This window comes from Schistocerca americana, chromosome 3 (assembly GCF_021461395.2).
Source record: "Schistocerca americana isolate TAMUIC-IGC-003095 chromosome 3, iqSchAmer2.1, whole genome shotgun sequence".
Taxonomy (NCBI): Eukaryota; Metazoa; Arthropoda; class Insecta; order Orthoptera; family Acrididae; genus Schistocerca; species Schistocerca americana.
This window is the reverse complement of record NC_060121.1, coordinates 427113826-427258004: the sequence shown is the minus strand read 5'-3', so window position 1 is coordinate 427258004 and position 144179 is coordinate 427113826. Positions and strand designations below refer to the sequence as shown.

The following is a 144179-nucleotide window of genomic DNA, read 5'->3' as shown; positions in this document are numbered from 1 at the left end:
CTTACTTGTTGTAAACTCTTTCAGCTGCTTCTCTATGCCAGGGGCACCTATTACTACGAGTATGTCTTCTGTTCGGGAGTCTGTGTGATGATCAAACGACAGTTTGTTTGTACGATCCCCCAGCGTGATTGATTTCTTAAACACGAAATTTAGTACTTCAGCTTTCCTTTTGCTATCTTCTGTTGTCACACGTCACTGACAAAAGAGTCGGAATTGCTAAAGTCATTGAGGGAAGTGGAAACAAAACAATTGTTCAGGTTGGTTTGTAGAATGTATGAGACTGGCGATGTCCCACCAGACTTTCGGAGAAACATCATCCACACAGTTCCCAAGACAGCAAGAGCTGAGAAGCGCGAGAATTATCCCACAGTCGGATTAACACCTCATGCATCCAAGATTAGGATCAGTTTGACGTTAGGAACGGCAAAGGCACCAAACAGGCAGTTCCTTGATGGAAACAAGTCTGAAGAAAAATCAAGACACGTGCACAGGATTTGTCGACCTGGAAAAAGCGTTCGACAATGGAAGATGGTACAAGATGTTCAAAATCCTGACAGAAATAGGGGTAAGTTATACGGAAAGACGCATGATATAGAATACGAAGAATAACCAACATGAAAAAATAAGAGTGCAAGGACAAAAAGAAATTCTCGGATTAAAAAGGTTGTAAGACAGGGACGTAGTCTTTTGCTCCTCCTGTTCAGTCTATATATCAAAGAAGCAATGACGAAAATAAAAGACAGGTTCAAGAGTGGGATTAAAGTTCAAGGTGAACAAATACCAAAGATTCGCTGATGAATTTGATATCCTGAGTGAAAGTGAAAAAGAATCACAGGATGAGTTGAATGGAATAGTCTAATGAGTACAGAATATGGGTTGAGAATAAATCGGAAAAGGACAAGTCATGAGATGAAGCAAAAATGAGAATAGCGAGAAACTCCACATTAAAACTCGTGATCACGAAATGAACAAAGTTAGAAAATTCTGCTACCTTGCATTCAAAATAGCCCACGATGGACGAAGCAAGGAGAACATAAAAGAACAGACTAGCACAGCCAAAGAGAGCTTTCGTGACGAAGGGGAGTCTACTGATGGGAAACATAGCTCTATTTTTGTAGAAGAAATTTCTGTGATGCAACGTGTAACTGCAGTCGCCACTATCTTTATCTTAAAGAAAACTCATATCTAACTCGTCGATGCCCGTTTTTGCGTGATTATGGTGCCCTCCTTTCACTGCAAGTGGCGCGATTGCTAAGCACGCTGAGCAGTTAACAGCGATTAGCAAGGAGTACAAACCGTATGGTTGTGCAGAAGTCATACAGTCGTCCTGTGTGCAAGACGCTGGGGGCAAAACACCACAAAAACAACGCGCCATGGCAGACTGCAAGGTAAGCAGGCATTGTGGTTCCATGTTGTGATCATCTAACTGTCGTCAGTGCCAGCATCCGATTCAGACGATAACGTTCTTCATATTATAAACAGAGGTGTAAGATAGAGAAGGGGAATTCAGTTTACTGTCATTACCTGTACTGCTAATACGTTTCCTTTGGTTTTTTCCTCTGCGAAAACAACTGTGAGTTACATCTTGAAGCTAGTTTTTCAGATAATGCTCCGCTCTTGTTGTATAAATATCAAAATCTGTTATACTAGGACGAACTGATTCAAACAAATGTTTGTCTTTATCCAGAGTTGTAGTTCTAAGCGACTCTTTCCTGCAAAGATCTGGAACAGGGAACACCTCATTTTTACTTTTTGTAAGACTTGGTTTGTTTACAAGTACCTCATGCAAAATTTACAAGTACCAACGTCAATCTAATTCTCCTAACAATTTTTTAAATCAATATTACAACGGAGAGAGAAACAGCTGTACTAAAATTCTATGCTTCTGAATATGTCGAGTTTCAGGATGGAGTTAAACACAACTTGATTAACCAAAATATTAAATTTGAAGATATAATAGAAGAACTTGGAAGTTTTGGAAAGTTCCAAATACGAATGAACATCATCTTCAATGGCATCGCAGTAATATTTTCAACAATGTCTTCATACGCCAGGATAATTGCTCTGACGGTACCTGAACACTGGTGCCATGTCCCAGGAAGGGAAGGTACAAATTTAACGGCGGAAATGTGGAAGAATGTTACAATACCAAGGCAAGTAAATAACCTGTTATATTTAGCTAAACGGTTGTATCTAGTATATAGCAAAACGACGGCTGAATAGTATAATATTTTACAATGTTTTATAATTTTTGGGGGTAAATGAAGTATTCAGAGACACAATAACACATTAAAATAGCAGAGCGGTAGGCAAAGGTTTGTTGAGTGGGATGAGAAAAGGAGGGTCTCGAATTTACAAGCACATAAGCGTCACTGAACACAGAAAATGAATAATGAGATTCTTTGTCTGCGAAAGTTGTGCCAAGACCGACAAATCCAAGCATGCAAAGGCAAAGAAACGCTGTATTTATTTTTGTTTGAAATACCACATAAAGTGAATATGTTGGCGAACGATATTTCGTTCATGCGATGGATTCAGTAATCATATAGCGAATTGGACTGGAGAGGGGAAGGCACAACGCAAACTAAATTCAATGTTTAGATGGCTTCCTGAAATATTCGTACTATAAGGCACTGCCAAAAGTACCATGTACGCACATGAACACTTTGTAGGTTTCAGTCTTAACCAATGTCTAAAAATCGTAGTCAATGAAACCATAAAGCATTCTGATCTTCTATTATGTTTTCATCTACAAACGTTAGTTTACGGCTTACGCTAGGAACTCTTCAGGAGAATCTGAATAGAGCAATTGGCTCCCGGCTCCCAACAATACGCAGATCATATCACTTAATGAATTCTCTCTCCCCAAGATTTATAATGATTCAAAGTGCAAATGTGAATGAACTGAGATGTTTTAGGAGCTAAAAACTGTGTTTCCTGCAGTTTAAATCTTCATCAAACTACAAACCTAAAAGTTTTGAAGTATCCATTCCAGTTACACTGTCCTCACTGTGTGTTACCTTCATCATTGGTGAAGTACTTGCAGATGTAGAGAGTTCAGTTAATTGTGGCTTCTAAATTTAGAGTGAGAGAATTTGTAGAAAAGCACTCTTTACTATAAGAACATTATTCATCTTTTCTTATGTTGTTGTATGTATGTCAGTATTGATTACAATACCCGTATTATCAACAAAAGAATTAACTATGTTTATCGTGTATTACAAGAAAGGTCGTGTACATATATGAGTGCAGGTGGAGTGGCCGTGCGGTTCTAGGCGCTACAGTCTGGAGCCGAGCGACCGCTACGGTCGCAGGTTCGAATCCTGCCACGGGCATGGATGTGTGTAATGTCCTTAGGTTAGTTAGGTTTAATTAGTTCTAAGTTCTAGGCGACTGATGACCCCAGAAGTTAAGTCGCATAGTGCTCAGAGCCATTTGAACCATTTGAACATATATGAGTAACAACAGAGGACCTGCAATAGAGCCTTATGAAACCCAATAAGTTATTTCCCCTATCAGAAGAGTCTCCCATCCTTACAAAGGAAGAATTAGTAAGTATAACATTATGCATTAGGTTTGTTAGATATATCATCCATTGGTTGGCAGTACCACCAATTCTATAAAACCTCCTAATTCATACAGTCAGATTTCTTAGATAATCAACAGAAAATGTTAGTCGCTGTTCCATTATCGTTTTATGGTAGTAAATTTTGGTGAGCGGTCGTGCGAATAGCATTCTCAGTTGTGCAACTCCTCTGATGTGCACATTTGTGATTTACTAAGGAAATTGTTGTTGATCAGTTAAGATCTGGAGTTCAGCACAATAGCAAATATTTTGGAAAATGATGTCAGTAGTGAAATGGGTCGGTTCTTATTGAAATTTCTCCTATCACCTTTCATATGGCGGGGTGAGGGTGTGGTTGTTATCAATGGTATATTGCTGTCTGCCCTGAGTTAGTGATGCATGACATATTTCGCAGTAGACGGGACTTATTTTATGAGGTTCGTCTTTAGTACTCTGTTGAAAACACTGTGGATTCTAGATAAACGTTTATTTTTCAAAGAACATGTAATTTTCTTACTTTTAGGAGGGGAATGTGTGAGACATCCCTATGATTGAAATTGACTTGAGCTGCATTTTCAGCATTCTGCGATTCTTCTCACTAACTGCTTGTCGATATATTTCTTAGTACATTTAAGAAATGATTATTAAACTTATCTATTACCTGAGACTGACAATTTACAGATCTTCTACTTAAATCAATAGTGATGTAAAGATGTTATGTGAGCATTTGTCCTCTCTATCACTATACTGCATATATCTGTTGTCAGATTTACTAATTTCTCACAAAATGTGGATGTTATTAATACCTTTTCTTAGTAATTTGGATAGTGATTCACTTTCAATTATGTGCCAGTTTAATGGCTTTTCTGATTAGTTTGTGATAAAAGCTGGGTAGAAATAATGATATGAGCATATCACACAACCTATTGAACTTCATATGAGCATTTGTTTCACTATAAATTTTATCCCATGTCATCTCTTCTGATTTTCAAAAATGCCAGTCCTTTTGTCATTAATTATTAAGGCTGATTTACATTCAGGAGACTCGATTTCATAATGTACTCTCTTATTTATCCTAACTTGTAAACATAAGCAGTGAGAGCATTTGTTACTGGGTCTACAATTATTTTCTTGCTTTGAACGTAATAAAAGGAAACATTATTAGTCACATTTCGACTGTCTTTACCCGCCTGCGTTTGAAAAATTACTGAGATCTACTTATAGGGTACAAAAAAGGTTACCAGATCATTTTTTTTTTGTCAGAATCCTTTCAAAAAATCTAATCTGATAGCGCCACCGAGTATTAACTGCTCATTTTCTGACGTATCTCATTGTAAAGAATCCTTATATCACATAAAAAGTCCAGTGTTTCCCAGTACGAATTTACATAAAAGTCAACGATTTTTCACAGTTAATTCACAAGCAAAAACTTCTATGGGCTGGTCTCTACAATATTCACTTGTTTCAACGTATTCGCATTTTTGTAACATCTTTATGTATCTAACAAGCCCTTCTTTTCCCATATTCATTTCATATGAGTAATATTTTTGAATCTTTCATATATTCCACTCTGAAACTCTCTTTGAATTCATGCACAGTTTGGGATATCTTCACTTAGTGGCTCATACTTTAAGTTTCTTGTAGCTCTTTCTTGAAATAATTCTCTGTCATTACAAACGTTGGAGCTTGTTCCTCTCTTTACTGGATATCGGCAATGTTTTACACTAATAGTAAACTTGTTACCAAGCAGCAGCTGCCGTTGCACTGATAACAACAACAACAACAACAACAATTGTGTCAAAACTAAGTCATTCTACCGTCTAAGGGCGTAACTGTCTGCACACTAGATTGTTTTCGATCTTGTATGAACACATAGTTAGCACCCAGTCATTATCCATCATGAATATGTACAGATAACAGTTGGTGAGTGTTTTTGCGGTTTATCTGGAATGTGTAAGTTCAGCGGCTACGTAGCAGCCCTTGCGAATGAACGCAAATTTACTTGATTCCGGTGACGTTCTTTCTTGTTTAATAACATTGTATACAACAAAGCACTAACTTCACTTCTAAGACGAGCTGCGCAAATACGTCCCAGTCGCGATAACCTCCAGCGGCGCTTTCACGGCGGTCTCGTTAATCCCAGTCGCAGAACTCGTTTGAACTTTCCATGACGTCTACCGATAGAGGCTAAAAACTAAGGCACTTTAGATAACAAAAAGCGTGAAAACAAAGCATTTAGTTATTTTTAAACGTCTGAGCATGTTCGCAGACTCACAGGTAGTTTCGTGAAGTTCTCTGAAAAGGAACTGGGTTTGGGCAGCTTGGGCCCAAAAGCCTCCGACTGTAGCGGCAAGCCAATAGAAGAAACTGCTATATTCAACAAAGACAATCCACAGAAGATAAGTAAATATTCCAGAATTCTAATCAAGAACAAATGCCAACATGAGTAACTTTGATACAGATATCCTCCATGTAGCGAAGCTGTTTAAATCACTTAATAAAGATAAGACTCCGGTCTATATTCGATACCGTTTATATTCTCTTCACAGTATACTGACATTATAGCTCCATATTTATCAATGATATAAAATTCAACAGCTCGTCCGTCGATAGATGCGTGCCTAAAGGCTGGAAAGGTTCACAGCTCACACCAGTACTCAAGAATGGAGATAGAAGTAATTGGCTGTGTTACTGATCGATGTCACTAACATCGATTTGCAGTACGATTTTAGAAACTTGTACTGTGTTCGAACGTTATGATTTACCTCGAAGAAAACGATTTATTGACAAATAGTCTACATGGATTTAGAAAACATCGTTTTTGTGAAGCACAACCAGCTTATTATTCTCGCGAGTTAATGAGTACTATCGACATGGTATGTCAGTTCAGTCCACACTTTAATACACATATCAAAAAAAGTTTGCCATCACCTCGGTTCCTAGAGGTCGGGAACCTGTACAGAAAATTGGAATAGAGATCAACATAAACATCATTTCCACCCTGTTTACTCCTCACGAAAACCGCACATTGCATGTTCTACCATCATATAGCGAGACTTTCAGAGGTACCTCTAATATCTAGCAGCACGTCCTCTTGCATTGATGCTTGTCTGTATTCGTCTATCCACAAGTTCATCAAGGCACTGGTGGTCCAGATTGTCCCACTCCTCAACGGCCATTCGGCGTAGGTCCGTCAGAGAGATTAGTGGTCACGTCGTCCACAAACAGCCCTTTTCAATCAATCCCAGGCATGTTCGATTGGGTTCATGTCTGGAGAATATGCTGACCACTCTAGACGAGCGAAGTCGTTATCCTGAAGGAAATCATTCACAAGATGTGCACGATGGGAGCGCGAATAGTCGTCCATGAAGGCGAATGCGTCGCGAATATTCTGTTAATATGGTTGCACTGTCGGTTGGAGGACGGCATTCACGTACCGTACAGCCATTACGGCCCCTTCCATGATCACCAGCGGCGTGAGTCGGCCCCACATAATGTCACCCCAAAACAGCAGGGAACTTCCAACTTGCTGCACTCGCTGGACAGTGTGTCTAAGGCGTTCAGCCTGACCGGGTGCCTCCAAGTACGACTCCGACGATTGTCTGGTCGAAGGCATATGCGACACTCATCGCTGAAAAGAACATGATGCCTTTCCCGAGCAATCTATTCAGCACGTTGTACCAACCGGCATGGTGTCATGGTTGCAAAGATGAACCTCGCCATGGACGTAGGGATTGAAGTTGCGCATCATGCAGCCTATTCCACACAGTTTGAGTTGTAAGACGACGTCCCGTGGCTGCACAAAAAGCGTTATTCAACATGGTGGCGTTGCTGTCAGGGTTCCTCAAAGCCATAATCCATAGGTAGCGTTCATGCACCACAGCAGTTCACTTGGGCCACCTGAGCGAGGCATGTCATCGATAGCTCCTGTCTCTCTGCATCTCCTCCATGTCTGAACAACATTGCTTTGGTTCACTCTGAGCTGCTCTTACTGTGAGCCCTTCATGGCACAAAGCAACAATGCAGACACGATCGAACAGCGGTACTGAGCATCTAGGCATGGTTGAACTACAGACAACACGAGCTGTGAGTAATGGACCAAAGACGTTTGTGGTGCATTATCTACATCTACATTTATTCTCCGCAACCCACCCAACGGTGTGTGGCGCAGGGCACTTTACATGCCACTGTCATTACCTCCCTTTTCTGTTCCAGTCACGTATGGTTCACGGGAAGAACGACTGCCGGAAAGTCTCCATGCGCGCACGAATCTCTCTAATTTTACATTCGTGATCTCCTCGGGAGGTATAAGTAGGGGGAAACAATATATTCGATACCTCATCCAGAAACGCACCCTCTCGAAACCTGGACAGTAAGCTACACCACGATGCAGACCGCCTCTCTTGCAGAGTCTGCCACTTGAGTTTGCCAAATATCTCCGTAACGCTATCACGCTTACCAAATAACCCTGTGACGAAACGCGCCACTCTTCTTTGGATCTTCTCTATCTCCTCCGTCAACCTGATCTGGTACAGATCCCACACTGATGAGCAATACTCAAGTATATGTCGAAGGACTCTCCCAATGAATCTCAACCTGGCACCCGCTTTACCAACAATTAATTTTATATGATCATTCCACTTCAAATCGTTCTGGACACATGCTCCCAGATATTTTACAGAAGTAACTACTACCAATGTTTGTTCCGCTATCATTTAATCATACAATAAAGGATCCTTCTTTCTATGTATTCGTAATACATTACACTTGTCTATGTTAAGGATCAGTTACCACTCCCTGCACCAAGTGCCTATCTGCTATCAGGGGCAGGTATGCACTCAGGGGAAGCCTATTATTCTCCTTTGATTGACAGGTAATTCACCTATTTTTCTCCATTGATTGACAGATAATTAACCTATTGCTCTCCTTTGACTGGTAGGTACTTAAGCTATTGATCTGCTAAAAGGACGCTTCCTTTTCATTGACAAGTACTTAACCTATTGTTCAGCTAAAAGAATCCGTCCTTTTGACTGACAGGTACTTAACCATTGTGCCTCTGCCCCCTCCTCCTCCCTTCAGCCCCCTCAGCCTCTCAGGAAACCTCCCCCCTAGCTGCTACAGGTACACTTTCAGGTCTGAATTATTGGAATAGCCCCTCTCACGCTTATCAATTTGATTTACCACTTCTTGAAGTTGATCAATTAATTAATCTCTCCTCCTCTGGTAAACACCCTCCCACCGTCCCTCCCGAAAATTGGCTGAGCTGTCGTGCAGGGGAAGGATCTCATGACAAGAAATTCGACGGAATATTGTTTGTTTATAAAAATTGAGTTTGTGTGGGTTGGATTTCTATTGCTCATCATTCTCTGTTGTTTGGAGAGATGTAGGTCTTGTAAGAAGTAATTAAATTGATCGCTTGTCTTTTTTTATTCTGGTCATACAAGGAATTCCATCATGAGACTCCTATGACACGTAATTACACTGGCATATCTTTTGATCACAAAGCACACACCGCCTGCCTCCCCCATGTCTACTGGACCACACAGAATGCCACTGGGCACGCTCCCAGGAATCGGGATGCACGGGCGGCACCCACAAAGTGACGAGGCGGCTGTCAGCTGCAGAACGATGCACAGGTGTCAGCTGGGGTCCCGTAAGAATGAGGCGGCGGCATCCCATTCATACTTGACACCTGAGGAATACCTGTTGAAATACGTGTTCACCTAGGCACCATTGCTGGTGTGATGACACAAAGCTTTTTTATCCAGTGAGATGTCTGCATAAGAGCTCACCTGCGCATGCACAGCTACTCAATGTTATACTGCTGTCACATGTCTATGTAAATAAGAGCCAAGTCCACCTCTCGGAAATAGTAAACTGCTGCAGAATTAATTAACGGTCGATTTTCCAGGAGCTTTAGTGATGTCTCAGCTTGTCAGCATGTAAATTCTGATCCTAACGGGACCTGTTCACGAAAATAACGCCAGATAACACCAACTGAGTTCTTCCTCGCGATCCTACCAGAACAGCCCATCTGTCACTGAATTTCCCCTTCTAACTGCTGCTGGTGCCGGCATGCAACCACCATCCACCATTGTTTTCTGCGGACGAGTCTTTCAGTGACAAAACTTTTTTGTACAGCTCGCCATATTGCACTGACAGTTAAACGCCACAAAAGTCACCAAATGCTTCCAACGTACTCACCGCGCTGCAATGCAGCGCCATTGTAGGAAATTGGCGCCATCAACGTGTCCAATGTCCGCGGCCACAGAAGCACATGTAAACCAGCCGAGACGCCAGCCAGCCGTGGATGAGCGTGCACCTCAGGAGGACCTAAGTGGAATTACACCTCTCGTGCAGCACGAATTGGGTTATGGGAGCAGGAGCCACAAGACTGTGTCAACTTACAAGGATATATAAAAGACATGTCTAAAATTATATCTCCTGTGCTTGAAGAAAACCGTAGACATAGGATGTGGTTAAAACTCTACACTGTGAAAGTGGTAACAGGGTCGAAAACAAGAACACAGAGGTTGTGAGGTAAAAATTCATTTATTTCTCATCCAACTTTAAGTAATTTTACTTTTTCATAAGTGGACACAGCAACACTATTTTCACACATCTTCTTATTCTTCTTGAGTCGGTGGAGACAAGGATACCTGTAGAATTCCAGATCTTGGAAACGAGCAAACTTAAAGATTCGACGCATCCATGAGATCTTCTCCATCCCTTTCACGTAGATGATGGTATCATGTGGTCGAATAATTGAAGCGACGTCACCATATATTTATAGGGTATGTCAGTATGCCAGGATCATCGCTGTGGATTCCATGGTAGAAATGCGTTAACCACTTTGCACCCTTCCGTGTCTTAGCACACTTCACATACTTGAAAGACCTAGGTGATGCAACGTTTCTTGAGAATGTCGCCATTATTCTTGTATTTTCTGTGTTCGCTACAAACACAACCTCTTTAAATATGAAGTTTCTACACTCACCATCATAGAAACCCAGAGCATCTGCAATGACTTTCTCACCTTGAGATGCCATTGTGAAATGCTCTAGGTATAGTGCAGAACATGTTCATGTATACAGCTCATTGTACAACACTGGTGAGTGGGCAGTAGTTGATAACAGGGTCATGTAGAACTGGAGCATATATGGCAGTGTGTTCTGGGAAATCTGTCAAAGAATCAAATTCAATTCGCACATCTGTAGGTCCAGACTTAATTATCTCATTCTGTTTTGAGCAGTCTATTTCGATGATTTGTGATAGCTCCTTGTACTTCCCTGGACTGAGTAGACACCCTCCTCCTTCCTCTTCACCACTTTCAAAGTAAGAAGCACAGATTCTTGCATACATGTTATATGCTAGACTGTACACATTTTCATTCCCCTGCAGGTTTAAACTGTCATAAGGGTAGAATTCTGATTTCAGGTAGGCTTTGACATTAGTGAACTCGAAGTTGTCCAACACATCGGAATCATTTGCTATATTCCCTCTTCTATCAGTCTGAAACGCAAGTATGATGAATCTAGCTGTCTCCAGCTGCAAAGAGGTTTTAATAACCCATGTCTGTCTGCTCACAGTCGGTAACACCGGGTACTCGAAAACATCGAATGAGCGAAATGTCAGTGACAGAAATGTACCGGAATTCAGGACTTTTTAACCATTCGAATGCTCCTCATCTGATATGCTGATGTGAGGCATTTTCCATATTATCTTGCTGATTGTGATCATATTCTCCTCTTGAGCTCGTTGAATGTATGAGTTCCAGAATTAGTTCCTGTTTAGCATTCATAATAATATGCCTCATGTCCTCGAAGTACCCCTTAATCATTTCTAGAGGTATGCATGCAGTAAATCGCTTGTACTCTACAACTGTTCTACCCTCTGGTTCGTTTATGGGCCATCCCGCATTTTCGTAAGTGTGCAAATCTGTGGTTGATGCTGAGATGTTTCAAGGGTTGATGGTATGCCAACATTGCATGTATGGCCAATCTCAGACCCACTGAGTTCATAGCGTATCTCTTGGAACAGGAATGCTAGAGTATTACGTGTAAGCTTGGATCCCAGTGTATCGCTGCCATCGATTTTCTTGAATGAGCCCTCTAGATATATGAAACTCTTGCATGGAAGCGCCAGTCTGCCTTGGTGCTGGATGACAATCCTAATGTCATCGTTCTTGTTAAATGTGGTTGAATCGTAGGGTTAATGAGAGAAGTATTCCTGACATATAAGTCTCTCATCATATTCTACTGGGCTGGTTGTACTGAGTGAGGACATCATTGCTAGGTTTCGAGCCAACTGATTTAAGGAACTTGTAGTTCGCACGTATTACCACTTTGCAGTTTGTAGCGAAGTGACATGCTGTGGATTGCCTACAATGGTTTTATACTGTACATCCATCTTGTCTTAGATGTAATCGTACAATGACTTACTCACCACGAAAGTCTACACGTTGATTATTCTGGTCCATAATACACAGCTCCAAATAATCCAATATTTGAGCTGTCATCAGAAGGTATATTGCAATGGCAGGAGACTAACAATCTTATACCCTGTTGCAAATGAGGGGAAGAATCCGTAAATAGCACGAATTAGACTGTCGTTGAGATAGGAGTTCGTTTGGAATGTTACGCTCAACTCGGATTGCGCTGACGGACAGTTTGTCCGCAGATTGATCTCACTTGCAAAATTTACTATGATCCTTCCTCAAAACCTGCCCTTTCATGAAACCCAGTAGGCGCTTTATTGAAAATTTCTGGTTAAAGTCAATTTAGTTCTTATTTCTGTAGCAGTTTACTATTTCCGAGAGGTGGACTTGGCTCTTCTTTACATAGACATGTGACGGCAGTATAACATTGAGTAGCTGTGCATGCGCAGGTGAGCTCTTATGCAGACATCTCACTGGATACAAAAGCTTTGTGTCATCACACCAGGAATGGTGCCTAGGTGAACACGTATTTCAACAGGTATTCCTCAGGTGTCAAGTATGAAATGGATGCAATTGCCTCATGCTTGCGGGACCGCAACTGACACCTGTGCATGGTTTGGCAGCTGACAGCTGCATCGTCACTTTGTGGGGGCCACCTGTCCATCCCGATTCTTCTGAGTGTGTACAATGGCGTTCTGTGTGGTCCAGTGGACATGGGTGGCAAGCAGTGAGTGGTGATCAAAAGATGTGACAGTGTAATTACGTGTGATAGATGTTTCGTGATGGTATTCTTTGTGTGACCGGGATAAAAAGAAACAAACAATCCATGTAATTACTTCTTACAAGACCTACATCTCTCCAAACAGCAGAGAATGATGAGCAACAGAAATCCAACCCACACAAACTCAATTTTTATAAATGAACAATATTCCCTCGAATTTCCTGTCATGAGATCCTTCCTCTGCACCACAGAGCAGCCAATTTTCGGGAGGGAGGGTGGGAGGGTGTTTACCAGAGGGGGGAGAGGTTAATTAATTGATCAATTTAAAGAAGTAGTCAATCAACGTGATAAGTGTGAGAGGGGCTATTCCAATAACTCAGACCTGAAAGTGTACCTGTAGCAGCTAGGGGTGAGGTTTCCTGAGAAGTGGGAGGGAGGTGAAGGGAAGGAGGAGGGGTAGAGGAACAATAGTTAAGGACCTGTCAGTCAAAAGGAAGGATTCTTTTAGCTGAACAATAGGTTAAGTACTTGTCAGTCTAAAGGAAGGATCCCTTTAGCAGAACAATAGGTTAAGTATGTGTCAATCAAAGGAGAACAATAGGTTATGTACCAGTCAATCAAAGAAGAACAATACGTTTGTCCCTGAATGCATACCTGCCCCTGATTTGGGCAACATGCACGAACAAAATGTGTCACATAATTCTGTAGGAGTTGTTTGCTGACCAGTTCCACGATTCACTTATCGTATCTTCACATCCCACACGTGCTCAATTGGAGACAAATTCAGAGATCATGCTGACCAGGGAAGTTATTGCACATCTTGCAGATGACGTTGGTTTCATGAGCAGTGTGTGGACGGGCATTATCTTACTGTAACAATACATCATCTTTCTGTTGCAAGAATGACAAAGAACGGCTCTAAGACCGTTCCACAGGCACCAAACGCTGGTTAGTGTCCCTTAGAGAAATACCAAGGATGACTACAGTTGTAACTTGTCCGTCAGGTGCTGGAAGGTTTCTTGGGGAATGGCAGCCCATTCTTGACGGAGTACAGCACTGAGGAAAGGTATCGATGTCGGTCGGTGAGGCCTGACACGAAGTCGGCGTTGCAAAACATCCCAAAAGTATTCTATGGGATTCATGTCAGGACCCTGTGCAGGCCAGTCCATTACAAGGATGTTATTGTCGTGTAACCACTCCGTCACAGGCCGTACATTATGAACACGTGCTCGATTATGTTGAAAGATGCAATCACAATCTCCGAATTGCTCTTCAACGGTGGGAAGCAAGAAGGCGCTTAAGACATCGATGTACACCTGTGCTGTGATAGTGCCACGCAAACAATAAGGGGTGCAAGCCCCCTCCATGAAAACACGTCCACACCATAACACGACCGCCTCCGAATTTTACTGTTGGCACTACACACACTGGCAGGTGACATTCACCGGGCATTCGCCATACCCACACCCTGCCATCGGATCACCACATTGTGTACCGTGATTCTTCACTCCACACAAATTCTTTCCACTGTTCAATCGTTCCATGCCGGCCGCGGTGGCCGTGCGGTTCTGGCGCTGCAGTCCGGAACCGCGGGACTGCTACGGTCGCAGGTTCGAATCCTGCCTCGGGCATGGATGTGTGTGATGCCCTTAGGTTAGTTAGGTTTAAGTAGTTCTAAGTTCTAGGGGACTGATAACCTAAGATGTTAAGTCCCATAGTGCTGAGAGCCATTTGAACCATTTTTCAATCGTTCCATGTTTACGCTCCTTACACCAAGCGAGGCGTCGTTTGGCATTTACCGACATGATGTGTGACTTATGAGCAGCCGCTCGACCGTGAAATCCAAGTTTTCTCACTTCCCGCCTGTCATTGTACTTGCAGTGGATCTTGATGCAGTTTGGAATTGCTGAGTGATGGCCTGGATAGATGTGCGGAGCGGCCATTCTGCTCTCTCACGATGGCTAATGACTACTGAGGTCGCCGATATAGATTACATGGCAGTAGGTGGCAACACAATGCACCTAATATGAAAAACGTATGTTTTTGGGGGTGTCCGGATACTTTTGATCAGATGGTGTACTTCGTACGCGCAGTCGACCATCACTTGCGTGCAGGCAGAATCTGGTTTTATCGCTGAAGACCACGGCGCGCCATTCCATCTTCCAAGTGATCCTCTGACGGCACCAGTCGTACCGTGCACGTCGATGCGGTGGCGTGAGTGGAAGACGGGCCAGAGGTGTTCGTGCCCGTAGTCCCACTGATTATAATCGGCTTGCAACACTTCGGGTTCAGACGTTTGGACTCACAAGCCTTCTTATCTGCGCTGTGGTAGCTGTACGATATGCCACTGGTGCCCTTACAATACGACGATCGAGCCGTGAGTCTGTGCTCTTCTTAGGCTGCGAGAATATCCATGTGATAACTGATACCTGTAACTGACGCAGCCCCCTTCCACTTGGTGATAATTTTCCGAATGAATCATCCCATCACTCGAAAGGCTTACATACTCGTTCAGTTGGCTGTGGAAAGCACGAGTGCGTGTCTGTGGCAAAGTTTCGACACGTTTGCACCACACGGAGCCTTCTGGCTGTGAGCATTCCCTATTAACGGATAGACACAGCTGGCATTCTGTCAGGTGTGCCCCTACGCTATCTGTCGGCGGACGACGTTGAAACCATAATCAGTACATCTTCTACCCCCAGGTAGCATAGGCCGCCATCGAACCAAAATCGACGTCTTCTTTCCAGATGTACTATGTTTTTACAGCAGTGTAGGGTAGCACAGGTAGTAATATCAGTTTCCGCTCTTACAGCATACGGCATATGAAACATTGAGGTGTATAATTGTCCATTACGATTACAGTTTTCCCAAAATACAAACAAATAAATCACTGTGACAGTTTGCAGGGAAAGGATATTTCAATAGAATGAAAAGTAATTGGAATACAATCTTGCCCCACCCTACTACGAGAATGCATAAGTACGTTCTTGGAGAGAGAAGCAAGAATAAACGCAATCAAATAGTTATTCATTTGAGGAGTCAGAAGACAAGAACTTGAAAATTACGTTCATTATCACAGACACTAAACTGCATATTTTGGCAATGTGCTAATCTACCTCTTCATATGTTATTCACCATGAGATCCATACTTTTCAGGCCTTTCGATTGCTTTGGTAATGTTTCCTTCTCGTTTGCTAAATAATGAAAAAAATCCAATTCCATGGTACTGATGTTTCTTTCGAATCTTTGCAGCGACGTTCTTTGTACGTTGTTGCTTGGTATTCGTAAAGCAGGCTACCATTCCTGCTCCCACTGGATCGAGGTTTCCAGAAGGACTTACGAATTGTGTTCGAAATCGAAGTTAACAAGTGAAAAACTTGGCCAGACGTGTCGTACGGTCAAAGACAGATGCGACGAACATAAACGTCACACGAGGTTGGGTCAGCCAGAGAAATCTGCGGTTGCTGAACATTGCCTTGACACGGGACACGGCATGAATTATGAAGAAACCAAGATCCTCTCGCATGCTTCCACATACTGGGACTCCATCATCAAAGAGGCGGTCGAAATACGTATAAGCAGTGATCGAATAAACAGAGACACGGGGTTTCACCTGAGCAAAGCCTGGGAACCAGCCTTGGCGGCACTAAGGAATCGTCAGCCACAGATTAGCAACCGCACCGAGTCAACGCAGATGGGAAGCCTTAGCGTAGATGCTTAAATCGCGCGCCAACACCTCGCGCGCGCGAACGGGGTCCGTCGCTCCCGGGCGCATTTTTCCGCGCCGCGGCGCGCTTCCGCAGACCGCGACCCGTTTCTCCAGCAGAGCACTCTGGTATTCGACGCTTTCTACGATTGGTCTTCGATGACGTTATGCCCCGCTGGCGCCTGCGCTATTCTAGAAGGCCAGCATATAAATTGGCGCGTTTCTCAGCGACGCGACAGTAGCATCTGAAGATGGCGGGCAGTTGTCTCGCTGAAATATTGTGCGGTTTCTACAATATTATCCGGTGTAAGTCCCGGGAACCTATCAAGCAGATGCAGCGCCGGGAAAGCCTCAAACAGCAAGTGAACAACACTCTAGATCACCCCGAATTTCCATGTTAGTTTACGTAGGTACATAAATAATAGTAAGAGGAAACCTAATTTATCCATTGGCATAGCTCATTCGAACAGCAGCAGAACAAAATTATCAAGATCATCAGATTTAAATCCTCTCATGCGAAAATTATAATGAATTTCTTTCAGTGATGTATTCGTTATTTCTCTGTCGTTACAAATTTTTCCACAAAGTTCCGTTCTCCTATGGTCACTCTTTTTTTCTTTGGGCTCATTCAAGTAGCGAAATTTTAAGTATGACCACCCCATACTACAGAAAGGAACTAATAAGATACAGCATTTTCAGCAAAATTGGAACTGATTACGAAATCAGGTACCGTTTTAGAAAGAGAGCACTTTACAACTATGTAGACATGGCGTTGGTTCAGGAAACTTTCCGTCATTGACATAGTCGTGGCTGAGATAGACAACTCAGAACGCAAAAGATGAAAGAAGAGGTAGCTTAAGCATGAGACGACCTTCTTGGAACGTTACAGAGCCTTAGTTAAGGCAATGGCAAGAAAAAAGCGTTTTTGTTTCTGTAATCCTTCATGGCAAATGGTTCACATGGCTCTGCGCACTATGGGACTTAACATCTGAGGTCATCAGTCCCCTAGAACTTAGAACTACTTAAACCTAACTCTCCTAAGGACATCACACACATCCATGGCCGAGACAGGATTCGAACCTGCAACCGTAGCGGTCGCACGGTTCCAGACTGAAGCGCCTAGAACCGCTCTGCCACACCGGCCGGTCAATCCTTCATGATGGGACCAGTTCGTCGAGTGTAGCGCGAGACACTGTTCTCTCCAAATTTCAGGTAGGCAGTGGGGCCAGCTGTCTAAAAAGAGTAGAAAACTGAACGATAGTCCAGCAAATGTTATTCTCATTTCTGTGACTCTAATCCTGAGTAATGTTAAACTAGAAATAATGTGTATGTTTACTTTCAACAACGTACACCATTAAATAGTAGCAGGAATGCTGACAATTACTTTTCGAAAAGACTTCCTAACTTTAAAATTCATCATTGATGTTGGCATTTTTATCTTTCGAGAAAAGTTGTTCTTGCTACTGTCAATCTAGGTTTTACATCCTTTTTCCTTTTGCCATCATAATTTTTTTTTGCTGTCTAGAGAGCAAAATTCCTTCTGCATCACCAGACTTAATTTGAATACACTTTACCGCCCGTCTATTTGTAGCTGTACATCAAAGGAACGAGTGCTTATTTAGGAAGCTTTGTCAGTAAATGAGAACAGAGTCTGCTGAATGAGTTTTTCAATTTTCAGTACACTTAAGACAAAAATAAACGCAATAGTAATAAGAGTAAAAGTATACCAGACTAAGCGTGGGCAGGTTTGCTGCAGTGCCCTAAAATTAGGTACAGTTTTTAACCAATTTACCACCTGATTGCTCCTAAGGAAGTGGTTAGAGGAAAAATATTGACATATTCATATGGCAGCTACCGTTGTTGTTTTTGCGGTCTTCAGTCCAGAGACAGGTTTGTGCCGCTCTCCATGCTACTCTATCCCGCGCAAGCTTCATCATCTCCGGATATATACTGCAACCTACATCCTTCTGAATCTGTTTAGTGTATTCATGCCTTGGTCTCCCTCTGCTATTTTTATCCTTTGCATTTGCCTCCAATACTAAATTCAGGATCCCTTGATGCCTCAGAACGTGTCCTATCAACCGATCCCTTCCTCTAGTCAAGTTGTGCCACTAACTCCTCTTCTCCACAATTCTGTTCAGTACCTCCTCATTAGTTACGTAATCTGCCCATTTAGTCTTCAACATTCTTCTGTAGCTCCACATTTCTTGTCTAAACTATTTATCGTCCATGTTTCACTTCCATACATGGCTACACTCCAAATACTTTCTGAAAAAACTTCCTGGCACTTAAGTCTGTACTCGATGTTAATATATTTCTCTTCTTCAGAAACGCTTTCATTGCCATTGCCAGTCTTCATTTCATAGCCTCTCTACTTTGACCATCATCAGTTATATTGCTCCCCAAATAGCAAAACTCATTTACTACTCTAAGTGCCTCATTTCCTAATCTAATTCTCTCAGCATCATCTGATTTAATTCGACTACGTTCCATTATCCTCGTTTCGCTTTTGTTGATGTTCATCTTATATGCTCCTTTGAAGGCACTGTCTATTCCGTTCAACTGGTCTTCCAGGTCCTTTGATGTCTCTGACAGAATTGTAATGTCGTTGGCAAACCTTAAAATTTTTATTTCTTCTCAATGGATTTTAATTCCTACTCCAAATTTTTCTTTTGTTTCCTTTACTGCTTGCTTAACATATAGATTGAATAACATCTGAGACAGGTTACAACCCTGTCTCACTCACTTCCCAGCCACTGCTTCCCTTTCATGCCGCTCGACTCGTATAACTGCCATCTGGTTTTTGTGCAAATCGTAAATAGCCTTTAGTTCCCTGTATTTGACCCCTGCCAGCTTCAGAATTTGAAAGAGAGTATTCCAGTCAACATTGTCAAAAGCTTTCTCAAAGTCTACAAATGCCAGAAACGTAGGTTTATCTTTTCTTAATTTATCTTCTAAGATCAGTCGTAGGGTCAATATTGCCTCACGTGTTCCAACCTTTCTACGGAATCCAAACTGATCTTCCCCGAGGTCAGCTTCTACCAATTCTTCCATTCGTCTGTAAAAAATCCGCGTTAATATTCTGCAGCGGTGACTTATTAAACTGATAGTTCGCTAATTTTCACAGCTGTCGACACTTGCTTTCTTTGGGATTGGAATTATTATATTCTTCTTGAAGTCTGAGAGTATTTCGCCTGTCTCATACATTTTGCTCACCAGATGGTAGAGTTTTGTCAGGGCTGCCTCTCCCAACACTATCAGCGGTTCTAATGAAATGTTGGCTACTCCCGGGGCCTTGTTTCGACTTAGGTCTTTCAGTGCTCTGTCAAACTCTTCACCTAGTATCATATTTCCTATTTCATCTTCATCTACATTCTCTTCCATTTTTATAATATTGTCCTCAAGAACATCGCCCTTGTATAGACCCTCTATATACTCCTTCCACCTTTCTGCTCTCCCTGCTTTGCTTAGAACTGGGTTTCCATCTGAACTCGTGATACAGGTCTCTGTGTGCTCTGTCAACTCTTCCAGCAATATCATATCTCCCATTTGATCTTCATCTACGTCCTCTTCCATTTCCAAATTATTGTTCTCAACTACATCGCCCTTGTAGAGTCAATCCAGCTTTCAGCCGTCCCTTCTTTGCTTAGAGTTGGTTTCCCATCTGAGCTGTTCAGATGTTCAAATGTGTGTGAATTCCTAAGGGACCAAACTGCTGAGGTCGTCGGTACCTAGACTTAAACGCTACTTAAACTGACTTATGCTAAGAACAACACACACAGCCATGCCTGAGGGAGGACTCGAACCTCCGACGGGAGGGGCCTCGCAGTCCGTGGCATAGCGCCTCAAACGCGCGTCCACTCCACGTGGGACATCTGAGCTCTTGTTATTCATACAATTATTTCTCTTCTCTCCAAAGCTCTCTTTAATTTTCCTGAGGCAGTATCTATCTTACCCTAGTGAGATAAGCCTCTACATCATTACATTTGTCCTCTAGCCTACCGAGCGAGGTGGCGCAGTGGTTAGCACACTGGACTCGCATTCGGGAGGACGACGGTTCAATCCCGTCTCCAGCCATCCTGATTTAGGTTTTCCGTGATTTCCCTAAATCGTTTCAGGCAAATGCCGGGATGGTTCCTTTGAAAGGGCACGGCCGATTTCCTTCCCAATCCTTCCCTAACCCGAGCTTGCGCTCCGTCTCTAATGACCTCGTTGTCGACGGGACGTTAAACACTAACCACCACCACCACCACCACCACCACCACCTCTAGCCATTCCTGCTTAGGCATTTTGCACTTCCTGTCGATCTCATTTTTCAGACGTTTGTATTCCTTTTTGCATGCTTCATTTACTGCATTTTTATATTTTCTTCTTTCAACAAGTAAATTCAATATCTCTACTGCTACCCAAGGATTTCTATTATCCCTCGTCTTTTTACGTGCTTGATCCTCTGCTGCCTTTAATATTTCATCTCTCGAAGCTACTCATTCTGCTTCTACCATATTTCTTTCCCCCGTTCTTTTCAATCGTTCGCTAATGCTCCCTCTGAAACTCTGTACAACCTCTGGTTTAGTCAATTTATCCAGGCCCCATCTCTTTAAATTACATCCTTTTTACAGTTTCTTCAGTTTTAAGCTACAGTTGATAACCATTAGATTGTGGTCGGAGTCCACATCTGCCCCTGGAAATGTCTTACAGTGTAAAACTTGGTTCCTAAATCTCTGTCTTACCATTATATAATCTATCTGAAACCCAGCGTCTCCAGGCCTCTTCCACATATACAACCTTCTTTCATGATTCTTAAACCAAGTGTTAGCTATGATTAAGTTATGCTCTGTGCAAAATTCTACAATGCGGCTTACTCTTTCATAGCTTACCCCCATTCCATATCACCTACTACTTTGCCTTCTCTTCCTTTTCCTACTGTCGCATTCCATTCCTCCATGACTATTACATTTTCGTCTCCTTTCACTACCTGAATAATTTCCTTTATCTCATCATACATTTCTTCAATCTCCTCGTCATCTGCGGAGCTAGTTTGCATATAGACTTGTACTGCTGTCGTAAGCGTGGGCTTCGTGTCTATCTTGACCACAATAATGCGTTCCCTATGTTGTTTGTAGTAGCTTACCCGAACTCCTATTTTTGTATTCATTATTAAACCTACTCCTGCATTACCCCTATTTGATTTTGTATCTATAACCCTGTATTCACCTGACCAATAGTCTTGTTCCTCCTGCCACCGAACTTCGCTAATTCCCACTATATCTAACTTTAACCTATCCATTTCCCTTATTAAATTTTCTAACCTACCTGCCCGATTAAGGGATCTGACATTCCTCGCTCCGAACCGTAGAACGCCATATTTGTTTCTCCTGATAACGGCGTTCTCCTGAGGAGTCCCCACACGGAGATAAGAATGGGGGACTATTTTACCTCCGTAATATTGTACCCAAGAGGACGCCATCATCATTTAATTATACAGTAAAGCTGCAAGCCCTCGGGAAAACTTACGGCTGTAGTTTCCTCTTGCTTTCAGCGTTCGCAGTACCAGCACACAAGGCCGTTTTGGTTAATGTTACAAAGTCAGATCAGCCAATCATGCAGACTGTTGCCCCTGCAACTACTGAAAAGGCTGCTGCCCCTCTTCAGGAACCACGCGTTTGTCTGGCCTCTCAACAGATACCCCTCCGTTGTGGGTGCACCTGCGGTACGGCCATCTGTATCGCTGAGGCACGCAAGCCTCCCCACCAACGGCAAGGTCCTTGGTTCATAGGTGTAATAGTGAAAATAATATGCTACTTCACGTGGCATTCAGTGTTAGCCCTTTTCTTGATGGCTTGCTGTATGTATTCCGAACTTCTTTCACTGTTTCCTGCCTCACTGATTTTGTAAAGCGTTCCTTCGTGTGGCAGTCAGACATTACTGCAGACACGTAGAAGCTCTTCATTGCTGTATAGAATCAAATAGTTTCAGCTACAAGATGCTCCGTACGGACATTCGAAAATAAAGACTATGAGAAGTTTGGAGGACACAGAGTGTCGTGCTAGAATGAACGTTCGGAACAGACAAGTCTTGATTCCAACTACGAAAACGCACTCTTCTTGCCGCGAGCGTAGTCAAGTCTTGGAAACTTCTAGGTATTGTTTGACGACTCAGTTGTGATAAGAATGGTTTGTGAGCGTGAGACTGGTTTACCCTGCTAAATTCGCTTGAATTTCCCTAGTCATCTTGATGGAATAGTCTAAAGCAGTAAGGTAAATTTTTTGATTACAAGAAAGTTGTTTCATGCATAGGCTACTCCTACTTCCACGTTCCACGTTGCAAGCTGTCTACCTCAGCTACGATTGTCCCAGGGAGAAGTGTTTACTGCACCAATGCGCTTTGTCTGCATAGTTGTAAAGCACTCACTTTCTATAACTGTAGCTGCTCTCGAAATCAGTTCCAGTTTTTCTACAAAAATAGTATTTTATCACTTCCTTTCCCTAGGAGTTTAATTGATGTTTTACATATGACAAGTAAATGACGAATCTTAACCCTCCTTGTCAAATGTCTATTGGCAACCTCGGAGGAGTAGCCATAGTCATCTGCTCCATGAATCTCGGGTTACATGACCGGCAGAGCAAGTGAAAGTCTCTAAACAGAGTCGGCAACTGTCAGTTCCACGACTTTATATTTTGTTCATTGTCTCAGTATCAACCAAGAACAAAAAAAAAAAAAAAAAAAAAAAAAAATGGAAGCAATGAACAAACTTGTTAATATGCATTACTTATGGTAGATCTGGAGATGAAAAATGTGTGGAAGTGCACAATTGCATATATGCTAATATGTTCTGTTTCGCTCCTGCTGAAATAGTCAAATGGTTCAAATGGCTCTAAGCACTATGGGACTTAACATCTGAGGTCATCAGTCCCCTAGACTTAGAACTACTTAAACCTAACTAACCTAAGGACATCACACACATCCATGCCCAAGGCAGGATTCGAACCTGCAACCGTAGCAGCAGCACGGTTCCGGATTGAAGGGCCTAGAACCGCTCGGCCACAGCGGCCGGCCTGCAATAGTCATACAATCAGTTTTTTCTTGTGAATCCACAAAGTGATTTATCACTCTGTGGAGTCAATGATTTAGTCTGTTATCCATTATATCTCCACATTTCTGTGGTATTCCTCATATTCTAGTTGTGTATCACACAAAATGTAGATAAAGTCCGTTTGTGGTCAACAGTGTGTGGTACGAATCACTTACACGACGGAACACTAAGGGCCAGATTTTGGTCTTTCTGGGGGTAGAGCTATGAATTACGCTAACTCTATAATTATATCGCTTTTCATGAGGTTAATTAAAGCAATTCATTAATTTAATTGTAGCTTGACATTATTACGTAAAGATATTTTATGGGACACAGTGCTGTCGTTCTTAGTAACTTAAAAATATTTTCGAGAAGTAAGTAATAAGAGAATTGACATTTCATGTCTGAAACTGCATTCATCATTTTGTATTTTCCCTGAGATCGGTATAAAAACTGATATACTTTTATTTGTCACACATTGAGAAGAACTATTTTTGGACAGTTTTATTTCTTTGATCTGTTATCAGTCTGTTTTTTTCATAGTCTGGCGTCTTTTCTGGCATTATAATTAGAACAATGGTTGATCGTTTGGAGTCGGTTGCCACACTGGACAATAGGCTACTCAACATGTGTTATCAACAAATAAGCATACCCTCATATCAGAGGTCCTTTTAAAATATATTGACTTCTACAGACAAGACGGAGAGTACAGTCGATGCCTGATGAAGACCCAAGGGGAAGAGAACGGAACTACACCCTGCTTGTATGGCTGGGAGTACGACACCACGTGGCTGTCCCTTACTGCCGCTTCGCAGGAGGACTGGGTGTGCGATAAGGAACTGTACCCAAATACCGTGTATTCCGTGAGCCTCTTCGTTTCCACCGCCATTGGAGTTATTCTCCTTTACATTGGTGACAGGTGAGTACCTCATAGTAAGATTAAAATTTGCTAAAAAATTTGAATAATAATGATAACTGTTCTCCGTTTATGGAAGATGAGACAGTCAAGTCATTGTAAGTCTGCAGACTTTGGTGGTCGTCGTCACTGAAGGTAAAAACTTCTGGGTTGTTAGGTTCCATCGTATATCTTCTATACAGCCGACGTTTCGACCTCTCTGATTCAGGACCTTGTGGTATTCGCGATTGATTGAAGACTGTCAGAGAGCAGTGTCGCGATCTCTTACACAGCAGGAGCTTTCCCTCGCTCATGCCGGAAAAGTGGGATTAAAATACCTGTTGCTCTCGTTGGTGGGCCATCTTCATTGGCTAGTAAGCGAAGTATTCAAGAGCTAATACTTAAGAAGTAGGGTTACTGCTTGAAATTATTGTGACTTGTTTTAGTGTACCATTGTCATTGGATATAAATGGATTTTTCCCACACTTATGCCAGAGGAGAATTACTGGTTAAAATTCTTCTTGCTGCTACTGGGGGGCCACCGTTATTGGATAGAAGTGGAACGGACAGAGCAAGAGAGGGGTACTGTTTACCAAACAATATTATTGTCCTCAGAGATGGCTTCCTTGACGTTGTTTTTATTTCCCACACACCGCAGCGGCGTATTCAGTTTCTTGATGATGGGTATTGTAACAACCCTACCACAACAATGGCCAAAATTTAACAATGATTGTGGTGTTGCTCACGCTCCTAAATACTGCATTTTCGGTCAACAACAAAGTTGTTATGTGGCAGGTGTCATTAGAGCACAGTTAATAAAGTCATTTCATGTAATAATAAATAAACTAGGCACTCATCTTTTCGTGTTTCCCACGCTGGTCTCGTTGTAAAATCATGGCTCAATCATCGAAAATCTAGGTGGTGCTGATTCCAAGCTCGGATGCAAAGAGGCCTAGGTTTTATTCTGCTATATTTCTGCTATATTCCAAAGTTTTATAAATGTGTTTCACAAACCATTCTTGAAGATTAAACCTTTGAAAATTAGCACAATGGTGATGTAAAAAAATAATCAGCACTCCGAATTTAAGTTACACTTCCTTTTTACTGCTTTTGTTGCAATATCACGTAACACACAAAAACATCACTCCACAATACAAAACATACTTGAAAACATCTTCCTCACTGTTAAAGTTCACATTTTATAAGCTGACAACAATATGTGTATTTTCAACATGACGTCCAAGACTTGACTTTCTCAAGGTCCGACGCTCTAACAACTAATAATCGCTTACGCGCCCAAAAATCAGAGTTACAAGAATGTCAACGATCATTGTGACAAAAGAAAGAATACACATAAGAATAATATCACTGCAACATAAACATATCGATGTATCAAAGTACCTCTACATTAATGAAATCAAATCTGTATATTGTCTCAGAAACATGTTAACTACTTTACAGAAACACAGTAGAATATTGCTGGTATCGAGAGGTTCAGGTGTGCTGCCGTAATGGTTACGTAATTCAAGTACCATTACAGTATCCACGGAGCCAGCAACCTGTTGCTGTCCTATCTCTTGAAGTTACATTAGTTCTTAGAAATTTAGCCGGCTGCTGTGACCGAGCAGTTCTAGGCGCTTGGTCAGGAACCGCGCTGCTGATACGGTCGCAGGTTCAAATCCTGCCTCTGTCACGGATTTGTGTGATGTCCTTAGGTTAGTTAGGTTTAAGTAGTTCTAAGTCTAGGGGACTGATGACCTCAGATGTTAAGTCCCATAGTGCTTAGAGCCTGTGGGGCGGCAGGTGGGATAACTGAAAGTCACAGACCAAAAAGAATCCACACAATCCAACTACCAGAGCAGTTCAGAGTGTAATGCGCTGATGCAACTATTACTGTTCAAATTAAATGTTTATGTGAATGTTCGCCATAATATGATGATAATGTTCATCAAACGCCACACTAATAATGGTAGAATGTCTGTCCTGCGGCGGCACGTGAAAATACGACATACGCAAACTAAAGATAGATCATTAACGTCGTCCCAAAATTAACACTTCACTCGAAAACGATTTCATGGTTACACGTATCCCGAGTAACTTATTACTGCATCTGATGCTGTTTATATCAACGATACCGACGCGACTCCCGGCACAGGTGGTGCGCTAATCAGCTTCTGGAGAGAACTGGGGCCTTCCTTTTTCTCACATTTTTATGATTATAGCGGATCTCCCTTCTACTTAAATTTAAACATCCTAGCTTTATTTATTCGCCTACTTAATCTATCTTGCTTCCTTAACTTCTAAGACAAAAACAAGAAAATGATGAATTTTAACTAAAATTTTAATTTGTGAGATCCAGAATACTGTTTCTACTAAATTATTATGCAAAAGGAATCTAAATATAAATTTTTAAGTTTCTAGCTCATTTCTGTTGCACCAATGATTTTTACAGAAAAACATCCAAATTTCGAAAATGGTTAAAGTTATTGAACTGATATTAAAGTTATTGAACTGATATCCAACACATATTGATTTTGTATTACTCCTGACATGCTAGAAACGTTTCAGGTTATTTACTTCATTTTAAAGTACTGCGCAATATTTATGACGTCAGAGCTAGTACAGCGGACTAGGCTGGCACACAATGGAAAGACTGATGTGAATTTTATAAGGCGTGAGTAGGCTGCTTCCCTACATCACCCTCTACATAATTTTTTTGAATGTAAATGGAAAAAAATTAGTTACAAAAAGGGAAGCCAGAGTACAGCTTAACTCCCTATGAAAATTAAAATTGAAATGTAAAGATATAGAAATATTAAAAGAAAACTTATTACCTACTTCAATTATTTAAATTGCTGGCATGTTCACTGCCTCTTAAGCAACATTATCACTCAAAATTTAACCAAAATCAATGAAATACTTTGGCATACATATTGCGTTAGACAGACAAACACATAAAATACGTAAAATTATGAAAATCTTAAATCCATTAAATTGTCTGTAAATATTTTTACGTACACAAATTCAAAGAAAATAACACAGTTATTCATGATACATAAACAGATAATTATATCTTAGCAGTCTTTTCTAAACCTGAAAGAAAATTTCGCAAATCATGACAATTTCATTTTTACACACGTGGTTGTAGCCGCGTTGGCTGGCTTTCTACACTTCCATTCACAAGGGTAGAGGAGGGGGGAGTTGCTATGGTGTGCGTCCTTCACGTTCACTCTAAATTACATGGGGAAAGGGGAGGGGTCACTGTGAGTTCTGTCCAAGTCACTCCACGCTTTCATGCAGCTACCAGGCTGCCATTATCTGGTTTGTCCTGTAGAACAAACAAAAAGAGTGCCTCAGACTCTGTTCACTTAATATCTAAGGGTGGGTCACAGTTAAGTGGGGATATATACTTTTTATCTTTCAATATGTTACTGGAACAAAGTTAACAGAACTTTTTCAATTTTACTCTCGCAGTTACTTAACTGTCATTACATCGGTAAACAAATGGCTCAAAACGCCGTTAGTCACGTACTAGAGAAAATTTATGCTCAAGGCATACAATCATAAATCCTATTTAACCTCAATTTATTATTTCTGGGCCGGAACACTGAACCAATGCTCGGTACATTCCTGACATATCTGTATTTTATTTTCTTAACTGACTCATTTTCGATTACCTTATTCTTAGAGATAGTATGAGTATATTTGATTAGCAGTTGTCTTCTCAGCCTCTTTGTACATGTGAGTTACTTGTGGTAATAGTACAGTTCTGAGTGTCCAAAACACACTACGTTTAGTTGACTACTAAATCCACTTATTGGTCCTCTGCTGCTGTGTCAGTTCCACATCTGCAATTATGTACTTACTTCATCGAAGTATATTTATGCTGAGCTATAAATAATGTTTCACGTCTGCCATTATGTTACTCAATTATGTTGCTTTAACACCCACTCTATTAACATTTAATGCAAAGGATAGCACATTTATTTCATATCTATAGTGTATTGCAGCTGATCAGTTTGCTCACGTTGCAATCCATTTCCACTTGATTGGATGCTGAAACCACAGGTAGTCTCTCTCGACCTACCATTAAAGTGCATTAAGTAATTATGGCCGAGCGTAATGCTAAATTCCTTAAGCCTATAGGACATCATGAGCTGCTCTGTCTCATATAACACAAGGGTACCTATGGTCGCATTCACGCCTCCTACTCATAACCTCAATACGTGTAGGTGTGTCCTGTCACACACTACACCAAATAACGGCCAGTTCCAAACTTATAAATATTTCAAGGACGTGTCCTTCACGTCTCAACCACAAACACTGTTCACTTCTATTACACTGCCATTCCTTGCTACACAAGGTGAGTTCATTCTTACAATTATCTGCATATTTTTCATAACACTAAGCAATCTCTTTTACTATTAATTAGTTAGCTCTACAGCATACAATAGGTTTCACTGCCACTTCAGATCCTGCTTGTACACGAATTTGTATAACTTTTTAAATTACTGTTGGTGGACCATTTCCAATAAAACAACAACTTTGTACTTATAACATTACCAGGGTTCTATACATACTTGTTACACAAATACCTTTGTATCTTAATTACATCATACTTCTCTATTGTTTATGTCACTGTTAGGTTTGTCACATTAGTTATTTTCTTCACTAATCGGTGGATAGAATGGTTACAGAAGTCATGGCTTGATAGCCATGACGAAAAATTTTTGTATTGCAAAGGAGTCAAAATTTTGGTTGATAGGAAAGATGAAGAATGAGTGAGACCTGTGTAGAGGTTACAGAACAATCTCCTCCCTACAGAATTCATTAGTTTATTATTGGCTTGATAACCATAACGGAAAATTTAATGTGTTGGAACGAAGAGGTCTAAATTTTAGGTGGATAGAAAAGATGAAGAGAGAGTGAAATGTGAAATGGGAAAGAAGATCTCACACAGCTGGGACTGCACAGCTGCCATACTGTGTAGAGGTTACAGAACAACCTCCTCCCTACAGAATTCATTCACTACCTATGAACTTCTTTAGGTCGATCACGTTGCTGGGACCGAACAGCTTTTTACTCTTAGGGTACTCTAGCCTATATGCATTGGCATGTGGTTTTCCTATGATCCTGAAAGGTCCTTGGTATACGAACATGAATTTCTTTGTTTCTGCATTTATTTTCTTTGATTTTTCCTTGGTTTTGACAAGGAGTAACTGACCTATTTCAAAACTGGTGGGTACAGATTTTAGCGTCATGACGCTTCTTTCTTTCTAATGTTCTTTTCCTTATATTTGCCCTAGCCCTTAACTTCTTTTCATCTGTGGATATTTGCGTTAGAATAGGGAATTCTACCATATCTGCAATCATATTGTGCGGTTTTTGGCCAAACATCAATTCCCAAGGCGCAGAACCAGTAGCATCATGCCTTAAGTTGTTAATTACATTCTCAAAATACTTCATGTGCTCTGCCCAACTTGAGTGTTTCCGAGCACAATAAGTCCTACAAAGCCTATTCAATTCTCTCATATTTCCTTGGGGAAAATACGCAGATATTTTCACATGTTTCACTCCGGCCTTATCCAGACATTCTTTAAATCTATCAGAAGTAAATTGAGGTCCATTGTCTGACAGCAAACTCTTCGGATCGCCAACGTTCATGAAGAAATCTTTTTGCAGCTTTTCTACCAACATTTTTGCATTTGCTCTTTTAATTGGGTATAGCTTAACATATTTACTAAATCCATCCACAACAACAAAAACATGGGTGCACCCACCTCTCGAAGCAGGAAGAGGGCCAAACAAATCACAAGCCAGTAATTCTAGGGTTTCAGTTGGCTCTACTGAATGCATATCCTCTTGTATTCTGGTGTTAGCAGCACGGACTTTCTGGCACACTACACAAGATGCTAGACGCTTGGCAACACGGCGGTACATGTTGTCAAACACAACTTTCTCTTTTAATTTTGAAATGCACTTCTTTGCACCATAGTGCCTATACCTCAGGTGTACATAGTCGATTAGTAAGTCTACATGTTGTGAGGGAAAGCACAGCTTCCACTCAGAAACACCTACCTTTTTCCTCCTAAACAGAATACCTTTATGCAGACAATAGTATTGCGAAACCTTAGGATAGTTCGCATCTCCCAAATAGCTCTTTACTAATTTCAGCTGGTCATCTGCATTCTGCTCACGTCTCAAGTTCTTAATCACCCTCTTTAATGCACTTTCTTCCTTTACTTCATGCAACGGAAATATTCGTACTTCACTTAGGTCTGTTACTGTAATTCCCACGTCATCACAGAGCTCCGCACTTCTAGATAACCCATCAGCTACCAAATTATCTTTTCCTTGAATATATCTAACCTCAAGGTCAAACTGCTGGAGATACAATGACCATCTTACCAAACGACCATTCCTCAACTTACAGGTCTTCAAAAAGCTCAACGCCTTATGGTCACTTATCTTGTGACCTAATAGATACTGCTCAAATTTCTGTACCCCAAATACAATTGTCAATGCTTCCAGTTCTGAGATGCCATAATTTCTCTCTGCTGCCTGTAAAGATCGACTTGCGAAAGCTATAGTCTTGTTCGCTTGTTGTTCGTTCTCTATTTCTACTTGGAATATCTCTACAGCTATACCATAGCCACTAGCATCAACAGTCATACAGAATGGTTTTTCAAAATCAGGATGATGTAAAATAGGACTATTAATTAAAGATTGTGTCAGCACCTCGAACGCCTGTTGGCATTCTGCTGCCCAAACACAAGGGGTATTCTTTTTCAGCAGGAGGTGAAGACAGGGTGCATTAAAAGCCTGACCACTAACAAAACGCCTATAGAAGCCGAAAAGACCGAACATCGATCTCAGCTGCTTCTTGTTTCTGGGAGCCTCAAATTTTTCAATGACTGCTAGCTTGCCTGGATCAGGCAGAATACCTTTTCCACTTATCATATATCCCAAGAAACCTATTTCCTCTTTAACGCACTCAGTCTTTTCAATCTTTAGTTTCATGCCACCTCTCTCAATAGCCTCTAACACTTCCTCTAATAAAACTATGTGTTCTTCGCAGGTAGGGGTTGCTATTAACAGATCATCTACGTAGACTGTGATTTTATTAATTAAGGCTTGTCCTAAAACATGGCACATCACACGTACGAAGGCACAAACAGAGATATTAAGTCCGAAAGGTACCACACGGTATTGGTAACAAACTCCTTCGTACAAGAAAGCTGTGTACTTCCTTGAACTTTCCGCCAGTGGCAAATTCCAATATCCACACGTGATGTCCATAGAAGTTAAGAATTTTACTCCCCAGAACTTTTGCAATAACTCGTCCATGTTCTGCGGTTTATCACTTTCCCTACCCACTATTTCATTCAACCAACGAGCGTCCAAGACCAATTTGACACTCCCGTCTCTTTTTGGTACAACAGCAAGAGGATTATTGTACTCACTGACCGCTTTTTCAATCACACCCCACTCTAGCATTCTCTGTATCTCCTTTCGAACCGCCTCCTTCCTAGCTACATGTATTTGGTATGGCTTCCTGAAAAACACTTGGCCAGGTTTCTCCTTTAATTGACATTCATAACCTTTGACCACGCCAGGTCCAATTGAAAATACCTTATGATGCCTTTTTAAAACCTGTCTCAGTTCTTCCTTCTGATTAGCTGAAATTTTATCGATTTCCTGCAATTTAGCTTCTATCTTGTCCAAAATAAATGCTTCTTCTTCTGTGTTTAGCTTACTTTTACTAAGATTAACACCTTCGTCCCAATATCCACTATTTTTCAGAACTCGTATAGGCAGCTCCCAAGTTTTATCATTAGTTACTACATGTTTATCAATAAAAGGTACCGTAATTACTCCGGTTATCGGCAAGACCATTTTTAACTGGCTTCTTTCAAAGTCAACAACACTCTGATATTTTGACAAGAAATCTATGCCAATTAAAACCTCAATACTGAGAGTATTTAAAATTAAGCATGGATGATCAATTAAATTACCATTAATATTAAAGGGCAGCAAAGCTTCTTGTTTTACCGTTTTTGATAGCTTGCCAGTAGCACCAATTATTCTTAGTCCTGATACCCTCAATACGGTAAGCTTTTCTTTACTAGGTAATGCATCAAAGAAGGACTGAGATATCGCACTCACCTCACTTCCACTGTCTAAGAGACAACGTACATTAATACCCAATATATTCACTATTATTATAGGGTGGCTTATTCTAGGTTTTACAGGTGGTTCCTCAAACTCATCCAATAATTCCTTTTGGATTTGTCTCCAACTAAAGTGATCGACACCTGTCTTCATTACATTTAGGTCAAAGTGTGTAGGGGTTTCCTGAATTACATTTTCAGCTGCCTTTTCCAGTCAGTCTATTAATTTTAAATCGAAACACCGCACGACTTCATTACATTTAGTTTGCTGAACATGACCCAAATTACTGTAGTCTGAGCGATTCTGCGCTTCCAGACCGGGCATAACACTAGTTACAGCTAAATCACTTTCACTATTATCGTCGGGTTCCTTCTCAAGTGACAACTGGTCACAGCTACTGGGTTCATCGACCCACAACAGACTATCCTCTTCATTCTCACTTACCTCCTGTCCTAAATCTATTAGTACAGTATCAACATCCCGCACAGGCACTTAAGATAATAGCACATCATCCTTATCGTAAATATAAGCATTAATTTCTTCTGCTTCTTCACCTGACAATTCAGTATTTTGTAGCTCTTCCCTACCGTTACACTGCTGCGCCTTCTCTTTCTCTTCCCACTTAGAAAGCGCCTCTAACATGGTATCTATTAAATACTGCGAGTGTTCTAATATTTCTTCTGTATCCTTAGATGCTACCGACCCCTCATCCACATGTTCAGTCTGAGTATTCTGATCTGTCTTATCAATTACTGTAATTACTGGCTTAGGAAAAGTAACCGCCTGGTGAGCGCCAGTGTCCTCATAGACGGGAACTAGTTTTCCTGCCTCTGCCTACTACTGTTTCCTTTATTTCCATTACAGTTAACTGGCACAGCATTGCTTTCCGCACTGTTGTTTACCTGCATAGTTTTGTTTGGAACAAAATTACTATCATTTGGATGCCATTGTTGGTTCTGATAATTATTTCTCCAATTCCTACCTCTCTTAGGATGGCGAACACCTACTGTTCTGATGTTTACATTGCCATTCTGCTCTTTCTTAAAATTACTACCAGTGTTATCACCATTTCTGTTATTACGTGCTTGCTCCTCATTGGCAGCAACATGCTCCACACGTTCCAAATACTCAATGAAACGATCAAGATTGTCTCTAGGGGCAGATATAATTCTAGTTTGCCAATACCATTGCAGTTTCGCTTCAAGACCTAGTATTATCATTTCAGGTTTCAGGTTTTTCCGCCAAATGTGACAAACGTGAAATCCATGACCTAGCAAACTCTTTAACAGATTAATTGCCTGCATTGATGCGTTTTCCACTCCAAAATTCTCTCAGCACTTCATTTTGCTTGTTGCTAGACCAATACTCATTAATGAAAGCTGTTTTAAATTCCGCTAATGTTTTACACTTCAACATAACATCAGCTGACCAACGCATGGCGTCACCTGCTAGATGGCTTCTAATAAATGAGATTCAGACCAAGTTGGTGGAATCACATCTTCAAAATCGTTCCAGAAATCTAGCGGGTCGACATTTGTATCTGGATCGAACTGCAAGAACTGCCGACATCGATAAATGCGGCGTTTGCAAAAAATGGTTAAAATGGCTCTGAGCACTATGGGACTTAACATCTATGGTCATCAGTCCCCTAGAACTAAGAGCTGCTTAAACCTAACTAACCTAAGGATATCAGACACATCCATCCCCGAGGCAGGATTCGAACCTGCGACCGTAGCAGTCGCGCGGCTCCGGACTGAGCGCCTAGAACCGCTAGACCACCGTGGCCGGCGCGGAGTTTGCAGCCACAACTTGTTGTATACTACCATTACCAGAAGTTACTGAAGCTACTTTACTCTCAATGTTAGCAATGTTAGTACTAATATTTTCTACTCTCATTTCAACATTATCTACTCTTTGCACGATATGAGTAGTAACAGTTTCGATTGCATCTACTTCTGCTTGACATATGTTTACTTTTATATTAACATCGTTAAACCTATCTGAGCACAGTTCAGATTCCGCCTCGATCTTTTCTGTTAACTTGTGCTCCAGCTTCGCATATTCCATTTGGAAGTCTTTGCGAACCTAAGCAGTTTCGGATTTTACTGTTTTATACACTTCAGCAAATTGTTCAGCAACCTTTTTCTTAGTATCCTCATGGTTGTAATCAATTCTATAATTCAAACTGTTCAGATCCTCTTTCACTTTATTGCAACCAGCCTTGAACGTATTGTCCATTACTTCCAATCAGTTATTAAAATTAGTTTGGCTGGCCGCAATCTCATACTTCAATTCAGCATTACTGCTTTTGTCCTCAGTTATTTCAGACTTTAATTCAGGTGTCATTTTAGCATTACTGGTAGCTATTGCTTGTAATATAACGTTTAAATCAATAGCCCCAGTATCTTTGGGTTGCTCACTAGCTGGTTTTTTTATCACACTCAGGTGACGAAAAACTAGCTATAATACCAGAATCATCAAAACTAAGTGAAACATCTGATTGATCAGTCATATCTAACTTATCCTTTTTAAACTCTACCACCTCTGAAGACAGTTTCGTTTTTAACTCATCAGATAAACTATCATCCAATAAATTAACAATTTCTGATTTCTGCTTTACTACAGGGGTCTCTATTATTGAATCATTGCCCCTTTTCACACTACTGTCAGGAGGCAATACTTCATATATCACTTTAACATTACTATTTTCATGCATATTTACACTTGAACCGTTGTCTGGATTTACAGTTCCCTCAACAGACATAGGTTCTGATTTAAGTTTAACCTCAGTTTCTTCTGGCAGTTCCATCGCCGACAGTCTTTTAGTGCAGGTTAGTAAAAATTTTAACACCTTTCACTTAACTTAGTTCCTTCTGCACGATGTATGACGTTGCCGGCGCGGCGTACCAGGATTACTGACGCGACCCGTCGCGTTGAACCGCAGACGGCACTTCGACGGCTGCTATGTGTTTGTGTGGCCCGCAACTGCAGGCACGGCTCTGGTTGCTCCGGCGGACAACTGCGGTGAGGCGAAACTGGCTTCTTGTGATGCTGGCAGCGCCGCTAGACTCAGTGCCAGCTCCGTCAATCCAGATGCATTGTTAATCAAATTGCGTAGTCCACATGCACACGTAACACTATCACTGTTCTATTACTCAGTGGCGTGTCGCATTTCACTCCCGAATCCGAATATTTAAAAATCACTTTCACTTTTCCTCAGTTTCTTTCCCGGCCGATACACCATATGTGGGGCGGCGGGTGGAATAATCGTTAAATGTTCCTATTATTTATTTAATGCTGTTGTTTGCCGTTCTCAACACTGGCTCTCTAACTACAATATTGGCAACCAGAAAGTGATTAGCAGAACGTGAAGTCTGTAATTAGAATTCCTAGTGCCCACTTCATCTGAGAAATACATTTATAGCTACAGCTTATAGCTCTGAGGAATTAAGAGATTGTCTCGGATTCATAATCAAAAACCATTCTCTCTAAAATGTACACTATATTCTGAAAGTCACAGACCAAAAAGAATCCACACAATCCAACTACCAGAGCAGATCAGAGTCTACATCTACATCTACATCTACATTTATACTCCGCAAGCCACCCAACGGTGTGTGCCGGAGGGCACTTTACGTGCCACTGTCATTACCTCCCTTTTCTGTTCCAGTCGCCTATGGTTCGTGGGAAGAATGCCTGTCTGAAAGCCTCCATGCGCTCTCGAATCTCTCTAATTTTACATTCGTGATCTCCTCTGGAGGTGTAAGTAGGGGGAAGCAATACATTTGATACCTCATCCAGAAACGCACCCTCTCGAAACCTGGACAGCAAGCTACACCGCGATGCAGAGCGCCTCTCTTGCAGAGTCTGCCACTTGAGTTTGCTAAACATCTCCGTAACGCTATCACGGTTATCAAATAACCTGTGACGAAAGGCGCCGCTCTTCTTTGGATCTTCTCTATCTCTTCCGTCAACCCGACCTGGTACGGGTCCCACACTGATGAGCAATACTCAAGTATAGGTCGAACGAGTGTTTTGTAAGCCACCGCCTTTGTTGATGGACTACATTTTCTAAGGACTCTCCCAATGAATCTCAACCTGGCACCCGCTTTCCAACAACTAATTTTATATGATCATTCCACTTCAAATCGTTCCACACGCATACTCCCAGATATTTGACAGAAGTAACTGCTACCAGTGTTTGTTCTGCTATCATGTAATCATACAATTAAGGATCCTTCTTTCTATGTATTCGCAATACGTTACATTTGTCTATGTTAAGGGTCAGTTGCCACTCCCTGCACCAAGTGCCTATCCACTGCAGATCTTCCTGCATTTCGCTACAATTTTCTAATGCTGCAACTTCTCTGTATACTACAGCATCACCCGCGAAAAGCCACATGGAACTTCCGACACTATCTACTAGGTCATTTACATATATTGTGAAAAGTAATGGTCCCATAACACTCCCCTCTGACACGCCAGAGGTTACTTTAACGTCTGTAGACGTCTCTCCATTGATAACAACATGCTGTGTTCTGTTTGTTAAAAACTCTCCAATCCAGCCACACAGCTAGTTTTATATTCCGTAGGCTCTTACTTTGTTTATCAGGCGACAGTGCGAAACTGTATCGAAGGCCTTCAGAAGTCAAGGAAAATAGCATCTACCTGGGAGCCTGTATCTAATATTTTCTGGGTCTCATGAACAAATAAAGCGAGTTGGGTCTCACACGATCGCTGTTTCCCGAATCCATGTTGATTCCTACAGAGTAGATTCTGGGTTTCCAAAAACGACATGATACACGAGCATAAAACATGTTCTAAAATTCTACAACAGATCGATGTCAGAGATATAGGTCTATAGTTTTGCGCATCTGCTCGACGACCCTTCTTGAAGCCTGGGACTACCTGTGCTCTTTTCCAATCATTTGGAACCTTCCGCTCCTCTAGAGACTTGCGGTACACGGCTGTTAGAAGGGGGGGCAAGTTCTTTCGCGTACTCTGTGTAGAATCGAATTGGTATCCCGTCAGGTCCAGTGGACTTTCCTCTGTTGAGTGATTCCAGTTGCTTTTCTATTCCTTGTGCACTTATATCGATGTCAGTCATTTTTTCGTTTGTGCGAGGATTTAGAGAAGGAACTGCAGTGCGGTCTTCCTCTGTGAAACAGCTTAGGAAAAAGGTGTTTAGTATTTCAGCTTTACGCGTGTCATCCTCTGTTTCAATGCCATCATCATCCCGGAGTGTCTGGATATGCTGTTTCGAGCCACTTACTGATTTAACGTAAGACCAGTACTTCCTAGGATTTTCTGTCAAGTCGATACATAGAATTTTACTTTCGAATTCACTGAACGCTTCACACATAGCCCTCCTTACGCTAACTTTGACATGGTTTAGCTTCTGTTTGTGTGAGAGGTTTTGGCCGCGTTTAAACTTGCAGTGAAACTCTCTTTGCTTTCGCAGTAGTTTCCTAACTTTGTTGTTGAACCACGGTGGGATTTTTCCGTCCCTCACAGTTTCACTCGGCACGTACCTGTCTAAAACGCATTTTACGATTGCCTTGAACTTTTTTCATAAACATTCAACATTGTCAGTGTCGAAACAGAAATTTTCGTTTTGATCTGTTAGGTAGTCTGAAATCTGCCTTCTATTACTCTTGCTAAACAGATAAACCTTCCTACCTTTTTTTATATTCCTATTAACTTCCATATTCAGAGATGCTGCAATGGCATTATGATCACTGATTCCCTGTTCTGCACTTACAGAGTCGAGAAGTTCGGGTCTGTTTGTTATCAGTAGGTCCAAGATGTTATCTCCACAAGTCGGTTCTCTGTTTAATTGCTCAAGGTAATTTTCGGATAGTGCACTCAGTACAATGTCACTCGATGCTCTGTCCCTACCACCCGTCCCAAACATCTGAGTGTCCCAGTCTATATCTGGTAAACTGAAATCTCTACCTAAGACTATAACATGCTGAGAAAATATATGTGAAATGTATTCCAAATTTTCTCTCAGTTGTTCTGCCACTAATGCTGCTGAGACGCTGCTGCGCTAATGCGCTGATGCAACTATAACTGTTCAAATTAAATGTTTATGTGAATGCTCGCCATAATTTGATGATAATGTTCATCAAACGCCACACTAATAATGGTAGAATGTCTGTCCTGCGGCGGCACATGTAAATACGACATACGCAAACTAAAGATAGATCATTACCGTCATCCCAAAACTAACACTTCACTCGAAAACGATTTCATGGTTACGCGTATCCTGAGTAACTTATCACTGCATCCGAGACCATTTATATCAATGATACCGACGCGCCCCGACTCCCGGCACAGGTGGTGCGCTAATCAGCGTCTGGAGAGAACTGGGGCCTTCCTTTTCCTCGCGCAGCGTTCTTACATATAAAGCCGTGGTGCGGATGGCTAAGGGAACACCTGATCAAATCTGCTCTACCGACTAGCCGCTGGGCTAGTAATGCACCATTTTATGTTATCGAATAAATCATTGCTTCCTTTGCTGATGGCCGATGAAGCTTTCAATTTAATTGTGCAATCAGTACACAAGTAAGTAATCATAATAAAAGTCTGACATGGCTAAGTCAAATATTTTGGACGAGAGAATTAATTTAATTACACTACAAGCAGTAGATGAGCTCTGAACTTGCTCTTTGGAGATACGCTATAGCTATAGTTTTATTGTTATTCTGTTGAAACTTCTCACACTTTTATGATTATAGCGGATCTCCCTTCTACTTAAATTTAAACATCCTAGCTTTATTTATTCGCCTACTTAATCTATCTTGCTTCCTTAATTTCTAAGACAAAAACCAGAAAATCATGAATTTCAACTAAAATTTTAATTTGTGAGGTCCAGAATACTGTTTCTACTAAATTATTATGCAAAAGGAATCTAAATATAAATTTTTAAGTTTCTAGCTCATTTCTGTTGCGCCAATGATTTTTACAGAAAAACATCCAAATTTCGAAAATGGTTAAAGTTATTGAACTGATATCCAACACATATTGATTTTGTATTACTCCTGACATGCTAGAAACGTTTCAGGTTATTTACTTCATTTTAAAGTATTGCGCAATATTTATGACGTCAGAGCTAGTTATAGCGGACTAGGCAGGCACACAATGGAAAGACTGATGTGAATTTTATAAGGCGTGAGTATGCTGCTTCCCTACAAGCCGTTTGAAGTATTTAGAAATTTAATACACTTTCTCGGTATTTTCTTCTATAACCTTTGGTTTCCACCGCCACCACTTGTACGTTATTAAAATTAGTGTGAACGTCACATTTCTCGTGATTTCCGCTGCTGCAGGTTTCACATTTATTTCAGCAGCGTATGACGTTTGTGTCCCTTAACATATTCTTTAACAATCCTTTCCCTTCCGCCTGTACGCAACTTGCAGCAACTAAACATCATTTTACATCATTTTATGGACGCCCACAATGTTGAGGTAGTCTGGTGCATCAGTTTAATGACCGGAAAAAGCCTTCTGTTTTGTTTTTACTGAAGAAAGAGGTCTCTATAAGAATTCTGCTTATGCGATCAGTGACCCAAGAAACAAACTGTAACTTAACAGATAAAGAACTCTTTCCGTTTAGCATTATGGACCGCAGAAAAAATTTTAGTGCACCCATTTAGAGGTTTCCAATTCACTCAAACTTCATTGTTTCAGTAGTGAATATGGAGTACATGATATGATTGCATTTACAGATCACTATCTCAAACGGGTGAGAGGAATCAGATATCAAGCCATGCTGAAACACCCATACTAGTATATGGTGTAGCCTTCACGAGCGGCAATGCAGGTACTGAGTCTGGCATCCGCTCGATCCTACAGAGGGCGAATACTGTCCTGGGATACGTTACGCCACGCCTGCTCAACCTTCTAACATTCTGCGTGGTGTCTGTTTCTTCTAAGTCGTGTCTCTCTACCACCTGCTCGCAACGACGCTCTGAGCGTGTTTTTTAAGGAAATGACTAGGTTGAACCTGGGACCTGTTGCTGGTAATGAGACGCCAAACCACACATGACATGTAGAGTTCAGAAGAGTTCAGTGAGACTAGCGATGATGTAATCAAATACTTAATGATTTCAGCATCAACTCCACTGCACTCCGTGTAAAAGAATGTTAATACTAATTAAATTTAGTGGGAGGGGTTCAAGGCTTTCCTATTTTTAGTTAGCTGGTAAAATAACGTCGAAAAGTCAGTTAAGTTTACAACTGGAATTTTTATTCTACTCACAAAACATTGTTTATAAATTGTACTATTGATAAAAGGAAATATTTTAATACAGGATGTTAAAAACCAACTGCGTTCAACAAAAATGTGAACGAATATTCCCTGAATGGGTTTCCAAGTTCTGTAATGGATATAAGGATGACCTATGCCATATCACATCTATAATCTAGGTTTAAATTAAGTTTCATAAAAGAGAAAACTATTAAAAATGGTCTACAGTGACCTTCAATTATCTTTAATTACTTATTTAACTTGTCATAAATAACAGTGGCTGATGTGGCTTCTCAGTAATTATATAACAGAAAAATCATCGCGTTTCAGATTTTAACTTCAAGTAGCAAATGTGAACGCCACAAAGTTTAATTGACGATCGACACTAGTATTACATAAAAGGGGGATGTAACAGATGTGACTTCTGCATTTCTGAGTGAAGCCTTATGCACTCTTTTGCGGCGTCGTGTGTGTTCATTACCTTGTCAGTGGTTAGGCAGCGTCAGGGGCGGTGGGCGGCGCAGCTCCACACACTTCTCTGTCTTGGTAGCAACTCTCATGAACTTATCCTTACTACTGTTTACCGAAGTTGGTTTAAGAAAAAGGTATCTGTCTGTGTATCAACTGGCCAATCGGCGTCTCAATGTTAACCGTAAGCTCCGCCTGCAAAAATTCTGTCTATCCAATGAGAAACGTTATCCTTTTCGTGGTGGGGCAATGTTTTTAACGTTTGCAACGTAACAGAGACACGGAAAAGTCTAACGCTAAAACTTGCAGATGGTGTGGCCCTTTTGGTGTTATCGTAATATCTATACTGTTCTTCTGGAGGGCTCTATCTTTTAAGATGTGCTGGGGTATGGACCTCCTGGCAGTCGGCCGGCGATGTGGGTGTCCCATTGCCCCGCTCTTACCGTAGGGACTTCTAGCCTACACGGCTCTCCTCTCGACCTCTGTTCTCGTTTCTCCCCTCGGAACTGCATCTGTTTCACGGTGGGAAGGTATGACATGAATTTAGGCGTTCTTGTGTTAGTCTGTGGTATTCCATTTGACACTCATTGATCGTATTGATTTGGTTAATATAATGTCAGGATTTATTCGGAGCTATGTGACATATTGCGGGATTTGCTATCATGTCATGGTTTTCATGGAAGGTGTTGGATTTGCCTGACACCTTACAACCTGTTCACGTAGTTCTGTAAAAGTTGTTAACTGACGAATCGTACGAGTCACCTCCAGTGCCATCACATCCTACACGTGCTCGATTGAAGACAACTCCAGAGATGGTACTGGCCAGGGAAGTTAGTGCGCGTCATGCAGAGTACATTGACTCTCACAGGAAGTGTGTGGGCAGGCATTATTCTGCTGGAACAACACATAACTACCCTGTTGCAAGAACGGCAAAAGAACGGGTCTAACAGCATTCTGCACGCACCAAGAGCTGGTTCGTGTCCCCTCCAGTAACAGCATTGGTGAACGAATGTTCTAGCTTATACCATCCCAAACCATAAGGCCTGCGGTAGGGACAGTGTGTCTTGCATGAATGCATTCCACTAGATAGCGCTCCTCTGGTCTACATCGTACAAGCAAACACCATCACTTGCGAGCAGGCAGAATCTGCTTTCTTCGCTGAAGATCAAAGTGTGCCATTCCATCTTACAAGTGATCCTCTAATGGCAACAGTCGAGCCATAAATATCGATGCTGTAGCGTAAGTGGTAGACGGGCTAGAGGTGTGCGTGACCGTTTCCCCACTGCTAATAACCGGGTCACACAGCTCGTGTTGACACGTCTAGACTCACAAGTCCTCTTATCTGTGCTGTGGTAGCTGTACAATCTGCCACTGCTGCCCTTGCAATACGATGATCCCGGCGGGCGTTTGTGCTATGCGGTCATCCAGAACCTCGTCTACAGGTGTGAGAATGTTCACGTGACCACTGATACCAGCATCGTTACGCACCTGACGCAGAACGTCCAAACTGTGTGGCAGTTCTCCGAAGGATCCATCCCGCCACTCGGAAAGCAACAGTTTGACGCGTTTCAAACTCGTTCAGCTGGCTGTAGGAAGCACAAGTTCGTCCCTGTGGCGTGGTTGCCTGCATGCCTCACTAGTCTGAACTACACGGAGCCTTCTGGCTGTGAGCATTCCCTATTAAAGTTTACACACAGATGGCGCTCTTGTAGGTATGCCCCTACACTATCTGTTATCGGGTTACGTGGAAATCAATATCAGTATATCTTCTATCTCCAAATGGCATAGGCCATCATCGGATCGAAATCTATGTCGTCTTGCCAAGGGTATTCCAAGGGTACTAAATTGTTTTCCGGCATCCTATTACACTACTGGCCACTAAAATTGCTACACCACGATGATGACGTGCTACAGACGCGAAATTTTACCGACAGGAAGAAGATTCCGTGATATGCAAATGATTAGCTTTTCAGAGCATTCACACAAGGTTGGCGCCGGTGGCGACACCGACAACGTGCTGACATGAGGAAAGTTTCCAACCGATTTCTCATACACAAACAGCAGTTGACCGGCGTTGCCTGGTGAAACGTTGTTCTCATGCCTCGTGTAAGGAGGCGAATTGCATGTCATCACGTTTCCGACTATGATAAAAGGTCGGATTGTAGCCTATCGCGATTGCGGTTTATAGTATCGCGACATTGCTGCTCGCGTTGGTCAAGATCCAATGACTGTTAGCAGAATATGGAATCGGTGGGTTTAGGAGGGTAATACGGAACGCCGTGCTGGGTCCCAACGGCCTCGTATCACTAGCAGTCGAGATGACAGGCATTTTATCCGCATGGCTGAAACGGATCCCTGATTCAACAGATGGGGACCTTTGCAAAACAACAACCATCTGCACGAACAATTCGACGATGTTTGCAGCAGCATGGACAATCAGCTCGGAGACCATGGCTGCGGTTACCCTTGATGCTGCATCACAGACAGGAGCGCCTGCGATGGTGCACTTAAAGACGAACGTGGGAGCACGAATGGCAAAACGTCATTTTTTTCGGATGAATCCAGGTTCTTCTTACAGCGACATGATGGTCGCATCTGTGTTTGGCGACATCGCAGTGAACGCACATTGGAAGCGTGTATTCGTCATCGCCATGCTGGTGTATCACCCGGCGTGATGGTGTGGGGTGCCATTGGTTACACGTCTCGGTCACCTCTTGTTCGCATTGATGGCACTTTGAACAGTGGACGTTACATTTCAGATGTGTTACGACCAGTGGCTCTACCCTTCATTCGATCCCTGTGAAACCCTACATTTCAGGAGGATAATACACGACCGCATGTTACAGGTCCTGTACGGGCCTTTCTGGATACAGAAAATGTTCTACTGCTGCCCAGGCCAGCACATCCTCCAGATATCTCACCAATTGAAAACGTCTGGTCAATGGTGGCCGAGCAACTGGCTCGTCACAATACGCCAGTCACTACTCTTGATGAACTGTGGTATCGTGTTGAAGCTGCATGGGCAGCTGTACCTGTACACGTCATCCAAGCTCTGTTTGACTCAATGCCCAGGCGTATCGAAGCCGTTATTATGGCCAGAGGTGGTTGTTCTGGGTAATGATTTCTCAAGATCTATGCACCAAAATTGCGTGAAAATGTAATCACACGTCAGTTCTAGTATAATATATTTGTCCAATGAATACTCGTTTATCATCTTCATTTATTCTTGGTGTAGCAATTTTAATGGCCAGTAGTGTGATATTTCAAAGCCCACTTTACGGACAGTCCATCATAGCCATTGGCCTGAGCTGCCTTCTTTAAGAAATCCAACTCGTATCCCAGGCTATTGTCGTTGTTGATATCGGAGGCACGAGAAGACAAATTTTTCAGCACTTCTTGCTTCTGGGTTGGGTGATGGTGCGAAGTGGCATCTAAATACCTATTATTTGTGTTAGTAGTTTTTCTGTTTGCTCTGTATCCTAGAGTATTGTTAGGTACACGAACAGATCTAGTAACAGGTGGCAGACCTCGCTCTCAACCTACAAGATAAAGTTGATAAAGGAGTGAAACTCAGTTACGAAACTGAAGAACTCTCCAAGGTCTTCTTTGGAGTGAGGTGTATCTTGAACGTGTCATCTGCGAAGTGGAGCAAACAGGAAGACTTTAAAGGAGCATTACTTAATGCCCGTTAATCGAAATATTTCATGAAATTGTCATCTGCTATCGGTGATATGTGTGAGCTCATAGGAACACCGTCAGATTACTCGTAAAATTTTACTCTATTTTTAAAATAGCTCAATCGAATGCTAAATTTAATCATTTCATAAACATGTGGTGCAACTTTCGAGCTTATTGTATCCATTATATCTAATTCTGGAGTGTTAGTAAGTAAAGATTTCACATCGAAGCTTACAAGAATGATACTTGCGGATATCTTCACTGCCGGCCGAAGTGGCCGTGCGGTTAAAGGCGCTGCAGTCTGGAACCGCAGGACCGCTACGGTCGCAGGTTCGAATCCTGCCTCGGGCATGGATGTTTGTGATGTCCTTAGGTTAGTTAGGTTTAACTAGTTCTAAGTTCTAGGGGACTAATGACCTCAGCAGTTGAGTCCCATAGTGCTCAGAGCCATTTGAACCATTTGATATCTTCACTATTCGTACAACTTCTAAAAAAAGTTTTGAAGTGTCTTTTTTTCCTGTTAGAGGTGTTAGTTTTCCAGATAAATGACTATCTAAAAAGTAAATTGGCTAGTTGGTCTTATTCACTATTAGTGTCAAAGGACACGATTCGTCATCTATCATGGATAGGCCATACATAGTTTGTCCACAGAGAGGGCTTTTGAACAAAATATTAATTATGCTAATAGCAATGACGAGGACCGTCTTCTCATTCAGTTTAGCTACCGTTTGTTTCTCGTGTCACTGACCGCATGAACAAAATTGTATGCAAGAATGATATACACACCCCTTTCTTCAGCAAGAACGAGGTAGAAGACCATTTCCAACACAAAACGGTTGCAACTGATTACTTCCACACTGCTGGCGTCTACAAAATGGCGTGTGGCTGCTCTAAAGTGTATACAAACGAAACAAGAAGGACTGAAGAACGTATTAAGGAAAACGGACATCACACGAGGCAGAAAATATGTGGGAAAACTGCTGTGGCGGAACATCACGATAACTGTGCCCTTGACATTGATTTCAATAACGTAAGCGGGCTGGCTAAAGAAACTTTTATAAACGAAAATTCAGAGAAGCAATTCAAGATTCTAAGAACGAATGCAGCTTCAATAGAGACGACGGCTTTAGTCTTTAGGCTTCGTGATTCCCCGAGATCAAGAAAGTGAATACGTGGTCGCTGTATATGAGGAATGTAATCATCGTCCAGGAAGCCACCTCCATGGACAATAATATTGTTGATTCACATTCTGCCCCGTTTACTCTGCGCGTTTCGCTTCTGTCCGCTGACGGTGATTCACCAATAGCAACAGAAAGAATACTTAGCAGTAACCCTTCTAGAGCATAATTGCTGGAAAGATCCTTCCCTAAACTGTGACGGTGACCCAACAATGCTACCCATAAGAATCTTAGCAAATAAATCCACTTCTCTCGCATTAGCGTGGGAAACTTCACTTACTGTGCAAAGAAGAAGGCCTACCAATGGTAGCCACTACAATTTCACCCAGTAATCCCAATGCTCAAGCTTAAACACGGGGAAGCCCCGTTCTATAACAGGACGGGACGCCGGTCTTTGACAGTGTTCAGATGACCACGGATACCACAAGATCCTAAAGAAGACCCCAAAGGAAGGGTCGAATCGTCGATCGTATGGAAGTAGTACGACACGGCCCAAGAACCCTGAAGACTTTAGCATCACTAAAGTCACTACAACCAGTAATTCATCAATGACCTTAGCCGGCCGCGGTGGCCGTGAGGTTCTAGGCGCTTCAGTCCAGTACGGCACGACTGCTACGGTCGCAGGTTCGAATCCTGCCTCGGGCATGAATGTGTGTGATGTCCTTACGTTAGTTAGGTTTAAGTACTTCTAAGTTCTAGGGGACTGATGACCTCTGATGTTAAGTCCCATAGTGCTCAGAGCCATTTGAACCATTTTGAGCCATCAATGACATTATATATAAGTCCGAAATGTTTTTCAAGTAACCTGCAGTCAGTTACTTAGTTTTGTTTTTTCTATTGCTCTATTGATGACAGACAAATGACAAAACCCTCGAAAGAAAATAAATGAAGGGCAGAATGATTCCTACCAGGTGTTACTCGTCGCGGTTTTCGTCTGATGTCCTTCAAGCTCAGGTATCCCGTTATTAATTTAGATATATAGCGGACAACTAGAAGAGCGTAGTCAGTATCATGTTTTCATATCTTTATTTCATAGTGCCCTAACTAATTCTCACATTTATATAACAATATAAACGCAGGAATCTAAGCAATATGAGTTTCTTGGTTGCTCATATCAATTCAGTGTCTTTTAGGAAGCACTGAAAATTTCTCAGTGATTCGTCGATAGTTATTTTCGGGTCGAAAATGATAACATTTGGAGTTATTTTAAATGAGTGTAATGTGTGTAACATATTTCCTGAGTAGGTACCGTACCTGCAGTGCCAGTTTTGAGGGAAAACAGAGTACCCATCAACAATTGCTAGACTCTCTTCACTTTATTCAAAACGATTTCCACTACATGGTTGTAGAAATGTGGGAGTCGGCGAAAGTCACATCCCGTGAGTAGGGTGGAAGTTCCCTAGAATACGGAATTCTAATGTTTCTGTTTTCTCACTGTCATACTATGTTGGTACGGTATCTGATTTTTTTTCCCTTTCTGTTAAATCCTTAAGCCTCGAATTTCGGATTCACCTGCCCTAGAAAACTCACTTTGTATTTGCCAGTCATTTTTGTGTTTTGCTGAAAATATTTATTCATGACAGAAAAATATTGGCCACAATTCCACAATTTTAAACCCCCCTTGTCATATTCTTCAGACGGCTTTGCTAGCGTAATGTTAGAATCATCAGTATCTTCGGCAGTTATTACCTGGTAAATGGGAAGTAGGAGTGGTTCAAAAAGTGGTTCAAATGGCTCTGAGCACTATGGGACTCAACGTCTGCGGTCATTAGTCCCATAGAACTTAGAACTAGCTAAACCTAACTAACCTGAGGACATCACACACATTCATGCCCGACGCAGGATTCGAACCTGCGACTGTAGCGGTCTCGCGGTTCCAGACTGCAGCGCCTAGAACCTCACGGCCACTTCTGCCGGTCGGAGTAGGAGTGGGTATAGTTTATTGTCAGATAGCGACATTTCCACAAGGCTACATTTACTCTTCCGTGTCTTAAATACTTGAAGTCCAATATTTGGTCACCAGACCTTTGCCTAACAATGGCGTAGTCAAGCTGCGATCTGATCATATCTGTCAAACATTTTCAAATACAGGCTTTTTTTACAGTAAGGGAGTGTCTGTATTTAACAGTGGCTGTATACTGTTATGCTGTGTTCCTTCGAACTGGCATCCAAGTCAGAAGGAACGAACACTGCGGACGGTGGTTGGCGTCTTAAATTATGAAATGCATTGGCAAGCAGCGAATACGATTGTACAACGGCTATGTGATTTACTAGTAACATATGATAAGTTGTGCCAGACTGAGACTCGACCCGGGATTTCCCGCTTTGAGCCACCTGTATCCTTAACCACCCCGGCCAGCGAAATTTCATTTGTCCTAGTGTCTGCGTCCCATAGTGCTCGCATTCAAATGATGTGATTCCCGTGCAGGGAGAGACTTTCTTTTCCTAGTCAGATTGACTTGCACTGGCATGAAATACAGTAGGGCAGTATTTTGCAATACGATTCGTACATACATGTCCGAAGGAACATTGCATCGAACTATATACACACAGTAAAATGTAGATAATGTCTTACAGTATTTCATACCAAATCAAGGCATTATGACGAGCAAAACAATATTCATCCCTGTGCTGGAATCATACGAGTTTTTATGCGAACACTATGGGACGTAGACACTCGGAAATATGGAAATTCGGGTGGGGCCTGGAAGCGTGATCGGATGGCCGAGGTGGGTAATGCGACCACCTGCGTAGAGCGGTCCGGTACAAACTTTCATATGTTACTAGTGAACCGTATAGCCCTTGTGCAGTCGTATTCACAGTTTGTGAATGCATTTCATAAGACCCTTTCTTCTTATGATTTTTAAGAAAGCGGACCAGCTGAGATACCGCCTAACACGAAAGCTTAGCGATAAAATTGTATGTCACAAGATGTTTGTATGTTTATATATATTTAATCACTTCATCAACCGGCTCATTTTTTTCTCCCAGCTGTACTAATAACTCATGGCCATGAACTTGTACAATTTCAGTTGACGCTGGCATCATTCAACACCTGAGAATAACTATGTTGTCAGAAATAGAGTACTTTCTCATTCGCTTTTCTATTTGTAACAATATCTGCACTTGTTATACATCATACGCTGCTGCTGTTATTATTGCCGTATCTGCCCTTTAGTCATACCAGTGAGGTTGAGCCAGTTTGCATGGCAGGTCACCTAACGAACCGACTACTCGTATTGGAGGTGGAGGATACTGATAACAATTTCTTCATTTGAGAAACCTTATTAAGTAGGTATTTGTGCATCCTGCAACGTGAAATTTCAGTTCGTTACAAGGAAACACCCATTTCCTTTATATCAGTCTCCTCTTTATGGAAAGGACATGCTGTTGAGCAAGGTAACTTTGAATGCGTGATTGAGAATGAGATTACACATTTCCACAGAAAAAAATAAACAGCTTAAAAATTTTACAAAACGAAATAACGTATGTGTGCCATATCGTACAGAAAAATCTTAATGTTGTTGATGTGGGCAGTTCTAAATTTCTACCTTCGAACTGTGTTACTTTGGCTTAAGACATATTCCAGACAAAACGGCATTGGTAGAGAATGAAACTGTAATGTGAAAATAGGTGACTGGTAACATGAGTTAAAATTTTAGTCTTAAGCTAGAGACACGTTTCTTTCTGTGTTTTTGCATGCTGTAGTCAGTGAGAATAAACGGTTTCCTGCAGGTATCTCAGCCTACCGATGAACCACAATATTACTATTTCCTATTAAACGATACGTTTTATTGAATACAACGTTTGACAATCACCAGACACTGCGTCACAGAAGAAGCCGTCATCAGCCATCAATAATGACGATCATCTTTCTTGCTGGAAACTTCTCCGCAGAAAACTCATTTTACATGAGTAGGAGGCCAACACACTAGACGATACAGTAATGATAAATTTACGAGACAGAGCTCTGAACCTTGAAAAGGTATACTAAAAACTATCAGAAAACAATTGTTTTATTTTATCAGCCAATGAAATTATTATTCCACACATAAAGTGAAAAGGATTACAAATGATTACAGTAAAAAAAAATTAGTAATAAGGTATCGTGGTTTAATGGTGCTGTAATTAGTACGTATCATCATATCAAATGTCATGGTCAATGAATTGATAAGAAATTTCTTTATCAAGATGATCAGAGCGGGTTCGAGAACATTTTTCCACAGAACCGACTCATATTTGATACCCTTCCCCCTCCTCCATTCCCCTCGGGCACTTCCACTAATCACTAACAGCGATATCCTCTGCATACAAATCATGCACTTCGGCGCCGCCTTCAGCTGGGAGCCGCAAGCTGTTCCTTGTTTCGTTTTTGCTTTATACCGACCCTGTTCTCTGCTTTCTCCAAATCTCTTTTTCTGTTTCAGATTTGGACGAAGGATACAGTACCTGGTAGGCCTGAGTGCTACGTCGTTGTCCCAGATACTGCTCCCCTTATCAGCTTCTGTGTTTCCACTCTACATTGTACTTTCCGCAGTCTCTGAGGGTGCACACTTGCCTATGGGGGAAGCAATCATGGCGACCGGTGAGTTAAGCTGGATTCGTAATAGAAAAACAGAAATCTATCCTACACATGTGTTTCAGTTTAGCGACTCTTATGTTCCATTCTAATTCACTATGCTCAGTTCGCCTGTAGCAAGACTTTAGTTCGTTTGTGCTCACTTGGAGAAGACTGTCGCTCTAAAATAATTGGGGAAGTGCCAGAAGAGCTGAGTAGCTTGTTGCAGCAAGGAGCAGAGCGTGGTAATAACAGTTCTACCATGGCGAAGATAGGTGTACGAGTTGGCCACGGTACGGTATAGGTGACCCACTTTCTGTATTTATTGTGAGACGAGTCGGTCGGGAAGTGATTGATGAATACCAGCAGCACCTCGTTGACTATGCCCTGTGGGTTGAACTGTGTGATGTCAACGTTGCTGTACTTCAGTCGCCGCGCGGGATTAGCCGAGCGGTCTTGGGTGCTGCAACCATGGACTGTGCGGCTGGTCCCGGCGGAGATTCGAGTCGTCCCTCGGGCATGGGTGTGTGTGTTTGTCGTTAGGATAATTTAGGTTAAGTAGTGTGTAAGCTTAGGGACTGATGACCTTAGCAGTTAAGTCTCATGAGATTTCACACACATTTGAACATTTTTTGTACTTCAGTCGATATGAGAACAAATACAACTTCTTTGACGGGCAACAACGTGCAGTTAAGCAACTCTGGGCTCAAAAATGAGTGCTGCCGTTGTTTGTTTTGTTTCTAATGGGACAATTGTTGAAGTGGTTTACAGATGTGGTAGGGATGGGCAGTTATGTTTAAGAACCGATTAACTGGCCTTTCCGCTTATTTAAGTGAACCTAAGCATCACATCGATCAGTTGTGTCATACTCTGTCCGAATAGGCCTTGGAAGACCCAACGGTACCGACCGGCCGCCGTGTCATCCTCAGTCCACTGGCATCACTGGATGCGGATTTGCAGGGGCATGTGGTCAACACACCGCTCTTCCGGCCATAGGTCAGTTTGCGAGACCAGAGCCGCTCCTTCTCAATCAAGTAGCTCCTCAGTTTACCTCACAAGGGCTGAGTGCACCACGCTTGCTAACAGCGCTCGGCAGACCAGATGATCACCCATCCAAGTGCTAGCCCAGCCCGAACTTCGGTGATCTGACGGGAACCGTTGTTACCACTGTGGCAAGGCCGTTGGGTAATTGTATCACAGTAATCGATTATTCCATTAATTGTTGTTTCAAGACTTTGTTTTTAGATCTATAAAATATTCCCTCTTCCTTGAGGCACTGCCTTATTGTAGCACCGACTATGAGTGCAGGAGAGTTTGAGTGTTCTGGAGAAGCTGAGATCGGTAACGTAGCTACTGGCAGGTCTTAGCTAGCTAGACAGGTCTCAGCAGAGCCAGACAAAGCGTGCCTCACAACGATCCATCTTCCTTTACTTTCCTCTCCCTTCCTATTCCTTATCACCTCCTGATTTCTCTTCCACCGCATACTTTAGCGGCGTAGGCGGCGGGCAACGCCGATAGACAAAGGCTAACGGCTTCTCTATCGATGGGGTAGGGCAGTAGTCCGAAACACGTTCGAGGAAGCATTAGGATAAATGACTCGATGATTAGTGTTGAGGGGTATACTGAAGTCGAACAGATATATCCACTGAAAAGTATCCACTTCACTCCAGTAAAGTTTTAGGCAGACTTGATATGTGAGTGTCAAGGAAGTGAATCCTGTCCCTTGCCAGGAAGGTTGAGGGCGAGCGGCTGGCTCCTTAAAACTGATCCTTTCGGCTAGGTTATGACAACACAAACAGGAGCGCCCCTTGCCCTCCAGGTTTGTGGCTTGCCGTTGACCTAAAAACCCTAAACCAGAAAAGTTTAATCAAGTTAATCAGTCTCGGATACCAGATAGATTAATTGAATACAAACGTAGCAAATAAGAAGAATATCTACTTGGAATGTCCAAAGCCCCAACCGTACAGGGCCCTCTTCAGCATTACAGAAAATCGGATGTGTAGGCAAACAGGTATGCGAAGCAGGAACACTACAATTTTTTATGGAGGAGGATCCAAAAGACAAATTGTGATGGATTTTGTATAAGTACGTACATGGTAAATCAAGTAAAGCAGTTAAAAACTGTGAGCAAGCGTTTGTCATACAGTTAATCAGAAAAGCTATGACGCAACCTTCACAAACGTTCATGCCCCTACTGAAGGCACACGACGAAAAAATATATGAAGGGATAGATCGAGTTTACGAAGAAATCTCTAAAAGAGACACATACATACTTCCAGGTGATTTCACCGGCAAAGTAGACAATGAAAATATCTGTTCTCCGACCGCAGGAAAGTACAGCTTGCACGGAGAAACCAATGATAACGGCTTCAGGATGGTAACATTTGCCGCTAAAGGGAACATGGTTATCAGCTCGACAACATTCCGAACAGGAAATTCATCTAGAAACAAGGTGCTCAACTGATGGAAAAACCGCCAGTCAGACAGATCAATTAATGACAGACATGCAGCAGAGGAAAATAGTGAAATATGGTCCAGCACGTCACGGTGGGACTGACCATTTCATGATTCGGAAAAGTTCCGGCTGGGTGCGAACACAAAAAATGGAAACCCAGGGTCTGACATGCCAAAACGAAAAAGTGAGGAAAAACGTAAAGATTCTGCGTTAAAAATAAATAACCAATTCGATGTACCAAAAAATTCAGAAAATGAAGAATACGTGGAGAAGGAATGTCACGCTGTAAAGGCACACGCGTTAATAACGCGCTGTGCAGAAAGAAGAAACAGCAATAAATTAGATCGTTTGATGAGGAATGGGTTGGTTTGGGTTGTTTGGGGAAGGAGACCAGACAGCGAGGTCATCGGTCTCATCGGATTAGGGAAGGATGGGAAGGAAGTCGGCCGTGCCCTTTCAAAGGAACCATCCCGACATTTGCCTGGAGTGATTCAGGGAAATCACGGAAAACCTAATCCAGGATGGCCGGACGCGGGATTGAACCGTCGTCCTCCCGAATGCGAGTCCAGTGTCTAACCACTGCGCCACCTCGCTCGGTAATGAGGAATACGAAGATTTAGTTAAGAGAAGGAAGAAAGCACTTGAGTTATGGCTATAGGATACAGATAATGAAACACTGAAGCAAACATAACCAGAAGCGCGCAGAACGACCATAAGAGTACTGAGAAATGAAGAGAGAAAATACCTAAGAGAAATTCTTGAAAATTTAGAAGTGAATAGCCGAAATCCGGACAGTAAGAGATTCTTTGAACCTGTAAAAACGGCAGGAAAAGGGTTCAAAGCAAGAAGTCAGTACATCAGTGACAAAAATGGAAAATGATCGTGGATGATGAATCAGTCTTAGAGCGATGGAGAGAATATTGCCGTGAGCTACTTTACTGCCCTAAACGAGAGCTATGTTTCAGTGAAAACCAAAAAGAAACAAATAACACAAACTGATATCACGGTGGAGGACATAGTGAAAGCCATATGGAAGTTGAAGAGCAATAAATCGCCATGAGACGACGTGGTCCACGCCGAAGTGTTGAAATATAGAAGACGTATGCTACTGACCGAGCTGTTCACACACATTCAGGTCATCTGGAAGACTGAGGCGTTACCCGACAGCTGTAAGACAGCAGTACTTTGTCCATTATACAAGAGAGGATCAAGATGGATTGCTCTAGCCACTGATGAATCAGTTTATTTAACTTGGCGTATAAGGTACTTTGCCATAACTAAGAACATGGTAAACCTAGTAAAAGGAGTTAAAAGCTGCTGAATCAATAAAATCTTCTCAACAAGCCGCGTCCCTTCCAAGTGATGCGGTTTGTTGAGAAAATTTTATTCGTACATAACTACCACTTTTCAGTTTTGGTAGAAATGTATTCCTATTTAGCATTTATTAGTAAAGTTAATTAACGTCGTTCTTTTCATCACAAATACAGTAGGAAATGTACTCACAAGCACCAACATTTTTTGGGTTCGTGCCTCTCCTTCTGATCAGCAGCTATAGTAACAATTACGACAGAAGCAACGAGGTCTGGTGAAAGCACGTCATAGAGACTTTCCCTTCCAAACACCTTGTTGCAGCAGTTATTTATGAAATGAAACACCCAAAACAAGACTCCGCCACGCAACTTAATTTCGCCCACCGTTTGTCGGTCTAGGAATGAACTTTCAAAGGCTACCGTGTCACAGAGAATGTTTTTCAGGAGCACTTGGTGGTGTGCCGTTTCACAAAAAAATCTGTAAAAAAGCCAAAAGTGTAACAAATGCTTGCAGGAGTACCAACATGTTTACAAAATTCGAACATTGTGGCGGCAATGTCTTAATTCGGCTGAAAAGTGTAAGCATCCTCAGCCAAGGCCTACGGTTTTGTGGACTTCCCGTCATGCAGTAGTACTTTAGTAACTAGTTCTGGATGTACCTAAGTATCAACTCATATTTCTCGAATGGAAGTAAAGGGGCATATTAAGCTTTGTGGACAACATATTAATTAGTTGATCTTCTGTAATCAAGGAAAATATAAATTTATATTAACGGGGGCTGAGTAAAGGTTTTTCTTAAAAAAAAACTTACGTACTCGCATTGGTCCGTAATTAACCTAAACTAAACTGAACTCTGTCAGAACAGGCCTTGGAGGGCCCAACGGTACCGACCGGCTGCCGTGTCCTCCCTTCAGCTCAGGGGCGTCAGTGTATGTGGATACGGAGGGGCACGTGGTCAGCACACCGCTCTCCCAGCCGTTGTCAGTTTTCGTGACCGGAGCCGCTACTTCTCAGTCAAGTAGCTCCTCAGTTTGCCTCACAAGGGCTGAGTGCACCCCGCTTGCCAACAGCGCTCGGCAGACCGGACGGTCACCCATCTAAGTGCTAGACCAGCCCGACGGCTCTTTACTTCGGTGATCTGACGGGAACCGGTGTCATCACTGCGGCAAGGCCGTTAGCAATGGTCCATAGTTAGACCAGTTACTGAAAATTGTTCCCTTTCTTTACGCTAATAAAATATGTCATAAGACGTAAGTCAGTGAACGGCGTATATGGCTAAAATATTCTCTGGAGAAACTGTCCGGTGTGATCCACATCTGGTGCTCGGCACAAATTGAGGATAAAAACTACGAATATGAATGAAAATGAAACTCGATAGACAAAGGATTCAGAAAAGAAAATTACAATGCGCAAACAATATTATAGATGCAATAGTTCTCAATCTTATGAAGTTGCCTTTTGTAAGTTAGACCTACACCTATTTGCAGTTTTCACATGTGAAGTATTTTGATCAAACATTGTTTGCTGAATTCTGACATGTTTGGTGAGACCACACTTTGCACTTATTGCGCAGGATCCAGCTTCCTCCATTGCAGTCATCTCTGTATGTCCCACCACATCACCACATATTTCACAGGCAGTGTGATCGTCCATCGCTCTCTGAACTTTCAGATGACGTTTCATGTCTCCTCTTTCGAGATGTTCCTTCTCTTTTCTTCTTCTATATTTTTTTTCCTTTTCTTCGAACGCCTTTAGGAACTCAAGTGACGTCACACATGAGGATAGACTCGAAGCGTGGCCGTGTAGAAGCACAGGTATTGGTCATTTGGGAGGTACTTTCACAGTGAATTTCACGAACGATCTGTAAAATTTTTGGAATCTGTGTATCCATTTGGTGAAGTGGTCCTCGTTTAACCTGCATCCTGTTTAAATGACCACTGGTGATAGAACTACAGTTCCTGTAGCATATGTAGCGACCACATGCGTTATGTTTTCACTTCTTCCACCACTTTCTCTTATCACCATTGTTTTGCAGCCTTTTCGAGCAACAATTTTCCCACTTTTATTGACCATCGTTACTCCAGTTTCGTCAACGTTGAAGATGTCGCAGCCTGTTACACGGAGTTCCTGAATTGTACCCGTCAGCTTTTCTAAGATCTCCTCATTAGCATTTTCTGTTTCCATGCCGGTGCAGGCGGCAGAAAGATTTTCTGATTGCCGAAGTGTTAAATTCTTCCGCATCATGAAACTCTTGTACCATCGTTTGGACAGGAAGTCATTTTTTAAAACTTTTACCGCTCCCTTAGCATCCACTTCTCCTGCAGTTTTGAGCATTTATGCTCAAACTATGCCACATTTTTTGCAGCTCTACGACAGTTTCGGAAATTTGTTGCTCAACTTCTTCACCGAGTAGAGGTATTGGTCCAGGTCTCTTGTTTCCTAAATGAACAGCTCTATTCACTCTCCTCCGAATAGTATTGAATGGCACTGATTCCATATGTCCTCGCAGCCTGCCTTATCGATAGCCCTCCGTTCTCTACAGCAGTACCTACCCTCTCCAAATCTCCTTCAGTATAATTTCTCTGATTCTGCAAGTAAAAAATAAATGAATAAATAAATAAAAAATTAATTTAAATTAAAATAAAAGAAAACAAGACTCAGAATGAGATTAATAATTTATTGTTATTATACAAGTCTCACAGCTTAGTTTTAAAATTTCTTTGACGTTTGCAACTGTTAACTTAGCTTGATTATTTAAAAAAGTGAATCTTTTGAATATAATTGTTATAAATAACAATGGTTTTAAACATTGTATTAATAATTAGAATATATTCCCACATGATATTCAAAACATTTGACGACATTTTATACACTCTGAATGGGCAATTTATACGTAGGAATACAATTACACTGAAATGCATTTAGATTTTGCGCGCTCTCCAGGCGACGAGTAGTACTGCTGCATGGTTGTCAACAACATTCACGCAAACACAATAGGAAGCATCGATACATGTCTTGAATTTCTTTTTTTGTTTGAACATAAAGATATTTACCTTTATCTTGAATGAATTTTAGTAATGTAAATGAAATAAAGAGAAAATAGCGCCATTGTAAACTTCCTTACCTCAATTTTACTCTCAAAATTCTGTTGAAACTGTGAGAAACAATTTCCGTGTACAGTGCGTTGGCTTCTCCAACTCATTAATACCTGCAACGCCAAGCTGTAGCGCTTAAAAAGCCTACCGACGTAGTCGTCGTTCATGTGGAAAACTACCGGTCCAGTAATCTTGATCCCCAGCTAGTTCCTGATCCTAGTTCCTTATCCTAAGTCAGCGCCCTCACAGAGACCATTTGTGAATTAACAAATCTCTCCATTAATTTGGGCTGAGACACGTCACCACTCTCTAGGAGAGGTACGAGACCCGACTGTGACTGGCGGAGTACCGTTTGGAGGCAGGGTGTGATGTTTCAGGAAATAGGCTCACCACCACTGACGGAACATTTGCTGTTACTTGCAGGTTATCTTACGCTCCGGGAAAAAACGGGACACCCTCAACGACAAAGCCATTTTATTGATAATGTGACAGGCGGCTCATGACTGTGTGACTATATGGTAACAAATTCAGAGCAAATGAATCATACATTAATTGGTGTCTAAGCAGTCACATCAGTACACATTGTATCCCCGCCCCGCACCGCCCCCCCCCCCCCCCCCCACCACCGCCACCACATACACACACACACATTCTGGCGACAGTTCTCGAAGAAAACTACCGTGAAGATCCCGAAACGAAACGTATTCAGCTATAGACTGTCTCAAGCATCTAGCACCTTTTGTTACAATTCGGCAGTGGTTCTAGCGGGCTCTTGAGAAGAGTAAATTCCCGCTTCACCATACCCAATACATGTTAAATTTTCGGAGATCCAGTGATCTTTCTGACCAGCGCAGTCGTACACCTCGAAGAGCACGTTGCTTCGCATCAGCCTGAAGAGGTCGTGCTTTGTCCTGCTGAAGAATCACGTCGCCTGACGAAGTATTCTTAGAAACATGGGGATAACAATCTGTGCAGTTTAGCGGGCACTGGTTACTTTATCATGGTGAAGCAACTAATGTGATTGCGAGTTGTAACTAATAGACGCCCATCCCTTGAATCCAGGATGGGAGCTGTTTGCCCTGGACGAATGCACTCTGGAATAGGCAGCTCACCAGGTCTATGCTGGATACGTCCATCTCTCACGTACAGACAAAATCTATTTATTCCAATCATTGAAGATTACAGAGTGGCTTTCTACTCATCAGTCGACTCTTTCACGGCTCCAGCTAACCGTGCATGCGGTGTCGTGGTGCCTGAGGTTGCCTGGCTAGACACACATTACCTTAGTCTTGCTGCAAGACACAGTTCCAAATGGCTCTTCGTGGCACGCCAAGTGCATCACGTGCCCAAATTTCTTCCCTTGAAGATATTCAGTCGGCCTCTGCTGCTCTCACAATGAGTCGATTTCTAATCGCAACACAGTTACTGTCTGCCGTCCAGATCCTGGTCTGTGGGTGCGAGAATGTTCCATTAACAGCTCTTGAAATCGGCGTCACGCCACCGATACATTATGCCCAACATGTGCAGCAGCCCGTCGATATGTCCAGCCAGCTTCCTGCAGACCAACAATGCAACTCTGTTCATATGGTTGACGTTGTTCAACGAGAGTTTGTACTCATCGACGGGGACGGATCTCCCTTACAATGAGTGTTGCACACACTGCTCTCGTCTAATCTCAGCACAGTTACTGTGAAACGTCCCCTTAGCAAAATTTATGAATTACTATGCTGATAAACCTCTACGTTATTTGATTTTCGAACAGCTGAGAAAAACTGAACGTACGCAGACATTACTCTCTTTACTTGTTCTGATCAACACTAAACTGACGCACAATATTTTTAGCGCAACGCAATCGGTCTTTCAAAAATTCCTACAAAAGAATGGCCCTGACTAACAATAACCTATAACTTTCATGAATCACTTACCTCACAAAAATCTTTGTTACTCGAACTGCTGCTATACAGCGAGCGCTTATACTGCCAGTTAAATAAAAGATTCTAACTACTGAAGGCACTAACTACTGATAGGCATAGTCAGCAAATGAAAGATTTTGATAGAGAACAAACAATGTATTTACCTTAATAATGTTCCAAAGTCATCATATATATATATATATATATATATATATATATATATATATATATATATATATTACAGATTTACTCTTTCTGATGGACACACGTCCAGACCATCCGCTCTCAAAATTCTGCCATTTCTCTCCCCATACCCACCACTGCTGGTGGCTCACCTCCAACTGCGCAGCGCTACGCGCTGTTCACATCCAACTGCCCAACACTACAGTGACGAATTTTCCAACGATGCAAAGCAGCCAAACACTGCAAACAGCACAGTCAGTGATTTTCATACAGAGCGCTACGTGGCGTTACCAACATAAAAACCTAAACAGCCTACTTACAACTGTCTGCAGAGCTAAAACGGCGCACAGACTGGCATCCAGAGACCGTGACAAATAAATCAATAACGTTACAACCCGTCACTATCAACATGCTACACCCTGGTGCCACTGAACCCAGTTCTTGAGGGTGTTGCATGCTTCTTTGACAACGTCTATGTTCTCCTTGTCATTCAGGATACTTCCAGTCAGCATTTGGTGTTGGAAAATCTTTCAGAACTCGTGTATTGTTTTTCAGCTGACGTTTGATACTACGCTTGAGAACAATTCTCAAACTTTTCGATTATTAATTGTTAAACAAGTAAAATACTTACAATACTAAAAAAACAATTTTCATACTAAACTGAAAAAATATTAAATTTACATATTTTAAGAAAACGTGTTGACACAGTTCCGGCTGCCCATTGAGGCGGTAGATAAGCGAATTGTTTTCAGTTTCGCTTGAAATATGCCATAGCATTTCGTTGAATGCTTTTGTACATTCAGTGGTGATTTTTGACTTGAGACAGTGTATTTGTCATTGCTGCGCTGTTAGCTGCCCCACGTATCACATCAGCGCAGACACGTTGTAGCATATGGATATGCGCAGATGTCAGATGTGCGCAAACCAGGAGGTTGAAGTTGGAGGTTTAAGCAAAACTGCTCATATCTATGAACGGAAATGACATCTGCTCAGAGAAATCGTAGCGTGCGGAGAGGAGATCGCCGATGACTGAAGCACGGTACGTGTTTGAGTCAGTTATTTGTTCAGTCTAGTATTTCTGGTCATTTCCAACTCAGTGAATTCCATAATGGTTGAAAGGCGTCAGTGCTTCGGTGAATTCATTGCTGAATTTATTGACATGCGAGTGTGTGCTGCCGGCCGGAATGGCCGAGCGGTTCTAGGCGCTACAGTCTGGAACCGCGCGACCGCTACGGTCACTGATTCGAATCCTGCCTCGGGCATGGATGTGTGTGATGTCCTTAGGTTAGTTAGGTTTAAGTAGTTCTAGGAGACTGATGACGAGAGTAGTTAAGTCCCATAGTGCTCAGAGCCATTTGAACCATTTGAGGGTGTGCTGAAAAGTGACGCCTCCGAATTTTTTTTATGTGAAAACTCTCAAAGTTTCTGAAATGACGCAAATTTTATTAACCTTCTACACCTTTATTCTTCACGTCTCGTGTATTTAAATCTGAATATAGTCATCTTGGCGACGAACATATTTCTCCCAACTAAAGACCAGTTTGTTGATACCTTCACAGTAGAATGTTTGATGTTGTTGATGGAGCGACAACCTCACATCTGCTTGCACCGCTTCATCACTAACAAATTGGTCCTCGAAAGTGTTTTTCACATTTTGGAAACAGGTAGAAACCGAATGAGGCCAAGTCGGAACCGTAAGGACGATGATCGATGAAGGTGTCAGACTGTTGCAGATGACGCAGCGCTCATGTGTGGCCTCGCATTATCATGCTGAAGGAGCGGGTTCTCCACATGTGGGCGAACTCTTCGTATTCGTGCTTTCCGTGGGCCTCGCTATATCTTGCACAATTCACGGTGATGGCTGTAGGTATGAATTCCAAGTGCATCTTACTTTGAACACCCCAGAACAAAGTGGGCATGAATTTGTCTACCAATGGCATGGTTTCAGCGTTTTGGCGTCGGTGATCCTTTATGGCGGAACTCCAATCACGCTCTCTTGCATTCTGTGTCAAAATGGTTAACCCAGCTGTCACCACCTGTCACAGTGTTGTTAAGGAGACCATCACCATCGCTCTCAAAACATAAAAGCAATTACAATGAAATGAACACCCTCAGCTGCTTACAGGCGTTGACATACGTCAACGGGGGCAGATGAAAATCTGTGCCCCCGACCGGGACTCGAACTCGGAATCTCCTGCTTACATGGCAGACCCTCTATCCATTTTTTTGGTCAACTCAGTTCTTTAATTACAGAGGGCAGCTAACCCTCTGACCGAACACGCTGAGCTACCGTGCCGGCGCCCATCTGAGCCACCGAGGACACAGAGGATAGCGCGACTGCAGGGATTTATCCCTGGCAAGCCTCCCGCGAAACCCACTTTCGTAGTGCCCCCGCCCATTATACATACACTCCTGGAAATGGAAAAAAGAACACATTGACACCGGTGTGTCAGACCCACCATACTTGCTCCGGACACTGCGAGAGGGCTGTATAAGCAATGATCACACGCACGGCACAGCGGACACACCAGGAACCGCGGTGTTGGCCGTCGAATGGCGCTAGCTGCGCAGCATTTGTGCACCGCCGCCGTCAGTGTCAGCCAGTTTGCCGTGGCATACGGAGCTCCTTCGCAGTCTTTACCACTGGTAGGATGCCACGACAGTGTGGACGTGAACCGTATGTGCAGTTGACGGACTTTGAGCGAGGGCGTATAGTGGGCATGTGGGAGGCCGGGTGGACGTACCGCCGAATTGCTCAACACGTGGGGCGTGAGGTCTCCACAGTACATTGATGTTGTCGCCAGTGGTAGGCGGAAGGTGCACGTGCCCGTCGACCTGGGACCGGACCGCAGCGACGCACGGATGCACGCCAAGACCGTAGGATCCTACGCAGTGCCGTAGGGGACCGCACCGCCACTTCCCAGCAAATTAGGGACACTGTTGCTCCTGGGGTATCGGCGAGGACCATTCGCAACCGTCTCCATGAAGCTGGGCTACGGTCCCGCACACCGTTAGGCCGTCTTCCGCTCACGCCCCAACATCGTGCAGCCCGCCTCCAGTGGTGTCGCGACAGGCATGAATGGAGGGACGAATGGAGACGTGTCGTCTTCAGCGATGAGAGTCGCTTCTGCCTTGGTGCCAATGATGGTCGTATGCGTGTTTGGCGCCGTGCAGGTGAGCGCCACAATCAGGACTGCATACGACCGAGGCACACAGGGCCAACACCCGGCATCATGGTGTGGGGAGCGATCTCCTACACTGGCCGTACACCACTGGTGACCGTCGAGGGGACACTGAATAGTGCACGGTACATCCAAACCGTCATCGAACCCATCGTTCTACCATTCCTAGACCAGCAAGGGAACTTGCTGTTCCAACAGGACAATGCACGTCCGCATGTATCCCGTGCCACCCAACGTGCTCTAGAAGTTGTAAATCAACTACCCTGGCCACCAAGATCTCCGGATCTGTCCCCCATTGAGCATGTTTGGGACTGGATGAAGCGTCGTCTCACGCGGTCTGCACGAATGCTGGTCCAACTGAGGCGACAGGTGGAAATGGCATGGCAAGCCGTTCCACAGGACTACATCCAGCACCTCTACGATCGTCTCCATGGGAGAATAGCAGCCTGCATTGCTGCGAAAGGTGGATATACACTGTACTAGTGCCGACATTGTGCATGCTCTGTTGCCTGTGTCTATGTGCCTGTGGTTCTGTCAGTGTGATCATGTGATGTATCTGACCCCAGGAATGTGTCAATAAAGTTTCCCCTTCCTGGGACAATGAATTAACGCTGTTCTTATTTCAATTTCCAGGAGTGTATTACTCGCGGTGCGTTGTCGATTCCCATAAGATTACGGGCACTGTTTGTGCATTGGCACAGATGAAGAAGATGGTCAAGTGGCCGGTGAGCCTTAACTATATATATACTATGATGGTATCAGTTGTTTCGGACATGTCCAAAAGAACAGATACCATCTTAGTATATATATCAAAGCAATTGTTAGATGTCGGATCTCCTCTATTACATTCCAGGTGTGAGCATCTGAGGCAGCTGCACTGCATACTTTTCTGTATCGCTTTACTGCAATGATGGCTTGTACACGTTCTCGTGTTGTGGCACACTCACATGAGGGGAAAAAAATTGGAAATTTGTGGTATGGTCTTATGGGAACAAACGGCTGAGGTCATCAGTCCTTAACCTTCCTTAAACTAACTTACGCTGAGGACAACACACACACCCGTACCCGAGGGAGGACTCGAACCTCCGACAGGGGCAGCCGTGCGGACCGTGAAAAGGCGCCCGAGACCGCAGGGCTACCTCGCGCGGCCACTCACATGAGAGCTATGTCTGTGTTATCCGACGATTTTCTCTGATGAATGCAGCATCCCAATTCCGACCACATACGTTGACAATAGCACCACCGTTTCCTTCACTACGAGCACGAACAACACAAAGTCTCAAGTTACTAATGTCGATACGATCATCATTTTACGCAGCTTCCATTCTTTCCTGATTTTCAATTGGAGGTACATATTCTGCGGTTAGAAACTCGATTACAGCACCCTGTTTCTCATTGTCCTAAAAAAATGGTTCAAATCGCTCTGAGCACTATGGGACTTAACCTCTGAGGTCATCAGTCCCCTAGAACTTAGAACTAATTAAACATAACTAACCTAAGGACATCACACACATCCATGCCCGAGGCAGGATTCGAATCTACGACTGTAGCAGTCGCGCGGTTCCAGACTGTAGCGCCTAGAACCGCACGGCCACCCCGGTCGGCTCTCATTGTTCTACATACAGCAGTTATATTACAGGTCGCCATGTCACTTGCAACAATTGGGCAGATGGTTACAACTAGCTTCAGCGAGTCGACCGAGTAATATGCATGACATGTAGTGTCTCAATCAATATTGAAAACAGAATAAAAATTTTGGAGGCATTGCTTTTCAGCACGCTCTTGTTTATAAAAATCACACATGTCTTCAGGAGGTTCAATAATTGTAGAGATTGAAATCAAACACCGGATGCTTATTTTTGGTAACAGAGAAGATGAGAACAATTATCCCATGGCAAACAATAGTAAAAGAAACGCTTGAGAACTTAACAAAGTTAAACTGTCGGAAAGAAAGTCGCAACATCAATAAATAATTAAAGTAGGGTAGTGAAGTTTCGGTAATACATTTGCCCAGGTAACATATTTAAGTGATTAAAATTGCAAGATGACAGGTTAATGTAAGCGTGAGAGAAGCCATTGAAAATTTGAAATGCTGGTAAATTAATAACCGGCGTAATCGCCAAATGTTGAATGCATTGTGTTGTACAGGTGCTGGTGTCACCCTGTGGGACGCACAGCGTGTTGCACTTGGTTGGTTAATACGGGGACAGTTAATGCTCGTCATATTTTCTGTTTTCCGTCGTTCCTTCATGTTCTTGTTGTGGTCTTCAGTCCTGAGACTGGTTTGATGCAGCTCTCCGTGCTACTCTATCCTGTGCAAGCGTCTTCATCTCCCAGTACCTACTGCAGCCTACATCCTTCAGAATCTGCTTAGTGTATTCATGTCTTGGTCTCCCTCTACGAGTTTTACCCTCCACGCGGCCCTCCAATACTAAATTGGTGATCCCTTGATGCCTCAGAATATGCCCTACCAACCGATCCATTGTTCAAGTCAAGTTGCGCTGCAAACTCCTCTTCTCCCCAGTTCTATTCAATACCTCCTCATTAGTTATGTGATCTACCCATCTAATCTTCAGCACTCTTCTGTAGCACCACATTTCGAAAGCTTCTATACTCTTCTTGTCTAAACTATTTATCTTCCATGTTTCACTTCCATACATGGCTACACTCCATACAAATACTTTCAGAAACGACTTCCTGACACTTAAATCAATACTCGATGTTAACAAATTTCTCTTCTTCAGAAAAAATTTCCTTGCCATTGCCAGTCTGCATTTTATATCCTCTCTACTTCAATCATCATCAGTTATTTTGCTCCTCAAATAGCAAAACACGTTTACTACTTTAGGTCTCTCATTTCCTAATCTAATTCCCTCTGCATCACCCGACTTAATTTTACTACATTCCATTATCCTCGTTTTGCTTTTGTTGATGTTCATCTTATACCCTCCTTTCACGACACTGTCCATTCCGTTCAACTGCTCTTCCAAGTCCTTAGCTGTCTCTGACAGAATTACAATGTCATCGGAGAACCTCGAAGTTTTTATTTCTTCTCCATGGATTTGAATACCTACTCCGAACTTTTCTTTTGTTTCCTTTACTGCTTGCTCAATATACAGATTGAATAGCATCGGGGAGAGGCTACAACCCTTTCTCACTCCCTTCCCAACCACTGCTTCCCTTTCATGTCCCTCGACTCTTATAACTGCCACCTGCTTTCTGTACAAATCGTAAATAGCCTTTCGCTCCCTGTATTTTACCCCTGCCACCTTCAGAATTTGAAAGAGAGTATTCCAGTCAACATTGTCAAAAGCTTTCTCTAAGTCTAAAAATGCTAGAAACGTAGGTTTGCCTATCTTTCTTCTAAGATAAGTCGTAGGGTGAGTATTGCCTCACGTGTTCCAACATTTCTACGGAATCCAAACTGATCTTCCCCGAGGTCGGCTTCTACCAGTTTTTTCATTCGTGTGTAAATAATTTGCGTTAGTATTTTGCAGCTGTGACTTATTAAACTGATAGTTCGGTAATTTTCACATCTGTCAACATCTGCTTTCTTTGGGATTTGAATTATTATATTCTTCTTGAAGTCTGAGGGAATTTCGCCTGTCTCATACATCTTGCTCACCAGATGGTAGAGTTTTCTCAGGACTGGCTCTCCCAAGGCTGTCAGTAGTTCTAATGGAATGTTGTCTACTGCCGGGGCCTTGTTTCGACTTAGGTCTTTCAGTGCTCTGTCAAACTCTTCACTCAGTATCATATCTCCCATTTCGTCTTCATCTACATCCTCTTCCATTTCCATAATATTGTCCTCAAGAACATCGCCCCTGTATAGACCCTCTGTATACTCCTTCCACATTTCTGCTTTCCCTTCTTTGCTTAGAACTGGGTTTCCATCTGAGCTCTTGATATTCATGCAACTGGTTCTCTTTTCTCCAAAGGTCTCTTTAATTTTCCTGTAGGCAGTATCTATCTTATCCCTCGTGAGATTAGCCTCTACATCCTTACATTTGTGCTCTAGCCATCCCTGCTTAGCCATTTTGCGCTTCCTGTCGATCTCATTTTTGAGACGTTTGTATTCCTTTTTGATGCTTCATTTACTGCATTTTTATATTTTCTCCTTTTATCAATTAAATTCAGTATCTCTTCTGTTATCCAAGGATTTCTAGTAGCTCTCGTCTTTTTACCTACTTGATCCTCTTCTGTCTTCACTATTTCATTCCTCAAAGCTACCCATTCTTCTTCAACTGTATTTCTTTCCCACATTCCTGTCAATTGTTCCCTTATGCTCTGCCTGGAACTCGTTCCTTAGTTGCTTCAAAATTCAAGGAAGTATATTCCGTCCATGCAACTGACTGAAGGCCTTCAATTAGTCCCATATGTGCTCGATTTGAGACAGACATGGTGATCGAGCTGGCCAAAGCAACATGTCGACACTCTGTAGAGCTGTTGTGCTACAAAAGCGGTATGTGAGTGTGAGTTATCCTGTGGGAAAACACCCTCTGGAATACTGTTTATGAATGGCAGCACAACAAGCAGAACACAAATAGGTCGAACCAGTAGATCGACGTACAAATTTGCCGTCAGGGTGTGTGGGGTAACCACGAGAGTGCTCCTCAAATTGCTACTGCAGAGGCAGAACGATGCGCCAGATCCATACGCCGAACACGATGGCCTTCCCTCTCTGGCCACCTGGAGTTCGGTTTTCTTCCACCCGTACATTTTCATCACCACCGCTGCCAGCAGTCATGTCCGGTGACTACATTTCTGCAAAGTCTTCCTGTGTTATTGGAGAAAGAACTTCCAGCTTCTCGCAGCACTATTAAAAGACCCCATTTTAACTCCGTGAGATGCTGATAACGGCGTCTTTGTTGCCTTAAGGGGGGTAGGACGTCAAATGGGCCGCCCCGGAGCGGAAGAGACACCACAGGACATTTTAATTTCCACTGTCTATACTTTTACGAATAAATTCATAAAACTCTGTCAGCATGACCAGGAAAGATTCAGGATTCACAATCATAGCAGTGGAAGTTCAAAAAAATAACGAATTTTTTTTTTTTTATTTGTGGAAGTTCATCATTTTTTCACTTCTATTGGCTGCGTTTGTTGCTATAGGTACACGTTTCTTCATAAGTAAGAGAGATTCTTCGATGAATTTTGCGCAGCATACAAACCATACTTACAGGTGTGTGAAACTCTAGAAATTATTTAATTTATGAAAAAGTGAATGTGCTGTTACATTCTAAACTTCATGTTTAGATAAAACTCAAATAATATAGTTAATTATCTCAGTTTTTACCACAGTTTTTAATAGATTTCGAAAATTCTAGCGTTTCATACACATGCAAGTATTGTTTGTATGCTGTGCAAAATTCATCGAAGAATCTCCCTTACTTATGAAGAAAAGTGTACGTATAGCAACAAACGCAGCCAATAGTAAGTGAAGAAAAGGTGAAATACAAACGTAAAGCCGGCCGGTGTGGCCGAGCGGTTCTAGGCGCTACAGTCTGGAACCGCGCGACCGCTACGGTCGCAGGTTCGAATCCTGCCTCGGGCATGGATGTGTGTGATGTTCTTAGGTTAGTTAGGTTTAAGTAGTTCTAAGTTCTAGGGGAGTGATGACCTCAGAAGTTAAGTCCCATAGTGCGAGCCATTTGAATCATTTTTGAACAAATGTAAAAAAATAAATTATTTTCTTACATTTTTGAACTTCCACCACTATAAGTGTGAATCCTGAATCCTTTCTGGTCATTCTGACAAAGTTTTATGAATTTATTTTTAAAAGTAGAGACACTGAAAATTAAACATTCCTGTGGTGTCTCTCCTGCTTCAAGTCCTCCCGTTCGACGTCCTACCCACCTTAAGGGCAATCTTGAGTAACATCAACTCAGCACATCCCTTATGAAAGGTACAAATATTCACGGCCGTTACAGTGTGGATTTAAAGCAAACCTGATTTGCATCCTCTTATGGATAGACACTGGAATGGAAATCATCTTTAAGATGTCGAAACACGCTTACCAACTTTCGTTTTTATCGCACAACTCCTTATTGATTTTGCGATTTTTTTTTCGTCAGTGTATTAATCCTACCCGATTTGTGCCACGAAATCTCTCTCATTACATTCCCCTACATACGGGATTGCTAGCATACTTCAACTCATTGATATTCTACGCCACAATCTTTTGTGTATTTAGAGTGAAGTCAGAGTATTGTGTGAATGTGAAACAGAAACTTCTTCCATCAGCGCCTTCAGAGTCATGGGGTATCTTACAAATTTATGTCGGTATACAGGACGTATCATAATTAATGGCTTAAACGGAATGCGCACATTAGTAGAAGTAAAAATATCCCAGCAGACACATTCGCAAGTGAAATGTTTACGAGATAACGGCAACATTTTGGTTACTAGTCACTGCTGACGTATTTCTGTGTGAACTTCGCGTGGTCTTTGTTTACTGTTTCGACCAGTAGTGTAGGTTTAATTAGTTCTAAGTTCTAGGCGACTGATGACCTCAGAAGTTAAGTCGCATAGTGCTCAGAGCCATTTGACCCAGCCAATGGTGCTGTAAACAATACGGATGCGACATTGTAGTACACAGTCAGGGTGCCACTCCTGTCAGTTTTTTGTGGAGCGTCAACTGTATTGCACGAATGTTGGTCGTAACATGAAACATTACAGTATCGACGAATATGTGGATATGCATTTCATGTATTGTGCGGCTAACGGCAATGTACGGGAGGCTGCACGCTTGTATCATGAAGTATACCATGCGAGAAGGAACCCCGAGAGTCGGATGCATCAACACCACCGAGAAACTGGCAGCTTTGCCCATAGTGTGAGAGCGAGTAGGGCTGCACGAATTACACTTGTGCTTGAAGATGCGGTGCTGGAAGCAGCCAAACATTCTCCAGGAATCTCGACATGCCACGCAAATTCCTAAAATGAGTCACAGAAGCATTTGGAGCATAATACATCAAAATGCAGCGTACCCACACCACATCCATTGACTTCAGTGTCTTTGTGTCGCGGATGTTGGTCCTAGACTAACGGTCTGTCAGTGGATGCAGCGACAAGCTGTGGGCAACCCTATGTTTGACAATAACATTTTATTTACAGATGAAGCTGGGTTCACTCTTGATATTGTCTTTAATTATCACAGTCCTCACCTTTGAAGTCATCCAGATCCTAACGCACATGTTGAGCAGGAATCTTCGCATCAGCAGCATTTGTCATTGAATTTGTGTTTAGGGGCACTACGCAATCTTCTCACTGTCACCAGATAAACTCAATGGACGGAATTACATTCACTTTCTGCGATATCATCTTGCGGGATTGCCTGAGGTTGTTCCCTTAGAACAACAGCAGAGGGCGTGGTTCATGCGTGATGGAGCACCAGAACAGTACGCTTCTATGGTGAGACGACATCTAGCGCGCCGATATGGTCAAAGATGGATTTGCTGAGTAGGACCTATATCGTGCCCCTCAGCTCACCTCATTTGAACTCCATGACAGTCTGGGGTTTGTGCTGTCCTCATCATTTCATCACCATTCATGAAAGTGGCGAGATTGGACTGAGCAAAGGTTGGGAATTTGTACGGGCGCTGATAACCACGCAGTTGAGTGCCCCACAAACGAAACATCATCATCATAATCATTATCATCATCATCATCATCCATGACAGTCTGTGTTTTGGGGCCAACCTAAAGGCATAGCATACGCTACTCCGTTTAACATGGTTGAAGAATTGGAGCAGAAACTTAGTGCCTGTCAATAATTTCAAAGTGATGCAGGCAGGATTCGAAACTCGGTTGAATAGCGGCGACGAACACACGCGTGGATCCGGGTACAAATATTCTCTCCTTTAACTATGAGCAGATACGTCGCTTTTATTGTGTCCATACAAAGCACCTGCACTTCTACCAAAGTATCCGTAACAACTTTTTAAAATATTGTACAGTATTGTTCCTTTTGGTAACTGGGTTGACGTTTACACAGAATCAAGTTGGTGCTGGATGAAATCACAAAGTCGCCGTTATCTCGCAAATGGTTCATCTGTGGACGTACGTTTACTGAGACTTTGTGGCTTCTGCTGCAATGTACTTTCAGCTGAGTGCGTGTTCGCCATTAATTATGGTACAGTCTGTGCGTACTGCCTAAAGGAATATGTGGTCCATAACAAGAGTGAGTGCAGGCGTACACTATTCACGTCATTACCACAATATTAAAACTTTTCTCGAACACTGCGAATCCCATCTGGAGTTCGACATGGAGTTCTATATTCCGGTGCAAAAGTTTACAAAAGTTTGCTGGTTAGCCTCAAGAACGGAATTTTAAATCCCCATATTCTCGGAAATGAAGTATAAGAGACCTCACTGACCACACCTATAATTTATTAGTCTGTATGAAGGTCAAATCATACTGAAAACTAAGAAAATATTGTCTGTAACTTGTACAATTAATGTGTTACACAGCTGAGATTCTTCATTTGTTTTCATGATATTCTTCATCAGGATAACTTAAAACGATTCGCATGTGTACGGAAATATTTCGCTCAGTGCTTGTTTAGACATTGATGTCGAAAATTCTAAATCTTCATAACGTATTCCTGTTGTCAGACATCGCAATGTCGCTATTAGCATTCGTATGGGTCGTGGGACAAGGCGGGTACAGTGGTGAAGTTCCATTGTTCTTCTAACGTAAATAAATCGGCCATTGCCTTAGTGTACGCAGCTAAACTAAGCGCTCACTTGGGCCTTCGTTTTGTGCATTTACACCGTTGGTAGTCGACTGTAACTGTCTTTATAGTTTCACTGACGGTCCATAAAAAAAGAAAGAAAAAAATAAGAAAAAGAAATGGACGAGATGGTGGCCGAGTAACGCAAACTCATGTTGACTCAGGTATTACTTAATGGTCAAATGCTTGCAGCCTAAAGTGAAAACTGTCGTCATAAAGAAGGTTATTTGTGACTCAAAATGGCATCTTCTCCACCCCAGTGATGCAGTACGCTCGTGTACGCTACCGGCACCAAACTACCACCCCCCTCAAAGTCCTCAGCATCCTGAGAGGGGACTTGGCATTCGTAGTCTGTATCTCGGTCGAGCAACAGCAGCATCAGCAGAAGTAAATTCACGTATTATTAGCATATATTCAACATAATATTGCACCCAATGGTGTCGGCTTCATTTACGCAATTTCTGGGAGAGTATTGCGTCCGAAGTTATTTTCTGCAACATATGATGCTGTTTATAGTGTCGTTGTTATTTTACCGATTTTCTTAAGAATACATACACAAATACGAGTATCACTGCTATACTACAAATTTTTCGACAGTTTTTAAGAAGATACACGTGAACTGGGTTTTTAAGAAGACGCGCGTAAATACGGGCTTGGTGGTGATTTTACAGGTTTTTCAACAGTACACACATAAATACTGAACTGTGAACACTGAAAATTTTCGCAATGCATTCTTTAGTAATAAGTAAATTCCTGCTATTTACCTTTTGTAAGCACACCATTGATATTTACGATTTTACCGATTTTTTCCGAGTACTTCACATATTGCCATTTATTTCGAGGACACACACGTAAAAATATGGATCCATCACATTGATCTTCATCACTAAACAGTTTCTATTTAAGAACAAATACACGCCAGCTCTACGTATCACATAAACGTGCTTATTCCTCCACACTAATAGTGTGTGTGTGTCATCGCTATCAAGTCCATTAACACTATAAGAACGTACTGGGTTTGTAAAAATAACGAGGGAACGCTTCTACTGAGAAGAGTGTATACATCACTAATATATCACACTTGCGAAGCCCACACGATGCATCGTACAAGCCTATCACATAGCCCACACTTCCAGCACACCACGGCCGCAGACGCCGCTGCGTTCCTCATAATGCTCAACATTTTGGGGTAGCATTTTGCCGCCACTGTTGGGATAGTACATGAATAATTGCAACATCCATTTCTAAACAAACAATTCACCCTGTAGAATCCCTATCCCTCTTCCTCCCCCCCCCCCCCCCCCCTTTCTGGAGCACCAAAGAGTATCACATCGCCTATCACACCGTGCCGCCACTTCTGCATATCACCTAAGATGCCACTAACACTGGGATAAGAATAGGCACGGTACGCACATAATAACAAACAGAAAATGCAGTTTTCAAATGATAGGACACAGAAATGAGTCGTCCTTTTCTTGGAGGTTTTTATTCGGCAAATCTAGATTTCGGATAGTAGCTAGCTATTATCAGTGCACCATTTCATAGTATCAACGCATGTTCTAGTACACATCACAGTCGATGAGTGCACCAACGTTCCTAATGGAAGGTAACATGAAGAAAATATAACTTTCGTACCATGTGCAATGTATACCTGTTGTACAGCAGAACACTAGTGTAACAGCACTCACGCCTTTCTCTGCTGAACCGGTCGCTCTATGGCGCTTCTGTGTTTGATACTGCGACAGCTGCCTCTTCGCTTCTGAGTACGATGGAGTCTCTACAGAGAGCAGCCAACAGCAGCTCCACATGACATAACGTAAACAATACTTTCCCACCTCCCTGTAAACACAGCGTACAGACAGAGGGTCACTGACTAACCCGCTGGAACCTGCCGCCGCCGAAGACGTAGGCAGATGCTGCGTGAGGGACGACCAAAACTCAGAGAGAATGCTTAGCAAAATTTACTCGGCACGTTCCTCCCAGTTTAGTGAGGTGCAATCTGATCTAAAATATCTGGATACCTTGTGAGTGTGTGGGTTTTATTCTGTCAAGTTGCGCAGTGGATTGATCCAACAAGTACCCTTTGGCTCCAGCAGGAAACAATTTCCACCTCACACTACTACAGAAGTCAGACAGACGCTCCTAATGTACCAACACGAACTGCTTGAAAAACATTCAGCAACAAATATCTTCTGGAGTCGTCCGCTGTATGGAACAGACACAAAAATATTCTATATATTCTTACGTAACTAGTGGGATACTTGAGTACAGGAGTATTGCTAGTTAGTATAAGAAAAACATTAAACGAACGAAAAATATTATTTATTACAAAAAATTCTGAGAAATCAAGTGAAACTTTTTCTTATAAAATAATAATGAATTTCCAGGTTCTTTTCGGGACAGTAGATTGTCTCTTATGGATAGGAATGCTATTATTTTACAAAGTATGGAAACGTTCTTTTCTCCCTTTTCTTTAAGAATGTTATTTACTCGGCAGAATGGCTGAGAGCCGCGCCTACACAACTTGAATAACTTTTCTAGGAATGGTCAAGGCTGTCGCGTGAGAAATGTAATGGAGTGTACTGGTATCGAGGACAGATGGGGCTCCCATACGCTGTAGCACACAGTACCGTGAGCTGCGACGACTGCTGCCTGTGTCACTCGCTGCTGAAAAATAGCACAACTATCTCTTTCTATCTGGATTGACCCTCTTCAATCAAACTTTCCCTATGCCTTGATGAAGTCAAGGACTCCTATCCGCCCCTAGTCTAACTATGGGCGTGGTACACTGGTCAGATAACCAATCCACCGCGATGCCACTCAATACTCGCTCGCAGGCGCATAACTAGTACTTTGTCTGTGTTCCCACCACACAATAAGTGTGGTGGCCAACACAGTGAACAATTCTTAATCGTGAGCGACTCAATATAGAGTGTCACTCCGATTTGCTAAAGACAGAGATGCTCTCCCATTGAAGTACTGAGGAGAGACTTTATTCTTCGCTCTTTGCGTACACGTACGAGCACACTCGCTCTTGTTATGTGTTCCCACTCCAAGAGTGACAGCAGAATGGCCCTTTTTCTGCAAAAGTTGCAAGGGTATATCATTCGCTGTCTTCCCTCACTCCATTGACTCTTTGCATCAGATATATTCCGCCAATCAGCGTTGCTCTTTTAAATGGGAGAACGATGTTTCGTTTAAGTCGACCATGCGGAAATCTGTAGCATCTCCGTTAGGCATATACTGTCCTCCTGTGAGAACTCCGTAACTAAGCAGTCGGTCCATTAAAAAAATGCGTCTTCTGGGTGCTCCCACACAATGTAGCGGAATTTCCTTTTAAGTCGAACACGGAGCTCGTTATCCCTTCACTCCGGCAAAAGCTGTCTTCTCTCTGGGCGGTCGCTTCAGCTGAAGTAGGTATGTTGTTGACGTAGCCCTCTGAAGGGACAGTCTTCCCAGCGGGCTGGTTCCCTCTTTAGAAGGAAAATCCCTATGGCCGTCATATTGTGTACGCCAGCCTCGGCTTTTTCAACCTCGGTATGCACTTGCGATTTACTTATTAGATTTGCATATCGCTTACATGAATTCATAAAAAATTGACCCTATCTTGTCGAGTTTGGGTTCGAATGAAGCATCTTGATGTGCAGTATACGATTGTGAGGACGGAATATGTAAGAAATGAAGATCAGGAGACCACGCCACCTTACAACCTACCAGTGGACGTTAATACAATAATATGATGTCTGTCTACTGGTGAAATGAAATGCCACATTTAAAACGAGGGAAAAAGTCATGATGAACAAGCAATAGATGTGTGCGAGATTGGCTATGCAATTTAAGTGTTTCAGTTATTTTCTTTCTTTTTTTCGGGGTATTGTGGCGTAATACCCTGTATGAATCAACATCGATATTGTTTAACGTCTTTATTCTTCTAAATACAGAGAAACGGAGATCAATAATTTCATTACAGCAAACCTATTCACCCCTCCTCTCAAAGGATATAGCTTTTGTAAATTGTTCTTTTTTAATGCTGAGAATATATGGAGAGATCAATGACACACCAGGTTTTGCTGCTATATCAATATCGTAATAGAACACTTACTGATCTCTTCATTTCTATCCAGTAAGTTACATTATATTCAGATTCAACTACCAGTCCCTACTCTTTTTTGCGATGGTGTAGAAGATATGTTGTCCTATTTAGGCAAAATACTTACATTTATTTACGTTCAGGTCTACTACCAGTCCCCACAGTGATCAGTCATTGGTCTCCCGGCAGTTCACTACTTCCTTTTTACAGAAAAATGCATCATGCTACATCTATTACGGAACAAATACCCTGTAAGCTACCGTATAGTGCATGGCAGATGGTGAAACAAGGCGGTAGCGTCACGTTGCTTTTCTTTCTTAGTTTAACCTATGGAAAGAGTAAAAACCAAAAATATATATTGACATACTACTCCATACTATATAGTACTATATGCACAACTTTGATTGCAAACCTGAAAAACACAAAACTCCTGTATAGTAAAGACATAGGGACTGCGACGCCCACTGGCAAGGTCATGGGGTTCTGAGAGAGGCGTTTGCTGGATTTGTCCTCATTGATTAATCACATGTTTCCCTACCCCTCCCCAAATGTGTGAAAAAGAGATTATTTTGGGTTGTGGAAGAAAACATTTGTATTAGCTTGACCTAGTAATTGCAGTCATCATGAGACATGGTAGGAAGTAACGTATCACTGACAACAGAAGATGAATTAGAACCTACACCAATCATCGATCCTATGCAGGTCTTCCTGGAAATCGCTGTGGCATACTGGTGCTGCAGCCCTCCTATGTATATAAGAGCCTACACCTAAATACACACTCAAAAGCCGATGTACAGTGCTCGATGCATCTACGTGATAGCAATATTAACAATAGGTATTGAACGAATTGTAGGTGGGATGTGTACTGCATTTTACTGGTATACACATTGTCCACCCGAGAGTTGTTAGGACATAAATGTAAGGAATTCCTGCGATGGCTTTTTATGTCTCTGCATTTGAAGTAGCTTTGTATGCCTTTTAAGTGCTTTGTGGTATTCCCGCTGATTTCATTCACGAACAACATTACCATTCCATTAAACACAAAGCCATCACGACCGCCACCCCGTCACTGGCCATGTAAGATTGATATCACAGCGAGGAAGAAATAAATCGCTAAAACCTCTGGAAAGAGCTAAACTCTACTTCTGTTACAGCCCTGCTGTATCTATATACTATATGTACTCCACAAGGTAATGTACGCTGCATGCTGAAAGGTGTATTGTTTGTAATATGGTGCGTAACATAACTGCCAGTGCAATATAGCTTCCGCACCAAAGATGGAACTACTGCTGGTACCAGCCTTTCACGCTCAGTTTGTGAATGGTGGGTAGAAATAATGTCTTCTCGTTGCAATCATTTGGTGGGGCATGTGAGGGACGCGGTGATAAGTTGTAAATGCGTTTTGTAATTCACGCCTTCGTGGATGATTCTGCTTTTCATCGTATTCTCGACGGTAACAATTCCTCCATTAAAATTTTTGTTGTCAATGTTTGTATTTACATCTCCAATACCTTTCTTCTTGGTTCAGTCTTAAAAAATGAACGGAGCGCGAATTTTCGATGTGTAATGTATACCCGGCGTACTTTATCTGCTCTAATGTATCCGGACTCCTAATAATAATATTATTAATAATAATAACAGTAATAGTAATAATAACACACTAAAATAAAAAAGGAGTTATGCAGATTGGTCACAACTTGATTTTCGTTCAAGTATCGACGGAAAATGCAAAACTGTAAACTTTGTCGGCCGCTGGATGAATGTGCGTCGCTGCTGTTTCTCCGTACAGCCGGAAATTACAGTAACCAGGGGCACAAAGTCTTTGCGAATTTCATTCCGTGTACTCCACCGGACATTAACTATGCCTCACAGACAGACGCGTGATGGCGGATGTCAGCATTTGAGAGATGGCGTGTCATTGCGCTCAAAGAAGCTGGCTGGAGTAATCGGCGTATTGCTTGACATTTGAACAGGGGCGATGCCTCTGTACAATGATGTTCACAGGAACTGGTGAACCGAGGCCGAACACGTAGTCATGAAGGAAGCGGCCGACATAGAGAGGCAACAGAACTTGAGGACTGAGCAATCGACAGAGAGGCACTCAGAGCCCCGGATTAATCGTTATCATCGATATAACAAGCAACTGGTGCTTCAGGGACTATGAAACTGGTATAGAATACTCTCCATTGATGAGTTCCGCTTTCAGCTGAGCCCCGATCACTTGCGAAGATGGTGGTTAGCACACTGGACTCGCATTCGGGAGGACGTCGATTCAATCCCGCGTCCGGCCATCCTGATTTAGGTTTTCCGTGATTTCCCTAAATCGCTTCAGGCAAATGCCGGGATGGTTCCTTTAACAGGACACGGCCGACTTCTTCCCAATCCTACCCTAATCCGATGAGACCGATGACCTCGCTGTTTGGTCTCTTCCCCCAAATACGCTCACCGCACACACACTAGCGAAGATGTGTTTGGAGAGAACCTGCACAACGTTGGGATACTAAGCCAACTGTCGCCTATCGTACAATGAGTGATGGTCTGAGGTGCAATTTCATTTCCTAACAGAACCCCTTCGGTTTCACCAGCCGCAACGTTAGAGCACTTTTTTTTTCTTTATTGGATTTCGATACCCCCCAGAGGTGGGGCGGGCTGGCAGCAGCACAATACGCCGATCTACGGCCAACAGAAAAGTTAAAAAACAGAATCAGGAGATAAGAAAAATAAAAGGTGACTGTTAAAAACTGAAACATGGGAAAAAAAATGAAGAAAATATGAAAACAAAACGGTCAGCGATGCTGATTAAAACACATAGTAAATAGACATGCACAATTTAAAAAACACAGCGACAATCTGGTTTCTGTTCACATGAGATAAAAAAAACACAACTAGCGACGGTATGGTGGATGTTCGCAACACTGACAGGGGACGCACAACACTGAACCTCACTTAAAATAGCACTATACAGGCGACGTGGCAGATGGGGGGGGGGGGGAGGACCTGGACCGATGAGGGGGAAAAAGGGGGGAGGAGAGGAAAGGAAAAACGGGGAACCGACGGAGGTAGGGGACATGGAAAAGGGGGGGGGGGGCTGGGCAGACGCGAGAAGGATTGGGAAAGGCATTGGACAGGAGATCAAAAAGGACTTGGGGGAGAGAAGGGAAGAAGAGAGTGGGTAGGCAAGGAAAAAACAGGATGGTAGGGGGGGGGGAAGAGGGAGCCCAGGAAAAGGACAGAGGAAGGGAGGGGGAGATGAGGATCAGAGTTGATAGGAGGGATATATCGAGGGAGAGAGGGCATCATCCGGGAGAGGAGTCAATGGAAGCCACCTTTGGATAGGAGAAGAAGGATGTGGAGGTGGAGGGTAGGGGGGACACAACGGTGAAGACGCGGCAGAGGGCTGGGTTGGAAACGAGAGAAGCAACCAGGGGATGAGGGGAATCAAGGCTGTGGGAGGTGAAGAGGACGTGGATATATTCGAGGAAAAGGAGCAGATGGGGGAAAGGAATCAGGTCATAGAGGATCCGCGTGGGGGATGGGAGGCATATACGGAAGGTGAAGTGGAGTGCATAGCGCTCGAGGATCTGCACGGGCTTCTAGAATTGGGGGGGGGGGGGGGGGAGCGGCAGATATCCAGGCAGGACTGGCATACGTTAAAGCACAGCGGTACATCGACGATATTTTACGCCCTGTTTTGTTGCGTTTGGAGCATTGAATTGTGTGATAATGATGGTCTGTGGGACAACCAGAAAAGAAGTGAATCAAATATTTTGAGATTTGGTGCTTCCTTCGTGAGGAAAGGAACTTATGGATAACACTAGAAGTCTGCATGTAATGTTTATATGCTCGCTCGAATTTTTCTGTGTGGCTATTACCGCGTACGTCCGGCAGATGACGACACAGCCGTTTTGGATTGGGGAAGTAGCTACACTCGACTTCATTGAAGTTCGTTCAAGTTAGTTGAATGCTTAGTGTCTGTTCCTTCGAAAGGATAGGCACGAAGCAGATACCACAGCTGTGAAAACTGAATACAATCTGAAGAAGTATCACTGCTATCAGCTGCAGCGGGATATTAATCGGAATTAGCGGCGACGAACGAAAATGTGTACCGGACCGGTATTTCGATTAATGTCTCGTTCGAGTTGCCCAAGCGCCACTCAGTCCCCCACTCTACAATAACGGCGCGTGAGATGAGGAACGGCACTACAGCGAAACTTGACTCGAAAAAATAAATCCTGAGTGCCAAATACGATGGTCGTAACAGTGTCTCGGAGAGATTTTCGTTAGCAACTGATCCGAAAGTCCGCTACATATACTAGGGCAAGCGCTCTGTTCTCCTTACACATCCAAAGACACATGTCCGCATGACACATCAAAGTGTAAATTCTGAAGCATTACCAGTTTCTTTGAAAGCTAAGGTAATTAAAAAGGCAGAAATTTCTGCCAGATATATTCGTCCATTTAGATTAATATTGGCTGTAGCATGCACTTTATGTTAGAAGCTTGTAAATGTCGGTTCAGAATTAGTGCAGTAGACATCAACAATACTTTGCTTCATTTTACTACAGCAGAGTGAAAGACGACCCAATGATATAATTATGGCAGAGTATGATGCCCCGTTATCCACGACATACCCATCAATGTACGAGGGCTATTCAGAAAGTGAGTTCCGATCGGTCGCGAAATGGGAACCACTGTAAAAATCCGATGAATCTTTGCACCGATGTGTTGGGCAGTGTCTGTAGAACGCCCGACGATCGCGTCACATCGCTCTTTTCAGTTCTGAGCGCACAAGGAGCACGTAAATGTACCTAGAAAACGGTGTCTCCCACCAAGTACGAGGGCCTTCTGAGAAATTTCGCCTGAAACTATGCAGCCCACGTAACATAACTGTCACGCCGTTCCTTCTTCATGACAATTCTCAGCTGCACTCTGCAGGGGCAATGAAGATCCTCCTACAGCATTTTCAGCGGGAAGTGTTTGATCACCCACAATGCAGACCGCAATTGACCCCTTGAGTTTCATCTTTGCTTGCACGAACCGCTGACTATGAAGACAACATTGTGGCACAGACAACGAGCTGTAGATCTGCGTAGAGAATTAACGGAAAGCACTGGCGGCTGCCTTCTATGACAAGGGTATTGAAAACTGGTACAACGCCAAGATAAATGTCGAAGTCGGAGTGGTGATTATTTAGATATTTAACTGGAAGTTGTGTCTAGCTGTTGCACATAACACATTTTTTATTTTTACAGTAGTGCCCATTTCGCGGACGATCGGAACTTACTTTCTGGATAGCCCTCGTATATGGATGTAGAACGAATATATGACTGATACAGATAGGAAAATGTCTAACATATTTATTGCTACACAGTTTGTTTATTAAGATTAGGCACTGCGAAATATGATATTGGTTACAACTCTCTATTCTGAGAAGAAAAAACTACGGGAAATTTATTGAGGTCTACGTTGACGAAACATTATCCAAACTGTTACGAGTAAATCCCCAGCATTTAAATAAGACATCACTTTATACTGACCGAGGCGGTGATATATACAAGGCACTGAAGCCTTTCAGCATTATGCATGGACTACATGTGTTTTGAACACAGTCCTGAACCACATTTTCGATGACGATTATTTAATATATGTGGTTGCAATGGTTTATTTCACGACTTATGCTGCCAGAGAGGACTATCCGCATCATTAAGAAAACTGGTGACATAAATTGGGTACAGACAAGCTTCAAGCAAGAAACAGAGGGAAGGTGAAACAGCTTCTTTGATATGCTGCAGTCTGTAGTTAGACAGCAGAATTAAAGTGTGGAAATGCTTCTGGAGATAGGCGTCTAAGAAGAACTTACTGGTCGCGACAACAACACTGTAAAAGAACTCGCGCCTTTTTAGAACCATTCCAAGATGCAGTAGGAATGCTGGAAGGCGAGATGAGACATATCCAACAGTTCAGTTATTTTTTTATGAGTGCACAAACTGAAAACTCATTGTAATACAGGGCCCGAAGATACAGAGGAAAGTACAGTTTCTGTGGAGCTAGTTTTCTTATTTAATACACTCTGCTTGTCCAGCAAATGAAAATGGTACTTAACTGCAAATCGTCAGTTTCAGTGTATTTTGGCAGTACATACAGCTGTCGTATTATCTTTTATCAGTGTAGATACTACGGGCGCCGCAGGAGCACTGTCTCTGTCTCATCGAGGAGAAAGTCGAAATTCGGACGTTCCACAGAACAGTTATACTACTGGCCATTAAAATTGCTACACCACGAAGATGACGTGCTACAGACGCGAAATTTAACCGACAGGAAAAAGATACTGTGATATTCAAATGATTAGCTGTTCAGAGCATTCCCACAAGGTTGGCGTCGGTGGCGACACCTACAACGTGCTGACATGAGGAAAGTTTCCAACCGATATCTCATACACAAACACTAGTTGACCGGCACTGCCTGGTGAAATGTTGTTGTAATGCCTCATGTAAGAAGGAGAAATGTGTACCATCACGTTTCCGACTTTGATCCGATAACTGTTAGCAGAATATGGAATCGGTGGGTTCAGGAGGGTAATACTGAACGCCGTGCTGGATCCCAACGGCCTCGTATCACTAGCAGTCGAGATGACAGGCATCTTATCCACATGGCTGTAACGGATCGTTCAGCCACGTCTCGATGCCTGAGTCACGAGATGGGGACGTTTGCAATACAACAACCATCTGCACGAACAGTACGACGACGTTTGGAGCAGCATGGACCATCAGCTCGAAGACCATGGCTGCGGTTACCCTTGACGCTGCATCACAGACAGGAGCGCCTGCGATGGTGTTCTCAACGACGAACCTGGGTGCACGTATCGCAAAACGTCATTTTTTCGGATGAATCCAGGTTTTGTTTATAGCATCATGATGGTCGCAGCCGTGTCTGGCGACATCGTGGTGAACGCACATTGGAAGCGTGTAACATCGCCATACTGGCGTATCACCCGGCGTGATAGTATGGGGTGCCATTAGTTACACGTCTCGGTCGCCTCTTGTTCGCATTGACGGGACTTTGAACAGTGGACGTTACATTTCAGATGTGTTACGACCCGTGGCTCTACCCTTCATTCGATACTTGCGAAACCCTACATTTCAGTAGGATAATGCACGACCGCATGTTGCAGGTCCTGTACAGGCCCTTCTGGATACAGAAAATGTTCGACTGCTACCTTGGCCAGCACATTCTCCGGATCTCTCACCAACTGAAAACGTCTGGTCAATGGTGGTCGAGCAACTGGCTCGTCGCAATACGCCAGTCACTACTCTTGATGAATTGTGGTTTCGTGTTGAAGCTGCATGGGCAGCTGTACCTGTGCACGCCATCCAAGTTCTGTTTGACTCAATGCCCAGGCGTATCAAGGCCGTTATTAGGGCCAGAGGTGGTTGTTCTGGGTACTGATTTCTCAGGATCTATGCATCGAAATTGCGTGAAAATGTAATCACATGTCAGATCTAGTATAATATATTTGTCTAATGAATACCCGTTTACCATCTGCATTTCTTCTTGGTGTAGCAGTTTTAATGGCCAGTAGTGTACATTTCTGCAGCTGCTCTTTCGATTACTGAAAATTCTGTATCTGACAGAGATGAGGCGTTAACTACACAAGTCAGATTTGTGATGAAATTTCAGTTTCTGATGAGCTAGAATAATATTGTAACATGGCTGTAATATCTTAGTTTTTGTGATATGTGTAGACATTTATTTAGGGTCGTCGAAAGGGTGACAGCAGCGCTCAGGTCGTTCGCCGGCAGCCTGCCCGCTTCAAGTGTTCGTACTCGTACAAGCCATGCCCGAGCGCGGTGGGCTCTAGCGATTATTAGCGTAAAAAACTGGCTGTTTGCAGACCTCTAGGCAACACTGACTAGAAAAAGGGACAAGGGACAGGATGATAGGACATGCTTCACAACGTCGAATAAGTTTCAGTGTACTGAAGGTAGCTGTAGAGGGCGAAGCTTATACGGCAAAACAGAAACTGAAATATAGCCAAAAATAACTGACATGGCGTGTAAGTGGCACTCAGATGAAGACGTTGGACACAAGAAGAAGTCGTGGCGACCAGTCGAAGAAAACTGAAAGAAAAACCACTTGCTCTAACGCAGCATTAATCTGAAAAACATATTTTAAATACAAACTTATAAAAACAACGCAAGCTTATAATAGCTTCATAATTGTCTTCTTTTCTGATCTGTAGTCTGTTTGTGTTTATGACGCAAGAGAAAATGCAGCCATCAAAAATAGTTTAATGTTAATGTGAGAGTGAGGTTATGAGAGAAAATTCTACAATAAGGTAACATTAATTTCAGGAATTTTATTTTACTTCATATGCCACCTGCGTTTCGTGTAAGAATATTTTTTGCATGATGGACGGAAGAATTAGACATGTGACCTAGCATATATATTACGCTTAAAATTTCATACTTAAATTTTATTTCCAGGAGTCGAATTGGCCAGTATCAAACACCGTTCAGCTGTCAACTTTTTGGGCTTCTTTTCTTACTGCCTTGGTGTAATTGCCATGGCTTTGATAGCTTGGTTTGTCAAAAACTGGGTGCATTTTACACTGATTGCCGCCGTACCATGTTTTATTCCACTACTGCTTCAAAAGTAAGTATATCACGTATCCAAACAGCTGAGAGTACATACAGTGACTAACGAAAAATACACCTTGCGATACTGTTTCACTGAGTGTTCACCAGAAAAGTACAAATGAACAATTGTTTTCTAGTTATAAATTGTTTCCAAATAGATTTGTTGCTACGAATGAGGTAGAATATAATCCGAAAACTGTACCTTATCTTCAAGGTACCGTAAAAAAATATACTTAGGCATTTAACAACCAAATATTTTATTTCGTTTCAGTTTTCGATAATCGCGAAATGAATGTTCACAAGATCCACAGTAATTTTCATCTTTCGTAACATTCTCATCTTATTTCAAAGTCCGTTGAAGTTAGCTATTGATACTTCACTATATTTTGGTAGATAGCGAACCAATAGAGTCCATATTCTTCATTTCGGAACCTGGAATGTAATAGCACATAATTCGCAATATTTCCGTTCAAACAAAACGTTAATATCTGGCTGTATTTTAGATAAAGAGGTCTGTAATTACCTGGAATTTCAGAAGGAGAGCGATCTCTGTGTAAAAGCAAAATAGTAGTTTTATTGCAGTTGGTACATTTCCTGATTACGAACTGCTACAAATTTATACTGCCATCTTCAGATCTGTAAGTGTTTTAAATATGTTACAGGTTTTGTGGTTGTTATACGTAGTCTAGAGTAAAGGTTAACGCAGTTTTACATATCATCGGATACGTGGATTATAAAGCCCCTACTAGTGGCACAGTGGCATCTGGCCACTGAAAACATGGACGTAAACTGTGAAAATAAAAATATTACTTAAATATAAGCGCTAAAAACGTTTAAGGAGACTCCGTCGTCTTAGACTACAGTAACGTATACCTCACAGAAAAGACACTCCCGTGTAACACTAAGTATACTGAAATAAAAGCCGTAGTTGCATCAGCAAGACACAGAGGTATCAAATACATCAGACAGACCACATGCACTGCTGTCAGGTGTGTGCATGGTGATAACCGGCTCGGCACTGCTGGAAAGTTGTCTAAAGAACTGCGCAACACTACAGTGTACTAACAGGTGACAGCAGTCTTACGCAATAACATACAATGTGGAACAACGTCAAGCTATATACAAAGTAAATCAACCTATTCTCACCAACTGTAAGTTCACAACATTGTTGCAAAATTATAGAGCACGCAGTAATTTATTTCCGATCATACTGATCGAAAAACGTTTATTTAAAGTAAAATAAGTGTATACGTGTATATTGCTATCGCAGTATTTTAACTTCAAATTGTACTATCCTTTGATGATGCCACAGCTTTTCAAACATAACGAAAATGTAAATTATGTGTTTACCATAATGGCATTTCCACTGAGTCTTAATATTTAGAAACTTGTGACAATGTGCATACAGTGTGTAACAAAGAGTAATTTCTGAATAACTGAAGTATCGTTCGATAAAGAGGAACATCAACAGGGAACCTACTGCACCTCTTCAGTCCAAGTTTCTAGGCTGAATTAATAAAAACCAGAAATAGCTTAAGACGGTGGTTCTAATGCTTCAGTTTTCTACATATTCTCTCCACATGTGAATACAACGCACAGAAAGTCCATAAAATCATGTGAAACTCCTTCTCTGGAATATTGTACAACTCTAGGAGACAGAGCTCTCGTGAAAAATAAGTAATTTAGGTTGTAATTAATTGTAGTTGAACACTTTTAACTAATTAGATACGTTCTTTAGTGTACTCTTCAAGCTCACCATTAAAAGTTTTTCTCTTACTTGCGTAGTGTTCTAGTAATCGCGAAAAGTTCGTTTGTTTACTTACTGCTACGTAGGCCTAATTTTTCGAATGTGCATATTTAGCGTTATACCGCTATTGGAAGTGGATTTCTGTAGTTTGGCTCTGAGCACTATGGGACTTAACTACTGTGGTCATCAGTCCTCTAGAACTTAGAACTACTTAAACCTAACTAACCTAAGGACATCACACACATCCATGCCCGAGGCAGGATTCGAACCTGCGACCGTAGTTTCTGTAGTTTAACTGATTAAATACGTTCATTAGGGTGCTTTTCAAGCTCACCATTGAAGGTTTTTATTTTATTTGCTTATTGTTCCAGTAATCGCGAAAAGTTCGTTTTCTTTATATTTCGCGGCTTTGCCTTACTTTCCGAATGTGCATACTTAGCGTTATACCGCAATCTTAAGTGCATTTGGTATAGATTAACTAATTAAATACATTCATTAGTGTGCTCTTCAAGCTTGCCATTAAAGGTTTTTCTTTTATTTACGTATTCTTCCACTTATCGCAAAAAGTACGTTTTGGCTACATTCGGCTGTTTAGGCCTAATTTGTGATCGTGCATATTTAGCGTTATACCACAAATTTAAGTGCATTTGGTAATAGTTTACTTACATATTAGTTTCCAAAACATATTTAGTGTCCTTTTGCATATGTATTTAATATATTATCGTTATCACTTAGTAAATCTCTTAACTAATTTCCAAACTACCATGGATACTAAGTGTGTGAGCTGCAGTAGGAAAGTTAGTTCAGGGGTTTTGTGCAGTTGTTGTGACAGGTGGTTTCATTGGGGAAATTGTAGCTGCGTGGGAATTGGGGAAGCAAACGAGACTCTTCCATTCTTTTGCAGGGTTTGCTCAAGAGATAGGATTATAGCTGAACAGGAGGAGAAAATTAGAGCCCTTCTGGCTGATTTGGACAGAGCCAGGGAGGAACTGAAGAGGTTAAGGGGGGAGGAGGGCAAACAGCGGTGGGAAATGGTAGCTGGGAACAGGGGCCATAGAAAGAGGACAGTGTCTGACAGTTTCCCAATTGGCACAACCAATAGATTTGCCTTGTTACCACAGTTAAATAAGGAAGAGGCTCCAGCAGAAGTAGATGCAACAGAATCTCACTAGGAAACCAACTGTTTCAAAAAAAAATAGGAAGTAAGAGGAAAGTTATGTTACTAGGTAGCTGCCATGAAAGAGGTGTGGGCCAGATTTTGCAGGAAAAATTAGGTGACTTTTTCAAGCCAGGTGCAAGTCTTAGCCAGGTGGTAGAGGATATATGTAGGTTCCTTGTGCAAGGGATTCACAAAGCAGAATCATGTGATGATAGTGGTTGGGATGGGAAACAGTATTGATAGGGATCAGGGCTACAGTATTGAGTGTGACGTGGTGAAAATAGCCTTTGCAACAACCCATACCAGTGTTGGGCTGGTGCCTGCTTTTGTGTGGCATGATCAGCCCCAGTTGAACCGCGCTGTCAGGAGGGTAAATATGGAGTTGGATCAGTTGCGTAGGGCGGCCACTCTGTGAGACATTGGATTGGTTCATGTCGAGGCTATTGATAGGGGGGATTTCACAAGGAATGGCCTACATCTCAATAGGAAAAGGAAGGGTTAACTGGCAGGGTTGTTAGCGAAATCCATAAGGGGGGACACTAGTACACATGGATGTACCTCTATTTTAGACTAATATCAGTGTCCAATGACAAGTTCAGGCAGTCAGGTGCTAAAGAGGTCCAAAACTCACAAAATTCTCACAAAAGGAAAGTAAATAATAATGTTACCATATTTAACCAAAATATTGGTGGATTAGAGTAAAAAGCAGATTCTCACAAAAGTAAAGTAAAAAACAATGTTACCATTTTTCACCACAATATTCCGGGATTGAAGAATAAAGTAGATGAGGTCCTGGTTTGTTTAGATGACATTGAATCTGATAATGTAATAGATATACTATGCCTGTCTGAGCACCACATTGTGTCTGATATGGAAAAGGTAAATATCAGTGGTTATAAACTAGCTGCACATATGAGTAGAGAGAATAAGGTGGGAGGAGGAGTTGCCATATATGTCAAAAGTTATCACTGTGTAGAAAGCTTAAATACAAAAAAGTTTTGTCTAGAGCAGCATATAGAAGCATGTGCCTGTCAACTTAAACTGAAGGAGGGCTCTTTTATAATTGTAATAGTATATAGGTCCGCTTCAGGAAACTACCATCTATTCCTGGAAAACTTGTTGTGCTATCCGTCAGATAGGGGAAAGCAAATTATTATTTGTGGGGACTTCAATGTTGATTCACTGAAAGAGTGTAATAGGTAGAATGACCTGGAAGTCTTGCTTGGTTCTTTCAATTTGACATCTGTCATTAATTTTCCTACTTGGGTAGTAAAGGACAGCAGCACATTGATAGATAACACTTTATAGACCAAGATAGGTTTAAAAACATAAATTCTTGTCCTGTTTAGAATGGCCTTTCTGATTGTGATGCTCATCTAGTTACAGTATATGACATAGCTCCATTCAGTAATTCAAAACTACCCTCCAAAGTTGTTTGTTCCATTAATGACTCAACAATTAGAAATTTTCAGAGAAAATCTTCAGCATTTAGACTGGGATGAGGTGTGCAAGGAACCAGATGCTAATTTAAAATATAACTTATTTCATGATACACTTGTAAGAGAATCTGAAAACTGTTTCCCCAAGAAAGTAGTTAAATCTAATTATAACAAACCATGCCAAACACCTTGGCTTACTATAGGAATAAAAATATCTTCTAACAACAAAAGGGAACTGTATAAAACAACAAGAAAGAGTAATGACTCAGAAACAGCCAAATATTATAAAAACTACTGTGCTACATTCAGAAAGGTTATTTAAAAGTCCAGAAGCATGTGCATCATGTCTGAGATTAATACCTCTAATAACAAAATCAAAACAATTTGCAATATTATTACAAGGGAGACAGGGCAACCAAGAGTGCAGGGTCATGGCATCACCACCAAAGAGAATGGAAACTTGATAAACAACAAGCCGGAATCTAAAATATTTTGAATAATCATTTTTTAAATGTTGTAGACAAAATAGGATCTAAATGTTCATTAGAAGAAGCAAGGCAGTTAATGGAATAGGCCTTACCCACACCATTTGATACAATTGAAATTCCACCCACCTTCGAAGATAATAACCTCTCTCAAAAATAAAAGCTCATATGGAATTGATGGCATTTCCAGCAGGATAATAAAAGCTTGTTCCCAAGAAATAAGTGGGATTCTTAGCCACATATGTAATAGCTCTCTGAAGCAGGGTATTTTCCCAGATAGACTGAAGTATGCCATTGTTAAACCACTGCATAAAAAAGGGGATATGTCTGATGTCAACAACTACCGTCCTACATATCTTCGGACTGCCTTATCCAAAATTCTTGAAAAAATAATGTATTGTAGAGTAGCTTCACACCTTTGTAAAAATAAAGTTTTAACAAAATGTCAGTTTGGTTTCCAGAAAGGTTTTTCAACGGAAAATGCTATATATACTTTCACTAATGAAATATTAAATGCTCTGAGTAACCGGAAGTCACCTGTTGGGATTTTTTGTGATCTATCAAAGGCTTTTGATTGTGTAAATCATGGAATACTTCTAGATAAGCTCAAGTATTGTGGTATGAATGGGACAGTGCTCAAATTGTTTAAATCATATCTAACTGGAGGAGTGCAGAAAGTTGAAATGAACAGTTCACATAATATGCAAAAAACTGGTGATTTCTGAAACTGGAGAACAATCAAGAATGGGGTGCCACAAGGTTCGGTCTTTGGTCCTCTGCTGTTCTTAATATATATTAATGACTTCCCATTCCATATTCACGAAGATGCAAAGCTGGTACTTTTTACCGATGATACAAGTATAGCTATCACACCCAACAGTCAAGAATTAACTGGTGAAATTTGAAATGATGTTTTTCAGAAAATCATTAAGTGGTTCTCTGCAAATAGGCTCTCATTAAACTTTGACAAAACACAGTATATACATTTCCACACAGTAAATGGAATGACACCATTAATAAATATAGACTTCGATCAGAAATCGTTAGCTAAGGTAGAATATTCAAAATTTCTAGGTGTATGCATTACCTTCGTTCGACGTCCCGAATCATACTGTGACCTTAATGTTAACGTTTTCTTCTGCAATACATATTTGTTATTGCTAGCTGATACATTCATATCTTACCGAACTTCAATTTTATTTTATTTCTTCGTAACAAAAACGTATAATATGTAGCCTAAATGTGCAACCACGTTAACACAGACCCTGAGAGGCATGTGAGTAATCCAGATTTTACCATGTATATTCCTCATCATACTCACGATGTACCTAATACCAAACACTGCGGACAGTAGGCATAACCATTGACACTAATTAGTGTTTTTAAGACACTTCAAGCAACACAGATTCCTGCTCCGCCTGCTTCTACATCTGTATCTACATCTACGTGGGAATTCCAAATGACTGTGTGACAAGGCTTTCCCGAATGACCTCGCACAAAATATCGTTGCGACTGGGTTGAATTGCAAGTCTTTCATTACGTCTTTCGTCATTCTTTATGGTTAGGTGGTTGCCAGCTATTACAAAATTAAAGGCAAGGTGTCAACATTAAGATTGTAAGCGGAATTTCACTGTTAAACCCAGACGAGAAAGCAGATAGGCAAAAATAATGTGTTGATTGCTTGTAGGAGAGGGAAGAACTATCTGACGGTGTGACAGAAGAAGAAGTGGGAGTCAACGTGAACTACATAGGCGATACAATAAAATAATCAATGTTTAATAGTAGAGCTTTGGAAGACTTGCGATCGAATGAGACAGGAGGCACAGATAATACTCCTTTGGAGTTTCTCATGTCGTTGGCGGAACGGGCAATCAAATGACTATTGAAAATAGACTGTAGAATCTACGAGTCTGGAGGCATACCATTAGACCATCATAAAAATCATATCTAAATAATCCCGAAGACAGAAAAGGCAAATATTTGCGATAACTATCCCACAATGAACAGCTCACACATCCAAGTTGCTGACAGGAATAACATACAGATGACAGGAAAAGAAAATTGAGTATCTGTTTGACGATGCGACGATTAACATCGCTTTAGCAAAGCTCAAGGCATCAGAAAAGCAATTCTGACATCGCAGTTGATATAGGAGACAAGAGAAATCGAGAAAAGTTCATAGGATTCAAAATGAGACTTTCACTCTGAAGCGGAGTGTGCGCCGATGTGAAACTTCCTGGCAGATTAAAACTGTGCGCCGAACATAGACTCGAACTCGGTACCTTTGCTTTTCGTGGGAAAGTGTTCTGCCAACGGAACTACCCAAGCACGATTCAGGACCCATCCTCACACTAGAGTACTTGCCAGCGAAAGGCAAAGGTCCCGAATTCGAGTCTCAGTCCGGCACACAGTTTTAATCCGCCAGGAAGTTTCATATCGGCGCACATTCCGCTGCAGAGTGAAAATCTCATTCTGGAAACATCCCCCAGGTTGTGGCTAAGCCATGTCTCCCCAATATCCTTTCATCCAGGTGTGCTTGTTCTGCAGGTTCGGAGTAGAGTTTCTGCGACGTTTGGAAGGTAGGAGACGAGATACTGGCAGAATTGCGAGGATGGGTCGTGAGTCGTGCTTGGGTAACTCAGTTGGTAGAGCACTTGCTCGCGAAAGGCAAAGATCCCGAGTATGAGTCTCGGTCCGGCACACAGTTTTACTCTGCCAGGAAGGTTCATACGATTTGTCGACCTACAAAAACGTGTTCGACAATGTAAAATAGCGCAAAATGTTCACAATTCTCACGGAAGTAAATATAAGCTATAGCAAAGGACGTGTAATATATGCTTTTTACAAGAAACAAAGGGAAAAATACGAATAGAAGACCAAAACGAAAGGGTAGGATCAGAAGCTACACGAGACAGGGATGCAGCCTTTGATCTCTACTGTGCAATCCGTTCATCGGAAAAGCTATGAAGGAAATAAGATGAGGGTGGAGGAACGTGATGAAAATTCAGAGTGAAGAGATATGATCAATCAGATTTGATGATGACATTGCTGCCTTCAGTGCAAGTGATTGCAGGACTTATTCACTAGAATGTACAATTTAATTAGCTCATATCCCTACGGACCGAGGTTAAGCCAAAGAAGGATGAAAGCTGTGCGGAATAGTAGCATTGAGATTAGCAATAAACTTAACACTGAAATGGACACAACACTGAACTTATCCAATAGTTACCGTAGAGGAAGGTGTCTGTGGTGATAAGACAACTATACGTGATTTACAAGGAATGTTAAGAAACGTAGGAAGCTATTTTTGCTTAGATATACAAACTGTATCTGCATGAGCACAAAAATATTCAGTGCTGAGGACGATGAAGTAGAACACAAAAGGATAAAACTCGAAAGCATCGTTCAATACGCGTTAGACACGTATGTTCTGAGCAAGAACCAATGTGGTTTAAAAGTGACGTTAGATAACTGCTACGTAAACAAAGAGAGCTTCATTACAGATTCAAGAGAAATAAAAACCTATAAAACAAGGAAGAGCTCAACGAATCGACACTCAGCGGGAGGAGAGCAATATCTATGAAAATAAAATTATGTCAACCGATCTTAGTAAAAAACCCCAACAGGCTTTGGTCTTAAGCAAAATCATTAAGCGGATCGAAATCCTCTACTCGTTCAGTCAGTGACCGCACTGGCACCAATAAGGTAGATAACAGAGAGATGGCTGAAATATTGAATTCGATCTTCCGAAATTGTTTCATCGCGTAAGATCGTAAAAAGCAAGGTCCCCCCTTCCAATCATCCAACGATGCAGAAATGGCAGATATTGAGGTAACCGATCGAGGAACAGGAAAACAACTTCAGTCATTAGCAGTGGAAAGATATCAGGTTCAAATGGCTCTGAGTACTATGGGACTTAACATCTGTGGTCATCAGTCCCCTAGAACTTAGAACTACTTAAAGCTAACTAACCTAAGGACATCACACACATCCATGCCCGAGGCAGGATCCGAACCAGCGACCGTAGCGGTCACGCGGTTCCAGACTGAAGCGCTTATAACCGCACGGCCACACCGGCCGGCAAAGGCATCATGATCAGGTGATATACCTATAAGCTTCAACAAATACTATGCGAAAGAACTTGCTCCCGTTCTACCAGTAGTTTATCATGGATCGCTGGAGCAACGAACGATAACTAAGGACTGGAAAAAGCCACAGGTTATTCCCGTTTTCAAGATGTGAGTCTGTTGTAGAATTATGGATCATGTATCATGCTCAAGAATTAGAACGTTTTTTGGGAACAAAAATCTACTCTATACAAACAGTATGGACTCCACAAATAGAGATCCTGCAAAGCTCATCTCGCTCTGTTACTACATGAGATCCACAACGCCGTAGACAATAGCGCTGTGGTTGATGCCGTGATCCATGACATGAGAAACGCATTTGACACCGTGTCACATTGTCCATTAGTGAAAAAAAAAATTACCTACTATCGGACCAGATTTGCGACTGGATTCAAGAGTTCCTTGCAGATAGAACTGAACACGTCAGCCTTAATTAAATAAAATGGACAAAGTTTATTTCCGGAGTACCTCAAGCAGATTTGATAGGACATCTAAATTGTTTACATAACAAAATCTAGTAGAAAGCGCCGGAAGCTTTTTGAGACTCTTCGGAGATGACTCGGTTGTCTATAAGAAAACAGCAGCTCCACAAGACAGAATCGATTTGCACTACGACCTGTGCTGGAGTGATGAATGGTGGAGGCTCTGGCAGTTGACACTGAAATGTGTGTGAAATCTTATGGGACTTACCTGCTAAGGTCATCAGTCCCTAAGCTTACAGACTACTTAACCTAAATTATCCTAAGGACAAACACACACACCCATGCCTGAGGGAGGACTCGAACCGCCGCCAGGACCAGCCGCTCAGTCAATGACTGCAGCGCCTCAGACCGCTCGGCTAATCCCGCGCGGCGCAGTTGACACTGAACGTAAATGAATGTAACATGCAGCGCATGCATAGGAAAGGAAACCTACTACTGCACTACTACACTATTGATGACAAATTGCTGGAAACAGCATCTGCCGCGAGATATCTAGGAGCAGTTATTCAGAGCGCCCTTAAGCGGAATGACCACATAGAGCTAATAGTAGGGAAAGCAGATGCCAGACTGAGATTTATGGGAAGAATCTTGAGGACATTTAGCTCATTCACGAATTAAGAGGCACACAAGGCGCTTTTTCAGCCGATTCTTGAGTATTGTTCATCTATCTGGGATCCTTCCGAGGTAGAACTGATAAAACAGATATAGAAGATCCAACTAAGAGCGGCGCTTTTCGTCACGTGATCGTTCAGTCGGAGCAACAACGTTACCGAGCTTCTCAACAAACTCCAGCGGCAGACGTTATAAGAAAGGCGTTGTCCACCTTGGAGGGGTTTATTATTGCAGTTTCGCGAGAGTCCTTTCCGATAAGATTCAGACTACATATTACTTCCTTCCACATACATTTTGTCAAACTATCATGACGAGAAAATTCGAGTAATCAAAGTTAATACAGAGCCGTGCCAACAATCATTCCTCTCACACACTAGTCGCGAGTGGAACAGAGAAGGGCGGATCAGTTAGTGATACCACAAATACCCTACCTTTAGGTGGCTTGCAGAGTATTATGTACACTTGTATTAACTTGTACTAGCCAATAGGAAAAGACGTTTGTAAGTACATGCGCAGTCGTTACGCCCCACTGTTAAATTATTTACGTTGATCAGTGATAGCTGTTTCTACATTTTCTTAAACATTCGGTGTGGAGGCACGTACCCGAGGTGTCTGTGTCCCACGAATCTTTCTGTTCCCCTCTCCACTTTCAAAGATGTTATCCTAACAACCCTCGTTTTTCGGCGAAATTTCACAGCGTGCTATTTCTCTCTACAAATGCAGCTCTTCCAGGAATCTGCCATTAAGAATTAAGCGGCATGCAGCCCACGGCCACACAGCTCGTGAAAGACAGACTCTGTTGTCCAGAGCGTTCAGGAGGTATGATCTGCACTGTCTGACTTCAGACGCTCGACGCAAGTGTGGATTTCTGCCTAACTCTCGTTCCAAGGAAAACAGCCCAGCCCAACATTATACCTTCATCGCAGATTTGTGCCCCCTCCAGCGCTCTCGTTCTCCGTGGAGCCCACCCTGCTTTCACAGTGGCTTCTCATTTACCAACGCTTGCAGTTAAACTCACGAATGCACACTTCATTATCCAGTGGAGATTAATTTAGTCTGATTTGATATGATTCTTTCTTAAGGTGTTTTACGTAAATTATGGGACAATTTGGAGAAAATGGTAGCGTAACAATTAAGTATTGACCTAATGTTCCTGCAATATTTTACAGTTACTTTCTTATTCTGAAAGTTGCATATTGGTAGATGCAATAGTTTACTTCCATAACATTTCACTCATGTGATCGTACCTGATATTCTCACCCCACTTAGATGTTAATCCAACTTCAGAGATTTACGTTTACCTTATGATAGGACGCGTTTCAGCATTAATATACGCCACCGCAGTATATCTCTCGGATTCCTGGTGAAGATATATACAGGGTGTTACAAAAAGGTACGGCCAAACTTTCAGGAAACCTTCCTCACACACAAAGAAAGAAAATATGGAAACACACAGCAACAGAACGTACCAGCGTGACTTCAAACACTTTGTTACAGGAAATGTTCAAAAGGTCCTCCGTTAGCGAGGATACATGCATCCACCCTCCGTCGCATGGAATCCCTGATGCAGCCCTGTAGAATGGCGTTTTGTATCACAGCCGTCCACAATTCGAGCACGAAGCCACATGTTGTGTCGTACTTGTAAAGGCACATGTTCTAGCAACACAGGTAGATTATCCCGTATGAAATCATGATAACGTGCTCCATTGAGCGTAGGTGGAAGAACATGGGGACCAATCAAGACATCATCAACAATGCCTGCACGAACGTTCACAGAAAATCTGTGTTGATGACGTGATTGCTCAATTGCGTGCGGATTCTCATCAGCCCACACATGTTGATTGTGAAAATTTACAATTTGATCACGTTGGAATGAAACCTCATCCGTAAAGAGAGCATTTGCACTGAAATGAGGATTGGCACATTGTCGGATGAACCATTCGCAGAAGTGTACCCGTGGATGCCAATCAGCTGCTGATAGTGCCTGCACACGCTGTACATGGTATGGAAACAAATGGTTCTCCCGTAGCACTCTCCATACAGTGACGTGGCCAACGTTACCTTGTACAGCAGCAACTTCGCTGACATTAGGGTTATCGTCAACTGCACGAAGAATTGCCTCGTCCATTGCAGGTTTCCTCGTCGTTCTAGGTCTTCCCCAGTCGAGAGTCATAGGCTGGAATGTTCCGTGCTCCCTAAGACGCCGATTAATTGCTTCGAACGTCTTCCTGTCGGGACATCTTCGTTCTGAAACTCAGTCTCGATACAAACGTACCGCGCCACGGCTATTGCCCCGTGCTAATCCATACATCAAATGGGCATCTGCCTACTCGGCATTTGTAAACATTGCACTGACTGCAAAACCACGTTCGTGATGAACACAAATCTGTTGATGCTACGTACTGATGTGCTTAATGCTAGTACTGTAGAGCAATGAGTCGCATGTCAACACAAGCACCGAAGTCAACATTACCTTCCTTCAATTGGGCCAACTGGCGGTGAATTGAGGAAGTACGGTACAAACTGACGAATCTAAAATGAACTCTAACATGTAAATCAAGCGTTTCCGGACACATGTCTACATAACATCTTTTCTTTATTTGTGTGTAAGGAATGTTTCCTGAACGTTTGGCCGTACCTTTTTCTAACACCCTGTATATCATCAATCATGGCGTAGAGTTTCTGGCCATGAGGCTTTGAACCAATAATGTGGTATAGTCTCCTAGCTTACGCGTGGCATCTCGTTCCGTGAGTGTTTGTTATGTTTGTAGTAGGTTGTGTGTCGGATAAGCACCTTAAACATGCCAGCTTATTTTTTTTAGTTTGTCAGACACACAATATTTGGACCACCAAATTGATATTTGGCATCTCCGAATTTGCTTTCGAACCTACCTTTCATTTCAAGTATGACTCGCAACAGAAACAGCGGGCCGTTTTGGCCGAGCGGTTCTAGGTGCTTCCGTCTGGAACCGCGTGACCGCTACGGTCGCAGGTTCGAATCCTGCCTCGGGCATGGATGTGTGTGATGTCCTTAGGTTAGTTAGGTTTAAGTAGTTCTAAGTTCTAGGGGACTGATGACCTCAGATGTTAAGCCTCTTAGTGCTCCAAGCCATTTGAACCATTTGAACAAAAGAAACTCAGCGGTACTCTTCCCTATGCCCGGTACAGTCTTTATACACTGAAGCGCCAATCGTGCAGGCATGCGTATGCAAATAGATAGATATGTAAACAGGCAGAATACGGAGATGCTGTCGGCAACGCCTGTACAATACAACAAGTGCTTGGCACAGTTGTTAGATCGGTTACTGCTGCTACAGAGGCAGTGAGTTTCAACGTGGTGTTATAGTCGGCGTACGAGCGATGGGGCACAACATCTCATAGGTAGCGAAAAAATGGAGATTTTCCCCTACGACCATTTCACAGTGTATCGTGAATATCAGGAATCCGGTGAAATATCAAATCTCCGGACATCGCTACTGCCGGGAAAAGACCCTGCAAGAACAGGACCAACGACGAGTGAAGAGAATCGTTCATCGTGACAGAAGTGCAACCCTTCCGAAGATTCTGCAGATTTCAACACTGGTCCATCAGCAAGTGTGAGCGTGCGAACCATTGAACGAAACATCATCGATATGGGCTTCCAGAGCCGAAGGTCCACTCACGTACGCTTGATGACTGCGCGACACAAAACTGTACACCTCGCCTGGGCCCGTCAACACCGACATTGGACTGTTGATGACTGGAAACATGTTGCCTGATCGGACGAGTCTCTTTTCAAATTGTATCCAGCCCCAGACATAACATTATTGAGCATATCTGGGATGCCTTGCAACGTCCTGTTCAGTAGAGATCTCTTGCCCCTCACAGTCTTACGGGTTTATGGAGAGCCCTGCAGGATTCATGGTGTCTGTTTCCCCAGCACTACTTCAGAGATTAATCGAGTCCATGTCACGTTGTACTGCGGCACTTACGCGACCTCGCGGGGGCCCTACACGATATTAGGCAGATGTACCAGTTCCTTTGGCTCTTCGGTGTACGTCATAGAAGTACACTTGACTCGCTACCTTAATAATTTTAAGAGATATTCTACGTCATGTTCTACGAACATTCACGAAAATGTATCCCCACGACATAATTGCTAGGCTGTGATTCATAAATAATTGCGTTTTCCGCCTTACTTGACTATTTTTCTCCTCATTTATCAGTGTCATATTATTTTTACTTTTAAACGTTTATGTTATTTACTTACATGTACGTTCTTTACTTCGTGCAAAGAAACATGAAGGACGAGCCTGATTACCATGAAGTCATGAAGCAGGTTTTGTTTACTTTACTTGTCCTTAAGGTTGCTCCCTTGTATCGTATTTCCATTGTCCCATGACAGAACGTGCTATGAATCAACGGCAGACCTATTCTTTACTCGGTGTTATTCAAAGACGTACAGTGCAATACGGTGGAGTAGTAACGGCACAGTATTTCCTGGTCGCTGGATAGGAAGGGGGGATCCTACTCCATGGCCTGCGAGGTCACCTGATATTAACCCCCTTGATCATTTCCTATAGGTATATCTGAAGTTATTTGTGTGTGAGACGCCTGTGGATATGGAGTTGAAATTAGTTGTGGGTAATGTAGCTGGTTCTGATAGGATTCGAAATACACCTGGGAAATTAGTCAGGGTGGGTCAGAATCTTGTTCGCCGATGTCACGCTTGCATTAAGGTTGATGGCCTTTAGTTTCAGCAAATTTTTTAAAATACGGTACAAATTTTACTTTCATTGTGACAGTGGTGGTATTTGCTGTCATGTAATATAAATAAAATAATTCACAGTAATGTGATTTTATTCCTATTATCTCCTTAAGCTGGCTTCTCCAACCCCAGATTCCGTACCTCAAACTGTTCATTGGAGCATCCTCTATGTCCTGTTAAATTTTTCCGCGCTGTTACGGAAACACCCTATATACTAATAATCCAAATTTACATATATATATGTTTTGATAGTTCATATCTTTGGAACAAACTGGCGTAGCGTTGCAATTTTGCTCGGTAGGGAGTCCATTAATTTTTAGACAACATAGTTGTGTGGAGGTAACAGCGATTGATTTACTTATAATCAATTATTTAAAATGACAGCCACAATCGCATTATTTATTTTGCCGCGAACCTGTTTCAACCCGCGATATAATCATCTTCAGGGCCATTTACACACTTGCCCTGAAGATGACCCCATCACGGGTTGAAACCGGTTGGCGACAAAATAAATAATGCGATTGTGACTGTCATTTTGAATAATTGATTATAGGTAGTCCATTGCTTTCTCAACAGATTCTGGAGTGCGTTTTCCAGCAGATGACATGGCAGCAATGAATGAAGTAAGATTGGAGTTTGAGCAACGCCACCCCATATTCAGGTGGTACTGGTAGTACGATATTATGATGGAGGTACAATGGTAATGGCGTAGTGTAATTATACCGAACTGAGTCACCAACACGTACACCAATTTATCGTGGTCACTATAAAGTCGAAGCCGACAGTACTGTTCAGGACACACGTAAGGAAAAACCTGGCCGACCAAAAACATCAACAAGGCCAGCTTCCAGCGGTGCTGTGTGGCAACATTTTACTAGATCAGCTCAGAATCTGTGAAGTAGGGTGTACGTGGAAGTGGGGTAAGCCGATGAAGTGTACGACGAATTCTGAGGGCTGAAAAGGGGAAAGTGTACATTCCTCCTCTAGAGGAGGACGATCAGGATCGAAGGAGGGAGTACTCCGTGTTGTTTGGAGATCTGCTCCTCGATGACGAAGGGTTTACAGGAACAATTATCTTGTCTGACGAGGCGCAATTCAAACCGAACGGTCCTGTAACCAGCCACAACTGCCTGCACTGGGCTCCTGAAAATCCTCACATTCACATGGACAAACAGTTAATCTACTAGGTGTTAATGTGTAGTGTGGTCTGCCATCGTGCGGTTTGATTGTCCCATTCCTTTTTGAAGGAACTATAACTGGTGAGATGTATCTTCACATGCTGCAAACATTGTTTTTTTCTGCCAACCGAGAGGTATTTGGAAATGGAAGATTTTATCTACAAGATGCCGCTCCACTTCACAGATATGTCATAGATTGCTTGTGTGAAAATGTATTTGGGTGTAGGATAGGCCGAAGAGGAGCTGTTGAATACCCATCATGATCTATAGGACTTGCACCTATTGACTTCCACCTATGGGGGACCTATAAAAATGATTTTTATCAACAGAAGCCAGATACACTGAAGGAGCTACGAGAAATCATCGAGGCGTCCTCTGCGGCTATCTTACCTGTAGCACTGGCAGACGTAGTTCAGTCAACAATTCAACGCATCGATGTTGTTTAGCTGCTAAGGGGGGCACTTTGAGCATATAAAATAACCTACCCCCGTGCAAAAATTGTAACACTATGTCAGTTTGTTCCATTAATACGAAGAGAGTCTTAATTTTTATGGACCCCTGTATATACACCTGAGTGCAGTTGCGGTACGCGCAATAGAACTGTCCTCAAAACCTCAGGATAAAGTCATAACACGTGTTTCGTATCAATATGTAATTTAATCATAAATCTCCTTAGTACAATGGTTACACAGAGTGGTATCATGGTTACAAAATAGATAAATCACAACATTAACGTTGTAATATCGGTTGACTACACGACGATGTTTGGTGGTCGCTATCGATACTCTTCTGGCGCTGTCTGGTTGCCGTCTGCGACTGTCTCATCACTGTTTCCTGTATTGCCTTCCAACGACCCTGCAGATGATCGTAGAAGTTTGGACTGCCGCTGGCCACTGTGTGCCCAATAGATCAGCTACGTAATCGCTTCGCGCCTTTCTCTTCGTTTCTTTTTCAGCGTTCCCGTAGTTCTCGCATTCGCTCGGCACTGTACTTCTTAGGATTTTTAGACTGCTTTCGACGCTAACTTTCCCTACACTGGCGTTTTATATAGTTCCCATCATATTTACGATTCATCTGGGACGACATCTTTCATTATTTTGCAGTTTTCAGTTTCGTACCGATTTTCACGTATTTCCTGCGAATATTTTCATCGTCTTCCTTTGTGTCCTATTAAGGATCCGCAAGCTCTAGGTATACGAGTTTCCACGCTACTCCGGTTTACAGCTTTAAACAAAGGTAATTCGCTATAATCACGATCATGCACCTACGCTGGCACGATGACGTCACAGGCACAACAAATACTGCGCGACAAACAGGTACACACGTGATCTCTCCACTATTGATTCAGCCATTGTTAATGCTTGTTTCTCATACGAGTAGTTATTAGGGATTCAAATGTGATGGTATTCTGTAACATAAGAAAGTTCCAGCGACTCGAACCGCAACAAGCGTATAGACATTTTCACGTCGAAAGTAATATTTGTTTGCTCGGCTTCTATACCATTCATCTGAAAACATTCATAGTATACGGGACAAATTTGAAGCCAACAGTACTGGAAGACGAATGACGACTTGTGAGTAGGCATAAAAAATTCCAGTTATAATCCCTTTAAAAACCTGCCTAATACCGACTTCTAAACCGAAACATCTGAGTACATTACATTTTTTTAAATTTCCCTGAGAGCTAATGGGGGTGGGGAGTGAGATCCTCCCTTGCTGCCAGTTGTAGGCGCCCTTGGTGCGCACATCAGGGAAGGTTTCTGTGGAGGTAAGGGCCAAGATGAACAGATGGTGACACAGTAGTTTAAGTCAGGAACGCATGTACCAATTTCAATCAAATCATGCATATGCGTGGCTCATTATGTGTACAAAAATACTTATGGGGGAGTATATTCTAACCGCCCCTAGCGGTGGGGTGAAGTTGAGAAGAAGTAACATGTGAAAACGTTCGAGGACGAGCTGTAATATTTAACTAATCCAGTTATTTAACTAGAATATTTTAAAGTATAAAGTGCCATCTGTCTCCCATTTACGTTATTCAGTGTATCAACCAGGTCGCGGGAATGAACACTGCATCTAGACAGTAATTTTCCCAGGCTATTTCGGAGCTCAAGATCAAGACGCACAGCTCAATTCTATGGATATTTTGTAACGTCCTCTGTGGAGTCCCATCGTGTAAAGCAACGACGAATCATACAGTTGCAGCGAGTCCTTTTTTCCTCAAACGATAATCATAGCAATTTGTCTTAGAATTAAGAAACTGCAGTGTGTAATTCGATAGAGACAGGGGTGAAATATGTGTATATGTTAAATATGTTAAATGTGTGTGCGAAATATATGTGGCATATGCGTATGCTGGCGAAGCTGCTGGAAGAAAACCTCAAGAGTGTAAATTAAATCTGGATGGTTTGTTGGTTGGTTGATTGATCCGGGGGACGGAATCAAACAGCGAGGCCATCGGTCCTATTGGGTTAGACAAGAATGGGGAAGTAAGTCGACCGTCCCCTTACACAGGAACCATCCTGGCATTTATCAGAAGCGATTTAGGGAAATCTCGGGAAACCTAAATCAGGATGGCCGGACACGGGTTTCTACCTTCGTCCTCTAGAACGCGAGTCCAGTGTGCTAAGTACAGCGCCACGTCGCTCGGTGTTAAAAATCTGGAAAATCCATGGTTTCCACATGGTCCATTACGTGTTGCATGTAGACAGGTGGGGCAGCCGAAAAAGTTATGCGCCACAGCTCTCGGTATTATACCTGAAAAATCCAACCTTTAAGATGCATTCTCACAGGTGGGGCAGCTGAAAAAGTTATTTGACTTCGCAGAAGACAGAAAGAGCAAAACTATTGTACATCCCAAAACACTTCAATAAAATTTTTCAAAATTGCTTTAACGCACTTATTGTCTTTTATTTATTTTGTAGATGTAATTGTGTCTGTTTTGTACATTTGTACCTCATTAGAAAGAGAAAGAGGCACGTCAGGCACAGCTACTAGTGGCCGAAATAACATATCAGGTATTGGCTGACAAGATTTAATTTTAATGTTCTATTAAACTGGACCTGTATCTAGCCATATGCTCATCTACAGCAGCATACTGTATTAAAAATAAGTGCCTTGCAACTGGTGTCCACTTTTAGTCACCTTGAAGTTTCTAAAATACCTGCAAGCCGTAGTGCACAGTGAGTGTAAAACAACTTTCGGTGTAAGCCCATACACTTTCCACATAAAGGAGAAGAGAGAGGGGAGGGGAGTTCTACTGCTGTTAATTCATTCATTTGTGGCTCGCTCGTGATCGTTATGAATTGGGATGTTATAGCCTTTTCGGGCGAAAGTATGTAGCAGGCTTAGCTATTCAAATGTGTATTATACTGCCAAACAGGACCAAAGAGAAATATTTAGAACTGAAATAAACAATTGTCTTATTAAAGAAGGTACTGAAATACTTTGAGCTTCTCCTAACAGTTGTTCTCGAAGACAGATTTATACGTATGATCCAAACCACAAATAAAAACGAACAGAAATTTTTAAAACTCACGCATCTGTTTGCAGGTACCTGCCTGAGTCGCCACGATGGCTGATAAATAAAGGACGCACAGAAGATGCTTGCGAGGTCCTGGAACGTATAGCGCGCACAAACGGAAAAACTTTGTCTCCTGACATCACGAAAAAAATTGATTTTCTTTGTCAACAAACAACTTCGAAAATGGGCTTTACAATCATCATAACCAACAAGAATCTCCTGAAAAATACGATTTTACTTGTGCTCAATAGGTGAGTGGAACAAAATATTAGGTTCATTAATTTTTAGTTCATTAAGTATAATTAGTTCAGATTATACCGAAACTGCTGATTAGAAACTTATGTAGTTTCTCTGAATAATATAACTGCTACGGTTATTTGATAAATAACGTCCCACAGCTTTTTCTCGGAATATACTCGTATTTAAGGTAAGAGTTATAATTTGGAGACAATATCAGTAAACGTTTCTTTTACATGTACTATTTTATACCTACTCTTCACTACATGGCCTTGCAACAGCATTTTGTAAAATCATATATTCCCTGTAAGTGCAGCGTTATGTAAGAGCATATACTCGTATTCCCTGCTGGTAAAACTCCGGTCCCTGTCTCGAAGCCATGTTTTCACTTCATGAATTCCTCTCTCATCATCTTCGAAGTGTGTCCGTTGTAGAGAACAGCTAATACAGATACTTACTGACAATTATTGTTTCCACGTGCCGGCTGTTGTAGCCGAGCGATTCTAGGCGCTATAGTCTGGAACCGCGTGACGGCTATGGTCGCAGGTTCGAATCCTGCCGCGGGCATGGATGTGTGTCATGTCCTTAGGTTAGTTAGGTTTAAATAGTTCTAAGTTCTAGGGGACTGATGACCCCAGAAGTTAAGTCCCATAGTGCTCAGAGCCATCTGAATCATTTTTGTTTCCACGTGCCATTTGCGACTTGAACAGGAAAGGTGGGATCAGATTCTTGAAGTTTTCCCAGTGTGCTGTATGTTCGATGAGGTTTCGGGATTGCAGCCGGATCATGTTGACTTTTTGCGACGATATTTCGGCTGGCAATCGTCCAGTCATTTGCAGGTGAGTGTCAGTCACCTGAGACTGGAAGTAATTTTTTTTTTCTCTTTATTGTATTTCAATGCCCCATAAGGGGCGGGCTGGCAGCAGTAAAGGTGCTGCTCTTCAGCCGAGAGACAGACAGTAAGTACAGAACATTGAGACATTTAAAACAACATAAAACAGGAACTATGGCGAAACAGACATATAAAAGTGGAAACATAATGGAAGATTGTGTAAAAAATGGGGCGACTAAAAATGGTGATAAAAATCTAAAAAATGTGCACCAAAAACCACACACCATGACGATTAATAGAAACACAAGGCGAATTATGGCTGGAGCATAAAAGTAGCGATGGGCGGCGTAGCGCATAACAATCACTGACAGCAACACTGTGTACAAGTCCAGCACATGATTAAAATCACAGCTTCTGACGTGAGGGGAGAACAGCACCAAACACAACACTGACATAGCACACTGACGATGATGAACATACTGAGAGGATCTGCCAGGGCGATGGAAACGAGGGAGAATGAAAGAAAGGGAGGAGGGGCGGTGCTAAAGGGTGAGAGGCGGGAATGGGCGAGGGGTGGCGGGCCGAAGGGGACCAGGGAGGGAACGACATGGGAGGGAAACAGTTGAGGAGGGGGTGCAGAGACTCGGTGGGGCAAGGAGGAAGATCCGCTCTGGGAGAAGGAGGGGAGAGGAAACGGGGAGCCCTGGGGAGAGGTGAACAAGGTCAGGCTACATTTGGTAGGAAGGGTAGATGCCATGGCAAAGTTCAACATCCAGGAGAGGAAGTTGCTGGAAATTGTCCTGATGAAGGACGTGGAGGGTGTGGAGGCAGAGAGAGGGAGGGATATAGCGAAAGAGGCGCATCAAGGGTCAGGGGGTGGAGAGGAAGGAGGAAACCAGGAGGTGGGGGGGGGGGGGGAATCGAGCCTGCAGACAGTGTAAAGTATGCAGATATGTTGGAGGAAAAGGAGGAGGTGTGGAAGGGAACGAGGTCATACAGGAGTCTTGTGGGGGAAGGAAGCAGACGCGGAAGGCAAGGTGGAGTGGGTGGCATTCTAGGTTTTGGGAGGCCTTGTAAAAGTGGGAGGTGGGGGCGGAGATCCACGCAACACTGGCATAACAGAGGATAGGATGGATGAGGGATTTGTAAGTGTGGAGGATGGTGGAAGGATGCAATCCCCATGTCTGGCCAGACAGGAGTTTCGGGAGGCAGAGGCGGGAATGGGCTTTCTGCTCTATGGTCAGGAGATGAGAGGTCCAGGTGAGGTGATGGTTGATGGTGAGGCCAACTTATCTCAGGGTGGGCATGAGCTGGATGGGACAACCATAAATGGTAAGGTAGAAATCATGGAGACGGAAGGAGTGGGTGGTGTGGCCTATGATGATTACCTGTGTTTTGGAGGGGTTGATACGAAGGAACCACTGGTTACACCAAGTGGTGAACTGGTCAAGGTGGGTTGGGAGGGTGTGTTAGGACCATTGAAGGGTAGGATAGAGAGCCAGGAAGGCGATGTCATCAGCATATTGGGAGACTGCAAGTTTCTGGCGTTGGCTTTATAGCAAAAATCGGCGCGGAAAGGCATGTGCATTGGCGGCCATCACAGGAGCGTCCTCTATCGAAATGCGCACCCTCTGGAAATAGTGTTCCATCTGTGGAGCGCAGGCTCATGCATAAAGGTGAAAACTACAGGTCCGCCCTCTGTTGAAATGCGTGCTAGCGTCACTAAAAACCAGACGTCAGATATCGACAGATGTGTCATTATGAATAAACTGTCTTCTCTCAGAAGAAAGTAGAGAGATCACTGCGTCCCAAGCCTTGTCCAGTTGAAAACCGCCGTCTTTATAAGAATTTGTGCTAGGCGTATTTTCACAGATTCTTTCATTACTGAATCACAAAAGTTCTCGCTGGGGCCAAGATCTTTGTGGCAGAAAAATCCATAGAGTGTCCTGTGGTAATACAATGCTTCATGAACTGAGTGTGTCGTCTGACTGATGTAAGCTTTGCCACACTAGCAAGGAATTTTGTAGATCCCGGCCTTCTGCAGACCCACATAATCTTTTACCAAACCGAGAAGGGCACTAATCTTCGCTGGTGGCCTGAAGATTATTTTAACTTGTGTTTACTTAGGGTTCTGCCTACTTAGATAAAAGTGATTAACACTGCAAAATCACAGGTTAATGTAAGCGAGAGATATGTATATTACGCCGCGCGGATTAGCCGAGCGGTCTGGGGCGCTGCAGTCATGGACTGTGCGACTGGTCCCAGCGGAGGTTCGAGTCCTCCCTCGGGCATGGGTGTGTGTGTTTGTGTTAGGATAATTTAGGTTTAGTAGTGTGTAGTAGTTAAGTCCCATAAGATTTCCCACAATTTTTTTTAAATATGTTTATTACATATGTGAAATGCTGATACATTAATAACCAGTGTAACTGTTAGAATGCTGAATCCAAGCATGCAAACATGCTTGCATTGTGTTGTACAGGTAGAGGACGTATGTTTGTGGATGAGGTATCATGCCTGTTGCAGCTGGTCAGTCAATACATTCATGGTTAATGCTGTTTCTGGAAGACTCTGGAATTGTCCTCTGGTGATGTCCCATATATGATCAGCTGGGGACTGAACTGGTGACTGGGCAAGCCAAAGGAAAATGTCGACACTTTGACCAACTTGTTGGTTTACAATAGCGAAATGTGGGCGTGTGTTGTCCTGCTGGCTGTCCCCTCTGGATGATGATCATGAATGGCACCACAAGAGGTCAAATCACCAGACTGACAAACAGTTTCGCAGTCAGAGTGCGTGGGATACCATGAGAGTGCTCCTGCTGTCATACGAAAACTCACCCCAGACGATAACTGAAGTGTGTACCTCCAACACGCCTAGCACACATACAGGCTGGTTACAGGCCGTCAACAGATCTTCTTCTAACCAATACACCACCATCACTGGCACCGAGGCAGAACCAGCTTTCATCAGAAAACACAAGAGGCGTCTACCCTATCAACCAATGAGCAGGCGTCCATCCTATCAACCAATCAGCTCTCGCATGACACCACTACTTGCGAATGGCGGTGGTTTGGGATTAGCGGATGCATGCTAGAAGGGGCCCGGCATGGAACTGTCCTGATCTGGTGACCGAACAAGGCAAGATGTCGACACCGACTTTTAACAGTTCGCTGTGTCACTGTTGTGCCAGCTGTCGCTCAAATAGCTGCTGCAAAATACAGTTATGATCCGCCAAAGCCATACGCGTCTTGGTAGTGCGACTTGGTCGTTCGAAGCCCAGCCTTCTTGCAACTGTGCCTTCTGGTTGTTGTGTACGACGTGATTAAAACGATACAGAGTGGTGGGCTAAAGAATGGTATAGCAACTGTGGTCATAGGGAGTCTGGACAGAGGCAGAAAGGATTAGCAACCAAGTGAACATACGAGATATGATTGGAAAGTTTTAAGAATGGATCCACTACTGCTTACTGGTTTGGCGGGCAAGTACACGGAGGGTGGGGAGTGAGTCATTGCCTTGTCTCTGAACGCCCTCTGACAGGGAACTGCATTTCCTCTATTCAGTTCGAGGTGGCGGCTGGTTGAGTTGGGTCTGTTAGCGCTTGTTGTCGGATTCCGTCTGAGCGAAAATGGACGTAAAAACGGAGCAACGAGCTTGTGTGAATTTTTTTTAAACCGGGAAATCTGCTTCTGACAGTTACGTATTATTAAAAACGGCTTTTGGAGATAATTGTGTGAGCCAGTAAAGTGTTTTTGTCTGGTTGAACAGATTTTAAAATGGCTTCGAATCATTTGAAGATGAACCACGGTCCGGCCGTCCTCCCACCTCAAAAACGAATGAAAATGTTGTGAAAGTTCGCGACTTAGTGGGCTCTGATCGTAGACTTAGCATTAGGGAGATTTCTAATGAACTTAATTTAAATTTCTATGCAGTTCAGTCAATTTTAAATGAAGATCTGAACATACATTAACTGTCCACAAAATTCATTCCGAAAGTGTTGTCAAGTGACCAGAGACAATACCGACTTGAAATGAGCCAAGAACTGATTAATCGGACTAAAAATTACCTAGAGTTGTTAAATAGGGTAATTACAGGTGACGCATAGTCGGTATATGGATATGATCCTGAAACCAATGTGCAGTCTTCGCAGTGGAAGAATGCAGGTTCACCACGACCGAAAAAAGCACAGCAAAGTCGGTCGATAGTGAAGAAAATGTTGGTGTTTTTTTTCGATTCTACCGGTATTTTGCATCATGAATTGAAGAGGACAGACAATTAACCAGGAATACTACAAATGTGTCCTTGAGCGTTTGCGCGAAAAGGTGTGGAAATACAGGAGTTGGGTGCTACACCATGACAATGCTCGGGCTCATAATGCCTTCTCCACCGTTGAATTTTTGACCAGATCCAAAATTCTTGTGCTTCCACAACCGTGATATTCCCCTGATTTCACCTCTGCGGACTTCTACCTTCTTCCTAAACTGAAATTTTCACTGAAAGGGAAGCGATTTGACTCGACTGAAGACATCCAGCCAAATATGGAGAGCGTCCTTACCACACTTCAGGAAAAAAAATTCCAGGAATGTTTCCAAAAATGGAAACACCGTTGGAGTCGGTGTGTTCAGTCAAAAGGGAACTATTTTGAAGGACATGCGTTACAGTAGCATGAAAGTACCACCAATGTACAATTACAAGCCCATTCTTAAAAGTTCCCAATTACACCTCGTATATACAGAAGAATTAGTTAACTTATATTTCTCTAAGCGAAGGAAGACTGAATTCAGGTAATGCAGCAAGAAACAGAGTCCAGCTCATCACTGACAACAGGGAAGAAGTGTGATGTTTGATCCCTTGACTAGATGGCGTCTGTACACTGTCAGAAGGCGAACTGGCTCCTAGTGCAGGTGGGCTGAGTCGCTGCCTCCTGCCATCCCATATTCCGGCGGCAGAGGGCGCTCTTAGTACACAGCCGCTGGATGCGTGGCTCAGCAGTCGCACACCATTGCGTCCGCTGATCCCGCGCGACCACTGTAAGCGTCTAAAGGAAACTTGCAATTCCGTTACCAACAGTAGAGCGCCCGTAAGGTGGTATCGATATGTGACACCACACTCGTGACCACTGCCGCCAGCAATCAAGTGGAATGGCCGCATACCTGCCAAGTCTTTCTGCAGAAGGAACATCCAGCTTCTTGGAGCCGTGTAACACGACCTCGCCCACAGTCAGTGAGCCCTACTAATGGCGTCTTTGTCGCCTTAAAGGCATTCTTGGTTAACAGCAACTCACCACGCCCAATCTCAAAGGTAACTAACGCTCGCGACTGTTACAGCGTGTATTTTCATACTCATAGTAGCACTACCAGCGCCACTCCTATGCGAATGGCGCGAAATCTATTAGACTTCGTCTTTCAGATGTAGAAACACGCCTACCAACTTTCGGTTACGGCACAAAACTCCCCTTTTTTTCCCTTCACTATAATTTTAAAATGATGTAAATGGAGGCTGTATTCATAAACTACTATTTGTTAATTGTATGTATGCTGAAATTGTTCTTAATAAGTAATGCCATCTTTTGTCCTGTTAATTATAGTGTGTATGAGTTTAATAGCGCAATTAGTTGTCTGAACAATTGTAATACGATGATCTACTAGTTTTACCCTTATTTCATGTTTAAACTCCGTCTAATTTATTATACACTCCTGGAAATGGAAAAAAGAACACATTGACACCGGTGTGTCAGACCCACCATACTTGCTCCGGACACTGCGAGAGGGCTGTACAAGCAATGATCACACGCACGGCACAGCGGACACACCAGGAACCGCGGTGTTGGCCGTCGAATGGCGCTAGCTGCGCAGCATTTGTGCACCGCCGCCGTCAGTGTCGGCCAGTTTGCCGTGGCATACGGAGCTCCATCGCAGTCTTTAACACTGGTAGCATGCCGCGACAGCGTGGACGTGAACCGTATGTGCAGTTGACGGACTTTGAGCGAGGGCGTATAGTGGGCATGCGGGAGGCCGGGTGGACGTACCGCCGAATTGCTCAACACGTGGGGCGTGAGGTCTCCACAGTACATCGACGTTGTCGCCAGTGGTCGGCGGAAGGTGCACGTGCCCGTCGACCTGGGACCGGACCGCAGCGACGCACGGATGCACGCCAAGACCGTAGGATCCTACGCAGTGCCGTAGGGGACCGCACCGCCACTTCCCAGCAAATTAGGGACACTGTTGCTCCTGGGGTATCGGCGAGGACCATTCGCAACCGTCTCCATGAAGCTGGGCTACGGTCCCGCACACCGTTAGGCCGTCTTCCGCTCACGCCCCAACATCGTGCAGCCTGCCTCCAGTGGTGTCGCGACAGGCGTGAATGGAGGGACGAATGGAGACGTGTCGTCTTCAGCGATGAGAGTCGCTTCTGCCTTGGTGCCAATGATGGTCGTATGCGTGTTTGGCGCCGTGCAGGTGAGCGCCACAATCAGGACTGCATACGACCGAGGCACACAGGGCCAACACCCGGCATCATGGTGTGGGGAGCGATCTCCTACACTGGCCGTACACCACTGGTGATCGTCGAGGGGACACTGACTAGTGCACGGTATATCCAAACCGTCATCGAACCCATCGTTCTACCATTCCTAGACCGGCAAGCGAACGTGCTGTTCCAACAGGACAATGCACGTCCGCATGTATCCCGTGCCACCCAACGTGCTCTAGAAGGTGTAAGTCAACTACCCTGGCCAGCAAGATCTCCGGATCTGTCCCCCATTGAGCATGTTTGGGACTGGATGAAGCGTCGTCTCACGCGGTCTGCACGTCCAGCACGAACGCTGGTCCAACTGAGGCGCCAGGTGGAAATGGCATGGCAAGCCGTTCCACAGGACTACATCCAGCATCTCTACGATCGTCTCCATGGGAGAATAGCAGCCTGCATTGCTGCGAAAGGTGGATATACACTGTACTAGTGCCGACATTGTGCATGCTCTGTTGCCTGTGTCTATGTGCCTGTGGTTCTGTCAGTCTGATCATGTGATGTATCTGACCCCAGGAATGTGTCAATAAAGTTTCCCCTTCCTGGGACAATGAATTCACGGTGTTCTTATTTCAATTTCCAGGAGTGTACGTATCTGTAAAACTACTATATGTAAATAATAGACATACTGCTTCCCTAGCGTCTTCTTGTTGCCGACATCACTTAAAATTTCACGCAGTACTAGGAATTAGCCTGCTCTCGTCTGTTGCCCACAACAGATTTCTACTTACTATGTACGCAAATGTTTAGTGTATGCAGTGTTTTCAATATGGTATATTTTTTTATACATGGTAAGATCTCCATAGATGATTCAATAATATTGTGGATTAAGTGTAAACATTTGTGGTACCAGTGATAAGACGCACATTTCCCATTTAGCCGTGGAAAATGGTGTACGATCGAAACGCTTAAGGCTGCTATTCAGTAAACAATGTGGCGAAGGCAATTTGTGTGCAACATGGCCACTACGTCTCATACTACACTTCTGCATAGCTTTAATCCTATTGACGTATCTGAGTATTTCTGTGGCTTCCTCGTCGAATCGGGGGTGAGAGTTGTTCTCCAAAGCGATAACATCCGTGTCGGCGAATGTTATTATTTTGTCGGTCTCCCAAAGCGCGTGCTCCGCCACCGTCGATTTCTCCACTTGTCGCTATCGGAAATACCTTTTATGTTCGGAGATCCTGACGTTCATAGATCGTCTAGTAATTCCCACACACGCTTTTCTACATGTACAACGTGTGCAGCATATTCCTGACATTACAAGTAGATCGTTTTCTGTCTTTTGCCAATCTGAGACACACTTTATAAATAGTCTTTGAGTGGTGTTGCGGCGTATGAGGCCGATTCGTCCGTCCTCTGGGTATGTATGACATAAAGGGTGTTCCTATCGGTTCTTCTTCTGATGTATCGTCTGGCGGAGTGTTGTTCTTATTGTCACTGGTTGGAGTACCCGTTGCTCTACAGAACGTTTCCCAAGTATTTCATTTCGCTAAACACTTACCCTTTCTGCTTCTGCCGCACGGCGAAAGACCGACTCATGTAAAAAGGACTCGCAACATTTCTTTGAGAAGCTGAAGAAACTAAAGCTCGAGCCAGGCGGCGTGCCTGCAACACTACTAGGTGACATTCACTCTCTGGCTAGCAGTGGTCACAATGATACATGCCGTCAGTGTAATGATGTATCACTTTCTGGAAATGGATCCACGAGTTCACATGAAACCAAACAAGAAGCTGTTGAAAGAAGAGAAGTAAATAGAAAAATAATCTCTTTGCCTGGGCTCGTCGGCTTCTTACGTTCTTTTCGGCTCGGTCATCATATTTTATACTGCTTCCAAACATATTTCTTTCCATTACTCTCTATCATTCCATTATACTCATTGAATGTTCCCATTTATCAGGTCCTGAAATACATTCACACTTCTACGTGTATAGGAACGTTATTTGCCTGTCTTATCGCTGACATTCTTTCACTCTGAGTTTTAAGCCCACTTCTAAAGACTGCTTTTGTAATATATAGGTTGAACAAAAGAACAAATAAATTACATCCCTACATTATGCCCTTTCTAACATAATCGCTGCTCAGTCAGTAGTCCATACTTACTGGTTCACCTTGTTTCACGTACACTACGTGACCAAAAGTATCCGGACATCCGACTGAAAATGACTTACAAGTTTGTTGCACCCTCCATCCTTATTTACGGAATTCAATACGGCGTTGATCCACCCTTACCCTTGATGGCAATTTCCTCTCTCGCAGGCATACGTTCAATCTGGCGCTGGAAGGTTTCTTGGGGAAATGCAGCTCATCCTTAACGGAGTGCTGGACTCAAGAGAGGTATCAACGTCGGTCGGTGAGGCCTGGCATGAAGTCGGCGTTCCAAAACATCCCAAGGGCGTTCTATAGGATTCAGGTCAGGACTCTATACAGGCCAGTCCATTACAGGGATGTTACTGTCGTGTAACCATTCCACTACAGGCCGTGCATTATGAACAGGTGCTCGACGGTGTTGAAAGATGCAGTCGTCATCCTCGAATTGCTGTTAAACAGTGGGATCCAAGAATGTGCTTAAAACATCAGTGTAAACCTATGCTGTGATAGTGCCACGCAAAACAAGGAGGGGTGCAAGACCTCCACACGCTGGCAGATGATGTTCACCGGGCGTTCGCGATACCCACAACCTGCCATCGTATCGCCACATTGTGTACCGTGATTCGTCACTCCACACAACGTTTTTCCACTTCAGTCGTCCAATATTTATGCTACTTGCACCAAGCATGGCGTCGTTTGGCATTTACCGGCGTGATGTGTGGCTTATGAGCAGCCGCTCGACCATGAAATCCAAGTTTCGTCTCCTCCCGCCTAGCTCTCACAGTACTTACCGTCGATCTGATGCAGTTTGGAATTCCTGTGTGATTGTCTGTATAGAAGTCTGCCTATTAAACATAACGACCCTCTTCAACTGTCTGCGGTCTCTGTCAGTCAACAGGCGAGATCGGCCAGTACGCTTCTGTGCTGTACGTCTCTCTTCATGTTTCCACTTCACTATGACGTCGGAAACAGTAGGCCTAGGGATGTTTAGGAGTGTGGAAATCTCGCGTATAGCCGTATGACACAAGTGAACCCAATCACCTGACCAAGTTCGAAGTCTGTGAGTTCCGCGGAGCGCCCCATTCTGCTCTCTCACAATGTCTAATGACTACTGAGGTCGCTGATGTGGAGTACCTGGCAGTAGGTGGCAGCACAATGCACCTAATATGAAAACCGTATGTTTTTGGGGGTGTTCGGATACTTTTGATCGCATAGTGTATATATTTTGTATTACTTCTTCCTCTGTAGTGTGTACCTACTTTTACGAGTATTTCACGTGTCTTCCATAACTTTACATTGTCGAACGCTTTTTCTACGTCGAAAAACGCTACGAAAATACCTTAATTTTTATTAGTTGTTGCTTCAGTACCATGTAAAACGCCGGATCTCCATCTATCGTGCCTTCAAATAACCTAAATCCAAATCCGTCCTCATCTAACAGATCTTCATTCTTTATTCATTTTTTGTGTTTTATTCTCGTCAGGAATTTAACGTGCATGAGCTGTGAATCTGTTTATACAATAGTTCTCTCGTGGCTAGCTCTAACCGTCTTTGCAATTGTTTGGTTCGTATTCTTCGAAATTTTCGGTGTTATGCAACCATTATCATACATGCTGCACACTAATTTCACCAATCGTTTTGACTGTCACTTCTGCCAACGACTGTAGCTATTAAGCAGAAATGTAACCTATCCTTTCTGCCTCGACAGATCCCAGTTCTTCCGAAGCTCTGCGAAACACTGCCTCTCAGTCGATACTTACTTCCTCCTATTCGACACGCACTTCTTCTTGTATCACGTTAGGGAACAATTATTTCCAGTCATAGACGCCCTCATTGTCTTTTTCCGTCCGTCCGCTTCCGCCTATGGATTAAAACTGGAATAGTCCGCAGCTCGTGGTCGTGCGGTAGCGTTCTCGCTTCCCACGCCCTGGTTCCCGGGTTCGATTCCCGGCGGGGTCAGGGATTTTCTCTGCCTCGTGATGACTGGGTGTTGTGTGATGTCCTTAGGTTAGTTAGGTTTAAGTAGTTCTAAGTTCTAGGGGACTGATGACCACAGACGTTAAGTCCGATAGTGCTCAGAGCCATTTGAACCATTTTGAAAAGTGGAATATGTTATTTACTGTAAATGTTGACAGCTTTCCTTTCAAATTTTGCTGAAATCATATTTACTTTTATACAAGCAGAAGTTGTTTTCCGAAGTCCTTTTACTTCCTATTCCTTCAAATTCTTGTTGTAATCGTCTAGCATTAGCTTCTTTATACGAAGGTGTGCTGAAAAGTAATCCCATCGAATCATTTACGTGTAAATTATTAAAAACTTCGGGATGAAACAGACATTATTAACATTCTACGTCTTTATGCTTCATGTGTACATATTTGCAGCATTCTCCCCCTAACATGTAACACCGCTGTGTGTAACATAACTGTGGCGGTGTCTGAGAAATAGCGTGCTGTAATCGAGATTCGAATTCTAAGAGTTCGTCCACATGAATTGTGCTTTTTGATATTATCGTGACATGCATGCAATTTTTGCTGGTACATACCAACACTCAGCCCAACACTCCTTCAATCAATCAAATACAACGTTACTCCCTTGCGTTAACTGTTAAAAGCTCTTGAATCTGCACGCGACTGATGGGCTCCTTATAATTTTACTAAAATCTGAGTAATAACTCCAGTATAAGGCATTTTAGAAGAGTGAAGTAACATGACGAACATATGGCAAAACTATATTCTTCTTGTAAAATTACACTACTGGCCATTAAAATTGCTACACCAAGAAGAAATGCAGATGATAAACGGGTATTCATTGGACAAATATATTATACTAGAACTGACATGTGATTACATTTTCACGTAATTTGGGTGCATACATCCTGAGAAATCAGTACTGAGAACAACCACCTCTGGCCGTAATAACGGCCTTGATACGCCTGGACACTGAGTCAAACAAAGCTTGGATGGTATGTACAGGTACAGCTGCCCATGCACCTTCAACACGATACCACAGTTCATCAAGAGTAGTGACTGGCGTATTGTGACGAGCCAGTTGCTCGGCCACCATTGACCAGACGTTTTCAATTGGTGAGAGATCTGGAGAATGTGCTGGCCAGGGCAGCAGTCAATCATTTTCTGTATAAGGAAAGGCCCGTATGGGACCTGCAACATGAGGCCATGCATTATCCTGCTGAAATGTAGGGTTGGTTGGTTGGTTGGTTGGAGAATGAGACCAGACAGCGTTGTCATCGGTCTCATCGTATTAGGGAAGGATGGGGAAGGAAGTCGGCCGTGCCCTTTCAGAAGAACCATCCCGGCATTTGCCTGGAGTGATTTAGGGAAATCACGGAAAACCTAAATCAGGATGGCCGAACGCGGGATTGAACCGTCGTCCTCGCGAATGCGAGTCCAGTGTCTAACCACTGCGCCGCCTCGCTCGGTGAAATGTAGGGTTTCGCAAGTATCGAATGAAGGGTAGAGCCACGAGTCGTAAGACATCTGAAATGTAACGTCCACTGTTCAAAGTGCCGTCAATGCGAACAAGAGGTGACCGAGACGTGTGACCAGTGGCTCCCCATACCATCATGCCGGGTGATACGCCAGTATGGCGATGACGAATACACGCTTCCAATGTGCGTTCACCGCGATGTCGCCAAACACGGATGCGACCATCATGATGCTGTAAACAGAACCTGGATTCATCCGAAAAAAATGACGTTTTGCCATTCGTGCACCCAGGTTCGTCGTTGAGAACACCATCGCAGGCGCTCCTGTCTGTGATGCAGCGTCAAGGGTAACCGCAGCCATGCTCACCGAGCTGATAGTCCATGCTGCTGCAAACGTCGTCGAACTGTTCGTGGAGATGACTGATGTCTTGCAGACGTCCCCATCTGTTCACTCAGGGATCGAGACGTGGCTGCACGACCCGTTACAGCCATGCGGATGAGATGCCTGTCATCTCGACTGCTAGAGATACGAAGCCGTTGGGATCCAGCACGGGGTTTCGTATTACCCTCCTGAAACCACCGATTCCATATTCTGCTTACAGTCATTTGATCTCGACCAACGCAAGCACCAAATTCGCGATACGATAAACGGCAGTCGCGATAGGCTATAATCCGACCTTTATCAAAGTCGGAAACGTGATGGTACGCATATCTCCTCCTTACACGAGGTATCACAACGTTTCACCAGGCAACGCCGGCCAACTGCTGTTTGTGTATGAGAAATCGGTTGGAAACTTTCCTCATGTCAGCACGCTGTGGGTGTCGCCACCGGCGCCAGCCTTGTGTGAATGCTCTGAAATGCTAACCATTTGCATATCACAGCATCTTCTTCCTGTCAGTTAAATTTCGTGTCTGTAGTACGTCATCTTCGTGGTGTAGCAATCTTAATGGTCAGTCGTGTATTTTCCTCCATTTCCAATCGGCAGTCTGGCCCTGCAGTTTGGCGTTCTTATTAGTGTTGACCAAATGTTCACACAAACATATGTTATGGTCAAGTGATGAGAAACGTGTGTAGTTCAACCACCATATTATTGCACTTGGCCGTTACCGAAAACACATGGTGACATCACAGTAAGCAAACTCAGTTGTGTTTAAGCCAAACGAATCGCATTGTCAATGTTTTCATGTAAGTTGTGCTTACACCATCAACTCTGATTACGCACTTACCTACTATAAGGCAACCGAAGCTGCCTCACTCCCAGGTGCAATAATATTGTAACCGACTTATACATTAAAAGTGTTATGTTTGACGAGAATAATTGCAAAAGATAATTAGGGTAACAAGTTTTCATATTTTTGTTTTACAGGTCAGCAGCTGCGTTTACTGTTTTCACCCTACTTTTCAGCAACAGTAATTTCGGAGTGAATCCATTTGTTGCATTCATAGGAAAAGGATCACTGCAACTAGTTGCATTGTATGCGGGTCACGTTGTCGGAAACAAGTTCGGGAGACGGGTAACACAATGTCTGGTGCTAATGTCTACTGGTTTCTTCTGCATCATTCTCGTATTCTTAACCACAGGTAGCTCTTTGTTTAATACTTTCTTGCATGTTTGCTACAAGAAACTGATTTAGAAATATGTTCAGGGGAAAGGAAACGTTCAATATTGTTAGACTGTACTTTACAAGCGATTTCTGTAGTCTTTAATTTATACAGATTTAGTGTTTTGTTATTTCAATGAAGTGACTCTTTTACAGGTCATTCAACCCAGTGGATCATAACTACATTTTCGCTGATGCTACTGTTTTGCTGCGAGTGTTCGTTTTCACTCTCAAACCTGCAGAGCTTGGAATTACATCCAACAAGTATACGACAAATTGCAATCGCAATTGAGTACGTCTTCGTTCAATGCACTCTGACTGCTGCACCTCATCTTGCTCACTTGGTACGTACCTGCACTATTTATTACTTAAAAATAATGACAGCTGCCCGTATCCAGGCTCATGCAGTGGCTTCTATTGCAAACATAGTGATGTGAATGACATCCATTTGAATTATTAGAATACCTGCCAGTGTAAAACTGGACTCATAATTCTCGTACTAGATCTGTCCAACATGAAAATTCATTCTGTTCTTTAAGATTCCTGTCAAGTTTTTTCTTTTGGCAACATAAATTTAAAGTTCCTCAAGGCGTCAAGGTATAGCCCTTCGTTTGCCCTAAGCAAAATCTCCGTGTCGTTGTCAGTACTAGTGATTTCATGTTTGTGCGCTGATAAATGCTTACTTAATGCAGTTTTACTTAGTGTGAGGAGATGGCATTGAAGCACGTTTCAAATTTCAAATTTGCTGACGAACCCCACATCCCACCGAATTTTCAGTTGTGAGGACAAATTGCACGTTAGCTTTACGTAGAGACCTTTAGATTTTTTTTAAGCTGTGCCACGATAAGCCATTCTTATAAAATGGCACTTCTTCCTTAATTTAGGTTCATGTCGCTGACGCTTAAGTTTATTGTGTTTGTGCGAACTATAGAATTACCACATCCATTTACAACCATAATCTACTTCAAGATCACGATCTCCTTGTCATATCTTCCTTTGCCCAAGGTAGTCGTATCACACTACTCAACAATGAACGAAAATTGCTTTCTTACACCAGTTAGGATGACATGATGCTGCAGAGATTATAGTCTCGGTGCATGTCGGTTTTCGAAAGATGCCGAATTTGTGTTTACAGTTAGCTTTTGAAATGGTTAAGTCAAGATAATTCAGGATATTATCGTTTTCCACTTATAATGTAAACTACATTTCAGATCAATGGTACACATCTTCTCAGCCACCTGTCTGATTTTACCCCTTCCCATGGAATAAAATTAACATCCCTCTTGTAGTGAAAGACTCGACTTTTAACTACTATATATTTTTGTAAAAAGTTAATTTCCAAGTCGTTGAGAAATATTTCTTCAACAGTACCAGGCAGACTGTTACCCATACACACTCGCTCAACCTGCTGTAATACCCTGTTGTGAAACATGAAGAAACTGGTAGATAGTGTGAAATCCAAAACTTAACTAGTTCTGAAATTTCACCTAAACTGGCTTTATTACACTTGAATAAGTTGTTTTTAACTATCAGAAGTTTCTTTCATCAGTAAATTAGTGTCAAATTCTTAACATAAAGCTAAGCTAGTGCCGTATCATGAGATATATCTATATCTTTAATTTGATCAACTATTTCGTAGCTTTTCTATAATGTAAAATGTGTCGGGGAATGTATACATGACTCTCAGTCATTTTTTTTAACTTGATTGAGAACGTAGCTAGAACAATCCAGTCGTTAACAAAACACTTCAAGCAAAAACAGAACAGAAAAAAAAGAATTCCGAAAACGTCCATTATTTGGAAGTCAATGATGCTATAATTTTATTCCACGAGAATGGGGAAGAATTTAAGCAGGTGGTTGACAAAATGTGTACCATGCATCCGAATATACAGTTGACTCTAGAAATAGAGAAGTCATTATCTTGACTTAACCATTTCAAAACCTAATCGGATCACCAAATTCGTCGTCTTAGAAAACTTACATGCACTGCTACTATAATCACAGAATATTGTGTCATTCTAAGCGGTAAATGGAAGCCTATTTTCACTCCACGTTTTGTTAGTTGATACGACTGCTTTTGGATCTTGACGAGATAGATATGGAGATTGAGGTACTGAAGCAGAGTGTGGTAGCAAATGAGTACGGCAGGTCTATGGTTATGCATACACTCAATAAATTAAAGCGTTCACAACGTGAACCTAAAAAATTAATAAGGATGAACTGTTACTTGGTCAGCTTCCCTTAAAATGGCACAACTTCTAATAAAATAGGAAGGTCCCTACATACAAGTTGCCATCATAACTGAGAAGTCTTTGAGATTAACGGTTAGACAAAACATTTCACAAGGAAAGAATAAATGGTTACACTGCCATATTTATAAGGTCACGTCTGATGACAGTCAAAAGAACTGCATTGGACAGGCTGGACAAACATTTAAAATGGCTCTAATGAATACATGCTTACTCATAGTAAATCTGACCTGTGTACTCATTTATTAATGCACAAACATGAAATCACTAATATAGACAGTAACTTGGAGGTTTTGGTTAGTGCAAGCGAAGAACTGTACGTTCACATCAGTAGATATGTATTTGGTTCTCTGCCCCACAGGCGCCAGATCATAGAATCTATTCAAATCCATTTATCGACCCTATGAGACCAACACCACTTAGCTAAAGGAACAAGGGCATATTAATGAATACAAAATAAAATGAAGAAGTAATAGTAATCACAACAGGAGAGGAACTATTTCGCTCAAGAACACCACCAAAGTAGAAGAATTAAAGGAACAAAGAAGATACAATTCAAACCCATTAAAACCAGAGCACTGCAACTCCGATTGAAACAAAACCAAATCGAAATAAATAAGTCACTTATAGAAAAATCTAAATCAAATCGCAAGTAAATACAACACATCGATATGAAGACAAAAACTAAAATAAAATGAGGAACTAAGAGTAAACACATCGAAACACTTGGCCGTAACCCGTCTTTCAATGAGTTTTTATTAACAAACAAAACAGAAAACGAAGACCCTCAACTATAATGAGAAAGAACGAACCCACTGAACCATGACCAGTAACATTTGTACATTAACAGTTACTAAAGTCCACAACAATGTAATAAAGTCGAATAAATACAATACAATCAGGATGGATAAATGAAAGAAACAATGAAATATAGTCGAATCAATATAACTACACGCATCAGAGCAATGACAATACAACCAAAATAAAATGAAGACACAAGCACACGCCATGGTAAAGATGTGACTGATATACCTGAATAAACAGACATGTGTCAAGCAATCAGCAAACATGTAGACATATAAAACAGTAAAACACACGAACAAGTGAGACCCAATGAAACACCTGGTTTGCCCAGTCAAAACTGAGGGTCTATCCAGCCAAAAACGACAAGTATAATTTTAACGAAAGAAGAACTATTTTTATTAACCAGTTGGTTTATATTCTCTAATTTTAAACTAATTAATGAATTAAACCCCACCAACAAAATCGAAAAATGCGCGCTTCATTATTGTTTTTTTAGACTGCAATGTACAGATTAGAGATCACGTTAAACCTAAATACCAAAAAACAAATACACAAATAAAGGAGAACAAATTGTTCCTCTCTTCAAATAAACAAACAACAATGGGTAGCAATTCGCTACTCTCTTCAAATAAACAAACAACAAAGGGCAAAAAATCGGAAAACATTTGAAGAATTAAAGAGTCTATTTTGCAGACTCTCTTCTGGCTCAAAGAGTCTATACTGTAGACTCTTTTCAGAAACACATCCTCACACTATCTTTATCAATGAACCCGACTTATATTCTATAGTTATAAAGCTAGTATGAAAGAAGCTGATAAACCATATGCGGTGAAACACGGTTCTCTTTCTAACCAGGGAGCAGTGAAACATGGCCTCCTTTAAAAAGAACAACCATAAACAATTCAAACTTGCCAAAACGGCAGGGTTAAAATAAACGAACAAGTTCACAGTACAAAAATGAAATAAAAAGGAATCAAATCTGAAAATCATTCTCAAAAACCTTCGGCGCCATGGAAGAAAACCCCCAGAGGGATTTTTTCAAGTTCTCTTTATCTTATCTCCACCCTCCGGGGTTTTTTCAAAGTCTCCTCGTAGTCTAAGTTTCATTATCAGGTCGTCTTCCAGCGACTTGATGGTAGCTGCCCTTCTGCATATGCCACCCGTCGTCTTTAATTCCGGGGGCAGATCTCCTGACAGCAGTGTCTTGATGAACGATGATCCCCATTGCTTGGCTTGGTCAGACCCAACTCCCAGCCTGGGGCAACCGGGAACTCAAGCAGTCCTGTGCAGTTTGTATATATAGTTGGTATTCTAGTGAGAAAGTACATTCTAATAGCTGTACTTTCATCAGCTTCTTCTGGACGTAAATATATAATTTCCTTCACATTATTGTAAGTCATTTGGAGAGACTAAATCTAAAGCACATGTAAATGTTAGTATGAATAAAGAAAACAACAATTAAAAATTCCTAATTTGTGTTTAAAGTGAAACACGATCCACTAAAATTAAACAGAACAAACATGAGTGCCATCTGTTAACGGAAGGTCAAAGCTAGTACGTGTCTCAGCTTCCCGTTTCAATGTATGAATCAACGCTGGCTTCTGTGCGAGACAGCGAGGCTAACGTGGTTACTAGCTGGTTGCATCACACACATCGCAAAAAAGCACGCCAAGGTTGATAGCTATCGTTTTCTCCTACGATTACACAGCAACGTTGTAGCGCCTCTAATTAAAACCGGCTTTTATGGATACACCCATAAAAACATCATAACTGAACTTAACAAACAATTATTTACAAACCCCAGCCCATTTTCCTTTTTGTGTACATAACACCAGCGATACCATCCGATGCTAACTTTTCATTCCATTCAGAATCTTTACTAAAACCATTAGCCAACACTTTATCTTGTAGGACTTTATCTGCCTCATGTCTCTTACTTAAATCTTTATTTTCGTGATAAGCTATATTGTGTTCTTTACAAGCTTCACTTAACCTATTAATTCCTTCATCTCCACTGTTTAATCGTTCTTCCAGCTTTGTAAATGGACCACAGTAGTTATAACCAGGAAAGTGAAGCTCAGGCATTTTAAGATTTTTCAAAGCCCAATTAACTATTCCTTTGTCATGTTTCTTATTTTCCCAGAGTGATGGTGGTAACTTGTTTAAGAATTTTATAATGTATGATGTACCTTTAGGGCTATTAATCACAGAATCGTTAAACGTCAACATTAACATTTTCATTATTCCAACTTTCTCATTTCGAAAATTATTGTTTCCTGCTTTCACTTCACCATCAATAACAGCCGCATGATAAATTAAGTCTCTAACATCATTCACCCAAATGTATTCCATTGGCTACTCATTACATTCTTTAACAAAACCTTTACCTCTTTTTGATCTTGGAGTACTAGTTTCAAAACTTGATTCTGACCTACTACCATTTCTACACTGTTTTCCTAGAATGTGCTCAATTATTGATTTGTATTTCGCCCCTCTGCTCCATCTAGGCTTCCCATTACAAAAAATGAGTTTGATTCAAGTAAGATTTCTGCGTAATTTTGTAAATTATCTTCATCAAATTTATCATCAAGTTCATTGAAAGTAAAATACTTTTGGGTAAGAATATTCATTAATCCATCAGTGACTTGATATTCCTTTCTTAGTACAATTAAATAACCGTAGTGACTTCCTCTAATAGTTAATGTATCAAATGTTACAGGTTCATCACCAACATATTTTTCAGTGCCAATTGATTTTAAACCCAAAATTTAGTCATTGCAGTTGTTTAGGTGTCCCAGTAAATGTGATCATATAAAAGTTGGTTTTGGTTTCGGTTTTGGAGTTGCTAGTGCTGCTGATTCATCATATTGTTGATAATCATAAGCCATTTGACTTGCTATGTATTTCATTTCACTTTTCTTAGTTTCTTCATCTTAATCACAAAGCATATTATCTACTTCCGATTCGTTTAATGTTCTATTGATTCCCAAATCTTCACTTGTATTAAATTGAAATGGAATAGGGTCTTTACTTTTATTCTCAAGAGCTTTATCTAGTTTGCTTTCAAGTCGTTCACTAAGGTTACCAATTGAATCAATCACAGGTTGTTCCTGTTTTTTGTATTCGTCATATTCATCGACTCTTTTGCTTGTAAATCCTTTAAACTTATCCCTTAAATATTCTCTCATTTTAATTGCTTCTCGTGCTTTATTTACATCATTAGGATTCTTCATTTTAGTAACAATTTACTAAACAAAATAATAAAACGTAAACACAGCATAAATGTAACGTAAATGCAACGTGAAAAAATGTAAACGCTAAAAAACTTACACTCAATGCAATCTTGAAACTCTTCTGCTTCTGGTTTCTTGTTCCATAATTAATTAGTGTAAACCAGGTTCTTGCAAGCTTGATGGTTATATAACCATAAAGCACTCATCTTTCAATTGGTCTAACATATAATGAGAAAAGAAGCATTAGACTAAAGATTCAAGCTGAGAGAGAACAGTTTTAAAATTATTAACTACTTGTGCAACTGTTTCAGGTTTTTTTGCATTCTATTCCAAATGTTGAGAAATTATAATTTTCAACTTTAACCAATGTGATTGTAAACCCGTTAAAAAGGAATACTTTGCCATTATTAAAGAAATGCAATAGCCTATCAACACACCTAAATACAGAATCAATGTTTGTGAGTATGCCTGGGAAGTCTCTCAGAAATCTTTATCTTTTATTGTATGGTTACATTCATTCAGTTCAATATAGTAAACATCATCATAGAAGACAAAAGTTCTCCCTGTGTACATGTTTACAACCCCATTTATTTTGGTATTCGGCTGAATTCCTATATCAGGCAAGGTTTTTGGATAACCACTAACAAGACGTAAGTCTGGAAACGTTATCATGTACACCATGTTGTTTATAGAGAGAACAACTTCACCAGATGGACGTTGATAAATAGCAGTAATCTGAGATTTACGAAGCCATACCATTAAACCCACCAACTTAAAGGGTAGTGGATTTAAGCAGAGAACGTGTTGAAGGTTTCCTTTATGAACCTTAATTGCTTAAGATAAAATATCCAGATATTTGTTCGGTTCAGAAGGTGTTGAAAAAGAAAGGTGACAAAGTGTTTGTTAAGTGGTTAAGTTTCGATAGTTCTCATAACTCATGGATTAATAAATCAAGCAAATTTTGTTTAAACAGCTTTGATGGTTAATACCATAAAAGCACAAATAAATTATCTCAATTCATTATGTAATAAATGGATAATTTGATTGATTTATAGAATAACATTTTTACATTTAAAACAAGATCTGTTAGTTTTATTACTACTGTCGAAGATAGCGATGTTAAGATATGGTTAAAAGGTAAGGATGTAGCAGAGATTCTAGAATATAAAAATACGTATGAAGCAATTAGATATTATGTCAAACTTAAATATCAAAAAACTTTCAAACAACTAAGGGAGGAGCGATTTGCTCCCCCTTTAAATGAACAAACAAAAGGGAGGAGAAGATTAGACCTCCCTTTAAACGAACAACCACATACAGTTTTTATCAATGAACCTGGTTTATATTCTTTAGTTATGAAGTCTAACATGAAAGAAGTAGAAAATTTTCAAGATTGGGTTTAGAAGGAAGTTTTAGCATTAATAAGAAAGACAGGTCATTACCAAGTAACAAATAGAATTAAACAACTAGAAGGAGAGAACAAACAACTAAGATCAAAAGAAGCTACCCCAGTGCATATTACAGCTGTTTTAAAGGCAGCAACTACTCCTATTTCTTGTGATTATTTGTTTTCATTAGGTGCCGCTAAAGATCTTCGCAAAGAGTTTCACATTAATTATGTTATTGATGATAACTGCATTGTGTGTAAATATGGTAAAACGAAAGACTTATATGAAAGAACAAAAGACCACTTTAAAACGTATGGCGGTATCAAGAAGGAAGTATTAACTCTTGAATGTTTTTCTTATACCGATCCACTGTTGGAAACAGACGCAGAAAGTTCCATCTCTAAACACTTTAACACATTAGGTGCAAAGATTGATTATAGAAACTTCAAAGAGCTAATTGTGCTTAATAACAAACAACTCAAAAGGACAATAGAATATTATGAAGAATTAAACGACAAGTGTGGCTTTGACCTTCAAAAATTAGTAAACGAACGAGACTGGCCTAGATCACAACCAAAACTGAAAAATGTAACAATAGGCAAACTCAAAACGGAAACAGAAATGGAAAGGTTTAAACACAAAAACATCTTATTACAAAAACAACTCGAGGCTGCGCTTGAAAGACAATTATGAAAGTTTAGGTTTTACATGAACACTGTTAAGCTTGGGCTTTAATGGTTAATACCATAAAAGCAGATGTGAAATTAAGATTTAAAACTAAAAAGCAGTTTCTCACTATCGCTAATTTCTGGTTCTGATTGTTTTTCGTTTGATTTTCCTGTAAATTCAATCTTGTGAAAACTTCTATTATCACTTAAATTGATATAATTGTTCTTTACCATCGTTAATTACTTTTCTGGTTTTTTATCAAATGCTTCAACATAACGATGAGGTAAAATTACCTTGTAGTCGTCTATGTAAACAGCTCAAACTTTAGTTTTGAGTAGTTCAGTCTTTTTGATTAATAGTGTTTTGTTTAGTGGAAGTTCATTTAGGCTCTTGAATGGGATATTTGGTTTACCTATTTCATTTAGTGATAATGGATTCCTTTATTCTATTTATTATAAGAGTAAAAATATTTTTAAATTTCATTTTTGTTTTTGTGATGTTCAAGGTGAAACCAGTTCTTCTTGAGTATCATACTGATCATCAGAAATAGTTGGCTTATCAAAATCAAATTCATCATCAGCAGTTATGTCATTGTTGATGTTATTGTTGGATCTTCTTATAATATTTCTGCATAAAGGACAAGTGTTGTTATCCTTAATGCAGTAAGCATACACTCAGTCCAAAATGCATGATCGCACAAGGTTTTAAACATTCGAGTTTTTGTTTCTTTACATACTGGACATTCATCTGAGTTCTCTATCGCAGTTAAACCAGTTTAAAGTAACAACAGTTTGTTCTTGAGGGATAGGATGACATGTTCATTATGTCTTAAGAATAGAACCATTTCGATTTTGTTTCTGATCTTCATTAGGAATTTTTCAGAGAACTTTCTATCCTCACAGCTCCATATAAGATCATATAGGTTTGAACCCCTGTTTCCAAATTCGAGAATAAAACTTTCACTGTTATCATGTAAAAGTACATCTCGCCAACAGACTCTATCTTGATATTTTCGTACTAATGGTCCGTTCAAAAAGGGTGAGGCTTTTGTCCAATTAACAAGATCTTCAAATTTATTTACAAAAGGTTCTGTGAGTAAAATCCTTTTACAAGAGAGAACATTCCAATCTAAGTATAGTCTGAAATTTCGACAGAATTCAGTAGCACTTTTTGTTGAATGCTTTTTTTAATTGTATTCAGAACTATAGGATTTCCAATCTATTTAGGAAGTTTTCAGACATCTTTCCTGCATGTTCTCATGAGTATGTTGACCAGCTGATATATTGTCTTTCAAATTCTTTGTGTTTTAAAACGAAATCGTGGTTGAGATAACAATATTGTCTACTAAAAAATTCTCTTCTTCTACACATTATGTCCCAATGAAGTTTATCAACATATTTGTCAACAATATCTTCATGAGTGGGTAAAGTTTGTATTCTTGATAAGGAGATCCAATCGATGTATTTCTTGAAATGTTTGATGAATGAGAGTGATTGTGCATAATTCGAAGTAATGTAGCTCCATCATAATTGTTTCCAAAACAAATAAATAAAATCTTTGGACAGATTCTTTAGTTGGGATATCTGTGCCCACTTTTTTCTTGATAGGTTATTGAGAACATCCATTACTATACCTTTAAACACAGGGTTTTGAAAGGAACATACAACATGTTCAGGGTTCATATGTTGGATCAGTTGTTTTATAAGGTTTACTTTAATTGATATCATTTCTTTTTGGTTGTTCTCTGCTTTTTCGTCTTCGTTGGTTTTTTCGTCTTCTTGGTTATTCTGTTGTTTCATCTTGGTTGTTTCTTTGTTGATAAGAGTTAATCAAGATCAGCTTTCCTTAGCTTTGGATTAGTTATTGTTGAACTTGTTTCATATGAGTTAATTAAACTTATTAGATCTACTTTCTTTAACTTAGAGCAACCACGAATACTGTTATCTCTACAGTACTGTTGAAGCTCAGTTATAGTTTTATTTTCCATCATATATCGTTTATTATATAAGAAAACTTATTTTTAGTCTTTCAATTTTTATCTTCATGAAAAATGAATTAATCATTTTTAGACATTTTTGAGGGTCTAAGTGGGAACCACATGGTCTCTTTTATAAGAACCACCTATAAAAGCACTAATACTAAAACACACACATGCACATGTAAATACTAACAAACATAAATGGAAGACTTAGATCTGACCGTTTATTATGTATTTAACTCTTGTTCAATTTTATAGTGTCCCCAAGGTAATGTGTTTATTCCATTTGGCAGTATATATCATTTGTCATCTTAGTAACTTAGAGCAAGTTTGTTTAATTCAATTGTAGACACATTATGGTGTTTGCTTCATATTAGTTTCATAGACTTGTAAATCTCGCATTGTTGTGTTAAATGGTTCCTATAGTCATCAAAGTTTAAAACTTTCTTCACATTGCTTGCTTTAACTCCTAGCTTTGTCATAATATTTTATTGCATACATTTTTGATCTTAATCCAACAAACTCTGTCATGATTTTGCCTGATAGTTTATCTTTCATTTTACCTAAGACTTTCTTATTAACTAGGGGCAAGTTGTATATGTTATTCTGGGGATAATCGCTTGCTTCAAAGTGTTCAATCATTTGTTTCCTATTTGGTAAAATTCTTGTGTTCTGATGTGGTGGACTAAACTGTCAGCATCCTTGTAGCAAATGTTTATGTTTTCTCCATATTTGGGTTTCATTATGTTGTAGTGGAAATTGTACGTAAGTTCTTTGGATAATTCTAGAATGCCCATTCCTACGTATATCGGTCTGTTAAAGAGCACTTTAGTCTTGTTCATGTGAACTATAACTAATGACTCAGTAAGAATAGTTCGATGGTAAAAGTTAGGTTTTGATATGAGTTTAAGACACTTCTTAGCATCAGCCAAAATTCGTATGTCAACTCGCTTTCTAATGTTTTCCAGAGTTTTTCCAAATACGCTGTTGTTCATTAATTTATAAAAGTCCTTTTCGAAATTGTTGGTTGCCTCGGTTCTCATTTCTGTATTTAAATCTATATATTTCTTTAACCAAGCAGACTGTTAAAACTGAATTACTCTATGTATTTTCTTCAAGTTTAATCCTAGTTGTAGACATTTCGGAGATTTCTGTACTAAATAACATACTTTTATTTGTTGTGTAGTGTTCCTAGGAGTTTAGGTTGATTAGAATCTGGAGGACACATGTTTTCTAAAGCTAATGGGAAGTCTTTGTGTTGATCATGGAGTTCTTTAGGGTATCCTAAATCAACTTCCAATATGTAGCCAGTTTTACTGTTCTTCAGTATGTTTTCAGTATCAAGATCTTTTATCTGTTGTTTAGTTAGCCATGTAAAGTCATTGTAAGGCAAATGTTGACTGATAGCCCATCCATGAAAGTTGTTTGCATCAAGATAGGCAAGGTAACTACTTTCTTTGTTTGGATTATAGTTTTTTATATATTTATTGTTTGCTTTAGCATATCTTTGACAGCATTGGCAAATTCCTCTTCTTACACCTTTTTCAATCATTAGGATCATATCATAATCAGTGATCATATCTAAGTTTATTCGAGTCATTTTTAGCATAGCATCCCAAACCAACCCAGAACTTGTGAGATCTAAATCATAAGTGCTCATGCATGTAGTTCTAAAGCATTCAAACAGATCAGCTAGTTATAACACATATGTTTTTAAATACAAATCATGGTAGTCACCAATGTTACTCATATCAAAATGTTTCCAAACCTTTTTAGCATTTTTATTATCTTTCCTCGTTATATCTGATTGTTCAAGGCTGTTGTAAAGGGCTTCTATAGATGGAAGTTGCGTTTCTTTAAACTTGTCTCATAAATCCATAAAATCGTAAGGGTATACTCCCTTTTTCTTACAAGTTTTAATGAATCTTCGTTAAAGTATTTTCTTGTGTGAGGCATTTGCTCTGGTTTAAGACTATTAGCTAAAGAGGCAAGAGATTAGGACATAAATCTAAACGAGTCAACAAACCTTAACTTAATGCCTTCTTTAACATGCTTAGTAAATGATATGTATTTTTCTTCATTGTTTGGAATAAGATCAATTTCTTCATTTGTGCAGACTAATTCTCTGATAAGCAAATGAGAATCATAGTCACTAAGATTATGCATAAACACTGGAACAAATGTAGGTAGTTTAAGTTTAAGGTTACAATTATTACATGTTGGTGCTATGAACTGGCTGGTAAGATGATCATGGTGTCTAGTCTTATAATTTTCAGTTGTATATTCTCAATTACAGTAGAAACATGATTCTGAACTATCGAATAAGGCTTCATCTTCTTCAGTCATTTCTAGAGGTACAACATTTTTATATACTTGGTGAATCTTCTTGGCTTCTTCTGTTAGGTCTTCAATAAACTTCTTTGATGCTTCTGGACTTCTGTACTGTTAAAATTCGGTTAACGTTTCATTTTTAATAACACAGTAAGCGAAACTACATGGTTCATGTTTTTGACATTTTCTTGTTTGATTGGTAGGATTGTGATTGTTAGGATAAATTTTACAGTTTTGACATTCAAATTCATCATAAATCACATATGATAGCCGCATAATATTTTGAATGTTCTTAAAGTAAATTTTTGAGCCCTCTCCTGGCATTAGTATTTTCACAGCATCATTAGCACAACATTCTTGGATGTGATTGTTATATTTTGTTTCGTTGTTAAAGTGTAGCATACAATCTCTGCAAATATACTTCTTTTCTTTGTGTTTACTTACTTGAGCAGAAATTAGATGAGAAAGGTTTCAAATCAAGTAGATGTGTCTCTGCAGTCCTTTAGTTGCTAATAAAAGATTGACAGATTTATCAGAAATTTTTCTTGCTTTATTTGGATAGAGAGGATAAATCATTCCTTTTGAATCATAGCCAAACACATTTACTTGTAATCCAGTTCGTCTTTCAATTTTGGGGATATCTTTAAGTGTGAAAGGGCGTCATCAATATCATCCTTCAAATTAATATACTTAGAAACTCGATCAGGATTATGATCATTGCGAGGTGGTAGATGTAAATAAGCTTTTAGACAATATAAGAACACTTGTTATCATTATTTTTGATGTTAAGTACAGCTTTTCTAGATTTAGTAAATTTTAGAAGATCAAAGTAAGAATTTCCTGCATAAGGGATATATGTGTTAAGTCTTAATTCAAGTGTTTTAATTTTGTGGAGAGACCAGCCAGAACCTCTTCCTTGAAACTCACTCATCTCTCTAAGTAAATGTTTTCTAACTTGTGCCATATATCTGGTGAGGTTTGTTGATTCTGAGGTTCTTTCATTTTTAGTCTTAAAGTTAAACTCTTGTATAACTCTCCCTTTCTTATAATCACGCGTTAGTAGAACATTAACTTTAAATGCATTTTGTTTGTGAAGAGCATTCTCACTTTTATTAATCATGGCTTTGGATGTTTGTTTTAAAAATGCTGTAACAGGATCGTCAGAAGTTGTTATTTCTTGTTGTTCAAATAACCAAGTTTCGAGCCTACATTTGAGGGCTTGTTCCTTCTTAACAACATTAAGCTTGCCTCGTAATATAGGACTGATTAAAGTATTTTCATTGTCCTCATTATAAAAAGGTAGTTGGGTAAGTGGGTATGGTTTAATACCAGACTTGATTATATGTTTAATAAGAGCATCTCAGTTAAATTTTTTATAGCCTCGGTTTTTGTAGGTTTTGCAAAACGATTTGAGTTGTGTAAGTGTCATATCATGCAGATATCTGGAATCATGTGGTGTGTTATAGTAGTCAGTTAGTCTTGAAATTAATTTGTTCTTATCTCAAGAACTATGACCACGGATGTTGTTGGCTTTCCAGATTTGTTGTAGCCTGTGAACTGACATGTTAAAATTAGGACACATATTGGTTTGACTATTTCTAAGTTTACTTTCATTCATAGTCTCATTGCTTTCTTCATTAACAGTATTTGACATTGCATTTATTATGTAAGAAATCTTATTTATTGTCTCAATTTTTATCTTCATCGAAAATAAATTTATCATTTTCGGCCATCTTTGAGGGTCAAAGGAGGTACCCCACGGATTTTTTCAAAATTTTCTTCATTTTTTCAAAATTTTCTTCATTTCTTCAAAATTTTCTTCATTTGTTCATATCTAACTTCGATGTGTAGTGTAAGTGAGGTCAGATTTTGACCCCCTTTTGACTATATGCTTGAAGAGAAGTCCGATTAGTTGTTCTAGAAAGAGAGATCTGTTTTTGCCTTCATAACAATGTGTTGTATATATTTGCGATTTGATTTAGATTTTTCTATAAGTGACTTATTTATTTCGATTTGTTTTTGTTTCAGTTGGAGTTGCGGTGCTTTGATTTTAATGGGTTTGAATTGTATCTTCTTCGTTCCTTTAACTCTCTTACTTTGGTGGTGTTCTTGAACAAAATAGTTCTTTTCCTGTTGTGATTACTATTACTTCTTCATTTTATTTTGTATTCATTATCGTGCCCTTGTTCCTTTAGCTAAGTGGAGTTGGTCTCATATGGTCGATATATGGATTTGAAGAGATTCTATGATCTGGGGCCGATGGGGCAGAAACCGCAATACGTATCTACGATATCTTGTGGAACTTTAAATTTATACTGCTAAAAGAAAACAACCCGACAAGAATGTTAATGAGCAGAATGAATTTTCCCATGAAGCTTAGTTCAGTATTTATTATGACTTCCTAGTGCCTGGTGTCTCTCTTCAGTCTTCAAATATGAATTTGTTTATTTTGTTGTCTGGTCGGGGTGTAAGGTAGTCGGCACAGATTGCAGCCAATGATACGCATGTAACCATTAATACTGTACCCGTCTCGCCCATCATTCAACCTGCTATGGTAGGTATCACACTCTAGTGGCCACTCTTATTTCTCACACTATTATCGATAAACGCTTTCGTAATTTGTAGTATTTTCAAGAAGCTATAGTAGTTTTGTAACTCTTTTCCCCCTTTTCGAATTTTTAGAGTACGGTAATGGTCCTCGATTTATCTGAATTCTCATTCACTAATATGAAGGCCAGTATTAATCACTTAATGCCTGAATAAATTTCTTTTTGGAACAAAGAGTAAACAATTATGTCGTTCTAGAAGTACCTGACACAATCAGGACATGGCAGCACAAGTCAAAAGCGTTGGTAGCTCTGTGTAGAATCTGCATCTACCGGCCCTAGCGCTAGAAAACAGTTAACCTTACACATGGTCACAATGATATGACGCGATTTCGCGATGCCAGCGTTAAGAGGTAAAGGTTGTATTTTAATAGGTGGAAGACTCAAACTATGCTGATCAGATAAGTAGGTTAATTTTGCAATGTTTTTTAAACTATAGAGTTGAGAACGAAAATGTACTACGCATGCTGTGCTTTGAGGTTGTCTTTTACATCGGTTTTTATTTTTTATTGTGTGACGTGATGTACATACTGCAACCTGCTATTGATGATCATGTCTTTTAGCTGTTGATTTCATTATTTATTTTAGTTCCCTTTATGATGGAAGAACCTCTTTGACGCTGGTTTTATATTGTAGCTTATGACTTATGAACATGTCACGTGGCTATACCTAAATTTTGTAGCCTATAACATGAACACATGTGACCATACAATATTCTTTTTTACCACATGCATAACCTTTGTGCCTTACGTTAGCTGACAAACTGAATTTTGCGGCCCCAGGTATGTGTGGGTTCTCAAAATATTTTGTTGTTAACTGTGCACTTTCTGATGCTAATATTTGTAATGTCACACTTTTGTAATTTTTATTTTCGTTGCTCCTTTTTGCTGTTCCAACTAGACCTGACAATGATCTGCAGCGCAGACTCAGACCGGAAGTCAGTAATAAAGGAAGTGATTCGGACAGTGTCTGAATTAGAAAATAGTAGATTTATTGATGCTAGATCCAGTGCAGAATATGGTGGTAATTTTTGAGCGGACCGCCAACCAGTAGAGAGTCATTCTCATTCTTTCAAAACTTTTTGGAGTCGTTGGCTAAATTGTTGAGATACGGAATTCTACGTCCTGTTCGTTCTTTGTAACACAATCTAGAAGACCTAAATGTTTCTGTACATTATACCATATGCACTTTGTTTAGAAACTGAGTGATATTAAGAAACCACTTTATCTGAAGATAATTACTATCCATGGTGAACAATGATGACGAATGACGATCGCTTGTAAAAATCCAATAAATGAAAAACTGTATGTATTTTTATGGCATTGATAAAACTCTCTGTAATTGTCGATAACAAACGATAGCCGCCATAATACTTACTGGTCCATTTGACGTATGTCGACATCATGTATCATTATGACCTCTATTTTAATGAACTACATTTGTGAGCCTTTTCATTTATACCAGTAGTATCGCCGAGTAAAATTCTTTAAAAACATATTTAATACAAGTACACTTGCCTGACAAAACAACGTGAAACATCCAGATCATATTATTGGATGTCTATGTTACTTCGTAGACGTGCACATCATCGGCGGGGACGTGAAAGATCCGAGTTAAAATTTTCTGTGGTAGGTAGAATGGCCACCAGAACGCATTAGTATAGTTCGTGTTTAGTGCTGTTATCCGGCCTGACAAAGTATCTGAGGGACGTAAAAACGTCAAATGCTGAGTTATCTCTGCGAATTGCGCAGAGATGTCGCCGGCTCCTGATGACATCAGGTCAAGGCTAATAGTGACTGAGGGATTTCTACAGCACGTCCGCAGATATCCCGAGTCGTCATGTGTCACCTCTCGCGGAAATGTATGATGGTGTCATGTTTCTACATATCAACGCTCTTCTACAAATTAAGTGTGTCTCTATAAAGGGTCAGCGTGATGTTGATGTACTCCTGTGTCTACAAAGAGCCCAAGATATGCCCCCTATAGATCACGTGTGGATCCAGCTCGGACGTAACTTCGTGTCAATATCCGAGATATGAAGGACGAGTTACATCGGCTGTTGGTCAACTTGCCCCGGGAGAGGATTCTACGGCTTTGTAGCAGCCTTCGCAGGACGAGTCCAAATCAGAAGGCGTGCAACATCAAACCGATAATTGGGCTTATACTGCCAAGTTCTTCGTGATCTTATACGCTTGTGTAATCACTGAAATAAAATCACATACCCTCTGAGCCAGCGAGGTTTAATTTAGTTTTTTCTCTGTCTCCCGCGCGCTTGCCTTTTCGTCAGGCAGTGTATTTAGATGTGAGTATATGACATTCATATTTTTGTTTACAGGGGAACACTTCTGGAATGCATATCGTATTCAGCGTGCTTGCAGCTGTGACACTGATTATGTCGGCTTTAATGTCTTTTGTGCCGGAGTCATTTAACGAGAAGCTCCCGGAGACAAAAAACGATATTTCACTCCTAGGAAAGAATCAGAAGTACTGGAGTTTTCCTACCAGAAAGTAAAGGGGATCGAGAAAATATTGCTGAGCGGAACTGGAGCTGTGGACATGATCCTGCAAAAGTCTGGAGAAACGAAATACTGTGATGACAAAAATATATAGCAGGTGTTCTTTATTCTAACAGAAATGAAAGCATTTCCTTCCTGAAATAATGATACGACCATGATTCAAGTGGTATGATGGTAAAGTGGTGAGGGAGACCAGTTACATCTACAAATGAAACAGATATATAAATCGAACACCTACAAGACAAACAAATCGATTCTACCAGCTTAAAGATAGTAAAACATGCAAACTATAATATTTATGAAATAACCTCCTTTTTGTTCATGATGCATTATTACCGTTGTTACTGTTATTATTATTATTATTATTATTATTATTATTATTATTATTATTATTATTAATATTCTGTAAATAAAGTTTAACACATTCAAATGTTTATAGTCATAATTTCAAGATCAGTACAACCAAGACAAAAATTGATTCAGGAAAATTAATAAAGTTATTGATCGAAAGAAGACACGAAACAAAGATTATGGCAGAAAAATATATTACTGACGAAACTCAGAGATTACTAAAACTAATAACAAATAAATTAGTGACAAAGGAGTGGCATAAAGTCACGTAGAGGGCTAGAGGCCATTCTAGTAAATATACGTAGATCTGTTGTTAATAGGGCAAGGTCACATAAAAAGCGATACAGCAGCGCTAGAATGACTTACTGATCACAAAGAATGGGTGACACGTTTCGGAATTTTTTTCGTCTTCAGAGATATAAAATAGAAATGTAACAAACGAACTGGTATACATAATTCATGGTAATAACTATTTTAGACAGTAACAACAACACAACATCAAAGTGCAAACACCATCCATTCTTATGTGTCCAAATGCAAAGGAAGGACAAGGACAAGAGCGTCATCAGTAACATACGTTACATGAAAGACAGACTGTTAAGCGAGTTTCCATGAAACCGTGATAGGAAAATTCAATCACCACTAGTTTTCAGTAGGGTAAACATTGTGGCGCCGTGTCGTGTTTACTATGATAACAAATTGCATAAAACAACACAATAAAAAGTGATACGTCAGTGCATATGGGAAAAATCATGTAATGAGCTATTTTAATAACGTTGTAAAGGAAACATTAAGAAACATTACATATGGATCATATGATCCAAGTACGTGGCACCATGAGCCCAAAGATATTCATTAGTAACAAATAGTGTATGACGATCCTGTACGTGCTCAAGTATGGACATTGAAAGGTTATCTAGATTCTCTTTTGGATGATTCCTGGGCTCAGTATACTAAGTGGAACCATTTTAACGTTAAGTGCATCCTACTGAAGCTTTATTTGGAATGATAAGTTTGTATATTTTTGTTGGTTTTTCCAATACGTGCATTGTATTTTTCTCTTAGGGAAAACGACACCATCACCGAGGAAGGGAGCTTTACACTTCTCATTTATTACAAATATTTACGGTGAATTGTGCTTTTCTGATTTATGGTTTGAAAATATCTGGTGATAATTACTTTTTTTGAACGAAAGCGGTTATTTGTAAATGTACAATGACGTTCTACTTTTCTCTAGTGTTTGTTGCGTCCGATATCAGTTGGTGTAAGGTCAGCTATTGTCTCTGTTATTAGACATCGTGAGAGAGCAGAATGGGGCGCTCCGCGGAACTCAAGGACCTCGAACGTGGTCAAGTGATTGGGTGTCACTTGTGTCACACGTCTGTACGCGAGATTTCCACACTTCTAAACATTCCTAGGTCCACTGTTTCCAATTTGATAGTGAAATCGAAACGTGAAGGGACACGTACAGCTCAAACGCGTACAGGCCGACCTCCGCTGTTGACTGATAGAGACCGCCGACAGTTGAAGAGGGTCGTAATGTTTAATAGGCAGACTTCTATCCAGACCATCACACAGAAATTCCAAACTGCGTCAGATCCATTGCAAGTACTATGACAGCTAGGCGGGTGGTGAGGAAACCTAGATTTCATGGTCGAGCGGTTGCTCGTAAGCCACACATCACGCCGGCAAAGGCCTAACGACGCCTCGCTTGGTACAAGGAGCGCAAACATTGGACGACTCAACCGTGGAAAAAAGTTGTGTGGAGTGGCGAATCACAGTACACAACGTGGCTATCCGATGGCAGTGTGTGCGTATGGTGAACGCCCGGTGGACGTCATTTGCTAGTGCGTGCAGTGCCAACAGTAAAATGCGGGGTCTGTGGTGTTATGGAATAGTCGTGTTTTTCATGGAGAGGACTTGCACACCCTGTTGTTTTGCGTTGTACTATCACAGCAATGATGGTTTAAGCGCCTTCTTGCTTCCCACTGTTGAAGAGCAATTCGGGGATGGCTATTGCATCTTTCAACACGATCGGTCACCTGTTCATAAAGAACGGCCGGTGGCGGAGTGGTTACACGACAGTAACATCCCTATGACGTACTGGCCTGCACAAAGTCCTATCGGAATGCTACAGAACACCTTTGGGATGTTTTGGAACTCCGACTTCGTGCCAGGTCTCACCGACCGATATCGATATCTCTCCTCAGTGCAGCAGTCCGTGAAGAATGGGCTGCCATTCCCAAAGAAACATTCCAGCACCTGATTGAACGTATACCTGCGAGAGTGGAAGCTGTCATCGAGGCTAAGGGTGGATCAACAGCATATTGAATTCCGCCATTATCGATGGAGGGCGACACGGACTTGTAAGTCATTTTCAGCCAGGTGTCCGGATACTTTTGATCACATAGTGTAGCTGCGTCCCTCCTACCTGTTCTAAAATTAATGCAGTTGGCATAGCGCCCTCCAACCAGTGACCCTCCCGTAGCCCACAGATAGAACCTATGGCAGTGCAGCCGCTCAGCGGCCTTCACTCGTGTGGCGAAACTCATTGCTGCCTGCCTCGGCTCACGTGGACACACACTGTTCCTGCTGCGATCCTCCTCATCCACACTACCTTCGTGCGCCCTGTCCTGTGCTGACAGGCTGTTTGCACTGTGGGCCATCGCCCACTGCAGACGTCACCAGCCTTACCGAGTGGCTTCCGTCATCACTTTACCAGCCGTACGGCGCTGCATGTCGCCGGGTCGCCTGTTGACGGCCGCATCTCTTCACAGGCCACTTACCACATACGTTCATGAAACGTTGGAGTCATGGTGTATCACCACGGTTGTCGTAGTTAATTAACTATAAATTAATATTTTAACAATGATGTTACCACAATTAATAAAATATTCCGAGATATTATGCCGTGGTCGAAGAGTTTTCACTTTAAAACCCGAAGTTTCGTCCCCATCTGTGGAGGATATTTTCAAGGGGAATCGTAGCTTTGTTGAACGTCGTTCAGTAGCGAACCAGGTGTGAATCGGGCGTTCAACTAACCTACGATTCCTCTTGAAAACGTCCTCCGCAGATGAGGACGAAACGTTGAGTTTCAAAGTGAAATCACTTCGATCACGGCATAATAGTCCGGCGTATTTTATTAATTGTGACAATTACTGCCGTGAAAGCTTATCAAGACGATACGTCGGACAGGAGTAACTGGTTTTCGGTTACACAGATTCCTTTCGTCTTCAGTTAAACGTGACTGTTAAAACAGCTCGAAAAACCTGTCTCTTTCGTTTTTTTGCTGCTGCTACTTCCACAAATTTAGACGTCGAACAAGCACCGAAAACATCTAATAAAGGTGGAGGAATATGAAATCATAGACGATATGGGGCTGAGGCTGTGGCAGAAATCGGTCGCATTGTCTCCAGCAATGATTGCGAACGTGAAAGAGATGGGGCGGTGACAGCGACCATGGAACTTCGCAAGTTGATGATTTCTCTGCATCATCACTTTTGAATGAGATCTATTTTTAACCCAGAGGCAGACATAAAATTAAAGATTCAATTATCATCCTCAAGTATGCATCAAATGTACCTTCTCTTCCTAGAAACATTATAGATGTTCTCTCCTTATACGATGAAGAACCAAAGAAACTGGTACACCAGTGTAGAGCCCCCGCGACCAAGTAGAGGTACCGCTACACATCGTGGCATGGACTCGACTGATGTCTGAAGTAGTGCTGGAGGGAAATTACACCATGAATACTGCAGGGCTGTCCATAAATCCGTAAGAGTACGAGGAGGTGGAGATCTCTTCTGAACAGCACTTGCAAGGCATCGCAGATATGCCCAAAAGTGTCCATGTCTGGGGAGGTTGGTGACCAGCGGAAGTGTTTAAACTCAGAACACTGTTCTGGAGTCACTCTGTGTCAATTCTGGACGTATGGGGTATTGCATTGTCCTGCTGGAATTGCCGAAGTCCGTCGGAATGACATGAATGGATGTAGATCATCAGACATTATACTTAGGTCCGTGTCACGTTTCAAAGTCATATCTAGACATATCAGGGGTCCCACACCAGTCCAACTGCACACGGCCCAAACCATTACAGAGCCTCCAGGAGCTCGAACAGTCCGCTGCTGACGTGTAGGGCCCATTTTGAGGCTGTCTCCATACCCGTACAAGTCCATCCGCTCGATACAATTCGTAATGACACTCGTCCGATCAGTCAACATGTTTCCACTGGTCAACAGTTCAATGTCGGTGTTGATGGGTCGAGGCGAGGCGTACAGCGTTGTGTCGGACAGTCATCAAGAGTACACGAGTAGGCCGTCGGCTCCGAAAGTCCATATCGACGATGTTTCGTTGAATGGTTCCCACACTTACTTATGGCCCAGTATTGAAATCTGCAACAATCTGCGGAAGGCTTGCACTTCTGTCACTTTGAACGATTCTCTTAAGTCGTCGTTGGTCCCGTTCTTGCAGGATCTTTTTCCGGCCGCAACGATGTCGGAGATTTGATGTTTTACAGGATTCCTGATATTCACGGTACACTCGTGAAATGATCGTACTGGAAAGTCCCCAGTTCATCGCTACCTCAGAGAATCTGCGTCCCATGGCTCGTGCGCCGACTATAACACCACTTTCAAACTCACTCAAATCTTGACAACCTGCCATTGTATCAGCAGTAACTGATCTAACAAGTGAGCCAGACACTTGTCTTACATAGGGGTTGCCGATCGCAATTTAGTGTTCTGTCCGTTTACATACCTCTGCATTTGAATATGCTTACATATATCAGTTTCTCTGGCACTTGAGTGTATGTCGTCGCACGTTTCTTGTCCCTCCCCCCGTTTTTAACGTTTTCAAGCATGTGGGGAATTGTATTTCATTACTACTGGATTCCGTAAAAGACTTCGAAACTACGTATGGTACCCTTTTGCAACACAACCAATGTCGAAAGACGACAGTAAGAAACCCAGGTACACGCGTACCGTCTAATATACCTCGCGTACCGTACAATAGACCACGACACACGGCAATAGGCATATTAATCTCTCTGCATTGCTGTACCAAATCTTATGTCATGTGTTTGTCGCTGGTTTATAACAGTATGCGTTGTTAATAAAACAGTGCTGACCGCTTTTTCCAATTACTACAGTAATTAACTATTTGAAAGCAATGGGAATTTTTAACAATAAACATTTTTTGTTTTTTAAGAAAGTATTATTTAAAAACATGAACTTATCACTGCTGCTATGACAAATTTATATGCCTTTTTTTTAACTTTTAACCTGGTTATCAGAAAAAATTTAAAATACATATTATGACTGAGACCAAACAAATACCGAAAATAGCGTTATTCAGAACTAAAAGACCAGTATTGGTTTAAACCGGTCGGTTTACCGCATCTATAATGAGTACCAGGCATCCACTGAGCTGCCAGGGGTAGCCCCGCGGTCTAAGGCGTCTTGTCACGGTCCGCGCTCTGCCCCTGTCGGAGGTTCGAGTCCTCCCTCGGGCATGTATGTGTGTGTGTGTGTGTGTGTGTGTGTGTGTGTGTGTGTGTGTGTGTGTGTGTGTGTGTGTTGTCCTTAGCGTAAGTTAGATTCAGTTACATTAAGTCGGGCGTAACCTTAGGGACCGATGACCTCAGCAGTTTGGTCTCATAACACCTTACCACAAGTTTCCAAGTTTGCATCCAGTCATGGCTCCACTGCTAGCCCGCTGGTGGTGGTGAACTACTAGCTGCCTGACTCCTGCGAGCCAAGACCAACAACCTATCACAGAGGCCTGCAAACCCGGCCCCTGTAAGTGATTTTAGAAGTGGTCATTGACACCTGGCCGCGCGGAGTGGCCGCGGTCTAGGGCACCATGTCACGGATTGCATGGCCCCTCCCGCCGGAGGTTCGAGTCCTCCCTCGGGCATGGGTGTGTGCATTGTTCTTAGCATCAGTTTAAGTTAGTTTGAGTAGTATGTAAGTCTAGCTGCAAGGGCAGGTGGACACTTAAACGACAGGTAATGGTCGTAACCAGGGTGAGCTAACTGGGACGGAAGAGGCAAAAGCTTCGTTTAGTGTGCTACGTGTTACTTCTGTGGTTCACATGTGTGGCTATTCTAGTGACTGAGGACGTGCCAGCGCTTATCGGAAATCTGGAATTTGCTGCTGGTCTGGGTAGTCGGACGAAATACACGAGACCATGTTAAGTACATCATGTATCACGAGGGGGTGAATAAGAGGCGCCCATTTGAACAACTCAAGACAGAACTATTAGCGCTACCACATACAGAGTAGTGACAGATTTTTTACGGATGTGGCGTTCGCTCCGTTATTCGGTGGCTTGGTATTTAACTAATTTGTAAATGAAAATGATAAACTTATTTTATTACATTGAGTAATTACTAAATAATTTTTCTCCCGGATAAAGATTTGGTCAAGTTGCTAAAGAACTCCAAGTTAACGTCGTGTTAAAGTTTTGTCTGTAAGTTGTGTAAGTGTCACTAAATCACAGTTCATACATTAGATTGTATACAACTGTTGATTATGATGGAAACAGTTATCCTCAGCAAAATGATCATTAAAACCACCGAATATCAGCCGCGCACAACACTAACGTATGTTACCTGAAACAATATTCTTCGCAACTCGTGCTTAATTAATTTCGGCTCCATACATCAGCTAGAAAAGTTTGTTATAACGAACGTGCTATGAGCACTGTTTTTAAAGAACTGTCCGCCCCCGGTAGCTGAGAGGTCAGCAAGACAGAATGTCAATCCTAAGGGTCCGGGTTCGATTACCGGCTGGGTCGGAGCTTTTCTTCGCTCAGGGACTGGGTGTTGTATTGTCCTAATCATCATCATTTCGTCCCCATCGACGCGCATGTCGCCGAAGTGGCGTCAAATCGAAGGACTTTCACCTGGCGAACGGTCTACCCGACGGGAGGCCCTAGTCACACGACAATATTTTAAAGAACCAATCTGATTGGAATTATTTTCATTAAAATGAGTTCGGGACCACCGGTGCACATTTATTTTTACACATTTCTATTACCTTCAGCATTTCTGTCTGCAGAGTTGCGTATTTTGAATTTGCCGCTGAGATAATTGTTAAGATGGCGGCAGACAATTGATAGAGACTTTCTATTGTTGGAGCAAATAGGATAAGTATTTGAAATGCTTATTAAACTTTACTTTCGTATTGTGCACTATTTACACTTCATCAAGCAAACATTTGATTTTTTTTCTAAGGAAAACACAGATAAAAAACGCGATACAGATCGCTATCATCAGTGGCTGCGCTCCTTGCAGCGGAAAGGAATAATTAACACAGATAATGCATATTGAGTGAGGAATTAAAGTTACAAATAGTTAGTCACTCATATTTATAATAATAATGAACTCTATTCTCAAGTAATAATTAACAAATAATTACAATTTCTTAACAGACCTCAGTTTGATATGCGTCCGCAACCTATAAAAGCCATCCAACAAAACGTAAAAAGAAAGGAACACAAACACAGATCATAAAAGGAATTTACAA

The 144179-nt window shown here is 41.7% G+C and overlaps 1 protein-coding gene across 1 annotated transcript; it reads left to right on the top strand.

Moving 5' to 3' along the window:
• Positions 1–24223: 24223 nt before the first annotated feature.
• On the top strand, positions 24224–84320 carry LOC124606135 (solute carrier family 22 member 7-like). Its single transcript, XM_047138099.1, has 3 exons — positions 24224–24420; positions 50571–50728; positions 84148–84320. The coding sequence occupies exons 1-3, from the start codon at positions 24224–24226 to the stop codon at positions 84318–84320; spliced, it is 528 nt and encodes a 175-aa protein (XP_046994055.1).
• The last annotated feature ends 59859 nt before the right edge of the window (positions 84321–144179 follow it).

Coding starts and splice junctions, on each gene's coding strand:
- LOC124606135 (XM_047138099.1), top strand. CDS start 24,224: ATGAAGACCCAAGGGGAAGAGAACGGAACTACACCCTGCTTGTATGGC. Junction 24,421..50,570: donor CTCCTTTACATTGGTGACAG/GTGAGTACCTCA, acceptor TTTCTGTTTCAG/ATTTGGACGAAGGATACAGT. Junction 50,729..84,147: donor GGAAGCAATCATGGCGACCG/GTGAGTTAAGCT, acceptor TTTTATTTCCAG/GAGTCGAATTGGCCAGTATC.